Below are 144,179 nucleotides of genomic sequence, written 5' to 3'. Positions count from 1 at the left end.
CCCTGTTGAACGCCGTATTTTATCTTACTGATTTTCGACAATGCATGCTGCGTGTCAGTCGACTCAACTCCATTTGTAAGATAACTACCCCCTAAGATTAGAAAAACAGCTCTTATACCCTGTTTATCTAGTTTTTCAATGCGAACTTGGTGCGTCATGGAATCGGAGGCTTGCTTAAATTCGAAAAATATTCCGTTGTGGCAAATTCTTGCTAAAACCTTTCAAATTATTTCGTCTAATAGATAGCAAAGTCTTCTCGGTACCATATTTTCTGAAATTGGTGATTTATAATTTATTTGAGGTGAAAAAAATTGAAATTTGCTCATACATGACGCGCACTATAAATGTGCGAAAATACTGGCAACACAGAAGTTGGCCTATTTCCATTATCGGGAAATATTCCAATGCACAAATTCAAGTTGCAAATATGCGAAAATGGTAACTTTATAAGCTGTGAAAATACTTTTATTGGCCCAGCTTTCATTCCATCATGACGAGCAGCAGAAATATTCTGTAGGCTTATCATGAATAAATTTATCTCCAATTCATCTGTGGGGGCCCCAAAAAATTGCTTCCTTATGGAGATTTGTATTCTATAACTTACAGCGACTATCGGTAGCAGCAGCCGTCTCAAAAGCCCCTGACCTCAGAAAATGATCATTGAACAGATCAGCAAGCAATGTGCTAGATACGATTCGCTCTTTATTAAAAGTTGAGAAATAGTATTCGTATTCGGTCTTACTAAAATATAATTCATAGTATGTCAAACTGCTTTTCCATCATTCATAATGCTTGAAATCTTGTGTTCGTGGTGGTTTATACGTACCGGCTTCGTACAATCATCATCATCAGCCTGGTTACGCCCACTGCAGGGCAAAGGCCTCTCCCATACTTCTCCAACAACCCCGGTCATGTACTAATTGTGGCCATGCCGTCCCTGCAAACTTCTTAATCTCATCCGCCCACCTAACTTTCTGCCGCCCCCTGCTACGCTTCCCTTCTCTTGGAATCCAGTCCGTAACCCTTAATGACCCTCGGTTATCTTCCCTCCTCATTACATGTCCTGCCCATGCCCGTTTCTTTTTCTTGATTTCAACTAAGATGTCATTAACTCGCGTTTGTTCCCTCCCCCAATCTGCTCTTTTCGTATCCCTTAACGTTACACCTACCATTCTTCTTTCCATAGCTCGTTGCGTCGTCCTCAATTTGAGTAGAACCCTCTTCGTAAGCCTCCAGGTTTCTGCCCCGTAGGTGAGTACAGGTAAGACACAGCTACTATACACTTTTCTCTTGAGGGATAAAGGCAACCTGCTGTTCATGATCTGAGAATGCCTGCCAAACGCACCCCAGCCCATTCTTATCCTTCTGGTTATTTCCATCTCATGGTCCGGATCAGCCGTCAATACCTGCCCTAAGTAGATGTATTCCCTTACCACTTTCAGTGCCTCGCTACCTATTGTAAATTGCTGTTCTCTTCCGAGATGGTTAAACATTACTTTAGTTTTCTGCAGATTAATTTTTAGACCCACTCTTCTGCTTTGCCTCTCCAGGTCAGTGAGCATCCATTGCAATTGGTCTCCTGAGTTACTAAGCAAGGCAATATCATCAGCGAATCGCAAGTTACTAAGGTATTCTCCATTAACTTTTATCCCCAATTCTTCCCAATCCAGGTCTCTGAATACCTCCTATAAACAGGCTGTGAACAGCATTGGAGATATCGTATCTCCCTGCCTGACGCTTTTCTTTATTGGGATTTTGTTGCTTTCTTTATGGAGGACTATGGTATCTGTGGAGCCGCTATAGATATCTTTTAGTATTTTTACATAGGGTTCGTCTACACCCTGATTCCGCAATGCCTCCATGACTGCTGAGGTTTCGACAAAATCAAACGCTTTCTCGTAATCAATGAAAGCTATATATAAGGGCTGGTTATATTCCGCACATTTCTCTATCACCTGATTGATAGTGGGAATATGGTCTATGGTTGAGTAGCCTTTACGGAATCCTGCTTGGTCCTTTGCTTGACAGAAGTCTAAGGTGTTCCTGATTCTATTTGCGATTACCTTAGTAAATAGTTTGTAGGCAACGGACAGTAAGCTGATCAGCCTATAATTTTTCAAGTCTTTGGCATCCCCTTTTTTATGGATTAGGATTAGGTTAGCGTTCTTCCAAGATTCTGGTACGCTCGGGGTAATGCGGCATTGAGTATACAGAGTGGCTAGTTTCTCTAGAACAATCTGCCCACCATCCTTCAACAAATCTGCTGTTACCTGATGCTCCCCAGCTGCCTTCCCCCTTTGCATATCTCCCAAGGCTTCCTTTACTTCTTCCGGTGTTACCTGTGTGATTTGGAATTCCTCTAGACTATTTTCTCTTCCATTATCGTTGTGGGCACCACTTGTACTGTATAAATCTCTATAGAACTCCTCAGCCACTTGAACTATCTCACCCATATTAGTAATGATATTGCCGGCTGTGTCTCTTATCGCATACATCTGATTCTTGCCAATTCCTAGTTTCTTCTTCACTGTTTTTAGGCTTCCTCCGTTCCTGACAGCATGTTCAATTCTATCCAAATTATACTTCCTTATGTCAGCTGTCTTATGCTTGTTGAATAACTTCGAAAGTTCTGCTAGTTATTTTCTAGCTGTAGGGTTAGAGGCTTTCCTACATTGGCGTTTCTTGATCAGATATTTCGTCTCCTGCGATAGTTTACTGGTATCCTGCCTAACGAAGTTACCACCGACTTCCATTTCACACTTCTTATTGATGCCCATAAGACTGTCGTTCATTGCTTCAACACTAAGGTCCTCTTCCTGAGCTAAAGCGGAATACCTGTTCTGTAGGTTGATCTGGAATTCCTCTATTTTCTCTCTTACTGGTAACTCATTGATCGGCTTCTTATGTACCAGTTTTTTTGTTCTCTCCTCAGGCCTCGGATAATTCGAGTTCTTACCATCCTGTCGTCACTGCAGCGCACCTAGCCGAGCACGTTCACATCTTGTATGATGCCAGGGTTAGAGCAGAGTATGAAGTCTATTTCATTTCTAGTCTCGCTGTTCGGGCTCCTCCAAGTCCACTTTCATCTGTCCCGCTTGCGGAAGAAGGTATTCATTATCCGCATATTATTCTGTTCCGCAAACTCTACTAATAACTCTCCCGTGCTATTCCTAGTGCCTATGCCATATTCACCCACTGCCTTGTCTCCTGCCTGCTTCTTGCCTACCTTGGCATTGAAGTCGCCCATCAGTATGGTGTATTTTGTTTTCACTATACCCATCGCCGATTCCACGTCTTCATAGAAGCTGCGGACTTCCTGGTCATCATGTCTGGATGTAGGGGCGTAGACCTGTACAACCTTCATTTTGTACCTCTTATTGAGTTTCAGAACAAGACCTACCACCCTCTCGTTAACGCTATAGAATTCCTGTATGTTACCAGCTATATTCTTATTATTCAGGAGTCCGACTCCTAGTTCTCGCCTCTCCGTTAAGCCCCGGTAGCACAGGACGTGCCCACTTTTTTAGCACTGTATATGCTTCTTTTGGCCTCCTAACTTCACTGAGCCCTATTATATTCCATTTATTGCCCTCTAATTCCTCCAATAGCACTGCTATACATGCCTCATTAGATAACGTTCTAGCGTTAGGTAGAACTTTATATCGGATCCTACCATATTGCTGACCTGCTTAAATTGAAGCAAGTACTCAATCTGCTTTGTATTTAAGGATATGTTGACATCCTATTTCTCTCTTTCATTTTTTGTAAAAGCGAGGCATCTATCTATAGGTTTCTCGCTTTCTTGTTCCCTTTTAGCAATGCAAGTGGAAAAGCACATAAAGGGCTGTAATTTTCGCTATAAATATTCTATACGCAATTACAGGGCCAGCAATTTCCAGAATTTGGCTCCAATCAGCTGCTAAGTCTTCCAAATGCCTAATTTTTTCTGTGGTAACTTTTCGCGAATATGTTGAAGCAACTTACAGCGCTAAAACAAAATTTTCTATGCGGCCTGTTGATGGGCCGTTCAAGACGGAGCATGTTTGGCTTTTTCCCTGGACTGTTTCACTGCTACTGCTGTCGCTGTCTTGCATGTCGCGTCGGCAGGTGGTCCAGAACATTTAGAAGCGCGGCAGAGAGGAAAGGCAATGTGAGAAACTGGTTTCGCCACATTGGCTTTGAGTACTTCGTGGGTGTATCTACACGACCTTCTCGACTGCTGTAATTATCCTTGATCCCCGCAAAATAATTGCGGGTCTGCAGCGCTTGCTTTTGTACATTTTGTACGAAGGTGGATAGAAGGTTAGAAAGGAGGCAAGGAGAGGCGACAGAGATTGTATAGAGCCGATGAACTCACGATGCACTTATGCCTCGCCACCCATTGTTCGCTGCTCCCATGCATGGAGGGAGTGGGGTACGCAAAAAGGAAACGTAAGAAGGCAAATAAAAGACACCTTTAGGCACGGCAGCAGCTACACAGAAATCGTACAAATTAAAATGCAACGTACGCTGCTGTACTGTTCTACTATTCATGAAAAGTGAACTACGCAAATTGAGCAAAGGAACCACTGACGTAGGCTGTGCCCACGCAAAGCAGCACTAGAGCATGACAGCGTGTATGGCACCTAATGAAGCGGCCGCTGATGTAATCAACACTCCTGTACCCGCCGCACTAGTTCTGTGGCAATGACATTGCTCGAGGTGATGGGTTCAATCTCGACGGCAGCAGCCCCATTTGGTCGGGTGCGAAATGCAAGAACGCTGCTGCACTCATATTTTGGGTCCCAGTCAAGAATTTCAGGTAACCAAAAAAAAATGGACTCTCCCACTGGCGCGTGCCTCATAATAAGATTAAGGGCTCGGCACATAAAGCCCCATAATTTATTTAAAGTTTAAAATTTATGCCACTAAGTGGACAGAACGAGCGGTAACTAGCAACTGAGGATTATTACCGTGAGACACATAGAAGCAAAAGGTCGCATCTGCGCGCAGCATGCCTTGACATAATGAAGAACAAGATAAAACACACGTAGCAGAAAGCATCCTAGATGACAATGGAAAGTGCCAGAGGGCGAAAAAGAACTATCACTGGTTAATCCAACTGCGGGCTTTTTATCTAAGACAACCACCGAACGCTCTCACACACTTGTGTCATGCGAAGGCTGCACATGCGTGCCACTTCCATAATTCGTCGCGCAAGGCTAGAGTCTCCCCATCCTACAATGGATGGCTTAATTGAATTTGGAATAGCAACATTTGCATAGCCTGGTGTGTCCGGAGAAATTCGCGCCACTATCACCCTTCAAGCAGCGGAAATGCTGCCGCAGTCTATCATTATTACATTAGTCAGTTTCACCAAAGTAAACACTGCCGCTTCGCAGCGAAACTGGTACACTATAGTGCACGACTGGTACTCGTGCTTAGTAGTACACGCTACCTTGCGCATACCATCCGCCACGAGCCTACATAGTTGGGACAACTTGCAGGGGGCTGAGAACACTAGTGGAGTGCTCATAGGGCATGATTTGTAGGACACCTCTGCTGAAACGGGGTCGCACGGCCTGTAGAGCATTTTCACGAAACACTTCATTTGGGAAAACGGCAAACTCACCTTCCTTGTGGGAAAACAGCAGTGTAAGTTCGCTCTTGCGCAAGTCATCAGCAATGCAACTAAGAACAATCTTGCTGTGAGTATCGGGAGGAGGACACTTCATTACCACATCCACACCGTCTAAGTGGCTCTTCTTTGGGTGCCTTGTCTGCTATCCGTCACAATAGGGCGAGCATGCTGTGCTCGCTGGCTGGCGCACCCAAGCAAAATTTTCGCCCCTGTTTCAGTAAAACCTGCGCCTCTTGCGTGAGCGGAGCTCCACATAAGCGGAAAACGGGTACATTCTCAGCATTCGTTGGTCGCTATTTATTTGAAAAGCTCAGCCACTGGTGATTCCCAAGAAAAGCGACAGCATTCCCGGTCCCTAAAGTGTGGAAGTGGCGCCAATCTGCCAAGGCACACCAGGGAATGCAAAGGTTGCTATTCCAGATTCGCAAAAGCCATCATTAGAGGACGGAGAGACTCTAGACTTGAGTGAGAAATTATGAAAGTGGCACACATGCGCAGACTTGGCCTAGAACCATGTGTAAGTGAGTCTTCGCTGACGCTCCTAGAGAAAGAAAACCGCCATTTGATTAAAAATGATAGTTATTTTTTGACCTTTAGTACTTTCAATAGTCATCTAGGATTGCTTTCTGCCCCTTGTGTTTCATTGTGTTCTTCAGTATGTCAAGGCACGCTGTGTGCAGACGCGACTTTTTGCTGCTATGCGTTTCATAGCAATAAACCTGTGTTGCCAGTTACCGCTCCTCCTGTCCACTTGTTCGTCTTACATCCCGTCTGAAGTCGCGGTTCTTTTCCTCTTTAAACATGTCGGGCCAACTGCTCCAAAGGTCCTCCTCTTCAGTACATTAAGATTCGTTGTCATCGATTCTCACAGTGCGTGGAATCATATTTTTTGTTTTGATTCGTTAACACGATGTGAGCATTAGCAACGGCTGACCATGGAGCTCTGCTCCGAAGGATCGCACAATGGCAACATTTAAGCTGATCACTGCGGAGGCCATAGGCTGTATTTAGATAGGATGACGCACAGTAGGAAGTGGCGGAATACGGCTGCGCAGACCCAGCGTAAGTTGAAGACCTAAACACAGATTCAATTAGGGGTATTTACTAAAACACTATGTCGCATGTCAAAGCCACCACGCAGTGTTGCAGCCCCTTAGACCATGACCAAGGGTGTTGCAAGTCATATTGCACACGACTGCACATACTTCATATGCAGGTGGCACCGCATAGGTGTTTGCTTTTCTACAACAGCTAACAGACAGCACGACCTCAGAAAGCATTCAACGTCTGTCTACCTTGGGAATAAAGCCGTACGACCTCTGGGCTTCACTAAGGGCCCGCGTGTTCCCAGCCTCTGCAGTTCCTTAAGAGCCCGACCGTTTTCTGAAAATGTTATGGATGCGGCCCTGCTGTGGCTTTCTTAAGATACCACACAAATTTAAGCCCGACCATTTTCTGAAGATGTTAAGTATTCGGCACTCCTGTTGCTCTCTGAATGCATCATTCAAACTTAAGCCCAACTGTTTTCTGAAAATGTTCAGTATACAGCACTGCTGTTGCTTTCTGAACGTACCATTCAAATTTAAGCCCGACCATTTTCGGAAAAAGTTAAGGATACGGCACTGCTGTGGCTTCCTAAGGTACCATTCAAACTTAAGCCGACCGTTTTCTGTAAATGTTAATGATACGGCACTGTTGTAGCTTTCTTAAGGTTCCATTCAAACTTGAGCAGGCTATTTTAGCCTGTGTCTGGTGAGTGATCAATGGCGTTCACCATCTCAAAGGCGACATTTGTGAGACGCCATTGCTGGGGGCTCAGGATTAATTTTTACAGCCACTTGGTTCATTGAAACGAACGGTGCACGACCGCAGCCGCGTTGCGCACCCACAGAAGTAAGGGTGGTCGCCGTAGGCACAGTCAAGACAGAACGTGTGCAGAACAGCGACTGAGTGAACGTGGCGAGTTTAAAGGGATACTGAACAAAACTTTCACGCCGAAATTTTTCGCCGAAAAGAAAGCTCCTCTGCAGAAGATGGTTAGCACACCCTTGATATCAAGCAGCAACTAGCAGGAAGTAATGAGTTTACTGCATTTTTCGCAATATACCGCGTCCAGCAGAGCGCTATGATCTAGGGGAAGTGACGTTTCTCTGAAAATGCCTATGCCAGATACTGGCCTGCCAGCTTTTGCCCGCGTCTCTCCACCTGCAGAGACAGCGCCAGACGGCAGCGAACGACGTCTCAACTACACAGTTGGTCGCAGCTCCATGCTTGTTTTCTCACGGGCAGCTTGTGCCGAAATATTGAAAATCGGCGTTTGTGTTGTGCGCTGCTTCGTAATGTGATCAGTGAAGCACCTCGGCACAGCGCACGAGACTGTCTGTATGCTACTGTGCGCAAGTGTAAGAGAAAAGTATCGTCGGGCGAGCCAAGCCGTGTAATATGGTTCCGGCAGAGCAGAAGCTTCGAAGGCTATGGATTCGCGCTGCGCGCCCCTAGCAGCCAACATGGGTGGAAAGAAGAAAGCACGTGGACGTCGGGCGAGCTCCGGCGCCCCACCCCTGCTGCTGTCTTTGGGTTCGGTAATATAATTACTAGAGAGAAGTCTGGCACTAGTGTCTACAGGAGATGCAATGGGGTTGATTCATCCAGCAAGGAAATAACGGGAAGTACATGGATTTGCCTCAACCTCGTCCTTCTGGCTTCAAACGGCTTCGTAATTTGTAAGTTCGTCATCTTCAGCAAAGTAGCATGTAAATAATAAATAATTAAACACCATATATATTGTCCAGCGAGAGGATTCGAACACAATGCTTCTTTCACAGAAGCCCGATATCCAAACCGTTACGCCACGCACGCTTTTCGTTTCTTTATTGCCTGTTTCGTACCACTACAGCAAACAAAAACTAGCCGTTGAGAAAAGGTTAAATCGTAAGTTTTTCACACCAAGTGTAAGCCTTACTGGGAATTGGTCATCTCGGTTACCCCCCTTTCTTCGAGCCTTACTGGGAAGACTACTTCAGAATTCTTTCAGCACAATCAAAGGTTCCACCATCGACAACGGCGCCGCTACAAATTCTTGTGCTTTCTGATTTCCTACAAATCTGGACATGCATTCTCGGAAATATATTCGTGCCGACCAAGCCTCCGAATCGCAATGAAACCTCGCCATACATGAGCGCCATAGACCGTGAAGGCCAACTAGCATAGTAAGGTCAAACGGCAATCCCTCTTCGTTTTATATACGTAAATATCTAATCTAAGACCCTGTGGATCTAACGGAAAATCTTTCTTGATGGTCCTCTGAAGTACATCCCAAAAGAAGACACCCTTCCAACAATGCAGATATACATGACCTACAGTTTCTGGTTTCTTACCGATCAGGCAATGTGATCCCCAAGGTAACAAAACCCTCAAGCTTCTAAAAACCTTTCGACAGGCAATGTACCAGTGTGAAGCTTAAAAAAAGAAAGACATAGTGGCTGGTTTTACTTGCATTCTTTTCTCCACTTAAGCACTTCTTGCGATTGGCCTCCACTGAATGAGGCCTTGTACATTGTAACAGCTAGAACTACATCACATACATATTTGTACAGGTTTTACGTTCCCTGAAAAAAACTTGTATTCATTCGAAAATCTAACGACCAAGAACCGCACACATAAATTCCTTCCTTATAAATGCGAAAAACAGGACAGGACATATTTTCTGTACAAACTACATGGCCAGGTAAGGCGTTCCTTAACCTCACTTATCACACCGTGCGCAAGATAGGATCGCCTTAGTCGCGGAAAAATGGGAACCGGTTTATGGCCTGTTGTATAAAGAGTTGCGTCAACCCCTAACCTTTATGTTCAACTCGCCTGAACAATATGGTGCGACCACATCATTCCCAATTTGAAGTCCACGCAAATACTGCGAAGACTCGCTGCAGTTTCTGATTATTTATGCTTGAACAATACAATACCTGTATTACACACCAGAGTTTTGTAACCAAAAAAATAGAATGCAAACTGCAGCTTTTGCAAGCATGGACAGATGCCCACCTTACCACCTGTTCGCTTTTATCTGTTTCCCTTGTTTACTCTTGCCAATACTCTTTATTTTTGTAATATTCCAACGTCACGGCTAGGTATTTAACAGGTGTCGTCAGCCACTTAGCGTTGGTGAAAGTGACTGGGGACGAAGGCCACACTCCATGCCAGAAACCAAGGCACTTTCCCCAGTTCACCAGGCTCACAGTTACCTTAGCGAATACTTTCACTATTGCGATAGCTGCAGCTACCCTTTCTTTATCTGTACAACAAACTGAGACGTCATCCGCATACGCCAGAATTTTACCTTCCGATGCATGTAATCTGAAGCCGTGAATACTGATTTTTTCAATGATCGCTACACACATTTTCTATATATATTGCCACCTGGTGTTTTGTGCCAGCGTTGCGTGCCCAGCAAAAACGTCGATTGAAGGCGACGTAGTCAAGGATATTGGGCCAGATGGAGAACCGTCCTTCTTGTGCCTGACATTTTTGTGTCTGGCTGCCGATACTGCTGCTTACTCTTGCTTTAGCGCGTGACAAACTGGTGGAGGTGCTGGGTAATCTAATCTATGCAACAAACCTCTGCGGGCAGCAGGGGCTCCAGCCCCGTACCGGTGGTCACGCCTGTACACCGCGCCAGCAGAAGGATCCGTGGACAAGCCCCTGAGTTTAACTCCTCCCAGAGAAAATGGCAGCTCCGACCACCCCAACCGGTATGGAAGGCACAATGCCGATTCATTGTACGCTACTCAATCCACGAACGCCGAATCCCTTACACGGCGCCATACATGAGGACGTTGAAGAGTGGCTGGCGCAGTATGAACGTGTTGCCGCATTCAACAAGTGGGATGACGCAGACAGACTTGAACACGTATATTTCAGCCTTAACGATGGCGCACGTGTTTGGTATGAGAACCGCGCAGATGCCTTAACTTCATGGGCAGAATTCAAACGCCGGATTCTTGAGACGTATGCGAGCACTGATCGCCGAGAGCGAGCTGAGCGTGATCTCCAGTCCCGTATACAAATGCCGAACGAGGGTGTCGCAATGTACGTCGAGGACATGACGCGTCTCATTCGCCGAGCCGACCCCAGCATGTCGGAAGAAGGTGCGGTACCTGATGCGCGGAGTAAAAGAGCAGCTGTTAGGTGGTCTCGTGCGCAGTCCTCCCAAGACTGTGTCAGAATTTCTTTCCGAGGCCATCACCATGGAGAAGAGTCTTCGCCAGCGGATACCATCATACGAACGCCAAGTGAACACTGCCTCACCTACGGACTTCTTCGGAGCTCTCAGGGGTCACGTTGATTTCTTTCCAGTGCTCATTCGTTCCGTGATCCGCGAAGAACTCCAGAAATTGTCGGTACCTTCACAACCGACGATCAGCTCCTTGTCCAGCGTTCTCCGTGACGAAGTCCCACATGCGCTAAGAGAACCACCCTTCAACACAGAAGCTCGACCGCTAAGCAATGACAGCCCAGTTGTCATATGTCATATTCGCAAGCCTTGAGGCAACCTGCCCCACCTCCCTCCCCGCTGTGCCCGTCCAAGCTGCCTCGTATTACGTGGACCACCGACAGACCCCAAGGAAATCAGACGTGTGGCGGGAACCTGTTCGCCGTCCCCTTTGCTTTCACTGTGGAGAAGCTGGGCATGTCTACCGACAGTGCTCCTATGGAGAGCTCGGAATACGCGGATTCTCAGCGAACTCGCCGCGACCTAGGTTCGGCCAGCGTTCTCCTGAAATTGAAGAATACGTTGCCCAGCAGCACGGATCTCCATCAGCTCGACACCAGTCGCGCTCCCTTTCGCCGCGGTGGTTTTCTCCGACTCACCGTACGTATTCAAGCGTGGTGCAGGGTCAGTCGCCCAGCCCACGACGGGAAACCTAACCACAGGGACCTTTGGGAGTGAGGCCGCTAAGTCTGGACGTGCTCAAGGACCCCTACTGACGCGTACGTGGACCGACGATACATCGACGACGACAGCACCTGCTGATTATGGAAGAATTTCTTTTGACATTCCTGTACTGCTTGACGGTCCTAAATTGACTGCTTTAGTGGACACTGGAGCGGATTATTCTGTAATCAGCGAAAAACTGGCCACCCTTCTGAAGAAAGTGACCACGCCTTGGAATAAAACGTCAGTTCGCAGAAAGCAATCGCTATGTCCTGCTTATCATGGTGTTTGCGTAGCAAGAAGCCTTGTCGATCTCCACGATGGCCACTGTGAGGTTCTTGTCACCAACTTCAGCTACGAAAACCGGCACCTCTTCCCCTGTAGTGTCATCGCCTACGCCGACCAGATCGCCGATGTCAGTGAGTGTTTTGTTTCCGAGGCAATTGGCACTGCTCAAGCACCTCTATGCAACGTCGACATTAGTCAAACGCTTCCTGAAGGGAACACACAACCCCTGCGGGACCTGTTGCTTGAGTAATCCAGCCTTCATGCAGTCCGTGGTCGTCGCCAGTCATTCTTGTTAAAAAGAAAGATGGCATGCTTCGATTTTGTGTTGACTACCGGAAGCTAAACAACGTCACAAAGAAAGACGTGTACCCGTCGCCTCGTGTCGACGATTCTCTGGACATGCTGAGGCAGACGAAGTATTTCTCCTCTATCGATCTGAAAAGTTACTACTGGCAAATTGAAGTAGATGAGCGTGACCGCGAGAAAACTGCTTTCGTAAGTCCGGACGGCCTTTACGAATTTAGAATACTCTCTTTCGGCCTCTGTTCCGCTCCAGCCACAATCCAGTGAATGATGGATACCGTTCTCGCTGAGCTCAAATGGAAAAGCTGTCGCGCCTATCTCGATGATGTCGTTGTCTTTTCGGAAACTTTTAATGAGCACCTTCGACACCTTCGGAATGTACTCGAAGTCATTCGATCCGCTGACCTTACACTCAAGCCAGAGAAATGCCATTTCGGTTACGAGGAACTGAAGTTCCTAGGTCACGTCGTAAGCGCGGCAGGTGTTCGGCCCGATCCTGAGAAGGCTGCTGCCGTAGCAGCTTTTCCCGCTCCAACCGATTAGAAAAGTGTGCGACGATGTTTGGACTTGTGTGCATATTATCGGCGCTTCATTGAAAATTTTTCGAAGATTGCAGACCCGCTATTTCGCCTTACACGTGACGACACGCCATTCCCCTGGACTGATGAACAACAGACCGCCTTTGCGGAGCTACAACGTCGATTGTCTTCTCCTCCCGTGCTCGGTCATTTTGATGAGGATGCTGACCTAGAAGTACGCACTGACGCCAGCAATATCGGTCTCGGAGCTGTCCTGGTGCAACGGCAAGACGGGACTAAACGAGTTATCACCTACGCGAGCCGTACTCTGTCACGCGCAGAGTCCAATTATTCCACCACAGAGAAGGAGTGCGTCGCGGTTATTTGGGCTACCACAAAGTTTAGGCCGTATCTCTATGGGCGCCAAGTTGTGACCGACCATCACGCTTTGTGCTGGTTGACCTACCTCCGGCACCCTTCTGGACGATTGGCACGTTGGAGTCTGCGACTCCAGGAACTTAACATCACCATCGTGTACAAGTGAGGCGGGAAACATGAAGATGCTGACACGTTATCACGGGCACCGGTTGAATCTCAGAATCCTGACGAGGAAGACGATAGCGCCTTTCTGGTAGCGCTCAGCGGGCCGGATTTGCTCACTAAACAGCAATCAGACGCTGAGTTAAGACCAATCATCGATCACTTAGAAGGTGGCATGGCATCCATTCCTCGCCCACTTTCGCGACGGTTGTCGTCATTTTGCCTACGAGGGGGCATCTTATACAAAACAAACACAGGTGCAGGCGACAAACCTCATCTTCTAGTAGTACCTCAAGCCCTTCGCGACGACATCCTATTAGCCTGCCACAACGAGCCGACATCTGGTCACTTGGGCTACTCAAGGACTCTGGACAGGGTACGGCAACTTTACTACTGGCCTAGATTGAATGCTTGCGTCAAATGCTACGTCAAAGGATGCCGTGAATGCCAACGCCGCAAGTCACCACCCTTCAAGCCTGCAGGCCTTCTACAACCCATCGACCCTCCGCGTACGCCAATTGATCAAGTTGGAATAGACCTTCTTGGACCATTTCCCTCGTCTTCCTCCGGCAATAAGTGGATCGTTGTCGCAACTGACTACTTGACTCCTTGCGCTGAGACGAAGGCACCACCACGCGGGACAGCATCTGAAGTTGCCCAGTTTTTTATGCATCACATTGTGCTTCGGCATGGCGCCCCGTCATTCATCATCACTGACCGACGGATGGCATTTACGGCGAAGCTTCTGGACGACATCTTCAAGCTGCGTTGCACGAGTCATTGAAAGGCCACTGCATACCACCCTCAGACTAACGGCTTGACAGAAAGACTAAACAAAACAGTGGCAGACATGATCGCTATGTAGGTGGATGTGCAGCACAAAACGTGGGACGAAATCCTACCATACGGAACGTTTGCGTACAACACTGCCACGCAGGAAACTGCACCACTCACGCCATTCCGCCTCGTTTATGGTCGAGATGTCCAAGCTATGCTACACGCCATGATTACATATGAAGATACCGACCAGCTCGACCAGCTAGCTCCTGACGTCGAGAAGTACATTCAGCGCACCGAGGAAGCGCGTCAACTGGCCCGCGTACACATAAGACAGCAGCAGTGTACAGATGAAATAAGGTACAATTTCCACCATCGACAAGTTACCTATCAGCCTGGTGACCAAGTTTGGGTTAGGATACCCATTAGACGGCGAGGCCTCAGCGAGTAACTCCTCAGCAAGTGCTTCGGACCATACACAGTACTAACGCGTGTAAGCGACGTGAACTATGAAGTGATTCCAGACGGAGACCTGCCATCGCCCAAGCGCTGCTTACCACGCGCAGAGAGTGTACATGTCGTCCGCCTTAAGCCGTATTTTACACGGTGAAGTGTACTAGTGAAACAACCTTTTTTTTCTTTTTGCTGTCATCGCGTGTTCCTCCAAAGAACTGCGAAGCATGTTTTTTTTTTGTTCCCCGACAACAGAACACATGTTTCCGTGTGCATTTCCCTATGTGTGCTAGCGTGTCCCCCCCCCCTTTTTTTGTCTTACCTAATTTGTGTAGTTTCCATGTACGTTTTGTGTTTGAGCGACGAGTCGATGCTCCATTGGGAAGGGGAATAATGCCACCTGGTGTTTTGAGCCAGCGTTGCGTGCCCAGCAAAAACGGCGATTGAAGACGACGAAGTCGAGGATCTTGCGCCAGCTGGAGAACCGTCCTTCCTGTGTCTGATATTTTCGTGTCTGGCTGCTGATACTGCTGCTTACTCTTGCCTTAACGCGTAACAATATTGAATATAAGTGGGCTCAGGGGACAGGCCTGGCGTATAGAACGCTTTAGGCCATTGGGGGCCCCCCTGACTTGCTAACAATTAAACGGGTAGCGCCGTTCCGGTACTCCAAAGCTACGCCAAATCTGATGAGAGATCAGACATTAACGTGGTCAAGGATGGCTAGCAAAATATCGTGAAGCACACAAACGCTTCCTCAAGATCGCGCTGCAGAACTGCTACCCCTGCTATTATAATGCCAAGGCACTCCATCACGTACCGTATCTTATGTATATTTGTCACAAGTGAACGCCCCATAATGCCACATGTTGGGTGGGGACCAATCAATTGCTTATTTATATTCTGTTATCGCCTTGCTAGTACTTTCTTCAAGATTTCACAATCACAATTAGTTATTCTTTCTTGTTTATTTTCTTTTGTACTCCCGAGAATCGCATTGCGACTACGGTGGTAGCAGAGTCCTTAATAGCGTGCAAGCGCGAAATGATCAGATCATGCCATACTGATAGAAGAAGGCACCACTGTAGGTTAAATGAGCCATACGATGATCAACACCACAGCGTTTAGACCCGCAGCGTTCCCACCAAATCTACGGGGTCAGTTACCCCCTCCCCCATTTCCTCCTTCTCATTAGCTCTAGTACAACCGCTGTCCAAAGCTTTAGAAAGGCTGAAGACATCATTGGAAGCTGATAAGGTCTCCTGCTTTGTGCGAGGCTCAGAGCGGTATTGGTACGGCGGCATGACTTGCCATTCTGAATAGCTACCTGGGAGCCCCAGATTTCGGACGCCAAATGACAAGCAGACACGACCAGCGGATTATACGCGACTCGGCGACTCTCAGTAAGCACTGAAAACTTTCACTTTTTTTTTTTGACACACAAGTGTTAGGTGCTGTTGAAATTCGGAAAATTATATCGTGCACCTAGGCGCGTTCAATACCGCGTGCATGCGTTTGACTCGGGAGAGAGGAGGTTAGGACCACGGATATTTGACACTATATTGTGCAACCTATGACGGAAAGGGCGGAAAAATCAGCGGATCTCTTAAACATGCAGGGGCCTCTGGGCCGTAGTATTCGGCTACAAGGTAGCTTAGCCACCTGCAGGATTATCTCACTGAACGATGTCGAATGCTCGATTGCGGTAGTAGGAATTTGAAATCCCCCCACCCTGTTTTTTTTACGATGGTCTATCTGAATTTGACATTCTCCACTGCACTACATCTGCAGGCTTGGAGTGACGCCTTACACAGGGGAAAACGTAGCAACAGAAAGTGCACCTGGAAAAGCCCTGATGATAAAACAAGAAATGAAATTGATTTCGTACTTTTTGCCGGTCCCGGAATAGTGCAGGATGTAGAAGGGATAGGTACGGCAAAGTGTAATGATCATAGGTTAGTGAGGGCTTGGATTCACCTCAATTTGAACAGAGAAGGAATAAAATTGTCAAGAAGGAACAGGCCAACGTAGAAGCAGTAAGGATAAAACCACACAATTAAGGCTGGTACTAGCAAACAAATATGCAGCCTTAGAACAGAGAGATGATGATGATGATGATGACATAGAGGTCATGAAGGAAACCGTAACGAGGCTGGCTTCAGAGGCAGCAATTGAAGCGGGAGGAAAGACACTAAGCCGACCAGTAGGCAAGCTCTACCAAGTAACAGAGGACCTAATAAACAAAAGACAAAGAATAAAAATGTCCACCTCAAGCGATAAGATAAAATTCGCTGAACTTGTCAGAACTGATCAAGAAGGCGGAAATAAATGATATTCGAAATTATAACGTGAGAAATACTTAAGAAGCCGTTAAAAATGGACGCAGCCTGAAATTTGTGAGAAGGAAACTTGGCATAGGACGAACCAAGATGTATGCACTGAAAGATAAGCAGGGAATTATCATCCGCAATCTCGAAGGTATAAGAAAGGCAGCGGAAGAATTTGATACGGATCTATACAATACTCAGAGGACTCAAGAGTACTAGATTCGAAACAATATTGAACAGGATACAGAAACTCCTCCGATAACTAGAGATGAGGTTAGAAGAGCCTTGTCCTTGCAAGACATGAAACGGGAAAAGCGGCACGAGAAGATAGAATGATAGTCGCTTTTCTCAAAAGGGAGGAGACATAACTCTAGAAAAACTGGCGACTCCCTATACGAAGTGTCTATCGACTGCAAGGGTCCCAGAAAACTGGAAGGAAGAAAATATTATACTAATCCACCAAAATAGACACTTTAAAGAACTGTAATATAATAGGTGCATTAGCTTACTCTCACTATTCTATCAAATATTTACGAAAATAACCCCCAATAGATTATGGGCAACACTGGACCAAGGAAACAGGCTGGCTTCACGAAGGGATACTCTACAATGAATCACATCCTAGGGATTAATCAGGTTAGCGAGAAATATGCGGAGTTCAATAAGCCTCTATGTACGGCTTTTATAGATTACGAAAAAAGCATTTGATTAAGTTGAGATACCAGCAGGCAGAGGCATTGGGTAATCAAGGGGTACAGACCACTCACCTAAATACCCTGGAAAATATCTGCAGAGATTCCACAGCCACCTTAATTCTAAACAAGTAGAAAGAGGCAGGACGAAAGCGTTTCGGATCAGAGAGCAAACGGTTATAGACAATATTCTAATTTACATTGAGAAAGAAATGGTGCTGGGCAGGTCATGTAATGCGCAGATTACATAACCGTTGAACGATTAGGGTGACAGAATGGCTACCAAGAGAAAGGAAGTGCAGTAGAGGACAGCAGAAGACTAGGTGGTGCGACAAAATTAGGAAATTCGCGGGTGCCAGTTGGAATCGGTTGGCGCAGGAGAGGGGTAATTGGTGATCGCAGGGAGAGGTCTTCGTCCTGCACTGGACATAAGCTAGGCTGCTGCTGCTGCTGCCGACGATGATGATCATGATGAGTTAGTGATATAGACCTGTATGAGGAAACCAACTGTAAGTTCGCCGTCTCTTCTTTCTTTGGTAATAATACAGCACATGCTCCAAAGTAACCTAGGCAGGGCACATATGCCTGCCCCTGTTACTCGGGGCGGCATTTGCTTCACTCGAAACTGTATCTTTTCACATCTATACCTGAATCTCTTATATCTATATCAACATCTTTTATTCTATAGCTCTTTTGTACTGCCGTTTGTGATATCGGTGATTCCGAAACAGTTCTTGTGTGATCGTGCCGCTATGAAGTTCTCTATAGAAATTCTTTTTTAAATCTATCTGCATGCACAGGCATGGAATCCAACAGCCCTTCGTAGTGTCGAGCAAACGTACGTCCTATGCTGTCATTGTCTGTCATTTCCCTCTCATTATCTTCAATAAAATCTATATGGTTCCGCTGGTAGCGACTTTTCTGCAGTCCAATTGCTGCTTTTCTTGGACTTTCATCTACAGCCATCGCAACTACTATTGCTCTCACTAGCGCTCCGCGATAAGCTTATCATAAAGCCCCAGTTTCTGCTTGATGTTACACATATCTTCGGCATACACACTGGGTTTTCGAGTTCAAGCGCTGTTAGCTTTCAAGGGTCGTCTTAAGAGCTCTCTATTTCTTTTTGGCTTCAAACAATAAAATGCTGGATCTTTCTATCGCTTTAATTTTTTCTTTCTTTCCTGAGAAATTCCCACTGCTCTCCTATTTTGTCAACACTATCCTGATGAGTACTCTCAATTTCGTGCATCGATGCTCAGTTGAATGATTCACCCTTAATAGATTCGAATACAGTTTCCATTGCTCCCATGAAAAAATACTGCTTTCTTTCATTGATCCTGCTTTACTTTCTACAAGGCAGTGATCAGTAAACGAAATCGGCTAAATGCCACCACTGCGATGCTTTGCGATCGTATCTACTGGCAGGTGCAGTCGGTCCAAGCCGGCGTGACTCCTGCCCTGAATACGTGTGTACTTCACAGCTCGGCAGCCCTCCAGGTACTCTGCAATATCCTCTACCTCATACTCTGCAACTTACTTGTGACAATACTTCACTGCTTGCGTCTTTAACCATTATACGATTTTACCGATCACTTGAATGCAAAACACAAATAAAATGCCCGACCAAAACAAGCTGCTTATCAATGCACATATACTCTCTTTGGTTAGAAAAGAAATTTACGTGTTCTTGTACAATACTTGGAGCATAAACACATATACCACGGCATGTAATGTCACTATAGGTGGAATCGCAAAGCACAAATATACGAGAAAAAAATGAAGAAACATTTCTCCAGCCAGTCCTGGATTATTTTTAAGATCGAGGACGCACCCTCCGGACCTGCATAGCGTGGCGAACAACAGCGTAATACCATGAACCTCAGCAGCAGGTTCGCAGTCTCCTCCTCCCCTTCCACTTTTCAGTTATCTATAGCTCTTTGTACTACCGTTTGTGATATCGGCGATTAGAAAACTATTACCTTGTCATCGTGCAGCCGTGTCGTTCTCTCAAGAAATTTTTCTTTAAAAGTTTAAAACAGCGCTTTGTAGTGTCGAGGAAACCTCCTGCACAGCCAAGACTTCAAGATCCTCTTCTAATAATAATCGCTACAGTTCACTGTTTTTTTCTAGAAGCCAGACCTCTAGCGTTTAGAGTGGCGAGTGTAAGTTGCGTGTGAGAGGCCATCATTGATTTGTGGAGACAGTAAGCCCGGAGCATGGCACTTACCTTGCACGTCTAGCTCAATGCTAGATGCCTACGTGAACGCCCAGTGGGCAGGTCTCCCCACATTGCAAAAGCGGCTTGTCGACAACTTTTTATCCGTCGTGCCGCCAAGACTTGTGCTCAGGTTCATGGGCCTACCCGTTGCGGCCTTTGCAGGCGGTCCCTCCATGCATCGCGCACCGAACTTCCCTTCTTGGCTTGGGGTGTCTTCCAGGGAGCTTTTAACCGCCGAGCCGACGCCAGTACTCCAAGAGACACCGCTGGCCTTCAGTGACAGGTTTGTGAGCGTACCCGTTGGTGTCTTAGGTGATTCCTCCATGCTTCACACGCCCACTTTGTTCTCTTGCTTTGCAGCGTCTTCCAGGGACCTTTTGTACGCCGAGTGCTCCGAGCGACACCGCTGGCGTTCGGTGACAGGTTCGTGAGCGTACCCATTGGTGCCTTCTCAGGTGGTCCCTCCATGCTTGGCGTGCCGACCTTGCCTTGGTTTGCCGCATCTCCAGGGACCTTTCAACCGCGGAGCCGATGCCAGTACTCCAAGAGACGCCACTGGCGTTCGGTGCCAGGTTCGTGAGCGTACCCATTGGAGTCTCACGAATCGGCTACGCAGCGCCGTACCTGCATCTCCTCAAGAGGGACGTCTTACAACTTGACGTGATAATTAGGAAAGCCACGAAGCAGGCCCTGGGTATTCCCATAAATTCATCCATGGCAAAATCACTTCAAATTGTAGTCCGCAACACAGTAGCCGAGCTCATAGAAGCCCACCTATCCGATCAAAGGGTACGCCTTAGCCAGACCAAGGCGGGCCGAAGCGTCCTCCCCAACATAGGATGGCAAGAATCGCACTACACCCGCCACGGCTAATTACCTGAAAAGTTGAGTGTGAAGCTGGAATGCAAACTACTACCGCGCAACATGAACCCCACAAGGCAGGCCGGACGACGCGATGCCCGGGCAAGAGCCATCTCCAGGACCCTGGAGGAAGAGGACACAGACCTATATACAGACGCCTCTCTATTCAAAGGCTCCTCGAGAGCAACAGCCATAGTCACCGGGCTAGAAAATGTGGTCACCTGAACATCAATGTACACTCCGTCTTCGGACGAAGCAGAAGAAGCGGCGATAGCTCTCGCACTCCTGCAACCTAACGTCACCAAGATCGTCGCGGACTCACCAGATGCCTACAAAAACTGCAGATATGGCTGGGTGTCCCTTGCGGCATTAAAAATCCTCGGAAAGGCTACGCCTCCTAAACAAACAATCGAATTAGTTTGGGTCATGGCTCACTCTTCAGTTGAGGGCAACGAATATGCTACACAACAGGCCCGAGCGCCCTTTCTTCGAGCCTTACTGGGAAGACTACTTCAGAATTCTTTCAGCACAATCAAAGGTTCCACCATCGACAACGGCGCCGCTACAAATTCTTGTGCTTTCTGATTTCCTACAAATCTGGACATGCATTCTCGGAAATATATTCGTGCCGACCAAGCCTCCGAATCGCAATGAAACCTCGCCATACATGAGCGCCATAGACAGTGAAGGCCAACTAGCATAGTAAGGTCAAACGGCAATCCCTCTTCGTTTTATATACGTAAATATCTAATCTAAGACCCTGTGAATCTAACGGAAAATCTTTCTTGATGGTCCTCTGAAGTACATCCCAAAAGAAGACACCCTTCCAACAATGCAGATATACATGACCTACAGTTTCTGGTTTCTTACCGATCAGGCAATGTGATCCCCAGGGTAACAAAACCCTCAAGCTTCTAAAAACCTTTCGACAGGCATGTACCAGTGTGAAGCTTAAAAAAAGAAAGACATTGTGGCTGGTTTTACTTGCATTCTTTTCTCCACTTAAGCACTTCTTGCGATTGGCCTCCACTGAATGAGGCCTTGTACATTGTAACAGCTAGAACTACATCACGTACATATTTGTACAGGTTTTACGTTCCCTGAAAAAAACTTGTATTCATTCGAAAATCTAACGACCAAGAACCACACACAGAAATTCCTTCCTTATAAATGCGAAAAACAGGACAGGACATATTTTCTGTACAAACTACATGGCCAGGTAAGGCGTTCCTTAACCTCACTTATCACACCGTGCGCAAGATAGGATCGCCTTAGTCGCGGAAAAATGGGAACCGGTTTATGGCCTGTTGTATAAAGAGTTGCGTCAACCCCTAACCTTGATGTTCAACTCGCCTGAACAATATGGTGCGACCACATCATTCCCAATTTGAAGTCCACACAAATACTGCGAAGACTCGCTGCAGTTTCTGTTTATTTATGCTTGAACAATACAATACCAGTATTACACACCAGAGTTTTGTAACCAAAAAAATAGAATGCAAACTGCAGCTTTTGCAAGCATGGACAGATGCCCACCTTACCACCTGTTCGCTTTTATCTGTTTCCCTTGTTTACTCTTGCCAATACTCTTTATTTTTGTAATATTCCAACGTCACGGCTAGGTGTTTAACAGGTGTCGTCAGCCACTTAGCGTTGGTGAAAGTGACTGGGGACGAAGGCCACACTCCATGCCAGAAACCAAGGCACTTTCCCCAGTTCACCAGGCTCCCAGTTACCTTAGCGAATACTTTCACTATTGCGATAGCTGCAGCTAACCTTTCTTTATCTGTACAACAAACTGAGACGTCATCCGCATACGCCAGAATTTTACGTTCCGATGCATGTAATCTGAAGCCGTGAATACTGATTTTTTCAATGATCGCTACACACATTTTCTATATATATTGCCACCTGGTGTTTTGTGCCAGCGTTGCGTGCCCAGCAAAAACGTCGATTGAAGGCGACGAAGTCAAGGATATTGCGCCAGATGGAGAACCGTCCTTCTTGTGTCTGACATTTTTGTGTCTAGCTGCCGATACTGCTGCTTACTCTTGCTTTAGCGCGTGACAAACTGGTGGAGGTGCTGGGAAATCTAATCTATGCAACAAACCTCTGCGGGCAGCAGGGGTTCCAGCCCCGTACCGGTGGTCACGCCTGTACACCGCGCCAGCAGAAGGATCCGTGGACAAGCCCCTGAGTTTGAACTCCTCCCAGAGAAAATGGCAGCTCCGACCACCCCAACCGGTATGGAAGGCACAATGCCGATTCATTGTACGCTACTCAATCCACGAACGCCGAATCCCTTACACGGCGCCATACATGAGGATGTTGAAGAGTGGCTGGCGCAGTATGAACGTGTTGCCGCATTCAACAAGTGGGATGACGCAGACAGACTTGAACACGTATATTTCAGCCTTAACGATGGCGCACGTGTTTGGTATGAGAACCGCGCAGATGCCTTAACTTCATGGGCAGAATTCAAACGCCGGATTCTTGAGACGTATGCGAGCACTGATCGCCGAGAGCGAGCTGAGCGTGATCTCCAGTCCCATATACAAATGCCGAACGAGGGTGTCGCAATGTACGTCGAGGACATGACGCGTCTCATTCGCCGAGCCGACCCCAGCATGTCGGAAGAAGGTGCGGTACCTGATGCGCGGAGTAAAAGAGCAGCTGTTAGGCGGTTTCGTGCGCAGTCCTCCCAAGACTGTGTCAGAATTTCTTTCCGAGGCCATCACCATGGAGAAGAGTCTTCGCCAGCGGATACCATCATACGAACGCCAAGTGAACACTGCCTCACCTACGGACTTCTTCGGAGCTCTCGGGGGTCACGTCGATTTCTTTCCAGTGCTCATTCGTTCCGTGATCCGCGAAGAACTCCAGAAATTGTCGGTACCTTCACAACCGACGATCAGCTCCTTGTCCAGCGTTCTCCGTGACGAAGTCCCACATGCGCTAAGAGAACCACCCTTCAACACAGAAGCTCGACCGCTAAGCAATGACAGCCCAGTTGTCATATGTCATATTCGCAAGCCTTGAGGCAACCTGCCCCACCTCCCTCCCCGCTTCGCGCCGCGCGCCCCTATATGCTAGTGCCCGTCCAAGCTGCCTCGTATTACGTGGACCACCGATAGACCCCAAGGAAATCAGACGTGTGGCGGGAACCTGTTCGCCGTCCCCTTTGCTTTCACTGTGGCGAAGCTGGGCATGTCTACCGACAGTGCTCCTATGGAGAGCTCGGACTACGCGGATTCTCAGCGAACTCGCCGCGACCTAGGTTCGGCCAGCGTTCTCCTGAAATTGAAGAATACGTTGCCCAGCAGCGCGGATCTCCATCAGCTCGACACCAGTCGCGCTCCCTTTCGCCGCGGTGGTTTTCTCCGACTCGCCGTACGTATTCAAGCGTGGTGCAGGGTCAGTCGCCCAGCCCACGACGGGAAACCTAACCACAGGGACCTTTGGGGGTGAGGCCGCTAAGTCTGGACGTGCTCAAGGACCCCTACTGACGCGTACGTGGACCGACGATACATCGACGACGACAGCACCTGCTGATTATGGAAGAATTTCTTTTGACATTCCTGTACTGCTTGACGGTCCTAAATTGACTGCTTTAGTGGACACTGGAGCGGATTATTCTGTAATCAGCGACAAACTGGCCACCCTTCTGAAGAAAGTGACCACGCCTTGTTATAAAACGTCAGTTCGCAGAAAGCAATCGCTATGTCCTGCTTATCATGGTGTTTGCGTAGCAAGAAGCCTTGTCGATCTCCACGATGGCCACTGTGAGGTTCTTGTCACCAACTTCAGCTACGAAAACCGGCACCTCTTCCCCGGTACTGTCATCGCCTACGCCGACCAGATCGCCGATGTCACTGAGTGTTTTGTTTCCGAGGCAATTGGCACTGCTCAAGCACCTCTATGCAACGTCGACATTAGTCCAACGCTTCCTGTAGGGAACACACAACCCCTGCGGGACCTGTTGCTTGAGTAATCCAGCCTTCATGCAGTCCGTGGTCGTCGCCAGTCATTCTGGTTAAAAAGAAAGATGGCATGCTTCGATTTTGTGTTGACTACCGGAAGCTAAACAACGTCACAAAGAAAGACGTGTACCCGTTGCCTCGTGTCGACGATTCTCTGGACATGCTGATGCAGACGAAGTATTTCTCCTCTATCGATCTGAAAAGTTACTACTGGCAAATTGAAGTAGATGAGCGTGACCGCGAGAGAACTGCTTTCGTAAGTCCGGACGGCCTTTACGAATTTAGAATACTCTCTTTCGGCCTCTGTTCCGTTCCAGCCACAATCCAGTGAATGATGGATACCGTTCTCGCTGAGCTCAAATGGAAAAGCTGTCGCGCCTATCTCGGTGATGTCGTTGTCTTTTCGGAAACTTTTAATGAGCACCTTCGACGCCTTCGGAATGTACTCGAAGTCATTCGATCCGCTGACCTTACACTCAAGCCAGAGAAATGTCATTTCGGTTACGAGGAACTTAAGTTCCTTGGTCACGTCGTAAGCGCGGCAGGTGTTCGGCCCGATCCTGAGAAGGCTGCTGCCGTAGCAGCTTTTCCCGCTCCAACCGATTAGAAAAGTGTGCGACGATGTTTGGACTTGTGTGCATATTATCGGCGCTTCATTGAAAATTTTTCGAAGATTGCAGACCCGCTATTTCGCCTTACACGTGACGACACGCCATTCCCCTGGACTGATGAACAACAGACCGCCTTTGCGGAGCTACAACGTCGATTGTCTTCTCCTCCCGTGCTCGGTCATTTTGATGAGGATGCTGACCTAGAAGTACGCACTGACGCCAGCAATATCGTTCTCGGAGCTGTCCTGGTGCAACGGCAAGACGGGACTAAACGAGTTATCACCTACGCGAGCCGCACTCTGTCACGCGCAGAGTCCAATTATTCCACCACAGAGAAGGAGTGCGTCGCGGTTATTTGGGCTACCACAAAGTTTAGGCCGTATCTCTATGGGCGCCAAGTTGTGACCGACCATCACGCTTTGTGCTGGTTGACCTACCTCCGGCACCCTTCTGGACGATTGGCACGTTGGAGTCTGCGACTCCAGGAATTTAACATCACCATCGTGTACAAGTGAGGCGGGAAACATGAAGATGCTGACACGTTATCACGGGCACCGGTTGAATCTCAGAATCCTGACGAGGAAGACGATAGCGCCTTTCTGGGAGCGCTCAGCGGGCCGGATTTGCTCACTAAACAGCAATCAGACGCTGAGTTAAGACCAATCATCGATCACTTAGAAGGTGGCATGGCATCCATTCCTCGCCCACTTTCGCGACGGTTGTCGTCATTTCGCCTACGAGGGGGCATCTTATACAAAACAAACACAGGCGCAGGCGACAAACCTCATCTTCTAGTAGTACCTCAAGCCCTTCGCGACGACATCCTATTAGCCTGCCACAACGAGCCGACATCTGGTAACTTGGGCTACTCAAGGACTCTGGACAGGGTACGGCAACTTTACTACTGGCCTAGATTGAATGCTTGCGTCAAATGCTACGTCAAAGGATGCCGTGAATGCCAGCGCCGCAAGTCACCACTCTTCAAGACTGCAGGCCTTCTACAAGCCATCGACCCTCCGCGTACGCCAATTGATCAAGTTGGAATAGACCTTCTTGGACCATTTCCCTCGTCTTCCTCCGGCAATAAGTGGATCGTTGTCGCGACTGACTACTTGACTCCTTGCGCTGAGACGAAGGCACCACCACGAGGGACAGCATCTGAAGTTGCCCAGTTTTTTATGCATCACATTGTGCTTCGGCATGGCGCCCCGTCATTCATCATCACTGACCGACGGATGGCATTTACGGCGAAGCTTCTGGACGACATCTTCAAGCTGCGTTGCACGAGTCATTGAAAGGCCACTGCATACCACCCTCAGACTAACGGCTTGACAGAAAGACTAAACAAAACAGTGGCAGACATGATCGCTATGTAGGTGGATGTGCAGCGCAAAACGTGGGACGAAATCCTACCATACGGAACGTTTGCGTACAACACTGCCACGCAGGAAACTGCACCACTCACGCCATTCCGCCTCGTTTATGGTCGAGATGTCCAAGCTATGCTACACGCCATGATTACATATGAAGATACCGACCAGCTCGACCAGCTAGCTCCTGACGTCGAGAAGTACATTCAGCGCACCGAGGAAGCGCGTCGACTGGCCCGCGTACACATAAGACAGCAGCAGTGTACAGATGAAATAAGGTACAATTTCCACCATCGACAAGTTACCTATGAGCCTGGTGACCAAGTTTGGGTTAGGATACCCATTAGACGGCGAGGCCTCAGCGAGTAACTCCTCAGCAAGTGCTTCGGACCATACACAGTTCTAACGCGTGTAAGCGACGTGAACTATGAAGTGATTCCAGACGGAGACCTGCCATCGCCCAAGCGCTGTTTACCACGCGCAGAGAGTGTACATGTCGTCCGCCTTAAGCCGTATTTTACACGGTGAAGTGTACTAGTGAAACAACCTTTTTTTTCTTTTTGCTGTCATCGCGTGTTCCTCCAAAGAACTGCGAAGCATGTTTTTTTTTTTGTTCCCGACAACAGAACACATGTTTCCGTGTGCATTTCCCTATGTGTGCTAGCGTGTCCCCCCCCCCCCCTTTTTTTGTCTTACCTAATTTGTGTAGTTTCCATGTACGTTTTGTGTTTGAGCGACGAGTCGATGCTCCATTGGGAAGGGGGAATAATGCCACCTGGTGTTTTGAGCCAGCGTTGCGTGCCCAGCAAAAACGGCGATTGAAGACGACGAAGTCAAGGATCTTGCGCCAGCTGGAGAACCGTCCTTCCTGTGTCTGATATTTTCGTGTCTGGCTGCTGATACTGCTGCTTACTCTTGCCTTAACGCGTAACAATATTGAATATAAGTGGGCTCAGGGGACAGGCCTGGCGTATAGAACGCTTTAGGCCATTGGGGGCCCCCCTGACTTGCTAACAATTAAACGGGTAGCGCCGTTCCGGTACTCCAAAGCTACGCCATATCTGATGAGAGATCAGACATTAACGTGGTCAAGGATGGCTAGCAAAATATCGTGAAGCACACAAACGCTTCCTCAAGATCGCGCTGCAGAACTGCTACCCCTGCTATTATAATGCCAAGGCACTCCATCACGTACCGTATCTTATGTATATTTGTCACAAGTGAACGCCCCATTATGCCACATGTTGGCTGGGGACCAATCAATTGCTTATTCATATTCTGTTATCGCCTTGCTAGTACTTTCTTCAAGATTTCACAATCACAATTAGTTATTCTTTCTTGTTTATTTTCTTTTGTACTCCCGAGAATCGCATTGCGACTACGGTGGTAGCAGAGTCCTTAATAGCGTGCAAGCGCGAAATGATCAGATCATGCCATACTGATAGAAGAAGGCACCACTGTAGGTTAAATGAGCCATACAATGATCAACACCATAGCGTTTAGACCCGCAGCGTTCCCACCAAATCTACGGGGTCAGTTACACCCTCCCCCATTTCCTCCTTCTCATTAGCTCTAGTACAACCGCTGTCCAAAGCTTTAGAAAGGCTGAAGACATCATTGGAAGCTGATAAGGTCTCCTGCTTTGTGCGAGGCTCAGAGCGGTATTGATACGGCGGCATGACTTGCCATTCTGAATAGCTACCCGGGAGCCCCAGATTTCGGACGCCAAATGACAAGCAGACACGACCAGCGGATTATACGCTACTCGGCGACTCTCAGTAAGCACTGAAAACTTTCACTTTTTTTTTTACACACAAGTGTTAGGTGCTGTTGAAATTCGGAAAATTATATCGTGCACCTAGGCGCGTTCAATACCGCGTGCATGCGTTTGACTCGGGAGAGAGGAGGTTAGGACCACGGATATTTGACACTATATTGTGCAACCTATGACGCAAAGGGCGGAAAAATCAGCGGATCTCTTAAACATGCAGGGGCCTCTGGGCCGTAGTATTCGGCTACAAGGTAGCTTAGCCACCTGCAGCATTATCTCACTGAACGATGTCGAATGATCGATTGCGGTAGTAGGAATTTGAAATCTCCCCACCCTGTTTTTTTTACGATGGTCTATCTGAATTTGACATTCTCCACTGCACTACATCTGCAGGCTTGGAGTGACGCCTTACACAGGGGAAAACGTAGCAACTGAAAGTGCACCTGGAAAAGCCCTGATGATAAAACAAGAAATGAAATTGATTTCGTACTTTTTGCCGGTCCCGGAATAGTGCAGGATGTAGAAGGGATAGGTACGGCAAAGTGTAATGATCATAGGTTAGTGAGGGCTCGGATTCACCTCAATTTGAACAGAGAAGGAATAAAATTGTCAAGAAGGAACAGGCCAACGTAGAAGCAGTAAGGATAAAACCACACAATTAAGGCTGGTACTAGCAAACAAATATGCAGCCTTAGAACAGAGAGATGATGATGATGATGACATAGAGGTCATGAAGGAAACCGTAACGAGGCTGGCTTGTGAGGCAGCAATTGAAGCGGGAGGAAAGACACTAAGCCGACCAGTAGGCAAGCTCTACCAAGTAACAGAGGACCTAATAAACAAAAGACAAAGAATAAAAATGTCCACCTCAAGCGATAAGATAAAATTCGCTGAACTTGTCAGAACTGATCAAGATGGCGGAAATAAATGATATACGAAATTATAACGTGAGAAATACTCAAGAAGCCGTAAAAAATGGACGCAGCCTGAAATTTGTGAGAAGGAAACTTGGCATAGGATGAACCAAGATGTATGCACTGAAAGATAAGCAGGGTATTATCATCCGCAATCTCGAAGGTATAAGAAAGGCGGCGGAAGAATTTGATACGGATCTATACAATACTCAGAGGACTCAAGAGTACTAGATTCGAAACAATATTCAACAGGATACAGAAACTGCTCCGATAACTAGAGATGAGGTTAGAAGAGCCTTGTCCTTGCAAGACATGAAACGGGAAAAGCGGCAGGAGAAGATAGAATGATAGTCGCTTTTCTCAAAAGGGAGGAGACATAACTCTAGAAAAACTGGCGACTCCCTATACGAAGTGTCTATCGACTGCAAGGGTCCCAGAAAACTGGAAGGAAGAAAATATTATACTAATCCACCAAAATAGACACTTTAAAGAACTGTAATATAATAGGTGCATTAGCTTACTCTCACTATTCTATCAAATATTTACGAAAATAACCCCCAATAGATTATGGGCAACACTGGACCAAGGAAACAGGCTGGCTTCACGAAGGGATACTCTACAATGAATCACATCCTAGGGATTAATCAGGTTAGCGAGAAATATGCGGAGTTCAATAAGCCTCTATGTACGGCTTTCATAGATTACGAATGAAGCATTTGATTAAGTTGAGATACCAGCAGGCAGAGGCATTGGGTAATCAAGGAGTACAGACCACTGACCTAAATACCCTGGAAAATATCTGCAGAGATTCCACAGCCACCTTAATTCTAAACAAGTAGAAAGAGGCAGGACGAAAGCGTTTCGTATCAGAGAGCAAACGGTTATAGACAATATTCTAATTTACATTGAGAAAGAAATGGTGCTGGGCAGGTCATGTAATGCGCAGATTACATAACCGTTGAACGATTAGGGTGACAGAATGGCTACCAAGAGAAAGGAAGTGCAGTAGAGGACAGCAGAAGACTAGGTGGTGCGACAAAATTAGGAAATTCGCGGGTGCCAGTTGGAATCGGTTGGCGCAGGAAAGGGGTAATTGGTGATCGCAGGGAGAGGTCTTCGTCCTGCACTGGACATAAGCTAGGCTGCTGCTGCTGCTGCCGACGATGATGATCATGATGAGTTAGTGATATAGACCTGTATGAGGAAACCAACTGTAAGTTCGCCGTCTCTTCTTTCTTTGGTAATAATATAGCACATGCTCCAAAGTAACCTGGGCAGGGCACATATGCCTGCCCCGGTTACTCAGGGCGGCATATGCTTCACTCGAAACTGTATCTTTTCACATCTATAACTGAATCTCTTATATCTATATCAACATCTTTTATTCTATAGCTCTTTTGTACTGCCGTTTGTGATATCGGTGATTCCGAAACAGTTCTTGTGTGATCGTGCCGCTATGAAGTTCTCTATAGAAATTCTTTTTTAAATCTATCTGCATGCACAGGCATGGAATCCAACAGCCCTTCGTAGTGTCGAGCAAACGTACGTCCTATGCTGTCATTGTCTGTCATTTCCCTCTCGTTATCTTCAATAAAATCTATATGGTTCCGCTGGTAGCGACTTTTCTGCAGTCCAATTGCTGCTTTTCTTGGACTTTCATCTACAGCCATCGCAACTACTATTGCTCTCACTAGCGCTCCGCGATAAGCTTATCATAAAGCCCCAGTTTCTGCTTGATGTTACACATATCTTCGGCATACACACTGGGTTTTCGAGTTCAAGCGCTGTTAGCTTTCAAGAGTCGTCTTAAGAGCTCTCTATTTCTTTTTGGCTTCAAACAATAAAATGCTGGATCTTTCTATCGCTTTAATTTTTTCTTTCTTTCCTGAGAAATTCCCACTGCTCTCCTATTTTGTCAACACTATCCTGATGAGTACTCTCAATTTCGTGCATCGATGCTCAGTTGAATGATTCACCCTTAATAGATTCGAATACAGTTTCCATTGCTCCCATGAAAAAATACTGCTTTCTTTCATTGATCCTGCTTTACTTTCTACAAGGCAGTGATCAGTAAACGAAATCGGCTAAATGCCACCACTGCGATGCTTTGCGATCGTATCTACTGGCAGGTGCAGTCGGTCCAAGCCGGCGTGACTCCTGCCCTGAATACGTGTGTACTTCACAGCTCGGCAGCCCTCCAGGTACTCTGCAATATCCTCTACCTCATACTCTGCAACTTACTTGTGACAATACTTCACTGCTTGCGTCTTTAACCATTATACGATTTTACCGATCACTTGAATGCAAAACACAAATAAAATGCCCGACCAAAACAAGCTGCTTATCAATGCACATATACTCTCTTTGGTTAGAAAAGAAATTTACGTGTTCTTGTACAATACTTGGAGCATAAACACATATACCACGGCATGTAATGTCACTATAGGTGGAATCGCAAAGCACAAATATACGAGAAAAAAATGAAGAAACATTTCTCCAGCCAGTCCTGGATTATTTTTAAGATCGAGGACGCACCCTCCGGACCTGCATAGCGTGGCGAACAACAGCGTAATACCATGAACCTCAGCAGCAGGTTCGCAGTCTCCTCCTCCCCTTCCACTTTTCAGTTATCTATAGCTCTTTGTACTACCGTTTGTGATATCGGCGATTAGAAAACTATTACCTTGTCATCGGGCAGCCGTGTCGTTCTCTCAAGAAATTTTTCTTTAAAAGTTTAAAACAGCGCTTTGTAGTGTCGAGGAAACCTCCTGCACAGCCAAGACTTCAAGATCCTCTTCTAATAATAATAGCTACAGTTCACTGTTTTTTTCTAGAAGCCAGACCTCTAGCGTTTAGAGTGGCGAGTGTAAGTTGGGTGTGAGAGGCCATCATTGATTTGTGGAGACAGTAAGCCCGGAGCATGGCACTTACCTTGCACGTCTAGCTCAATGCTAGATGCCTACGTGAACGCCCAGTGGGCAGGTCTCCCCACATTGCAAAAGCGGCTTGTCGACAACTTTTTATCCGTCGTGCCGCCAAGACTTGTGCTCAGGTTCATGGGCCTACCCGTTGCGGCCTTTGCAGGCGGTCCCTCCATGCATCGCGCACCGAACTTCCCTTCTTGGCTTGGGGTGTCTTCCAGGGAGCTTTTAACCGCCGAGCCGACGCCAGTACTCCAAGAGACACCGCTGGCCTTCAGTGACAGGTTTGTGAGCGTACCCGTTGGTGTCTTAGGTGATTCCTCCATTCTTCACACGCCCACTTTGTTCTCTTGCTTTGCAGCGTCTTCCAGGGACCTTTTGTACGCCGAGTACTCCGAGCGACACCGCTGGCGTTCGGTGACAGGTTCGTGAGCGTACCCATTGGTGCCTTCTCAGGTGGTCCCTCCATGCTTGGCGTGCCGACCTTGCCTTGGTTTGCCGCGTCTTCCAGGGACCTTTCAACCGCGGAGCCGATGCCAGTACTCCAAGAGACGCCACTGGCGTTCGGTGCCAGGTTCGTGAGCGTACCCATTGGAGTCTCACGAATCGGCTACGCAGCGCCGTACCTGCATCTCCTCAAGAGGGACGTCTTACAACTTGACGTGATAATTATGAAAGCCACGAAGCAGGCCCTGGGTATTCCCATAAATTGATCCACGGCAAAATCACTTCAAATTGTAGTCCGCAACACAGTAGCCGAGCTCATAGAAGCCCACCTATCCGATCAAAGGGTACGCCTTAGCCAGACCAAGGCGGGCCGAAGCGTCCTCCGCAACATAGGATGGCAAGAATCGCACTACACCCGCCACGGCTAATTACCTGAAAAGTTGAGTGTGAAGCTGGAATGCAAATTACTACCGCGCAACATGAACCCCACAAGGCAGGCCGGACGACGCGATGCCCGGGCAAGAGCCATCTCCAGGACCCTGGAGGAAGAGGACACAGACCTATATACAGACGCCTCTCTATTCAAAGGCTCCTCGAGAGCAACAGCCATAGTCACCGGGCTAGAAAATGTGGTCACCTGAGCATCAATGTACACTCCGTCTTCGGACGAAGCAGAAGAAGCGGCGATAGCTCTCGCACTCCTGCAACCTAACGTCACCAAGATCGTCGCGGACTCACAAGATGCCTATAAAAACTGCAGATATGGCTGGGTGTCCCTTGCGGCATTAAAAATCCTCGGAAAGGCTACGCCTCCTAAACAAACAATCGAATTAGTTTGGGTCATGGCTCACTCTTCAGTTGAGGGCAACGAATATGCTACACAACAGGCCCGAGCGCTCAACTCCCGGACCACCGAGGAAGAGGTAAGGGGATGGTAACCCATCACAAATTACATAGATATAGTCAAATATTACAGGGACGGCAGGAACACATTCCCGCACCCCCACCACTCCTTGACCAGAGCCGAACAATCAATATACAGGCACATCCAGGCAGGATACATTCTCCACCCCTGCCTCCTGAACGAAATATACTCAGAAAGATACAAGAACACATGTCCTCATTGCAATGCACTAGGCACCCTTCGGCACGTCATAGGAGAGTGCAATTTTTCCATAGACCAACCCCCACCTAAACCCATAGCTAACCCCTCTGCTGTCCCCACCCTTTAAGAACGATGGGAGATCATGCCGTCCAGCCTCGTGCTGCAAGACCAGCTCCGGTGACCCACAGGGGCCAGGCGGTCCTGGAAGCATATGGAGCACGTGAAGAGGGAGCCACCTCATCAGACGCTTAACGCGTTGGATTTCATAATGGACCAGTGAAGTTGTTTCTCTCTCTCTCTCTCTTTACCCAGGCGGTTCCTCCTTGCTTTGCGCGCCGACCTTGACTTCTTGCTTGCGGCGTCTTCCAGGGATTTTTTAACGCGATAGCGTTAAGGAGCTCGTGTCGCAGAAAAGCCGGTGTCGTCGGCGTCGGCGTGGGCGGCGTTGGCCGTGAGCGATAAATCCCAGCAGGCACTTCATGAATAAAAAACAACTTGCAAGATGGGCTGGGTGGGAATCGAACCAGGGTCTCCGGAGTGTGAGACGGAGACGTTACCACTCAGCCACGAGTTCGATGCTTCAAAGCGGTACAAAAGCGCCTCTAGTGAACGCGGTGTTGCCTTAGAAACGAGCTGTTTCTAAGGCTCAGGCGTGCGTCGCTTGCTCAGGCGCACATTTCGTTGTCGTGCCGAACGCTGCGTTGCTCGACGCTCACCGCGTCCGATGCGGGGCGCGTAGTCGCTGCGCCGTAGCGCGTCTTACACCCCTTGGCGGGTCGACGGGAACGCTGTCGCGTTCCACTCTTGAAGGCGAAGCTTAACCGTCCTCCAATTTTTAACCGCCGAGCCGACGCCAGTACTCCGAAAGACGCCGCTGGCGTTCAGTGAAAGGTTCGTGAGCATACCCCTTGGTGTCTTAGGCGGCCTCTCCATGCTTCAAGCGCCGACCTTATCTTCTTGGCTTGGGGTGTCTTCCGTGTGTGTAGTGATTTTTTGAAGGAGAGGAAGAGAGAAGTGCAGTGCCGTAACTGTCTCTCAGAGGAGGACACCTCAACAGCACTGCACAGGGAAAGGGGAGTGGGGAGAAAAAGATCAGGGCGAGAAGAAAAGGAGGGCGGAAAAAAAAAGGTTGAAGAAGCAATGCGGGGCTTACAGCCGCGCCCTCAGCTGCGTGTCATAACAAAAGTCAAGTAGGGCAGGGAGCACTTTCTTGACAATGGAAGGGTGGGCTGCCGGAAAGAGAAGTGCTCCCTCCGAGTCACAGGGCAGTCCCACACGACGGTATGATGCAAAGAGCGCAGTGCGCTCAACATCGAAGGCCGGGCAGCGGAGCAGAAGGTGCTCAAGCGTCTCCTCCTCGCCGCAATCCAAGCACGCGGGGCTGCCTCCTCCGTGCAGTCTGTGCATTCTGGCGGCCGTGGTGTAGCAGCCGATGCGCAGCCGAAGGAGGAACGAGCGGTCCCAGCGGGAGAGACTCGCGCGGGGGAGGAGGCGAGGGGGCGTACCTGCAGCAACGCGTGGATCCGGGTGCTGCGCGCGGAGGATGCGCAGTATCGCCGTCTTGGCCACGTCGAAACGGGTGACAGAGCTGGCGAGGGGGAAACGAGTCGAAAGAGCTTGCTTCGCGAGGGCGTCGGCCGCTTCATTCCCAGGCAGGCCGATGTGCGCGGGGACCCACTGCAATGCCAAATCGCAGCCCTGATTTACGAGATGGCGCAGTTTTGATCCCACGCGCTGCACAAGCGGAAGACCGGCATAGTCCTTCCTCAGCATGCACAGAGCCGCACGCGAGTCCGACAGTATCGCGGTAGACGAGACACCGCACTGCTGAAGAAGTAGGTCAGCCGCGAGGTCAATCGCCGCGAGTTCGGCGACTGTCGACGAGGCAGGAAAACGAAGGCGGCACTGTCGAGACGCAGAAATGTCCGGTGCCGTGCACGCGACAGCGGCGGAACCGTCACTGGACACGGATCCGTCAGTGTACACTAGGAGTCGGTCGCGTAGATGTTCGAAGATCAATGCAGCCGTCTCCTGCTGCATGGCACACAGTGCTGCTTGTCGCTTGCTCTTGACGCCCGGGACGGTGATGTTTACGTCGAGGAGCGGGGAGGCGTGCGGCGAAGGCGGCAGGGGGAGGAGTTGAGGCAAAGAGGCGATGCGAGTGCTGAACTCGGTGGCACGCTGGCCCATGCCCGAGCCCTGGAGGTTGTGGAGGCGGCACACGAGACGCTGACCCTGTGGCGACCGTTGCAGACGCTCGATGTGGTGAAGCGCTTGTTTCCGAGCGCGAAGTGAGGGCGGCCAGCTTCCCGCTTCGGCGAGAGTTGCCCCCACTTGCGAGAAGCGGGGAAGCGCGTACATTTGGCGAACTGCGGTGCGGTGCTCGAAGTCGACGGCCTTCCAGTTGGCTGCACTGGCGTTGGTGAGTGGGAGCGCGTAGAGCGCTCGCGACGTTGCGATCGAGTTGTAAACTCGGAGCGCAAGATGCGGTGTGCAGCCGCGGCCTCGGGCGAGCAGGGAGCGTGCGGCGCCTGCGACTTTCCTGGAGTCCCTGCAGAGTTGTGTGGTGGCCGCGTTAAAGTTGAGGCGGCAGTCGATGTGGAGGCCGAGGTATCGGACTTTTCTCTGCCACGGGAGGGGGCTTCCGCGCAGCGAGAGAGTTGGCACTTCGAAGCGTGCACGGCTCGCACGGGGGTGAATTAGTAGCGCCTCGGTTTTTGACGCCGAGAGCTGAAGCCCTATACTGCCGAGATATTCGTCCACGGCGTTGATCGCCGACTGAAGTGATTGACGCACTTGGTAGCCATGGTCCGTGGGCCCGCACGCAAAAAGAGCGATGTCATCAGCGTAAATCGCCACACGGACTTCGAAGGCTGTCAGCTTCGGGATGAAATCAGGGAGCCTTGCCAGCGCCAAGTTGAAGAGGAAAGGGCTGAGGACACTGCCCTGAGGAACACCAGAGGTCACGCTACGGGGGGCGCTGAGCGCGTCACCCACGCGCACTCTGAGCGTTCGGTCGTTAAGAAAGGCCGAGACATAGTCCAGTAGGCGGCCGGTGATACGCAGCTCGCGAAGCGCTTCAATGATGGTGCCGTGCGGGAGGCCGTCGAACGCGCGTTCCACATCGAGTAGCACCAGGTATCCGGCTTCGTGGCGGCTTGCCGCGTCCTCGAGCGTAGCCACAACGTCCGCGATGGAATCAGCTGTCGAGCGCAGTCGGCGGAAGCCGCTTTGTTCAGGGGCAAAGGCGTCTAGGGCGGAGGCAATCCATTCAAGGCGGTGCAAAGCCATGGACTCCATTGTTTTGCCGGGTACCGAGGTTAGCGATACTGGGCGATAGGAGTTGATGTTCGAGGCTGGTTTGTCGCGCTTGAGAATGGGGACGACGATCGCCTCCTTCCAGTCGGCAGGAATGATGCCGCTGCGCCAGACCGAGTTGAAGACCTCGAGAAGTGACGGAAGCTGAGCTGCGTCAATGTTCCTCAGGACTTGATGAGTAACGCCGTCGGAACCTGGAGCGGAGCGACGTTTGCGTCTGTTCAAGACGATGCGCAACTCGTTGAGCGTGAACTCAGCAGAACACAGCACTTCTACATGCTCCAGAATTGCGCTCGTTGGGAAATAGCGCATAGGAGCGAGGCGTTCAACCATGTTGTGTGGCGGAAGTTCGACGGCGGCTGTGACAGGGCACACAGACGGCGGAGCGAACGTATCCGCGAAGAGTTCGGCTAATTGCTCGGCACTCAAGTCCCGGGCCACTGCGATGGAGAGTGCAGGGTGGCGGGGGATCTTGGGACTAAGTAGGGCGGCGAGAATGCGCCAGGGGCGTGCTTTGTCGCGAGTGTCCTCCAAGGAGAGGCAGAGACTCTGCCAGCTCTGGTTGCGACGCTGCCTGGCATGACGACGGCACGCGGCATCAAGGCGGTTGTAAATTGTCCAGTGCTCCACCTTGTCGCTTTTAATGGCGCGGCGTTCAGCGCGTCGGCGTGCCGCGCGTAAGTTCAGAAGTTTGATGTCGGGCGCCGGCGTTCCAGCGGGCACCGTACATGACTTGGTCGCAGCGACAACGCACCTCGAAATGTGCGTGAGGAAGTCAGTGTTCGCCGGAGGGGGCGTGGCACAGAGCGTCCTGAACAGAGACCAGTCGGTGATGCGATAGGTACAGGTCCGGTCGCGGCTCAGACCGAGCGGGTCAAGCGAGATCGGATAATGATCCGACCCCTGAGTGTCAGGGCTGCGTACCCACTCATAGTGGCACCGTTCGCTAACCAGCGATAAGTCTATCACACTCCCGCGCACCTTCCGACGCACGAAAGTGGGACTGCCGGTGTTGATAATCAGCAGACCAGAGGAGTGGATTGAGTTCAGCAGGTTCCTGCCATTAGGCTCACAGCGGCTGCTGCCCCATGCCGTGTGGTGAGAGTTAAAGTCGCCGCACACAACACAGTCACCGTTGATGCGCGCGGTAAGGCTCTCCACGAAAGACGTATCCCATCGCTGCACAGGTTGCACGTACACGCTGGCGACACAAGTGTCGGCCCCCCCAACGCGCACAGTCACAGCCACACACTCTACGGAGGTGGGAACGATGTCGGCAACATGAACGACGGCTTGGGCAAGGCGCGCACGGACGTAAACAGACGCACGGGAACGACCGGGTGGATGGAGTGGATCACAGCACTGCACGTTGGCGCAAGTCTGTAACTCGCAGGTGGTCGCACTGTGGTATCCCACGAATCCCGGAAGGTTGCACTCCCCGTCGCGCGTGTATGTCTCTTGCAACGCGAGCACGTCGTACTCGTGTAGGAGTAGGTGTTCGGATAGTTCGGCGTGTCGCCGGCGCAGCGAGCGCACGTTCCATTGCAGGATGCGCGGCCGACGTTTGGCTGGGCGACTAGCCATGGTGATTGTGTCGCTGTTGACATGCCACTGCCTGCAGACAGATGGCCCGGAGCGGATGGTCAGCTGGCAGCATGGTGCTGACTGCTTGCATGGTGAGCAGCAGATTTTCTACCAGCTGATCCATAGTAGTTTGGGCGGATGGAGCAGCAGTATCGTGCGTCTGCTGGCGTTGAGAGGCACGAGGGGCTGGTACCGGATGCCTGGGTGCAGGGCTGGGGCCCTTCAACACGCTTGCATAGGACCGCGCCGGAGATGAGGAGGGCTGGTGTGGCTGCTTTTCCTCCCGGACTGCTGCCCTGACAGCACGCCTCGACAATGCCGAGGTGGAGGAAGCCATGATGGTGGCCACCTCCCGTTCTTCCTGCCATTTGGGGCAGGCGGGAGTGTCGGCCCTATGGGGGCCTCCGCAGTTCCTGCAGCGGACTTTCTGGCAGGAGGCGCCCTCCGCGTGGCTCTTGCCGCATGAGATGCAGTCGGTCGGCCATCTGCAGGACTCCAGCACGTGCCCGAAGCGGCCACACTGCCGACATTGCACCGGACGGGGCCTGGCAGGCCTCACCCTGAACCCGAGCTTGAAAAGGCGCACGTGTTCAGGGGGGACCGGTCCCGCGAATCGGATGGTGATGGTGCTCTCCTCCCTCGTTGCCGAGAGCACGGGAACGCTCGACTCGATAGCTCCCAGCAGGTCCGTGTCCGCGGGTAACCCGACTACCCCGTGCAGGAAGCCGGTGCTCTTGCCGCGCTCGGCTGGCAGTCGGGCAGTCACTGGGATTCCGTGCAGATCAGTGACTGCCAGCAGCTGCTGCAGGCACTCCCGAGTGGTAGTATCGGCTGCCACGATGTTGCGTTTATGGTTAACGCGAACCACTGCAACACCGGGTCGCGAAGAGAGGGTTGCAGCGAGTGAGAGGCGCGGTGCTCCTCGGAAGGTTCCACCGGGCGCCGAGGGACGGAAGAGCACCGTACCGACGACCGCAGGGTCAACCGGGAGTGCAGCAGTCTCCAGGGCTCGTGCACGCCGCCGGTCCCTCTTTGACTGCACCAGCGTGAAGTCGTACGTGGTAGATTCGCGGGCGGATGGTGTTGCTCTCTCTACTGCGGTTGTAGGCGCGCTGGGCGTGACCAGAGTAGCGGGTGGGCGCCGCGAGTCGTCCGTTGCCCCGGGAGACGAACGGGAAACATGGGCAGGCTCCTTCCTCTTCTGCTTCTTCTTTTTCCCCTTTGGCTTCGGCCGCGAAGAAGGCTGGCATGGTGGGTCCTTCAGAAACCGCGCCGCGGGGTTATCAGGGCCCTGATGTGAAGAAACAGTGGGCGTTGCGTCCGTCAACTCCATCGCGTCGGCAGCGTTTTCGTTTGCAGCTGGTTCGCTAGCAGACGCTGCAGGGGACGCGCCGCCACCAGGAGCAGACGGCGCGTCGAGGATGGTGCCGGGCGCGCCCTTGCTCGGAGGGGACGCGGAGGAGGCGGCTGTAGACTCGGCGGGATGTCGAGAGGTGGCGCTCGCCCTTTTTGGAGGGCCTCCGTCTTGGGTGGCAGGCGGAGAGGAGGTGGCGGCTGTTTCGCCCGAGTGTGGGGAAATGGCGCTGCCGTGGTCCGGTTGCTGCACGTGGCAGCTGGCTGCCGTGTGCTGCTCCGGGCTGGGGGGAGAGGTCGACGGCTGCTTACGTCGCCCGGTTGGCTCCTCGTCCTCGCTCTCCGTCTCGCGGGCGCGTTTCCTGGAGCTGGACATATCCATGTCCTCGTCATCGGAAGGGGGGAGCGGGACCGAAGCATGGGGCTCCTGTACTGGGGGGCCGTCCTGGAGAGGCTTCGAAGCGGTAGTACGCAGGGGGGGATCCACAGGGAGATCGATGGTGGTGGCCCGTTGACTGAGCCACTGGCCCAGCATACGAGTGGCACGAAGTTCCAGGTCCTCCCTTGCCCGGAGTTCGTCGAGGGATGCAGGGCCGAGTGTCACCAGGCTCAAACTGGCATGGCGACGGTGGCGAACGCGTGGCGGGCGTTCACCGGGCGAAGCGAAAACCATCTTGGCCCGAGACTTCAGAACGGCACGCAGCCTAGCATATCTTCCGCGAAACGACCCTCGGGCGTTGGACGCGTCGGCTTCGGCTCACAGTGCACGTGCAACGCTTGTTGCTCGTGCGGCATCGAGCGGTGTCGGACTCCTTTCACGCGCCGTGTGCCTGCTGCACGTGCGACAGGTGCTCTCCCCGGCGGATGGCCGTGGTCTCGCGAGGCGTTAGGCGTAGCAAGGCTTGGGGTGGTCGGCGAAGAGGAAGCTCGAAATCTTGACCAAAACGCACTCACATTTAATGTAGGTGGTATCCGCTGGTTCCTTGAATCTTGCCGATTCTATCGGTGCAAAATGAAAGGGGTTGGCGGCCTTTCTTGTAGAAATGAGCGCAGGACGCAGGAGCCCATGTGAGGCACGTCAGTACTCCTTGTTTCTTAGTGGCACTCGCACCTCGGCGTTGATGTTCGTTAGGTTAAGCGAGCGAACGTCTTTCCCCTGGCACGATATGCGGGCGAGGAGCGAGGGAGGTGTCTTCCGGGGACCTTTTGCCCGCCGAACCAACGCCAGTATCCTAAGAGACACCGCTGGCGCTCGTTGATAGGTTCGTGAGCATACCCGTTGGTGTCTTCTCGGGCGGCCCCTACATGCTCCGCGCGTCCACCATGTCTTCTTAGCTTGCGGCGTCTTCTAGTGGTCCTTTAACTGCATAGCGACGCCATTGCTCCTAGAGACGTCGCTGGCGTTAGGTGACACACTGGCAGCGTCAATGTCCGCACTGGCACTACGAGGAACGCTTTTCGCGGCCTGGTAGACGTTACTGCCGACGCTCTGGCTACTTCACAACTTGTATGTTTTGCCGAATCGTCTGTTTCGTCAGCCGGTTTTGCCGTAGGGTGCGGCGGGCTGTAGACTGCTTCTCAATGGATCTTCACATGCTGCAGATGAGGTATCGCAATGTAGCCCAGTTGTGGTCACATTTCCATTACATTTCGCTGCGACCTCTGCCTCTGTCACGTCCATATTATGCACCGTTGAATCCTAACTATCAGCTGTCCCCGTTACTGCGGCGTAGGAAAGGATGCACTCAGCATCGACTTGACCAAAACGCTGGCAGTGTGAGCACCGTGCCACCTTGCGCTCGCGATATAGCATATCCCTAAGCATGGCACCGAAAGCACTGCCAATTGGCACTGCATAGGCCGAGCATGTGCAACCAGCAGGGCTAGTTCCCCGGTGACGCGGATCCGGTGTGGCAGGTCGTCAACTTTGGATCAACCTTGGGCTTCGTGAGCACATTCCGGTTTGTCCATCCTATCTCGTTCACTCCCTCCACTTACCGCCATATTCATAAATGTATCTTAATTTCAAGCTCAGGCTTGTGATGATTTAAATGACGCCTGGCATTAACGTGCGCAAAGACGCTCACTGCGTTTCCTTCGGCATGTTCATGATAGGCGCCACTTAGATCAAGTCAAACATGGGCTTCAACATAAGTTGCATTTCTGAATACGGGGGTTAGTCACCTGTCCAGACGCCACCACCGCCGTGCGCGTGTCATCGTCTGCCACTCCGTGTAGTAATCAATGAATCCGGATCCTAACCTGGTGCTCCTGCAGATCGATGACGAGATAACGTCGCCACTTGGCCTGAAAGTATTTCAGTCCAGCCAGCTGCTTCATCGCCCCGGCGTTCTTTATTGTCACGGCCCACACGTGGTTGATGTGGTAGGCGGCCATAGCCTCAGCGTCAGGGAGCGGCCATTCCTTGTTCTGAGCGTCTCGAAAATCCTCGACCCTTAAGGGGTGCACTCGAACATCTCCTTGCAAAACACTGTGTTCGAAATGGCACGTGCTAGTGGAAAATGTGGCGAAAATTTTCTAAGTCCTCGTCGACTTCAGGTACAATCCTGCTTACGCAGTGTGAGTGCGCCGCTCAAACCTCCCGTGAAGAGGCCTACATTCCGCGTCCGCTCCCCTTGGTGCCTGAATAGGAAGTGTACGCCACGGATGCATGCATCGACATGCGACACAATACGTGCTTATGTAGTCATCACGCGCAATCCATTGCTTTGAGGCGCTTAGCGCGTTTCGACTTGGCCACCTAGACAAGCTGAATTGTCGCATTGAGTAGTGATTGTACGTCTTCGCACTGTTTTCTTCACTTCGAAAAGAATAGATACATCTGTAATTAGGAGAAGAAGAAGAGGTGGCCGAAGAAGGTAGATGCACTTCACGTCGGCTCCGTCTTCGTTCAATGATTTCGCAGGGAAGTCACCGAAAATCACCGAGTTCTTGCTACCATCTCACGCAGCAAGTTACCAAGATTCTGTCGATACCAACTTCAAGGTGGGAATCACATTTTTCGAACTTCTACGCGAAATTTTCGTCTGCCACACCGGCAGCCGCGGTGGTGGCTGCCGCGAGCCTAGGCCTATAGGCGCCCCCGCAAAAAGTACACGTGGCGCGCGCCCACGCTCGCTCGCAGACGGAAGAAATGGAGGTTCTCGTGCAAGGGGTGAACATTTCCCAAGAAGAATTTGAGGCCGGCACGGGCTGGAGTACCGTCGGCTCGAAAAAGCAAGCCGTTGAGAGATCCAATACGAGCAGTTTCGGCGCCCACCTCGGCACCGGCGGAAGGAAGAAGCGCGAGCAGAAACTGAAACAGCAGTTAATCAAGGCCAGCCGCATGCCATATCTACCGAAGGGTGATTTCAAGATTATCATCCGCCCAAAGGGAGGCCTCAAGATTGGCGAATTAGGAGCGGCCCGAGTAGCTTCGTGCGTCTACCAAGCTGCTGGCATACCCGGGGAGCACAGGGAAGACGACACCGTGTGCCTCAACGTACAACAGAACATCATCGTAGTGAGTACCCCCAGTGAAGCCAACGCAGACAGATACCAAAGAGTCGAGCGCCTCGTGGTCAACGGCCAGGCCTATCAGACCAACGCATATGAATCGGCACCCGACTTAACTTCCAAAGGAGTCATCAGGGGTATACCTCTCGAAGATTCGCCCCGGGACATCACCGCCCAGGTCGTTACCCCCAAGAATCCTACGGCAATCGCTGCGAAACGACTCAGCAATACCACCACGGTTATCGTGCTGTTTTCCGGACTGAAAGTTCCCTCCTTCGTCCGCTACGGAGGCGCTCTCATCAGGTGCGCGTTGTACAGAAAACAACTTGACCTGTGCTTCCAATGCGGCAGACTGGGCCACCGCATGGACGTGTGCCCCAGTCCGCAGGACCGCATCTGTAGAGGCTGCGGTACGGCCAACCCAGGTCTCGACCACCAGTGCAACCCCCTTTGCCAACTTTGCGGGGGTGAGCACTTAACGGCCGATAAGAATTGCAAGGCTCGCTTCAAGACGCCATATATAGTCAAGAGACGACGCTGGGAAAGACAACGACAACAGGAAGAATTTCTAGCATCGGAGGCTACGAGGGAATCTGTTGGACGCCCTTCCCGAGATACCAGGCCCCGTTCACGCTCGAGGGCCCGCTCGAGAACCAGAAAGTCCAGATCACGGAGCCGCACACCCGGACCGGCCCGAACCAGATCCAGGAGCCGTACGCGTTCGCGTTCCCGCAGCAGCGGAGGCGGCCCGGCGGTAGAAGAGGCCACCAACAAGGTGAGCTGGGCAGACGCGGTCAAAGGCTCGTCGCGCCGCGGCGGAACTGAGGAGACTGCAGCTTCTAAAGAAATAGCAGAAATGAGACGGGAAAATGCGCAGTTGAGAGAATTAATCTCACACCTCACGAGAGAAATCCAGGAACTTAAGAATAGTCGAAGGGTGGACATATCTCCCCGTCTGAGTACTTGTAGTGCAGGTGCAGCTGCGGTAACTCCTAATAATAGCATGGAGGAGGACGACAACCCTCCGCCACCTAAGAGAAAGGCTCCAGCCGTTAGCAGCCAAACCGGATCACAACTGGCAGACCTAGGACAGAAATTAACAGAAATGCAAAATGTACTCAAAGAACAAGCGGAAGCCGTCGGCAACCTCACGCTGGCGGTCTCGACCATAATGTCGAGAATTGACAAATTCGAAAGCAACGTGGCCAACCTAAGTCTTAGAGTAGCCAAGCTGCAGCCAGTAACCACCGCAGGGGCCCCCATAATTGGGGTCGCATCTAATCAATTCCACGACACCCCTGTAAACAACGCAGGAGCATCTGGGGTTCTTCAGACCTCCAGCCCTCGACCAGACCAAAATAGGCAAGCACGGTAAAAGAGGCGCGCTGACGATATGGCAGTGGAATTGCAGGAGTTACGCCGCAAAAAAAGCGGTCCTGCAACAACACCTTAAAAGCAAATCGAAACCCGATGTAATAATGTTACAAGAGACACACGAATTAGCAAAACTACCCGGTTACCAAGCCATCGGTCCCCCCTCCGGGGAGAACCAAGCGGTAACTACTTTGGTCAGGAAAGGCTTAGTGGTCGTTCGTCACGACCTTAAGGTAGCGCAGATTGAACAAGTATTCGTAGAAATTATACCTAAAAGCAAGAGCCAAAGCAGCACGTTTATCCTCAATCTATACAGCAAGCCAGCGCACATACGACAGCGCTTTCTAACCCTTTTTAGGAAGGCCACTGACATCGCGGGCACCCATCCCCTACTAATAGGGGGAGATTTCAACGCCCCGCATGGTGCGTGGGGCTATGCCTATACGAGAGCCAAAGGCAAGGCTTTATGGCAGGATATACAGGAAACAGGCCTGACCCTCATCACCGACCCCAGCTCCCCCACCAGAATGGGAACAGGGCTGACAAGAGACACCACGCCCGATCTAACATTAGTGAAGAACGCAAGAGGAGCGAGTTGGAATAACACGTTCGAAGACCTTGGTAGTGACCACAGAATTCTCGAAACGAAATTATTGGAGAATATAAAAGTCGAACCCAACAAAACCTTCAAATGGACGGACTGGGACCAGTTCCGCAAGAATCGAACCGGAATGACGCACGCGCCCATCACAGACATTCAACAATGGGCCGAACAAGTGATGGCTGACGTCAATGAAGTTACAAAGACCGTGACGCCAGAACTTCCCGTCGAGAAGATCGACAGCCGCCTGGTGCACATGTGGGAGGCCAAACGATCGCTTCAAGCCAGGTGGCAGAAACAAAGACACAATAGGAAGTTGAGGAAACGCATAGCATTACTCAACAAACAAATAGAAGAACACTGCAAAACTCTTAGTAAACAACAATGGGATGAGATCTGCAATGAGATGGACGGACGGATTGGCACCGGTCACACATGGCGCCTGCTCCGACACCTGCTAGACCCGACCAAGACCAAGGCAACACATCGGGAAACCATGCGCAAGCTAGTACACACGCACACCAAGAACGAGGAAGAAATCCTTTCCGAACTCTGCGACAGATACGCCCCGCACAGCCCGACTATTCAACACGGGGAATACACGGGAAATCCCAATTTCTCTCTGGACAGAGACTTTGGCGAGGCGGAAATCCGGGCCGCTTTGCAAAAGCTCAACAGCAAGTCGGCCCCGGGACCGGACGGCGTAACTAATAAGACCCTTCGTAACTTGGACGACGAGACCATCTCCGAACTGACCAAGTACATCAACGATTGCTGGACCCGAGGATGCATCCCTGACCAGTGGAAAAGAGCAAAAATGGTGCTCATCCCCAAACCAGGGAAACCCCCAGATCTGGCCAACCTTCGACCAATATCCCTTACGTCGTGCGTCGGCAAGTTGATGGAGCACGCCTTCCTCACCCGTATCAACGCACACTTGGACGACGTGGAAGCGTATCCAGACACCATGCTCGGATTTCGAGCTCATCTCTCCACGCAGGATGCAATGTTGCAAATCAAGCACCAGATACTCGACAACAAGACAAGAGGTACCAGGGCCATTCTAGGATTAGACCTCAAGAAAGCCTTCGATAATGTAGCTCACGCAGCCATACTACGCAGCATTGCCGCACTCAATCTAGGAAACCGAGCGTACAGCTATGTGAAGGATTTCCTCACAAACAGGAAAGTCTCCTTAACGCTGGGCAAACTCGCATCCGAAGACAGGAACATAGGCAGCGTCGGCACCCCGCAAGGCTCGGTCATCTCGCCGATGCTCTTTAATCTCATTATGATCGGCCTCCCCGAGCGCCTCAACGCCATCGAGGGAGTGCATCACACAATATACGCGGACGACGTTACGATCTGGGTGTCCGAGGGAAGCGACGGAGAAATCGAACAGCGATTACAGACCGCGGTCGAGGTGGTGGAGGAGTACCTCGTCGGAACCGGTCTCGTCTGCTCGCCAGAAAAATCGGAACTCCTCCTCTACCGCCCGACGCTTAGGGGAAGACCCCCCAAGGCTTACATCCAGCATGCTGCATACGAAGAAATTTGCATACGCACCAAAGACGGACAAGAAATACCCAGGGTGAAGCAGATTAAGGTGCTCGGATTTATCATAGAATCGAACGGCAACAACGGAGAAACGGTCAGGCATTTGGAGACTAAGATCACGAACACGATGAGGCTTATCAGAAGAATCACCAACAGACATCAGGGTATGAGGGAGGCCAACGTCGTCAGACTCATACACTCCTTCATTATTAGCCACATTACCTATGTGGCCGCCTACCACAACTGGTACGCGGCCGAATATGCCAAACTGAACACCCTCATTAGAAGAGCACACAAGATGGCACTGGGCCTTCCAGACAGCACCAGCACGGAACTGCTGCTACAGCTGGGCGTCCACAACACGCTTGAAGAGTTAATTGAAGCACAACAAATCTCGCAACTCGAAAGACTAGCGAAGACACGAACGGGCAGGAGTATCCTGGACAAACTCGGGATAAGTTATCACAAGCAGCACGGCGACAAGACATCCCTTCCAAGCACGATCAGGGAAAAGCTGCAGGTGGCTAATATACCCAAGAACATGAGCCCCGAATTCAATCAGGGTCGAAGAGAGAGTAGAGCCAAGGCTTTACTCAAAGCCTTCGGTAGGGACAAGGAAGCGCTGTTCGTAGACGCGGCAGAATACGAGGATCGACGTGCTTTTGCAGTGGCCGTCCTTAATACCGAGAAACAATTGGTCAGTTGTTGTAGCATAGGTGTAAAAAACCCCGAGGTAGCGGAAGAGGTGGCGATAGCCCTAGCCATCGTTAACCCCAGTTGCAGATATGTACTCAGTGACTCGCAGACGGCGGTCAGAAACTATGCACAAGGCAGAATTTCGCCGAAGGCTGAGGCTATACTTAAAGCCAACGCGCACTATGTCACCTCCGAGGAGACGGAGGAACGACACATTATATGGTTCCCGGCTCACACGTCCCCCGACACCCCCGTACCCAACCTCAACGAGGAGGTCCACCGCGTAGCGCGAGGTCTCACGTTCCGCGCCCGCGAAGAAGGAACCTCTCTTGGGGTTGGAAATCCAACGGAGGCATGGACAGAGAGGGACAGAATGACCAGATACTGTGATATTACAAAATTTTACCAAAACTCAAGGCGGGTTTATCCGCCCCCTAACCCCAAACTCGACAGGGCCCAAGCGGTAGACTGGCGGCAGCTACAAACAAAGACCTTCCCCAACCCCGTCCATCTCAGGAGGATATATCCGGACGTCTACTCAGATGATAACTGCAAGCTATGCAGTAGGGCTCACGCAACTCTTAGACACATTCTCTGGGAATGTGACGTTATATGCGAAGAAAATGCAGTTTCCCCAGATGAAGCTGCGGCGCGATGGACGGCCGCGTTGCGCAGCTCAAACCTCGAAAATCAACTATGGGCCATCCAGCAAGCCCGTGAGGCGGCGAGGAGACAGGATCTCCGGACCTCCTCGGGGGCGGCCTAGGCCCAGGCCACGAATTTGCCGGATTGTTAATAAAGTTGTTACCACCACCATCTGTAATTAGACGACAACGAAGTCATAGAAATCGTAATAAACAAAGCGACGGGAACGTCTCAATCCCCAAGCACGAATATTAGACAAATATACCAAAGGCAGAGTTGTCTCCATTAATTCTTGTAGACAACATTATGGTTGCTGCTACGGCAGACTGGTACACATGGCGCCACGGTAGTAGGCGCGCAGACCAGCGCGTGGCAGCGCGCAGCCGCCATGTGCTCACAATCCTTTAAAAATGCAGCCGACTGTTTCGAAATTTTCGGATAATTACTGCGTAACGGAACAATCGCATCTTACGAATCGAATTTTGCTGCTTCCATCATTTTGTTTTTCATGTTTTTGTTCATTACCCCTCTAATTTCATTTATTTGCACTACAGAAGCACGAATGCATCAATGAGTCCAGTTGGAAAATTAAGAAGAGAAAAATACAGTAACTAGCCACGTAATCAGAAACGTAATTAAGCGGTTTTTCAGCCATGACACTTTGCGTACGTACAAGTTTTGATATTTTCCAAGAAAATTGGTACACTAGCGCAAGAAAACCTTCGCAATCCTTACTTGAGTTGCAGAACTAAACTCCCCTACTCTGGCTTTATGTGCTTAATGACTGCTCGAGCAGCATGGTCGGCCATGATGAAGAACTGTTATAGAACGAAAACCACGTATGGGTGCGGGTGTCACGCACTTGATAAATTACACAGAAGGCAGACGAAGCTGCCAAATAACTCTAGCGACTGAAGTGATCGCCAAGGGTCAGTGCTGAAACAGCATAAGATCGCTCATGCCAGTGTCAAGGACGGAAATGTTTTTTTTTTCTTTATATGCTGAGATTGTCGAGTTTGAGTGCAAGAGACCTGTCCAAGCTATTCTCCATCTAACAAGTTTCCAGCACTGCCGAAAGTACGAGGCGCACGCACGCGATATCTCTGAGCAGCAATATACAGTTCCGGATGCACGTATCTGATTGGTGGCGGGATTATAAAGTCTTGTTTCTGCTTGCTACGTGATGCCCTACGGAGATACTTCACCTGCCAGAACCTTTGCGAATGCGCATGGTATACAGCGTATATCAGCAGCCTATGAGCACACGACGAGGTGCGTATGAACACATCTCGCGTTTCATTCGGCCTTCACATTCGCGATGGAGCCTTGCAGTTTCCACAATGCTGCAAACAACTTGCAAAGTATTGTTCGCCGCCGCCGACAAACATTGTCCCATTCCGTCAACAAGAATACGGCTTAGACCTAGGAAAAGTTGGTGCCACTAACAATGAATGATTAATAGCTGGGCAGAAAACCCGAGCAGTTCGGCACTCTATCATAGGAAACACAAAGCAAAAGTACAATGGTGTAACGAAAAAGAAAACCAACTAAAATCATATGAAAATGGAATAAATGGTACTCGGTGTTTCCATCAGAATTCAAGAGAGAAACAAAGTAAGTATCAAATTACCTCGACATCCCTTTTGTGTCAAAGAGGAAGTAGTGTATGGCAGGGCGAACACAGTTGATATTCAACTGAAACCGTAAGTCGAGGTCTCGAAAGAAAGGATAATTGCTGAGATGAGGGTGAGAGATGGCTGCAATGAAAAGCACAGATATCTGCCAGCCATTGTAATGTCACGTACAGGATGTTCATCTGCACGGAGGAGGGACTGGGAGATTGAAAGGCCTTAGGAGATTTCTACAGAGTGAGGTAGAAAGGGCAAAAGAAATGAAATATGGGCCAAATAGGTGGGGGTGTGCTAGTTCCAGGTACGACGATGTGAAAATCAACTTCGGTCATTCCAATGGGGGGGGGGGAGTACATAACGCACTTCGTGGAGCTTGTCAATCAAGCCACCGACCGTGACATAGGGAAGGAAGTTTAAAGCTGTGCGCTGCTTCAAAAAAGCGTGCCACTTAGAGTGCTTTTTCGAGTTTCCTGTGCTTTAGCGTAAGCGATACGCGCTTTTGGCATGAATGCCCAACGAGCTTACCTTCAGGCTCCATAGGTACCCGCCTAAAATGAGCATTCCGTCTCGGATGGACGTCCAGCCTCCAGTCCAGTTCAGTTAAAGAAACGCTATTAAAGAAACGCCACTCACACTGATGGCTCGGCCACTGGTCGGGTAGTGCTTTCGCTGCTGGTCGTCGTGTGGACCGGTCCACCCCGGCCGCGTTCGCGGCTAAGTACTTGCGCGAGGTAGGATGATTATGATGGCGATCGCGATTGTCCCTGAACTTGGCACGTACCCACCACTTTCATGAATGAACCAAGAATCAGAGTTGGGAACGCGCAGGTAGGTGCAAAAGGAAAACTAAAAGGCAGGGAAAACAGGCAGATCCAACGCAAGCAGCAGTAACAAGGGCAACAAAGATGCGTCAAGTGGCTATAGGGGGTGCATGTGATAACATTTTTAGATTGACATGATAGTTGTCCAGTTGGTAATGTTGATCGGCGTGTGGCAACAAACTGCCGTGAGGCGGCTCCTTGCCCGCTTGGCAATTTATATACTTTGCCGCATACACACAGCGACTGATTTGCCAAGAACAGCCAAAGAAAAGACAAAATCAGATAAAATAAAATCCAATGAAATGTCAAAGTTGAAGAATAGATACAGAAAATGAATCCTGCAGGATTACTCGAAAATGAATGAAATAAAACTAGGAATTGCGTGAACAGTTTTACAGAGAGGATAAGGATAACAGACTGATTTAGCAGAAGATTTATTATGCGCTTAGCCCGTACCGGCGTATCCTAAATATTTACACACAGCCGCTTAGCTTAACGCTATCGAGAGCACTAAAGCGCGTGCGCGTTAGGCTCATGGCGGCAGCGCAACGTAAAACGCTGCATACGTTTCTTTGGTTTCTTTATCGTTTTACAGCAAAGCTGAGAGAACGTCACTGGCTATTCTGGCAGACACGCTTGTTAGATAAAAGAAATCAACGCCTGCTATGCATCCACCATTGCGCGGGAAATGTGTGCGGAGGGGACCGTAAGCAACTCTTTGCTAAAGCTGTATAATGCCGACTTATTGCTCCGAACTTTTTGTGTTGCCAGTGAAATTCCATATGGCGAGGCAAACACGCCTCTAGCTGGGACCCAGGGTCGAGTCCTGTATTGAGAGGACAATTTTACTTTAATTGTACCACCCGTTTCTTGGTCAATACCTCGAGGTGGTAGGTGACATAGGAAGAAAATCATCATCATTATAATCATTTATTGGGAAAGAGAATGGTATCATGCGAGTTGAAGAAACAGAGCCTTAGGATGCATATTTTCTTTGTACTGAAATTCCACAGTACAGAAAGAAATGGTCGTTTCTCTCCATTTTAGTACGCAACTGACAAAAAGGCGACTGCGTCAGGCCCGTTTTCTTCAAAGGAATACTGACTGCAGAATACGGCCTCGCAATATTGTAAAGGCAACTTCATGTTGACTCGGCAGCACACCATTTGAGATCGCAAGGGAATCGCAGACGCTGGAATTCAGAATTCAATTGTAGTGTTTTTATTTTCATATACGCTTGATTAAGGTACACTCTTGTGCATCACGATGCAGGTACAAACTACGTCACCAGGCAAAGCCAAAACTATGGAACGATCCAGGGAAGCTTTGGCAAGCGAGTCGGTCATTTCATTGCGTTGTAATCCTCCTGGACCCGGTACACAAATTAAATAGCCCACCTGCAAATAAGGAGTAATTAAAAATAAAATCTGCACGATATATTCAGTAAATGGTAATGTTCAGTAAATCTCGCAGTGTCTTCTCCAAGATGGATCGAAATAAGCACAGGGATAGTGAGCGTCATGGAATGGCAGACGTCGACAATGTTGATGGCAACCTACGCAGAGCTACAACGATGACCAATAATTCTGTACAAGGCTACGTATATCTATAGGGATGTTCTCAAAAAAGAAACTGCGCGGCGCGTATTCGGGAAAATTGAACCTCAAGAAAATACATTCGATTCACCAAGAAAGTCCTATTTCAATCGTATCTGAATACGCGCAGACAATGTGAAAGAAATGGGTACAGTGAGTATGTGTATACGGTGAGCATGTGTACAGTGAGCAATGTGTACGCGCTACTTCCTGAAACATCTAATTTGGCACCAAATTAACAATTCTCCTGGTATTTCACAACTCTTTTTTTTAATATAGTAAGGGGATTAACCTTGCACCCAGTAAAGAGAATCGAACCAGAAACTAATATCACTGGAGCATACATTTCGCAGCTCTGTTGCTAACTTTGCGAAACACAGTTACAGCACACAGTGCTTTCATGGGTACATGTTCGAGGTTAGAGTGCCGATTGAGCTTTTTCATTATAGATCGCTCCCAAAATATTTTAGAGATTGCTTGTAAATTACGTTTGTAGGATGTTTGCGGGAAATGGGAATAATATCATGCAATTTAAAGGAAAGTAGGTCAGATTTATTAACTAAAGAGATATCAAGTCCATCTAGCGATGACTCAAGTGAACAGTGTAGAATTTCATATAGGGAATACATATCGGTCAGGAACGGAAAGAATCCAATGTAATCTGCGTAGAGATAAACGTGAGCCCATGTATGTACCAGCACAAAGGTCATGAAAACATTGATTACAACATGGGACATAACTTTTGCTCCTCCTCCTGCAGCCCGCTTATATTTGGACGTTCTAATGCCGTTTTGACAGCCGTAAACATACCTTGCTTTCATAAATTCCCCAAACAAATGCGTTATGTGTCCCGTGAACCCGTAACGTTGTATTGCGTCTAGCAGGATAGTGTACTCAACACTGTCATATGCATTCGCATTGTGTCCAAACACAATACTTGGGGGCTTGGGGCCTACTGCCGCCTTTGTCGAGCACATTCAATACGGCTCGCTATGTCGGCGTGAGCACACCAAATCGAACACCCAGGACTAAACAAACCTATGTGCCTTGGCTGAGACCACCTTTTACGTGATTAGTATTTTACGTGGTTGTGTTACTTGCTAAACCCACCAGGCTTCCCCCTACACGCCTGTTTTGCCGGCTTGCAACATGAACCGCAACGACGTGACTTGCGTCGGGAAGACACAACTGTTGTGGTCACGCCTGACTTATTTGAACGCTGCATACGTGCCGAACTGTTAACGCTGCCAGGTCGTACGGCTTTCTGAGAATTAGCACGTTAGAGGGTATGGACCATGCAAGAGGAATACTGCCGCGTTGGCTGCTGACGAAAATAGGGCAGGCCACAAATAAAGAATGCCTTCTTGCCCTGTAAACTGCAGTTGGAAATCTACAGCTCACGTCAGCCAATCAGTAACGAGAGTAACTTTGTCAATATTCAGTGTTATACAAGTCGGCGAGTAGTCGAAAAACTGCTTCAGCACGCTCGACGAGCTCGTGTTCATTAACGTTAATCTTCTCGGCACGGCGCGCATATTTTACGATTGGCTAAGTAACAGGTGAATGGAAGATTGGTGAACGAAAAGTAGGGAAAAGAAAAACAACGTCCACAACAGGGGGTCAGAAAATTTGGTTATTGGAATTCATCGTGTCTTCTTTTTTCTTCTTTTTCTTTTTTAACCTTGGGAGGATATTAGACAGTGTTGCGACTTGGGCTCCGACGACGTGGGATCCTCTTTCCTCGTTGACGGGTAAGTGAACGTGAAGCTGGGTCCTATATGCAGGACGTTTGACAAACACGTGCATATTTAATGCAAGGAACTACAGAAATGTTGAAGAAGTGGTAGTCACCGATCGTCCCGCCACCAGTTGTTCTTTTTATGCCTTGCAGCACCATTTTTCAGTCACTTACCCTAATCCGGTGTCAGGAGACCGATGACATCAGGTCCCACCAATCGGGAGGTAGGTTGCCCTTTTCTTGAAAGCGGAACTTGATCGGAAACGCACGCACGTAATGGGCACACACAGAAGGAAAGGAGGGGAACATACGCTGACTCCGATCGTATTCTGACAGGTGACGGCTGGTCATGGCACGGAGCGCGTCTCCAGCTTGGGAATGCCTCATTATGCGGCTGATAGGTCACGGGCGTTTCATTGCACTGACCGCGTCTCCAGCTGGGACGCGGCAATTTGTGCAGCTGACAGGCGACAGCCGTATCATGGGTAATTGCTCAAACCTCTGGTCATAAAGCATCACCGTCGAGAAACATTTTGACGAGGCCGTCAGCCCGTTCCCCATAATCGTGTGAGTCGTGGCCGAGAGGTGTGGCGGCCTGATCGGCCGATCACAACAGCAGTAAAACATCAAGAGCTTGGTCGCGCAACCCACCGGGTCGTTCCCAAGGGGGCGCTCATTAGCTCCATCCATCCATCCATCAATCCATCCATTCATCCATATATTCATCCATCCATCCATTCATCAATCCATAGATCCATCCATCCATCCATCCATCCATCCATCCATCCATCCATCCATCCATCCATCCATCCATCCATCCATCCATCCACCCATCCATCCCTCCCTCCATCCATCCATCCATCCATCCATCCATCCATCCATCCATCCATCCATCCATCCATCCATCCATCCACTTATCCATCCATTCATCCATCCACCCGGCTTCTCCGCTTGGCGAACGCGCGATGGTGGATCTCGATGTCTTACTTACAGAATGGACCGATAGATGGCACGATCTGTTCTGTCCCCTCAGGTGCAGATCGTGGTGTGCAGGGTGCCGGAAGTGCCTGTACGTGACAGTCTCGTACAAACAGCCGTAGTGGCGGCTAATGACGGGATATGGAAAATGAGCCGAGAGAAACGCTTCGAAGTTGTCGAAGTAAACAGGGAAGTGAGAGGGTGTGGTGGTTTTAAGCGAGACGAGATCCACTTCAATTACAGGCTTGCACGAGAAGTGGGCTGGCGATTTGCTGGCCGTGCTGTTGCTTCTTTAGCGGGACCACGGGCGCTCAGGAGGCCGGAGTAGGCAGTAGTGAGGATAGCGTCGCCGTCAATAACAGAAAAAGCAAAACAAGAAAGAGAGCTCGCCATAGAATAGGCTACATCAACATGCCGGGCGGCAGAAGAAAAGAAAAGTGCGCAGAGATTGATGAGCACCGAAATAGAGAACAAATAGGGGTGTATGTGGTTACAGAAACGCACCTTAGAGACTCGGAAGAGCCGCCAGTGATTAAGAAATATGTTTGGGAAGTGTGCAACAGAGCACACTTCCCTGCTAAGTCCGAAAGAAAGGGGGGAGATTCGGAATGCTCATCCATCAGGGAGCCAAATGGAAAAGAGTAAAGTCAAAATGCCAAGAGCATTTTTGGTTATCAGGTACAACGAGTGGGAAAAAAACTAGGCTGCGCGTTATGAATTTGTGGACCGGAAATAATTGGACATAGAAGAATAAAGAGTTAGTGGAATGCATAAGTACTGATTTTAAGGGTTTCGGGAATGATGCTGAAATTATCCTGGTAGGTGACTTGAATGCCCACATAAAAGATTTAGATGGCTATATCGACAACAACGGGAAGTCAATGCCAGGCCTTTGTGAGCAACATACCCTCGTTATCATGACTACAGGGCCGAAGGGTGAAGGGCAGATCACGTGGGAAACCGGCAATCAACCATTGATTACTGTCTGATGAAAGAAGGAATTCATGAAAAGTTGACAGAAACGGTCATTGATGAGGAAGGGTATAGCAGCATAGGGAGTGACCATAAACGCATCATCTTGAAATTGGGTGATGTATTTGGGAAATAGAGCAAGGAGGGCAAAATGGACAGGCCGAATTTGAACGCTGAACAAATAGCAAATATAACAACGAGAGTCGAGGAATAATTTGGCAAAGGGCCAAGTAAAGAGAGGGAATATAGTGAGCTTCTAAGTGTAATAACGACAGAAATACGGAAAGTGAAACAACTTGTTCTTTGGAAAAGAAAAAAATGAAACCGAAATTCTGGTGGAACAGAGAGATACGAGAATTAATCGCCGAATGACAGAAAGCACCCCAAGAGCACAGGCAAGCAAAGAAGGCGCAGTTGCTGCAGCGTTAATAGCCAGTAAACGGCAAATACACAGGGAAAAGAAGTCTATGGTTCAAATACTGATGCAAGCAATGATAAAAGGCGAAAGTCAAGGTTGGTTGTAAAAATACGTGAGAAAAAGAAGGCTGCATCTAGAATACTTTGTAACCACATAAAATTATTAGGCAGGAAGTCAACAACAACACAACAACATATCCTAAACGAAGATGGAAGCAAACTGGAATGGTGGTGGCATTAAATTACATCCGGAAAATAACAGCCGAAACTTTCTAAGTCCATCACAAGGTTGTATTTGCAGGAAAAAAGAGAATGAAAGAGAACCAGGTGAAAATGGTCTGGTGTTGACTATTTTCAACTGGAAGAAAGTTGAAGAGAAAATTCTTAAGTGCAGAGCCTCAGGGCTAGACGAGGTTCCCGTTAGGCTGCTTAATGAAGTAGGGCTGAAAAGTAATTAGGCTCTGGTGAAAACATTGGAAAAACATTAAAAGATAGACGAATACCAGATAGTTGGAGACAAAGTAGAATTAACTTCACTTATAAAGGTAAGGGGGACAAAGATAGAATTCACTCGTATAGACCATTCACCATTACATCGATAATATACAGTCAAGAAATGCAGGCAGTGAAATTAAAGCAGCAAGCGTGGGCAGAGAATAATGGCATTTCGGGAGAACTTCAGAATGGCTTCAGAATTGGAAGGCATTGGGATAACAACTGCTTTTTCCCTACTCAGTGTATTGAAATATCAAAAATAGAAAGCAGACCGTTATATGTTGACTTTTTAGACAATACAGGAGCCTATGAAAACGTAGACCGCAAAATTTTGTGGAATATTCCAGAAGGGGAAGGCTTAGTTGACGATTTTCTACAGGTATTGAGAGGGATTTACCTAGAAAATACCGTTTGCGTTCAATGGGAAGGGATGAGGAGCGAGGATAAAGTTTATACTGACAAGGGACTGAGGCAGGCGTGCCCTTTTTGCCCATCGCTGTTTATAATGTACACGGTGAGGATGGATAGTGCGCTAGAACGAGGCAATAGCGGGTTTAATCTCTCATGCAAACAGCCGGGTACAGTAACTGAGCAGCAACTTCCAGATTTATTTTATGCGGATTGCATCATCATCATCATCATCATCATCATCATCATCATCATCATCAGCAGCAGCAGCAGCAGCAGCAGCAGCAGCAGCAGCAGCAGCCTGGTTACGCCCACTGCAGGGCAAAGGCCTCTCCCATACTTCTCCAACTACCCCGGTCTTGTACTAATTGTGGCCATGCCGTCCCTGCAAACTTCTCAATCTCATCCGCCCACCTAACTTTCTGCCGCCCCCTGCTACGCTTCCCTTCCCTTGGAATCCAGTCCGTAACCCTTAATGACCATCGTTTATCTTCCCTCCTCATTACATGTCCTGCCCATGCCCATTTCTTTTTCTTGATGTCAACTAAGATGTCATTAACTCGCGTTTGTTCCCTCGTCCAATCTGCTCTTTTCTTAACCCTTAACGTTACACCTATCATTCTTCTTTCCATAGCTCGTTGCGTCGTCCTCAATTTGAGTAGAACCCTTTTCGTAAGCCTCCACGTTTCTGCCCCGTAGGTGAGTACTGGTAAGACACAGCTATTATACACTTTTCTCTTGAGGGATAATGGCAACCTGCTGTTCATGATCTGAGAATGCCTTCCAAACGCACCCCAGCCCATTCTTATCGTTCTGATTATTTCCGTCTCATGATCCGGATCCGCCGTCACTACCTGCCCTAAGTAGATGTATCCCCTTACCGCTTCCAGTGCCTCGCTACCTACTGTAAATTCCTGCTCTCTTCCGAGACTGTTAAACATTACTTCAGTTTTCTGCAGATTAATTTTTAGACCCACTCTTCTGCTTTGCCTCTGCAGGTCAGTGAGCATGCATTGCAATTGGTCTCCTAAGTGACTAAGCAAGGCAATATCATCAGCGAATCGCAAGTTACTGAGGTATTCTCCATTAACATTTATCCCCGATTCTTCCCAATCCAGGCCTCTGAATACCTCCTGCAAACAGGCTGTGAATAGCATTGGAGAGATCGTATCTCCCTGCCTGACGCCTTTCTTTATTGGGATTTTGTTGCTTTCTTTATGGAGGACTACGGTCGCTATGGAGCCGCTATAGATATCTTTCAGTATTTTTACATACGGCTCGTCTACACCCTGATTCCGCAATGCCTCCATGACTGCTGAGGTTTCGACAGAATCAAACGCTTTCTTGTAATCAATGAAAGCTATATATAAGGGTTGGTTATATTCCGCACATTTCTCTAAGGTTGAGTAGCCTTTACGGAATCCTGCCTGGTCCTTTGCTTGACAGAAGTCTAAGGTATTGCATTGTATTGCTAGCTAATAAGGAGGATAATTTGCCACGTCTGGCTAATATCTGCGGACAGGAAGGCAAGAATTTAGGTTTGAAAATCAGGCGTTATGTTATTCAATGGCTCTGCCAATACAGGGCCAGTAAATACCTTGGCTAAAAGAATATAAATACCTTGGTATATGGGATCAACGAGGGCGACACATACACGGAAACACAGGAAAAAACAATAAGAGTAAAAGGGAAGAGAAACGCAGCCATAATCAAGCACAGAACCCTATGGGGATACAATATATACGAGGTGCTCCGGGGTATGTGGAAACCTGCAAAGGTTCCAGTACTTAGTTTTGCAAATGTGATTGTTTGCTTTAAATCTTGGGTACACGCAGGACTCTATTGGAATTAAAGGTCAGTGGGTTGCCTCGCATTGGGTGCTCACGGATAGACTACAAATGAAGTAGTGCAGGGTAAAAAGGGGACTAGTTTTGAAGTGAGGGAAGCTCACAGTAAAATAGTTTATGAAGAAGACTGAGCAATATGGAACAAAGTAAATGGGCTGGTATAGTGTTCAGGTATATGTACAGGAAAAGCATTGATTAGCAGTGGGGGAAAAGAATTAGGAAGCTTACCAGCAAGCATGCGGCCTGTTGGGTGGGCAACACAGCAAGAAAGAACGTCAAGTGGAAAGTCAGCGCGGCTGAAATAATCTCATGTGTGGCGGCAATGATGATAAACCACTCATGAGAAACTATTTAAGAGGGGAAAACGAAATTATTAAAGAACCAATTTATGATAACCAAGGGAAGCTTATTACTTTTCGAAGCGAGATCAGGATGCCTTAGAACACGTACCTATATACGAAGGAAGAAGCATGTGCCTGCTGCGCTAAAGCTGGGGAAAAGATGGAGTATGTTTTATTAGAATGTGAAGACATCTGCCCAATGGTCAATTTAGGTACCACTGGCCTGCTTGAATCCCTTGGGTTCAGCGAGAGCAGGGGAAAAGGAAATATGTCCTCAATAAGGAGTAGTAAGAAGCGATTGGAGGATTGGTGGAAGAAAACTAGGGAAACGACAAAAAAAGAGGAGACGCACAAAGGTAAAATTCGATTTAGGGGTTCAGAAAACTTTGGTTGGGGGGTTCATAGTGTTGCGTTTGTTTTTTCTTTTTTTTAACCTTGGTGGGACATTAGGAAGTATAATATCAAGAGGTTTGTGGGGCAACCCACCGCCCGGTTCCAAAGGGAATGGTCGTAACATGCATCCATCCATCAAGCAAAGAACGCGAAAAAATCAAGCAGTCTGGGCGACAATTTGGCACTGGCCCATTTCGAATGGGATGCCAGTAAATTCAGTGTGTCATCATCATCATTAGAAGCAGGATAATCTATTTTCTATGTGCTAAATAGGAAATTGGGGTACTCGTCATTTAAGTGGGCCGATCCCGCTGATTGTGCAGCACATATCTCTGTTTCCTTAGCCGAATGCCGCCAACGTAGCACTCAATTTATGTACCACAGAGCTGCATGGGGTATGTGCCACTGCGTGTGGGCTACTGTAGTCACAGGTTATGTACCGATATATCTCAGTTAACTTTCAAAGTCATCTTTCCATTATGAGGAAGCTTTATCTCGGTCGCAACTCCGACGCGGCCTATTAAAATATATGTACAAGGCAAATACTTTTTTCTGAGATAACCCCTGTACTGATTTTGATGAAATTTGTTGCATTTAAAAGAAAAAGTTAAATTTTAGTGACTGTTGGAAGCGAAATTTCGATTTCTAGTTAGAAAAATTTCCAAAAATTTTGAAGCTTAAAAAATAAAACACGAAGTTTAAAAATTCATAGCTCTGCATCAAGAGCAGATATCGTCGTTGTGCGAACAGCCTCCATTAGATAATTGAAAGAGCCCAAATTCTGTATGTCATTTTACATCTTACGTGAATTTTTTACGTTGTTTACAAGTGTTCTCTAAAAGCTGCGTTGCCATGTCATAATTTTTTTGAGATTGAAGTGTAACATATCAATTTGGTCCGCTTTGGATGTAGTTTAACAAGTTTTTCACAGAATTGTACTATAAGCTTTCCTTGATGAGTTACAGAGTTGTAAACTTGATAGCTTCGTTTTGTGAAAATAATAGATTTTCACCAATATCAATAAAAAATTCACAATCTAAATTAAGAAAACGAAAGAAACAGTCACTATAATTTAGGTTTTTTTCTTTAAAACGCAAGAGGCTGCACATTTTAAATGCAAATTCTCCTTTTACGTGTATTTAGATAGGAGCAACCGAGTGAAAGCTTCCTCTTAAGTACATTGTCTCATATATATATATAAACACTATAACCAAGAATAAATAGCGTATGGTTCACATTTCGTAGACGACAAAGACAATTGACTCTGCCAGTTTATTTTACGGCGAAGTTGTTAGCTTCATGGTTGCCGAGATTTTTAGTGTATGCCTGCACGACCTTTGCTCACACGACAAAGTGGACATATTCAGGAGACATTGCAAAGAAACGGGCAGCGCAGGATGTCTTCTTTTCTCCAAAAAGCATCACAGGATGTCTTCAGATGCCATCGCGTGATGTCACGTTTGGTGTACTGACGTCCTCAGAATACCTCAACAGACGATATCGTCACGAGACGATGCCGTTATCACGCAACAAAACATTTTACGTGATGATTTCACAACGCGACCTTTGGTGCGATCACGTCATCACGACACATTTGACGTGCTTAGCTAAGCACGTTAATAGGAAGGTTTAGCTAAGGGGCTCCAATTTGAATGCATGGGAAAGGAGAAATCGTTTTTCTCGGCAAGCGCTACACCAAATTTCATTTTATTTGCTGCACTTAAATGAAAAATATGACGTCAAAGATTAAGTATTTGGGTGATATCGTAACGAACCGATGCCGTTATCACGAAACCTGACGCTTAACGTGATGTCATCGCGCGATATTTGAGATGATGCCATCGTCACGTTTCGTCAGCATGTCAAACAAGCGTGTCAGATTGGTTTAGTTACCATTGCATGGGAACACTGGATTTTTCGTGTCATGGGACATACATTGATTTGCCGTTCATAAAGAATATTTCCTTCAGCAATTGTAGTCACGGATTTCCACAGGATCACTGGAGATCTGCTTTCATAGGGACAGGAGGCGAGTCATTTTTTTTCATCAATACATCGTCAGGATGCAATCGGTGGCTCTGGTGGTCGAATCCGCAACCTTGTACTCTGCACAAGAACGTTGGCGTGAATGAGCCCCCACGACCACTAACAGAAGCATATAGCTGCCCTGAAGGAATTCGTTTTGAATTTTTTTTATACCAACGTCCTCTGTTCCTGTCCTCATTTTGAGCTCTCAATAGAGTTAGGTGGTCCGTCCCTTAGAAAATCCGGTGTCGCAGTGTTCTGATTCGACTATGAGCAAACGTTTTGGCGTATGTATACGTATGTGTACAAGAAAGAGCAGCATATCAGTTCTCCTCGTCTCCGCCTTCAAGGCAGCACAAGATTGAGGTACCACATGTCTCGTCACATTTCCGGAGAAGCGACCAGTTTAAACCAACATCTTTCTACTTCTCCTCTTTACCGTGGTCGGAGTAGGTTGAGACACCCTATAGCTTGCAAGCTTCACGGCCGACTGTGTATGTGATATTTTGGGACTACGCGGACAGAAGCGTTTGGAAATCATTCTACTTCGTGCAACCCATCGCGATCACCTAAAGGCATCTATGAATAATCAATCAAGGAAAGTTTTATTCATGTGAGATTTACGAAATGGGCTGTAGAAATTTCCTAATCATGCAGCAGAGGCATGCCAGCTAAGATGCATGCGCCCCATTTGTGGTTAAAGCAAGCGCATGATGCACCTTATTGATGTAATTATTATTGATCCTTGCCTTAGAAACATCGGTGTCGCTGTGTTATAATTCGCCCGTGAGCAATCGCTTTCGCGTATGTATACGTATGTGTACAAGAAAGAGCAGCATATCAGTTCTCCTCGTCTCCGCCTTCAAGGCAGCACAAGATTGAGGTACCACATGTCTCGTCACATTTCCGGAGAAGCGACCAGTTTAAACCAACATCTTTCTACTTCTCCTCTTTACCGTGGTCGGAGTAGGTTGAGACACCCTATAGCTTGCAAGCTTCACGGCCGACTGTGTATGTGATATTTTGGGACTACGCGGACAGAAGCGTTTGGAAATCATTCTACTTCGTGCAACCCATCGCGATCACCTAAAGGCATCTATGAATAATCAATCAAGGAAAGTTTTATTCATGTGAGATTTACGAAATGGGCTGTAGAAATTTCCTAATCATGCAGCAGAGGCATGCCAGCTAAGATGCATGCGCCCCATTTGTGGTTAAAGCAAGCGCATGATGCACCTTATTGATGTAATTATTATTGATCCTTGCCTTAGAAACATCGGTGTCGCTGTGTTATAATTCGCCCGTGAGCAATCGCTTTCGCGTATGTATACGTATGTGTATAAGAAAGGGCAGCATATCAGTTCTCCTCATCAACGCCTTCAAGGCAGCACAAGATTGAGGTACCACATGTCTCGTCGCATTTCCGGAGAAGCGACCAGTTTAAACCAACATCTTTCTACTTCTCCTCTTTACCGTGGTCGGAGTAGGTTGAGACACCCTATAGCTTGCAAGCTTCACGGCCGACTGTGTATGTGAGATTTTGGGACTACGCGGACAGAAGCGTTTGGAAATCATTCTACTTCGTGCAACCCATCGCGATCACCTAAAGGCATCTATGAATAATCAATCAAGGAAAGTTTTATTCATGTGAGATTTACGAAATGGGCTGTAGAAATTTCCTAATCATGCAGCAGAGGCATGCCAGCTAAGATGCATGCGCCCCATTTGTGGTTAAAGCAAGCGCATGATGCACCTTATTGATGTAATTATTATTGATCCTTGCCTTAGAAACATCGGTGTCGCTGTGTTATAATTCGCCCGTGAGCAATCGCTTTCGCGTATGTATACGTATGTGTACAAGAAAGAGCAGCATATCAGTTCTCCTCGTCTCCGCCTTCAAGGCAGCACAAGATTGAGGTACCACATGTCTCGTCACATTTCCGGAGAAGCGACCAGTTTAAACCAACATCTTTCTACTTCTCCTCTTTACCGTGGTCGGAGTAGGTTGAGACACCCTATAGCTTGCAAGCTTCACGGCCGACTGTGTATGTGAGATTTTGGGACTACGCGGACAGAAGCGTTTGGAAATCATTCTACTTCGTGCAACCCATCGCGATCACCTAAAGGCATCTATGAATAATCAATCAAGGAAAGTTTTATTCATGTGAGATTTACGAAATGGGCTGTAGAAATTTCCTAATCATGCAGCAGAGGCATGCCAGCTAAGATGCATGCGCCCCATTTGTGGTTAAAGCAAGCGCATGATGCACCTTATTGATGTAATTATTATTGATCCTTGCCTTAGAAACATCGGTGTCGCTGTGTTATAATTCGCCCGTGAGCAATCGCTTTCGCGTATGTATACGTATGTGTATAAGAAAGGGCAGCATATCAGTTCTCCTCATCAACGCCTTCAAGGCAGCACAAGATTGAGGTACCACATGTCTCGTCGCATTTCCGGCGAAGCGACCAGTTTAAATTATTATCTTTCCACTCCTTGTTTTTACCGTGGTCGGAGGAGGCTGAGACGCCCTATAGCTTGCCAGCTTCACGGCCGACTGTGTGAGCGAAATTTGGGGAGTACGAGGACAGAACCATTTTGAAATTTTTACACATTGTTTAACCCATCGCGATCACCTAAAGTCATCTATGATTGATGAATCGAGGAAGTTTGTATTAATGTAAGATTAAAGAAATGGGCAGCAGAAACTTCGTAATCACGCAGCAGAGGCATGCCAGCTGAGATGCATGCATTCCCTTTGTGGTTAAAGCAAGCGCATGATGCACCTTATATGTTATATGTTATTTTTAAATATGATTAGCGGTTGGTGCCCCTTGCCTTAGAAAGTTTGGTGTCGCTGTGTTCTAATTCGTTAGTGAGCAAAACCTTTCGCGTATATATATATATACGTATGTGTACAAGAAAGAGCAGCATATCAATTCTCCTTGGCTCCACTTTCAATGCAGCACAAGATTTAGGTACCACATGTCTCGTCACATTTCCGGCGAAGCGACCCATTTAAACCGTTATCTTTCCGCTTCTCGTTTTTACCGTGGTTGGAGGACGCTGAGACGCGATAGAGCTTGCCAGCTTCACAGCCGACTGCGTAAGTAAGATTTTGGGACTACGAGGACGGAACCATTTAGAAATCTTATTACAGTGTGTAACCGATCGCGATAACGTAAAGTCATCTATGAATGATCAAATAAGGAGGTTTTTACACATGTATGGTTTACGAAATGGGCACATTAAATATCTGAAACAAAAATGTCTAAAAACAATGAACTTAATGAAACTTCTGTCTCAGACTGTGGGGTAGTGACAGAAAGTGTGTAATGAATCTCTACAAGAGCCTAATTTGGTCACGAATTGACTATGCTGCGGAAGTGTATAACTCTGCCGCCCCGAGCGCGCTAAGGATGCTGTATCCTGTCCACCATCTAGGCATCCGCTTAGCAACTGGCGCTTTCAGAACAAGCCTGATTGAAAGCTTATATGCCGAATCGAATGAGTGGCCGCTCCACTTGCAGAGATCATACATCAGCTTTACATATTTCATTAAAGTGCACTCTAATCCTGAACATCCATGTTTCAATACGGTTACTGATATGACGTGTGCTGCACTTTTCCGCAACCGTTCGTCTATATAAGACAGCCTTTCTCGCTGGATGTGAAGGAGCTTAGCGATGAAATGCATGTCCCACTCCTGGAGCATCACCTAATGCGCACAACCAAGCTATTACCTCCTTGGGACTGGCAGGTCACAGAATGTGACGTATCCTTTCTAAAAGTTTCAAAGCATGCTCCAGAGGTCGAAATTCGTATGCATTTCCTTGAACTTCAGTACAAGCACTCATGCACAGAGTTCTACACAGACGCTTCCAAGTCACATGTCGATGTATCCTATGCAGCCGTCGGTCCATCTTTTTCGGAATCGGATGTGCTACATCCGGAAACAAGTATCTTCACGGCAGAGGCCTACGCTTTATGGTCGGCTGTAAAGCATATAAAAAAATCAAAACTCCAAAACGCCGTTATATATACAGACTTCCTAAGTGTCGTGAAGCCCTAATGTTACCCTACAAAGATAAAAATCCTGTACTTACGGAGGTCTATTCCGACTTGTGCAAAGCTTATCTTTCTAACCAGCATATCATCATGTGCTGGGTACCTGGCCACAGGGGAATCGAAGGTAACGTTCTGGCAGACCAGATGGCTACGTCAATTGCACCCCCTGCCGTTAATAATACTACTTTGGTGCCACTCACAGATCTTACATACCTGTTATCTTACATATCTCTTACATGCCTCTCACAGATCTCACAAACCTTACATACGAAAAAAACTGCGAAACCACTGGCAACGCATGTGGGACGCAGAAGTACATAATAAACTGCACGTTATAAAGTCACAGTTAGGTTTTTGGCCCTCTCCAACAAGATCTTGGCAAACAGATGTCCTATTCTGACCCCGCAGAATAGGACACACACTTGGCACCCATAATTATCTGCTTACTGGAAGTGAACCTCCAACCTGTGGTAGATGCGGTGAGATGCTTAGCGTCCTTCACGTGCTCCTGGAGTGTGGGGATGCCGAAACGGAGAGAGAGAAACATTTTCCGCTTGCTTACCATTATTACATCCCTCAACACCCGGCTATGTTTCTTGGTAAGGAACCCCTTTTTGACACCAAGGCAATCCTCAACTTCTTAAATGATGTCATACTACATGTTATATGGCCATTAAATTCGTAGAGCATCCTCGCTCCAGAGGATGCCGCTGCGATTGCATAGCACATGCCCCAGGCCGTTGTTTTTCAAGGGCTCTAAGGAGGCAGTAGTGCTCTAGCATATCTTATAAACTGATATATTTTTACACATCATATCATTCTATTTAAATGCATCTCAATGTTCATAGTACACGTCATAAGTCATCGCCATAATCTTATTACACAGATTTTACGCACTTTAGCGCGACCATTTTTAATGCCCCTCTACAGCCACGTCACACCAACTTCATCGAACTCATTATTACACTGCGAAGTCATTACCACGTACATGGCGCTTAAAGAAGGGAATTGCGCTAAGAAAGACACGGACGAGTAAGGACATGGACGGGCGCAATTCCCTTCTTTAAGTATGTACGACCGACTCGCCCAACAACGTGCTCTCCTTAATTACATGGCGCTCCTTGGCCATACTTGGCCCTTGCGCCATAAAACATCATATAGTCATTCTGATAGCGGTTATTTATTTATTTTATTTGTTTGTACATATTGCAGCCCCACAGGAGGGCTATTGCACGAGTGGGTAAAAACACTAGTGAACAAAAAGCAGAGTCAACTCAACAATGACTCTTACAACATCGTTACAATCATATACAAATCTTACAAATCGTTTTCATCGATTCTTAAAAAGCAACGACACTGCGATGTGCACACATAAAGTATAAACATAAAGTACAAACCAATAGTTAAGTCAGCATTTCCGAAATATAGTTCAAGACATGATCAGGTTCAGATGAGCACGAAATTTCGTATGGTACTGGTGGTTTGAGTCGTCTTTCTCGTAGGACCGGGATTTAATTCTACATCACCGCTAAGGAAAAGCCGATTTGACCAAAACAGTGCACGCATAAAACAAGACCAAAAGCTCCGTGAGAAGAAGAGCAGCTGCAAATAACGATCATCTGTCCTCAAACAATGGGCGTGTTTGAAGTAACGTACCGGCACTAAAAACAAGACGAGAATAAGCATCCTGTAGGTGCTGCTCCGGTCTTGCCCGGTGACGAGTGATGCCGGGTCTAGGAATTTTAAGCGCTGTGTGGATGACGTTATTGACAAAAAGCATGCTCCTATAGGGCCATCCGATGACGTCACATATAAATTTAAGCCATATGGCGCAACGATAGGACTACTATCGCACTTGCCAAAGCTGTCACACGGGTTGGTGAAAGGGCAGTTCGGACGCGAACTATCACACGCGGGCACAGGCTGTAACTTCAAATGCAGCGCATGGTCAACGGACGCATCCATTTGGAAGCACCTCGAGGAAAAGTCAGCGCTGAAGATTTCAGGTGAACAGCAAAGAAACTGCACGAAAAACAAGACGCGATTAAGCATCCTGTCGGTGCTGCTGCGGTCTTACCCACTCTGAATATGCTTATGGCACGTTGAAGATGAAGAACGCCAAATGTGGGGTTGCTTTTGCTTTCAAGATGATAGCTGCAGGCTTGTTAAGAAAATGTGTGACCGCGTTGAATCTCTTGCTCTGCTATAACATGTCAGGGCCATGAGCGAGGCAGTGCGGCAAAATGTACTTTTTGCTTCCCTACAGAACCTTCCGATTAAAGAAAAAATTGTTTGCTGATATATTTATGTGCTTCCAGTTACATTCCATTTACCTGGAGCCGCTTTTTATCTGAGTGTTGCCCAACAAAATTCAGAAATAAGCTTTGTTTATTTATTTAAGGGCATATATCAATTTATCATTTGTACAGATTTTTAAAATAACAAAAGCCAAGGGAATATTTCGACGCCTTCTGCGTCACTGAACGAATCATGCACTTTTGCAATATGATTCGATTGAATATGAAATATTTTGATAGCGAAGCGGCTAACTGGAGTATTGAAGCGCTCAAGAACGTTATATTCCAGTTTACAGTTTTCTAGAAAGACGGTATTACTTACGACGTCTATATGTTAGCAAATGTGAAGGATATTAAGGGCCTTATGCGGGGAATATTTGAAGTGCGTTTCTGAATTACTGTTGAAACAAACATTTCTAAGCCCTCGTTGACGGTCCGTTTGGAAGCGTTTCATCAAATGCTTTAAAGGTTCATCCGATTCCTTGGGAAGACAACAAATGACACAGGTTTCACATGTTGAGCATTGGAGAGCATTTTTGGGTGACGTGAACCTAAAGTGTCAAATGCGCAGATCAATTAGGTGCTTTGAATATAACTGCCAATGCTCGCATTCTAGCAATTTTTTTTTAATTTATACGAGAAACGTAGTTGCGTTCTTCCTGTTTCCTCCTAAAAACATACAAAATATGCTTCTTATATTTCATTCAATGAGGAAGATCTTGAGTCATTAGTGATAAGTTCTAGCCTGTGTAGCTTAATAACGGACTTTGTAGGCGGAATGAAGCCTTCCAGAGTTTGATGCAGTCATTAGGAGCAACGATTCCAGAAGCCCCAAAGGAAATGCACAAGTAACCTGCTTTGCACAAGGTGAACATAAGGCAACTATAACGTCTATTTTGTGGCGAACCTTTCACGCACATGATTGAAATACAAGTGTTGCAAATAATTACAGAATCCCTATTTCTTCGCTATTTTCAAGCCTCATCGAGAATTCGTACTTAGTACCTCCGGTGTCCTCGGGGAACTTTGAACTAAGCAACGCAGTTTTCTTCATTCCAAATAAATAAGAAATATGGGGCCCGGTATATTAATTTGTAGGTAATGTTCAAAGCTTTTAGGCTAATGGCGGGCTCTGGAACGAATTGCGCATGGAAATTTTCTGGGGCATCATATTTTCGTTTTATGAGTGGAGCAAAATTTTCCCCGCTGTCTTGGCACAGCCGCAAAAGCCAGGAAAATCAAATTTAAGAAATGTGCAGGGAACGCAATAGAAAACGTGTTTTAAAATAAATCCTTCTGGAATAGAAACAGGTGCTGGAAAAAAATATTTAAGTGCGTGAAAGTTTTCTTTTGTCATTTTACGGTATGTTTCTCTGTGTCAAGAATGAACCCTGTGTTATAGAAAATTGATATTGTGCCTGAGTAGGGGGAATGTCTTGGGTTATTTTATGGTGAAATTAGAAGTGCTCCATTAAGTTAGGCATGCCCAGAGAAATACGCATTCATGTGATCCTAGCGGCATACGAATAGGTGGCGTAAAATTTTCCATGAAGTTCTAGTAGAACTACAATGGCAACCAACATGAAACTTAGAAAAGCAGGGCTGACTAGTATGGCGCATCTTTGTGCCACGTTATATATGTAGCAGTCAAGTACCGCTTCTGCAAACCTTTTCTTCAGCAAGTGTTCCAAAGCGTCACGCTGTCGTTATTAGGTACCTTTGCCCATGTAACGAGATTCTTTTTTCACATTGTGACACAAAATTCTAAAGTTTCCGCCTTAATTGTCAGCGCTGAAAACTATTACTGAAATGACATTCCCTTATGAAAATGACTGTTTAAATGTTTTTGGCATATTGTTGATGAATTGTTGACTCAATAGCCTTTCAACAATACCCCAAATATTGAAACCGCAGAGCAATAATTCAACAGTAAAGTTGTTGCGTAGTTAACAACAAAAAATGTCGTTGATAAAATTCTGTTGATATATTGTTGATTGGTATTGAGTATTATTATTGAGCCATTGTTGAGCAGGTTCCAACAATAAACTGGTTGACTGAATGCTGTTAACTTATTGTTGAATAATAACCGTCTCGAGCAATATTGAGTTTCGAAGTATATGTTAAAGACACACGCAAGTATGTATGTGTGCGTCTTTTGCACGTACATGCTGCTTTACTGATCACTTAATCATCATTGCATATATACAGCGTGTTGCTTTTCGTTACTTGAACCAAGACGTGTCTACCGAGTGGGCAGGGATACAGTGACCCCAGGCCACCATGTAGATACGCCTATAGTTCAAATTACGTGACTTGGCCCCACTTCAGAGAGTGGGGGAGGGGATGTGCCCCATTCACGTTACTGGTTGGCGCCCCGGCCTGGTCCATCTACCGAGTGGGCAAGGGGACAGTGATCCCTGCCCACCCAGTAGATACGTCTCTGGTTTACCTTACGTGAAACGCCCTACACACACACACACACACACACACACACGCACACACACACACATATATATATATATATATATATATATATATATATATATATATATATATATATATATATATATATATATATATATATATATATATATATATATATTGACACGTGTACTTATACTTATCGGGCGACCACGTTTCGCCGCCTAACAAATCTTATCGCACAGCGCGGGACGCGCTTGCATGTATGCGAAGTTTCTGGAAAGTTATCGATGCTTCTATCCGCAGTCTGTTGTCGCCGAACCTTGTGTTATTTGATTTATTCGCCTGACGCGAATGGTGTAGAACTTTGTGGAAGGCACGCGGGTCCTAACGATTAGTCTGGAACATTCGACGATTCTGTATAAAAGCGGACGCGCTTGACCCGCTGATCAGATTTTCGACGATCGCCGACCGTGTTCGCCGCTATCGTTGTGCTATAAGTGTAGCATGTTTTGTCGGCACAGGTTCGCCCAATGAAAGTTAGTTTTGTATTTCACCGTATTGCTCCTTTCTTCACGGTCACTACCACGTGACATCTGGTGGAGGTGCTTGTGCGTTCATGTACCGAACACCCCCGCAAAGCCGCGATCCAAGCCCGAAGCCCGAGGACAAAACCGACATCGCCCAAGACCAGCGTGCTAGCCGCAGACTGCAAGGACTGCCCCCAGAGCACGGACTTTTACCTGAGACGACAAAGAAGATCGTGGTCATGACAAGCCCAATGGCTGTACCAGCGTCCCCCGTTATCCTACAACAACCTCGGGACCCACCAACCTTCCATGGAGCAGCGACTGAAGACCCGGAATCATGGCTGGAGACCTACGAACGAATCGCGACATTTAACAACTGGGACTCCGACGACAAGCTGCGGCATGTCTATTTCGCCGTAGAAGACGCCGCGAGAACGTGGTTTGAGAACAGGGAGTCGACCTTGACAACGTGGGACCTGTTCCGTAGCGGCTTCCTGCGCACCTTTACAAGCGTCGTGCCCAAGGAAAGGGCCGAAGCTATGTTCGACGCCCGAGTGCAGCTACCAAACGAGAATGTTGCCATCTTTACGGAAGAAATGAGCCGTTTGTTCCGCCACGCCGACCCGGATATGGCCGAGGAGAAGAAAGTCCGCCTAGTGATGCGTGGTGTACAGGAGGAACTTTTCGCCGGAATGGTACAAAGCCCACCGAAGACCGTCGACGAGTTTCTTCGTGAGGCCACCAGCATCGAGAAGACACTCGAGATGCGAAACCGGCAATTCGACCGCCGCACCAAGTCTACAAACTATGCCGGAGTTCAATCACTGGCCTCCGACGACCTGCGCGAGGCTATCAGGGCAGTCGTACGAGAGGAGCTTCAGAAGATCTTCCCGTCGTCGCAGCCTCAAGTGGCCTCGATCGCTGACATCGTCAAAGATGAGGTTCAGCGGTCGCTTGGAGTTCCGGAGGTGCAACCTCAATTACCGCAACCTCAGCCAGAAGCGATGACCTACGCCGCCGTCGCACGCCGTCACGGTCCTCCTCCACGACCGCGCCAGGGCCCTGTAACGCTGCAGTTCCGTCGACCACCGCCGCCAGCACGCCCACCTGTCGCCCAGCGCAGCTACCCGAGGAAGACAGACGTTTGACGCGCTCCTGACCACCGCCCGCTCTGCTACCACTGCGGAGAAGCGGGTCACGTCTACCGACGATGACCATACCGCGACATGGGACTCAGACGGTTCGCCGTCAACGCGCCGCGTCCACAGCTTGGGGAGCGCCCACGCGACATCGCCGATTACCTAGCCGCCACTCAGTGGAACTCCCGACGACCATCCCGTTCGCCGTCACCAGGCCGCTACCTGTCGCCGCAGCGCCGACCACACACCGACCCAGCCGGGGGCCGCTCTGCGAGCCCATATCCGGAAAACTAAAAGCAGCAACCGATGTAGGTGCGGTTGCTGTTCGTCGAACTTACGAAGATCCTCCGCCGCCGCCGAAGATGCCGAAGAGACCATCTCGACGACATAATAACGACACGCCGCCGTCCCGACGAAATCCGGAAGCCCAGACTACACCGACGAAAGACGACTATACGACGCGACGTTCCAACTTCAGTTCAACATGACGCAGCCGTGATTCGACGCCAAGACCTAACTGCAACGCCAGACAAAGAACCACCGACCTTGACGTGCTTCTCGACGGCCACGCAGTTACCGCCTTAGTGGACATAGGGGCTGATTACTCCGTAATGAGTGGACACATCGCCGCACAGTTGAAGAAAGTTAAGACCGCATGGGAAGGCCCTCAAATTCGGACCGTGGAGGACACCTCATCACGCCTACATGAATGTGCACGGCAAGAATAACCATTCATGACCGGACTTACCCTGCCACCTTCGTTATCCTCCAACAGTGTTCACGAGACGTCATTCTCGGTATGGACTTTCTGAACCAACACGGCGCAATCATCGACCTGAAGTCGAAGTCAATAACGCTGTCGGAAGATAAAGCGATACCGCCGGAGAGCCCTCGCAGTCACCACGCCTTGAGTGTGCTCGAAGATCAAGTGAGCATCCCGCCTCGCTCCAGCATTGTTATTTCGGTCGGCACCGAAACACCCGCTGACGTAGAAGGCGTCATCGAAGGCGACCGACGTCTACTCCTAGACCGTCAAATTTGCGTCGCAAGAGGGATCGCTCGACTACAAGGAGGGAAAACTGAAGTATTGTTGACAAACTTCAGCAAGGAGTTCAAGCACATCAAGAAGGGCCCGACGATCGCATACATCGAGGAAATTCTGGAAAACAGCAATGCGTTTGTCCTCTCGGATTCTGCCGCATCTACCCCGACGACCGTAGTTTCCGAGCCAGACTTCGACATAAATCCAAGTCTCCCCACGATTAAGCAACAACAGCTCAGAAGTCTACTTCGACGATACAAACAGTGCTTTTCAACGTCATCACGGATTCGACAAACCCCAGTCGCAAAGCATCGCATAATAACCGAAGAGTGCACTAGACCTCTCCGCCAGAGCCCATACCGAGTTTCGACGCGAGAACGTGAAGCTATAAGAGAACAAGTCGACGAAATGCTGCGCGACGACATCATCCAGCCGTCGAAAAGCCCGTGGGCATGCCCAATTGTCCTGGTAAAGAAAAAGGACGGAACCCTACGTTTCTGCGTCGATTATCGTCGACTGAACAAGATCACGAAGAAGGACGTATACCCCCTCCCCCTATAGACGAGGCATTGGATCGGCTCTGCAACGCTAAATACTTCTCGTCAATGGACCTCAAGTCTGGCTATCGGCAAATAGAAGTCGACGAAAGAGATCGCGAAAAGACCACCTTCATGCCCCCAGACGGCCTCTACGAGTTCAAGGTTAATCCATTCGGATTGTGCTCGGTGCCTGCAACGTTCCAGCGCGTGATGGACACAGTTTTAGCAGGATTGTAGTGGCAGACCTGTCTCGTTTACTTGGACACGTCGTCGTCTTCGCCGGAAACTTCGACGATCACCTGAGGCGGCTTGCGACAGTACTAGAGGCCAGCAAGTCATCAGGGCTCACTATGAAGCCGGAAAAGTGCCGCTTCGCTTACGACGAGCTTCTGTTCCTAGGGCACGTAATCAGCAAATCTAGTGTCCGCCCAGACCCGCAAAAGACAGCTGCCATCGCACAGTTCCCGCAACCCATCAACCAGAAGGCAGTGCGTAGATTCCTTGGCATGTGTGCCTACTACAGGCGCTTTCTCAAGGACTTTTCACGCATCGCCGAGTCGTTGCGCGTCTAAATGTGATGTTGAGTTCAAGTGGGAAACGCCGCAGGCCGACGCACTTGAAGAACTCAAACGACGCATGCAGTCGCCGCCGGTACTTGTGCACTTCGACGAGTACGCCGATACAGAAATTCATACTGATCTATATGGCAGGCCATTCAAAGTCGTCAGCGACCATCACGCGTTGTGTTGGCTAGCGAATATAAAGGATCCCTCAGGACGACTAGCGTGGTAGAGCCTCAGACTACAAGAATACGACATCACTGTAACATACAAGTCCGGACGAAAACACTCCGATGCCGATTGCCTATCACGCGCCCCCATTGACCCGCCGCCGCAGGATGACGAGAATGACGACGCATTCCTTGCAATGATAAGCGCGGGAGACTTCGCTGAACAGCAACGGGCAGCCCCGGAGCCAGAAGGCCTCGTCGAATATTTCGAAGGGCACACCGACGTTGTCCCCAGGGCATTTAAGCGCGGGTTATCTTCCTTCACGCTTCAAAACAATCTACTCGTGAAGAAGAACTTCTCACCAGTCCGCGCCAACTACCTTCTTGTTGTCCCGTCAGGACTTCGTCCAGAAGTATTGCACGCCCTACATGACGATCCGACCGCTGGACACCTCGGATTTTCCCGGACACTATCGAGGATACAAGAAAAGTATTATTGGCCGCACCAGACCGCCGACGTCGCCCGTTATGTCAGAGCATGTCGAGATTGTCAGCGACGCAAGACACCGCCGACAAGGCCAGCCGGATTACTACAGCCAATCGAGCCTCCTTGCCGCCCATTCCAGCAGATAGGGATGGACTTGCTGGGACCCTTTCCGACGTCAGCAACAGGAAATAAATGGATCGTCGTGGCGACGGACTACCTCACCCGCTTCGCTGAAACCAAAGCACTGCCGAAAGGTAGCGCAGCCGAAGTGGCGAAATTCTTTGTCGAAAACATCCTGCTGCGACATGGCGCCCCAGAAGTCCTCATCACCGACAGAGGAACGGCCTTTACAGCGGAGCTCACCCAAGCCATCCTGAAACACAGTCACACAAGGCACAGGAGGACAACGGCCTACCATCCACAGACGAATGGTCTTACGGAGCGGCTGAATAAGACCCTCGCCGACATGCTAGCGATGTACGTCGACGTAGAACACAATACCTGGGATGTCGTCCTTCCGTACGTAACATTCGCCTACAACACGGCGGTGCAAGAAACAACACAGATCACGCCGTTCAATTTGGTTTACGGCAGGAACCCGACGACGACGCTCGACGCCATGCTACCGCACGTCACTGACGAGGAGAATCTTGACGTCGCCACCTATCTCCAGCGTGCCGAAGAAGCCCGACAGCTCGCCCGCCTACGTATCAAGAACCAGCAGAGGACCGACACTACAACCTGCGACGACGCTTCGTCGAGTACCAGCCCGGCAACCGTGTTTGGGTATGGACCCCGATACGCCGACGAGGACTCAGTGAGAAGCTACTGCGACGCTATTTCGGACCCTACAAAGTCATCCGACGTATTGGCGCACTGGACTATGAGGTCGTGCCAGACGGCATTTCGCTGTCACAGCGGCGCCGCTCACGACCTGAAATTGTCCACGTTGTGCGACTGAAGCCGTACCACCAGTGTTGACTAACTTTGGGACTTCGCGTAACTGACCTCTGGACTTTGTTTCTTTTCGTTGTTTTGTTACTTATGTTTAATAAGTGTCCTTTTGTGTTTTGCTCTCTTATATTTGTAGCATCGGGACGATGCTTTTTTTAGAGGGGGGTATTGACACGTGTACTTATACTTATCGGGCGACCACGTTTCGCCGCCTAACAAATCTTATCGCACAGCGCGGGACGCGCTTGCATGTATGCGAAGTTTCTGGAAAGTTATCGATGCTTCTATCCGCAGTCTGTTGTCGCCGAACCTTGTGTTATCTGATTTATTCGCCTGACGCGAATGGTGTAGAACTTTGTGGAAGGCACGCGGGTCCTAACGATTAGTCTGGAACATTCGACGATTCTGTATAAAAGCGGACGCGCTTGACCCGCTGATCAGATTTTCGACGATCGCCGACCGTGTTGGCCGCTATCGTTGTGCTATAAGTGTAGCATGTTTTGTGGGCACAGGTTCGCCCAATGAAAGTTAGTTTTGTATTTCACCGTATTGCTCCTTTCTTCACGGTCACTACCACGTGACAATATATATGCCTTCATGATTGGGGCATCTATAGCTGCCGCAAGGTAATATTTGAAAAGTTGATGCACTGCTGGAAAAATTCACTATCATTCACACCCGTTTTCTTTGCCGGGTGTCCCAGCTAACGACAGCCAGAGTTTCAAAATATGGCAATGCAATGAGGCTGGACAGAAGGATAGATAGAAAGACAGAAACTGTTTACTCGGACGTGTTGCCAACTGCTCCGCAACTTTCAAATTGGAATTGCTTTCCTAACTTCCTTGCTTCAGAAGCTGGTTGGTTATCCTCGACTAATTAGCTAATTAAGCAAAATACAAAAATAGCGCAACACGCTACATACAAAAGTGAGTAACATGCATTTAGTCGCGTCGTCATAGAGTGCATAGAGATTACACTCGGCCTAAAGTTTGCAGAAACACCCTGCATATATATATATTTATATATATATATATATATATATATACTGTTTGAGATTACGACAAACGTCGCTATAAGCAGTGACAAACAACCGATGATTGGACGCATCCTGCATTTCCATCGGCGTCCATTATATGGGGCCAGTGCCCTGGCTGTATCTTAGGAAACAGCGTTGCATGCCTCCATGTTAAATATGGTCAAGGTGGCGGAGAAAGGTAACAAATTTCACATCTGGGGTTTTACGTGCCAAAACCACACTTTGATTACGAGCCACACTGTAGTAAGAAACTCCATATTTATTTTGACCAGCTGGGGTCCTTTAACCTGCACCGAATGCACTTAATGAGAGGTACAAATTGAAGGTAGTACAGGTCTAAGCCCTTATATCCAGTCATGATGACCAGTAAGTCGAAAGCTTTTATGAAGACGTGGAATCGGCGATGGGTACAGACAAAGCAAAATACACTATTCTGATGGGCGACTTCAATGCCAAGGTAAGCAAGAAGCAGGCTGGAGATAAATCAGTGGGGGAATATCCCTATTGCAAAACCCAGTCCCACTGGGACCCAGTGCGCCGGATTATGGGCCCAGTGCAGCGCGCTGGATGCTGGGGCGCTGGGAATGCGCAGCGTGCTGGGAGGCACTGGCTACTCGCGCGAAAAACAGCTCTAGCGCGTTAAATATGCGGTGCCTGGACGCCGTATATATTTTTTTGAATACAGAAAGCTACAAGGAGCGTTTTAGTGCAATGAAAAAAAGAAAAAAAAAGCAAAAATGAAACTGTACGACCAGGATTCGACCGTCCAACCTATAGATCCCAAGCCTGACACCCTGCCGCTACGCCACGCCAGCAGACTTTTTTTTTCCTTTATTGCCGGTCATTGGCCCGGATAAAAATACACATTCAGAAATAATCAAAAGGCACACTCACAATATGTTAAAAACGACTGCAGAGCTTGTGCGGCTGCGCTTGTGCTAAAATTTCCTCATCGCCAATAATAATTCCACACGTGGCAACCACTCTGGGATGCACTACAGCAACTTTTGTTCCTCTACAAGGTTCCGTATGCTTTCTTTGAAATACTGGCGAGCCGCTCTTGCATCGAGATCAGCGTGCCTTACCGCCATTCTACATTTCCAAATGCTCTGCAGGGCCATAAGCATGATCACATCGAATGTGGTACCATCATCACTTTCTATTGGCAAGTAGCGAATCCCATACGCATCTAGGGGGAAATCTTTTTTGATTGTGCGCTGGAGCACATCCCAGAGGGAAACGGCATCCCAACAATGCAGAAAAACATGTTCAATTGTCTCCTCCTGCCTGCAAATTGTACAAGGAGTGCCCCAAGGAACAAAGAAACCTCTTTCAGCCAGCCACGGTTTGACAGTCAGCGTTCCGAATGCAATTTAAAAAAGAACGTCTTAGCGCCTGACGGTACTAGCATCGCCTTAACGCGCTTCAGAACATTGTGCCTATGGCTAGCTCTGTAGAGAGACCGATATAAAGGCACGGGAAGAACAACATCACACAGGTCCCTGTGCAGTTTTTTCCAGTTGACGTCACTCAAATATTGAGGTGAAAAACGCGCTGACAAAAACCTGCATTAAACCACAACTTCACGTAGAATTTCATAAACACCCACTGGCAAACCAACTTCGCCTGGGCAAACACTTGCCCGAAATGGTTGTCTCAGCGGGACACGCCAGCAGACGAAAACACGAGGATAATTTACCATGTCAAAGCCGAGAAGCAGTTTGTTGCGCAAAGCTACGTCTTGTACAGGCATGGTTGATGCTCTATCGCCCAGCAACTAAAACTCACGCCTGTACCAGAAAGAAAAAGTTGCTGTCCGTATTCAGCAGTATGCTTGGAAGTGCCACAACATCGATTTTCACTTGCGATTGCTATATTAACTTCGAAAAAGGTCCTAAATGAACCGCCGACCCGGGACGGTGTATGGGCTGTTACTGCGGATTTCGATAGCCGTTTCTTGTTCTTCACGCAAAGGATATGCAACGTTTCCTTAGTTCAGTGATGCCTTTCAGTCAGCACACCTGTCTAGTCATATATCTTCGTCAGAGAAGCGCAGGCTAGTGCTGGGAGCCTTCGGCGATAGCGCATATACCTGTGTTTATGACGCGTCACATCAGTGGTCATCGCTTCTTGTGCTGGCACTGTACACATGAAAAAAATTTTTATTTTAGAACACTGATGCGAAAGCCTAAATATAGAGTGATTTATCCTTGTTATATTTCTTGATACCTGAGCCTAGACACGCCGATAGCGTGAGGACAGACTCGGCTGATACGCTAGGTCTAAGCTTCGGTGGGGACCGATCTCGGCGCGGGTAGCTGGCGAAAGCTAAGATGTGCGTATTTTAGCCTCAAAACTTTTTTCAGTACAATAGGGAAAGTGGAAGTGCACGAATAACTTCAGCTTTGTTATCGGTGCGATAATATCATTCAGCGATAAGCTTCGAACTCGGGGTCCGTCGCGCGTCTGAACGACTTCTGCATTTCATGTCCACTCCACAACACTGCGACAACGGCGACAATTCCCAGTCGTACGTTACGTGCGAACTACTTAAAAACGCGGCGTCCACTGCGTTTACGTGGTTTCGTCCAAGAATTTACCTATCCGCCCAGTCGAAAGGGAAAACAAAATAACGAAAGTGATTTTCAGTTTCGAATGTGCATGAATAAACATGGGCAGCTCACGCACCTATATTCCAAGCTTGGACACGAAATAGGGCTTTATAACCCCAAGATATAGGGTTATTTAGGACAAGAGACTAGTATCAAGCGATAAGATTGTATAAATTAAGTATTTACTATTCAGCAGCGCTCGTCCATGCGTACTGGAACCAGCGCGGCACAAACACAACCAGTGCAGTTTCCAGTGTGAGTCAGCGAACTGCAGCGAGAACCAGCGCCTGTACAGCACAAACCACTGCGCCCCAGCGGCATGGCAGTGGAACCACCGTCTCTTCCACTGGGACCCAGCTCTTATCCAGCGTTCTCACTGGTGTCCCAGTGAGTCCCAGCGAGTGCCAGCGTACCCAGTGCGACCCAGTGCCAAAAAGCGCGCTGGTTTCACATTGGAAGACGCTGGGAGACGCTAGTTTTTGCAATAGGGATGGCATAGGCTATAGGAACAGCAGGGGAAGGTTATTAGTAGAATTTGCAGAACAGAATAATATGCGGATAATGAATACCTTCTTCCACAAACGGGTTAGCCTAAAGTGGACGTGGAGGAGACCAAATGGCGAGACTAGAAATGAAATAGACTTCATACTCTAAGCTAACCCTGGCATCATAAAAGATGTGGACGTGCTCGGCAAGGTGCGCTGCGGTGACCATACTATGGTAAGAAGTCGAATTAGCCTAGTCTTGAGGAGGGAACGGAAAAAACTGGTACATAAGAAGCCGATAAATGAGTTAGCGGTAAAAGGGAAAATAGAGAAATTCCAGATCAAGTTACAGAACAGGTATTCGGCTTTAACTCAGGAAGAGGAACTTAGTGTTGAAGCAATGAACGACAATGTTATGGGCGTCAATGAGAAGTGTGCAATAGAAGTCAGTGGTAACTCTTAGACAGGATAGCAGTGTGTTATCGCAGGAGACGAAAGATCTGATGAAGAAACGCCAATGTATGAAAGCCTCTAAGCCTACAGCTAAAATAAAACTCGCAAAACCTTCGAAGTTAATCAACAAGCGTAAGACAGCTGACATAAGGAACTATAATGTGGATAGAATGGAACATGCTCTCTGGAACGGAGGAAGCCTAAAAGCAGTGAAGAAACTAGGAATAGGCAAGAATCAGATCTATGCGTTAAGAGACAAAGCCGGTAATATCGTTGCTAATATGGATGAGATAGTTCAAGTGGATGAAGAGTTCTACAGAGATTTATGCAGTACCAGTAGCAGCCACGACGCTAATGTGAGAGAGAATAGTCTAGAGGAATTTTCGAAATCCCACAGGTAACACCGCAAGAACTAAAGAACGCCTTGGGAGCTATGCAAAGGGGGAAGGCAGCTACGGAGGATCAGGTAACAGCAGATTTGTTGAAAGATGGGGAGAACATTGTTCTAGAAAGACTGGCCACCCTGCATACGCAAGAACACTAACATTATCCTAATCCCTAAGAAAGGCGACGCCAAAGACTTGAAAAATTGTAGACCGATCAGCTTACTGTCCGTTGCCTACAAAGTATTTACTAAGGTAATCACAAGTAGAATCAGGAAAACCTTAGACTTCTGTCAACCAAAGGACCAGGCAGGATTCCGTAAAGGCTACTCAACAATAGACCATGTTCACACTATCAATCAGGTGATAAAGAAATGTGCGGAATATAACCAACCCTTATATACAGCTTTCATTGATTACGAAAAAGCGTTTGATTCAGTCGAAACCTAAGCAGTCATGGATACATTACGGAATCAGGGTGTAGATAAGCCATATGTAAAAATACTGAAAGATATCTATAGTGGCTCCACAGCCAACGTAATCCTCCATAAAGACAGCAACAAAATCCAAATAAAGAAAGGCGTCATACAAGAAGGTACGATCTCTCCAATGCTTATCACAGCGTGTTTACAGGAGGTATTCAGAGACCTGGAGTGGGAAGAATTGGGGATAGAAGTTGATAGAGAATACCTTGGCAACTTGCGATTCGCTGATGATATTGCCTTGCTTATTAACTCAGGCGACCAATTGCAATGCATGCTCACTGACCTGGAGAGGAAAAGCAGAACGGTGGGTCTAAGAAGTAACCTGCAGAAAACAAAAGTAATGTTTAACAGTCTCGGAGAACAGCAGATTACGATAGGTAGCGAAGCACTGGAAGTGGTAAGGGAATACATCTACTTAGGGCAGGTAGTGACCGTGGATCCGGATCATGAGACTGAAATAACCAGAAGAATAAGGATGGGCTGCGGTGCGCTTGGCAGGAATTCTCAAATTATGAACAGCAGGTTGCCACTATCCCTCTGGAGAGAAGTGTATAAAAGCTGTGTCTTACCAGTACTCACATTTGGGGGAGAAACCTGGAGGCTTAGGAAAAGGGTTCTGCTTAAATTGAGGACGACGCAACGAGCTATGGAAAGAAGAATGATAGGTGTAACGTTAAGGGATAAGAAAAGAGCAGTTTGGGTTAGAGAACAAACGCGGGTTACTGACATATCCTTACCATTATCCCTCAAGAGAAAAGTGTATAATAGCTGTGTCTTACCAGTACGCATGTACGGGGAAGAAACCGGGAGGCTTACGAAAAGGATTCTACTTAAGTTGAGGACGACGCAACGAGATATGGAAAGAAGAATGATGGGTGTAACGCTAAGAGGTTAGAAAAGAGCAGATTAGGTGTGGGAACAAACGCGAGTGAATGACGTCTTAGTTAATTCAAGAAAAAGAATTGGGCATGGGCAGGACATTAAATGAAGAGGGAAGATTACCGATGGTCATTAAGGGTTACGGACTGGATTCGAAGGGAAGGGAAGCGTAGCAGGGGGCGGCAGAAGGTTAGGTGGGCGGATGACATTAAGAAGTTTGCACGGACTACATGGCCACAATTAGTACATGACTGGGGCAGTTGGAGAAGTATGGGAGAGATCTTTGCCCTGCAGTGGGCGTAACCACGCTGATGATGAATTCGTCCAATAGCACTGCTAGACTGGCCTCACTAGATAACGTTCTAGCGTTAAATGTTGTTAGGTTCAGATTCCAATGGCGGCCTGTCCGGATCCGGGGATTCTTAGCACCCTATGCTGCGTCACAGGTCTGACTGCCGCCGTGGTCAGTTGCTTCGCAGCTGCTGGGGACTGAGGGCCGGTGTTTGGTTGTTGTAATCACATAGAGGTTGTGGCAAAGTACAGCACCAGGGTGGCCGATCCTGCTCAGGTGTGGGAGTGCGTTACCGGTTCTGGTCACGGGGATCCGCCCGCACTCCAGGCCTGGTTATGCAATTTTTTCAACACGTGGATTTTTATGCGAAGCATATTACTAGAGCTCAACCCAGCTCCTCAGGCGCGGCGGTGTCGCATTCAATACGACGTGACACCGTGACGTCACGACAGAGGAGAAACGGGGCTCCAACTCGCGCCGTCGCTCGCGGCGTCGCCTTCAAGGCTGACCAAGTGACACCGTGACGTCACGACAGAGGAGAAACGGGGCTCCAACTCGCGCCGTCGCTTGCGGCGTCGCGGCGGTATATGAGCAGCTGCGCTTGCCTCTGCTAGACACTCACGAGGTGAGATGCCTCCTGGAGACAGAGCTGCTCGTTGGAATGAGAAGCGGAGGTTGCGGCGTGCTACAGAGACTGTTTCTAGGTGGCTTTGCTACGGCGCAGCGACTACGCGCCCCGCATCGGACGCGGTGAGCGTCGAGCAACGCAGCGTTCGGCGCGACAACGAAATGTGCGCCAAAGCAAGCGCCGCACGCCTGAGCCGACGCCGACGACACCGGTTTTTCCGCGACACGAGCTCCTTAACGCTGTCGCGTTAAAATAAAAGCTAGTATGCCTCGCATCCTGGGCTTAACCTTAGCTAAGCCACAGCCAGTTTTTTTCTTAATCCGGTGGAAAATTGCGCGGCACCGGGATTCGAACCACGGTCCTCATGCATGCGAGGCAGATGTTCTACCTCTACGCCACCACTGCACCTACGTAGGTTTACTGCCTTTAATTCGGCCACAGAGACCACAATGTATGGTCAAGAAGACACTAATTGTTATCGTAGCATACGCAAGAAAATGAAAAAATAACAGGGGCCCGGAAACATTCAAGCGCACATATTATCGCAAGAAGATGGAACCGCAGACAGCCTGTATAAGGACTTCAAACCCTATCATGAGAAGCCGAAAAACAAGGACACCGAAGAAAACATAGCTGAAATTACTTGTACGTAGTCTCTGAATTAGAGAAATCGTAAATAATTGGCAACGAAAGAGGATGAAAAAACAACTTGCCGAAGGTGGGCAACGATGCACAGCCAGGTACAGCCACGCGATTACCACGTGCTCGGTGCGACCACCGCGCATGCTTTGGTGATACTGTCTCCCAGCTGAGAATCGATTTTGCAAGTTTGCAGGTGAACGACCTCGTACATGCTTAGTAACTCAGGGGACCAATTGCAATGCATGCTCATGACCTGGAGAGGCAAAGCAGAAGAGTGGGTCTAAAAATTAATCTGCAGAAAACTAAAGTAATGTTTAACAGTCTCGTAAGAGAACAGCAATTTACAATAGGTAACGAGGCACTGGAAGTGGTAAGGGAATACATCTACTTAGGGCAGGCAATGACGGCGGATCCGGATCATGAGACGGAATTAATCAGAAGAATAAGAATGGGCTGGGGTGCGTTTGGCAGGCCTTCTCAGATCATGAACAGCAGGTTGCCATTATCCCTCAAGAGAAAACTCTATAATAGCTGTGTCTTACCAGTACTCACCTACGGGGCAGAAACGTGGAGGCTTACGTAAAGGGTTCTACTGATATTGAGGACGACGCAACGAGCTATGGAAAGAAGAATGATAGGTGTAACGTTAAGGGATAAGAAAAGAGCAGATTGGGTGAGGCAACAAACGCGAGTTAATGAAATCTTAGTTGAAATCAAGAAAAATAAATGGGCATGGGCAGGACATGTAATGAGGAGGGAAGATAGCCGATGGTCATTAATGGTTACGGACTGGATTCCAAGGGAAGGGAAGCGTAGCAGGGAGCGGCAGAAAGTTAGGTGGGCGGATGAGATTAAGAAGTTTGCAGGGACGGCATGGCCACAATTAGTACATGACCGGGGTTGTTGGAGAAATATGGGAGAGGCCTTTGCCCTGCAGTGGGCGTAATCAGGCTGATGATAATGATGATGATGATGATGACCTCGTACAATTTCTTTTCGCTCCAATAGCTACGCTGTGCTGGAGCTCTAGCGAACCAAAACATTTTCTGACGATGAATAAATAAAAAAATTTGCTGGATTGAAAGACCCTGTTACTATGTTTGCTAAGTGCAGCGATTGCTCGCTGTTCGTGTTACATGCTACGGAAACTATGGAAAAGCTGACCTATAGCTTGAAGATAACAGCAGGTAATAATACAATACGATGCCATTCTTTCTATCACTACTAATGACAACGTATCTAAAACCGGAATAAAAACACTTTGGAGTGCCTGCAAACCGTAAATAATAGTAAATATGTAGAAGTACCTCGAGCGCGTAGTGTACCAATGCATCGCTGTATAGCTCAATGAGAACACTTTGTTCGAAACATGCAGGTTCCGTGTCACTATGAATGAATTTAGGCAGAACGGACTTTTGCGTAAAGGCTGTTCCTTGCGCGGTTATTCAGTTGTCAGCATCAATTAAAGACGTGCAAAAGTCATCATGTATTGTTTTCGTGGTATGCTACGTTAACAATTAGTGTGTCTTCTTGGCTATACTGTCACGTGGTGGTGACGTTGAATAACACAGTCGCAATACTGTGAACAAGAAAACTAAATTTTATTGGGCGAACCTGTGCCCACAAAACAGGCTACACTTATAGCGCAACGATAGCGGCGAACACGCTCGGCGATCGTCGAAAATCTGATCAGCGGGACAAGCGCGTCGGCTTTTATAGAGCAGTCGTCGAATGTTCCAGACTAATCGTTCGGACCCGCGTGCCTTCCACAAAGTTCTACACCATTCGCGTTACGCGATGAAATCAGATAACGCAAGGTTCGGCGACAACAGACAGCCGGGTAGAAGCATTGATAACTTTCCAGAAACATCGGATACATTCAGGCGCGTCCCTCACTGAGCGATTACAGTTGTTAAGTGGCGAAACGTGGTCGCCCGATAAAGATAAGTACACGTGTCAATACCCCCCTCTTAAAAACATCGACCCGATGCTACATACAAGCGAAATAAAAACACCCGTGGCAAAGAAAACAGCAACAAAAAATAAGGAATTTCGTCAGCGTCCGAAAAAGGGTTTAAGGCGCACCACGTGGACCACTTCAGATCGTGCGCGGCGCCGCTGTGAATGCGAAATGCCGTCTGGCACGACCTCATAGTCCAGAGCGCCAATACGTCGCATGACCTTCTATGGTCCGAAATAGCGTCGGAGTAGTTTCTCACTGAGTCCTCGTCGGCGTATCGGTGTCCAAACCCAAACACGGTCGCCGGGCTGGTACTCAACAAAGCGTCGTCGGAGGTTGTAGTGTCGGCTGTAGGTCCTCTGTTGGTTCTTGATCCGTAGGCGGGCGAGCTGTCGGGCTTCTTCGGCGCGCTGGAGACAGCTAGCGACGTCAACATTCTCTTCAGTGACGTGGTGCAGCATGGCGTCGAGCGTCGTCGTCGGGTTCCTGCCGTAAACCAGCTTAAATGACGTTATCTGTGTTGTTTTTTGCACCGCCGTGTTGTATGCAAAGGTCACGTACGGCAGGACCGCGTCCCACGTCTTGTGCTCGTCGTCGACGTACATTGCTAGCATGTCGGCGAGGGTCTTGTTCAGGCGCTCCGTGAGACCATTCGTCTGCCGGTGGTAGGCAGTTGTCCTCCTGTGGCTTGTCTGGCTGTATTGCAGAATGGCTTGGGTGAGCTCTGCTGTAAAAGCCGTTCCTCTGTCGGTGATGAGGACTTCTGGAGCACCATGTCGCAACAGCATGTTCTCGACGAAAAATTTAGCCACTTCGGCTGCGCTGCCTTTCGGTAGAGCTTTAGTTTCAGCGAAGCGGGTGAGACAGTCCGTCGCCACGATGATCCACTTATTCCTGGATGTTGACATCGGAAACGGCCCCAACAAATCCATCCCAATCTGCTGGAATGGTCGACGAGGAGGTTCGATCGGCTGTAGTAATCCTGCTGGCCTTGTCGGTGGTGTCTTGCGTCGTTGACAGTCTCTGCATGTCTTGACGTAACGGGCGACGTCGGCGGTCAGACGCGGCCAGTAATACTTTTCCTGTATCCTCGACAGCGTCCGGGAGAATCCGAGGTGCCCAGCGGTTGGATCGTCGTGTAGGGCGTGCAGTATTTCTGGACGGAGCGCTGACGGCACCACAAGAAGGTAGCTGGCGAGAACTGGTGAGAAGTTCTTCACGAGCAGGTTGTTTCGTAGCGTGAACGAAGACAACACGCGCTTAAATGCCCTAGGGACAACATCGGTGTTCCCTTTCAAATACTCGACGAGGCCTTTTAGCTCCGGGTCTGCTCGTTGCTGTTTAGTGAAGTCTTCCGCGCTTATTATCCCAAGGAAGGCGTCGTCGTCCACGTCGTCTTGCGGCGGGGGATCGATTGGGGCGCGTGATAAGCAGTCGGCGTCGGAGTGTTTTCTTCCGGACTTGTATATTACCGTTACGTCATATTCTTGTAGTCTGAGGCTCCACCGCGCCAGCCGTCCTGAAGGGTCCTTTAAGTTAGCTAGCCAACACAACGCGTGGTGGTCGCTGACGACTTTGAATGGCCTGCCATAGAGGTAAGGGCGGAATTTAGCTGTAGCCCAAATGATGGCGAGGCATTCCTTTTCAGTCGTGGAATAATTGCTTTCCGCTTTTGACAGTGACCGGCTAGCATACGATATCACCCGTTCAAGTCCTTCTTTCCTCTGGACTAGGACGGCACCGAGGCCTAGGCTACTGGCGTCAGTGTGGATTTCAGTATCGGCGTCCTCGTCGAAGTGTGCAAGTACCGGCGGCGACTGCATGCGTTGTTTGAGTTCTTGAAATGCGTCGGCCTGCGGCGTTTCCCATTTGAACTCGACATCATATTTCGTTAGATGTGTTAGCGGCTCCGCGATGCGCGAAAAGTCCTTGACAAAGCGCCTATAGTAGGCACACATGCCAAGGAATCTGCGCACTGCCTTCTTGTCGATTGACTGCGGGAACTTTGCGATGGCAGCTGTCTTCTGCGGGTCGGGGCGTACTCCAGATTTGCTGATGACATGGCCTAGGAATAGAAGGTCATCGTAAGGGAAGCGGCACTTTTCTGGCTTCAGGGTGAGCCTTGCTGACTTGATGGCCCCTAATACTGTCGCAAGCCGCTTAAGGTGATCGTCGAAATTTCCGGCGAAGACGACGACGTCATCCAAGTAAACAAGACAGGTCTGCCACTTCAATCCTGCTAAAACCGTGTCCATCACGCGCTGGAACGTTGCAGGCGCCGAGCACAGTCCAAATGGCATAACCTTGAATTCATAGAGGCCGTCTGGCGTGATGAAGGCGGTCTTTTCGCGATCCCTTTCGTCGACTTCAATTTGCCAGTAGCCAGACTTGAGGTCCATCGATGAGAAGTATTTAGCATTGCAGAGCCGATCTAATGCGTCGTCTATCCGTGGGAGGGGTTATACGTCTTTCTTCGTGATTTTGTTCAGTCGACGATAATCGACGCAGAAACGTAGGGTTCGGTCCTTTTTCTTCACTAAAACAACTGGAGACGCCCACGGGCTTTTCGACGGCTGGATGATGTCGTCGCGCAGCATTTCGTCGACTTGTTGTCTTATAGCTTCGCGTTCTCGCGTCGAAATTCGGTAAGGGCTCTGGCGTAGTGGTCGAGCGCTCTCTTCGGTGATTATGCGATGCTTTGCGACTGGTGTTTGTCGAATCCTTGATGACGTCGAAAAGCAGTCTTTGTATCGTCGAAGCAGACTTCTGAGCTGTTGCTGCTTAATCACGGGGAGACTTGGATTTATGTTGAAGTCTGGCTCGGGAACTACGGTCGTCGGGGTAGATGCAACAGAATCCGAGAGGACAAAGGCATCACTGGTTTCCTGTATTTCCTCGATGAATGCGATCGTCGTGCCCTTGTTGATGTGCTTGAACTCCTGGCTGAAGTTTGTCAGCAACACTCTCGTGTTTCCTCCGTGCAGTCGAGCGAGCCCTCTTGCGACGCAAATTTCACGGTCGAGTAGTAGACGTTGGTCGCCTTCGATGACGCCTCATACGTCAGCGGGTGTTTCGGTGCCGACCGAAATAACGATGCTGGAGCGAGGCGGGATGCTCACTTCATCTTCGAGCACACTCAAGGCGTGGTGACTACAAGGGCTCTCCGATGGTATCGCTTGATCTTCCTACAGCGTTATTGACTGCGACTTCAGGTCGATGATTGCGCCGTGTTGGTTCAGGAAGTCCATGCCGAGAATGACGTCTCGTGAACACTGTTGGAGGATAACGAAGGTGGCAGGGTAAGTCCGGTCATGAATGGTTATTCTTGCCGTGCAGATTCCAGTCGGCGTAATGAGGTGCCCTCCAGCGGTACGAATTTGGGGGCCCTCCCATGCAGTCTTAACCTTCTTCAACTGGGCGGCGATGTGTCCACTCATTACGGAGTAATCAGCCCCTGTGTCGACTAAGGCAGTGACTGCGTGGCCGTCGAGAAGCACGTCAAGGTCGGTGGTTCTTTGTCTGGCGTTGCAGTTAGGTCGTGGCGTCGGATCACGGCTGCGTCGTGTTGAACTGCAGCTGGAACGTCCCTTCGTCAAGTCGTCTTTCGTCGGTGTAGTCTAGGCTTCCTGACTCCGTCGGGACGGCGGCGTGCTCGGTGGTCCGGGACTACATTGGTGTTCTGTTTGCGGTCTGGGCTGGGATCACGGTTTGTCGGGGCGTCCTGTACATGGACGAAAAGCACCTCCACCAGATATCACGTGGTGGTGACGTTGAATAACACAGTAGCAATACTGTGAACAAGAAAACTAACTTTTATTGGGCGAACCTGTGCCCACAAAACAGGCTACACTTATAGCGCAACGATAGCGCCGAACACGCTCGGCGATCATCGAAAATCTGATCAGCGGGTCAAGCGCGTCGGCTTTTATAGAGCAGTCGTCGAATGTTCCAGACTAATCGTTCGGACCCGCGTGCCTTCCACAAAGTTCTACACCATTCGCGTTACGCGATGAAATCAGATAACGCAAGGTTCGGCGACAACAGACAGCCAGGTAGAAGCATCGATAACTTTCCAGAAACATCGGATACATTCAGGCGCGTCCCTCGCTGTGCGATTACAGTTGTTAAGCGGCGAAACGTGGTCGCCCGTTAAAGATAAGTACACGTGTCAATACTGTTGTGGTCTCTTTGGCCGAATTAAAGGTAGTAAATCTACGCGATTAAATTTGAGCGAGACACTCACGGGCCTTGCTTGCAGGGCACTGGAATTGTATAATTTACCTCTTGCGGGAATAACGAGCGATAACATGAAATTGAGTCAAAATTTCGGACGATCTGATTGTGATGTCATACATGGCATGTCTTCATTTTCTGCCAATTTAGTTTTCACGGGATCAACAAAATGTATCATCAACAAAATGCTTCGTTTAGCTCGTCAAGTTCCCGGTCCAAATGTCCTATAAACATTGAAAATACCGAAAAGAGTAGGCTTCTGGAAAAAACAATTTGGTTAACTCGGCTAGTGTATACATTTGAAAATGTATAAAAAAGCAGCGGAACGCATGACGAACCAGATGAAGCGGACAACGCGATATGCTGGACCCGTCATCTTCACTTGGGGAAAGCGAGCAAGCGCGATTGGTACTAGAACCTTATCACAGAAAGGAAAAAAGCAGATGACTGTGTCAGTGACACATCCTTTTTCTCTTCATGTTGCGGAGTGCCAATTTTAAGCTCACATATCTGTTAGCTGCCTGGCGTAGGTGGTGTGTTCATTCTGATTACATCTGCGCATGTGTGGCCATGGTGTATATATGTGCATTGTGGCGGGAGAATAAAAGTAATTGTTAGTAGCACTTCTGTGTGTTTCCCTCACATTTTGTGGTCGTCCTGGTTTGCGCTATTCTTTACAAGATAATAGGGTACTTCAGGCCCGTAAATTGGTGCCGCACTGTGTCCAGCAGTGTCCAAAGAAAGTGTATAGTTAACACGATACTCATTGTGGTGGCTTATTGGCTTTGGCATTGTGCTGCTAAGCATGTGGTTGATAGTTAGATTCCTGTCCATGGCAGCTTCATTTTGAAGGGGGTGAAATGCAAGCACACTCATGTATTTAGATTTAGGTGGACATTAAAGAGCTCATGTGGTGAAATAATTCCAGATTCTCCCACTACGGCATCTATCATAGCTGCGGTGTTGCTTTGAGATGTTGAAACCCATGAATAACCGCATTAAATGAAGGTCATGTTGAATTCGTCAACATGACCTTAGAAGCTATATGCTTGCATCAGGGGTTGCGGAATGCAGTGGCCTGCCAACTCGGGTCAGGAGTACCTATTTAATGATTAACACATTTTCCTGTCAGTAAATGGCTCACAAGGGGCTCAAGGTTTAGACACTGTGAATAAATGTGTACACGTGATGATCATGTCTAGAATATAGTGCATAGGCATGTGCCTAAAACAGGTAATAATTCAAGCAAAAAATTTTTCCCTACACCCAGTTAGCATACAGCACACCTCTTGCTTACAGTGGGTTTGTCCGCAGTGCACTAGTTGGCAGAACGCCACTGGTTTCTGTGAAATGCACCCGAGCAAATTTGGCAATATTCTATACAGAAGAAAGGGAAGAAAAAGGAGGTGGAGCTTGTAACATTAACATATCATGGGATCTTGGCTCCATTATGGGACAAGGCAGGAGAAGAGCTTTGTGAATGCTGTTCAAGGCAATGAGAAAATCTGCTCTCGAGTGGGTTACTTGTTCAAAGTCCAAAAGAAGTTAATCAGCCATGTCAATGCAAGTTGATGCATCGATATGTTTACTGTGTAATGTATGAAAGTAATATACAAAGACTTGTCGGTGTGTAATCATTTGCAGAATTTAGCGACAAGCTATCTGCTGTCAGTGGGTCAAAAGATTTGCAGCCTTTGAGTAAGCTTATACTTCATGGACAGGGCCAGTGTTTTCTTGTTTGCCATCCTCGTGTGTGACTATTGTCCAGTCTTAATTATTATTTAAAGTAAAAAAAAATGTCCTCCACCCTACAGCAGCACGCAGCTACAAAGTTTCTTCGGAGCTTCATGCTACTGTTGGGTGTATGACCTTTTCTTTTCACTTTCATAAAGCTTCCTCTAGTGCGTAAATTTCTGCAGAACTGATTTGAAATAACATTGCTTGTGCATTATCATTAAGATGCAGCACTGCTGCTATGTTCTTTGACAGCCCCAAATTGTTCTTGCCAGACCAGCCTGGTAAGATTTCTCTGACGCCATTGCTTAGTTCTCAGGAACAATTTGTGAGACACTTCCTCTTACTAACCAATATTTTATGTGTGCACTCGCTCATACTTATCGAGTCACTTTCTCCGATACTCACCTACATGCCTGTAGCACTTTTCAAAGCACTGGCTCACACATTTATAATGTTCACACCCATCTGTGTTGAAAACTTTCATATAAGGACAGTCTTATCCAGATGTGCCTTGGCTATTTCCAAGCCAACCTTTTCTTTCAGGAAATAATCACTATTCTCCATTTATATGGCTAATGTTTGTGGGTGGCTTTCGTTATTGCAATATCAGCAGTTCATTTGATTTTTTCTGTTGTCTGTCAGGGTTTCTAAGTTGCAGATAAAACACAGGGAAGGCGGGAGATGGAAATGCAAGACGATGAGCAAAACGAGAAGAAGGTGAATGTAGGAGTAAACGTTTCAACAAGTGAACTTGTCTTCTTCAAGGCGAAGTATGCTTTCCTCGCCACAGTATATATAGATAGGGTTTTTCAAAAGAGGAGAGGGTGAAAGGCAGGTGGTTGCGGCAGCAAGTGAAGGTGTGTGAACGTGTCGAATTGAGAATAAAGGAGTGCTGTGCACAAGGCCAGTGACGCGGCCGAATGTGAAGCACGTGTCCACACCCGCGTGTTAGTCGGAGTGTCAACGGTGTCTGACACTCCAGCTGGAAAAATAGGAAGGGAAAAACGAAGAAAAAGTAAAAAATCTAGGAAACAAAACTACGTGTTGTTGTCTATAGCTCGAAATTCAGCATAGCGAATATATTCTAAAGCTCCCTTTGAAACCTTTATGCATGTTGGTTGCAATGAATTGAACCTATGGATAATGTATGTTTCTCTCAGTTTTCTTTCTCGTTCACAACGAAAATCTGTCCCCAAGATGAAGAGTTTAGGTTCATCAAAGTTATGACCTGGTTGGTTAAAATGCTCGGCGACGGCCTTGGGAAGTTCTTTAGCTGTGTCCACGCGATGTCCATTTAATCTGACGTTCATTGACTGTCCTGTTTCACCGATATATTGTTGCTTACAGAAGGAACATTCAAGCATATAAATACCATCCGCACTTGTACAAGTGAAACTAGATTTCACTTCGTGTGTATAACTGCTTGCGGTGCTTTTAATTTTAATGTCACTTTGAAGGTGCCTACAGGTTTAGCACCTGCGGCGACAACATGCTTTTATTACGGGGGAATGCTGCTGGCTGAATTTTGCGTGCACTAACATGTCTTTAATGTTCCTGTGGCGGCGATAGGTAACCCTAGGTACATCCGGTAACGCTTTCCTCAGACGCTCGTTACTTGATAATATAGGGTGGTATTTTTGTAGGATGTTGTTTATGTTTGGGATCGCATTAGAATATTTTGTTATTAGGCTGGCGGTCTGTCAGATTCTGGTGTGCCTTTCTTCTTCGCCAATTGCGACTGTCTCTCCAATTTCGACGCGGCATCATAAGTTCCATCGAGAGCAACTTGGGGATCGTTACTTTCCCTAAATTTATCCAAAAATGCCTCCAATGAGTCCAAAGCAAAACATATACAGCATGTAGAAAACTGCACAAAGGATTGCTTCGGGATAAAACAGAACTGTACACTTTCAATGCATTTCTTACTTTGAAAGGAATCGTTGTCAGGCTTTCTAATTTTGTCAAAGTTGCATTCATTTCTTTTAAAATTTCTGCCAGTGTAGCTACTTTGATTTGCAATGTGTACTAGGTAACATGTACTTTACTTTTGTCTATGTCCAATTATTATCCCTGCTAAATGCTTGTCATTGTAGGAGAACCCTGGACCTCACAGGAGCTAGAGGACTTTCTCAGGAGCGAACTGCCATAGGACCTCCTGACTGGGATCGACAGTGAGAAAGATGACGGAAAGATAATTTCATTATGCCTTGCGGTCTGCTTTTTTCCGTCATGACAAGACAAGTTGTGGTGCATGACAACCTGAATTTGTGTGCTAGGCCATGCAGCCTGGTATTTAGAGGTACGATTACCTTTTGAAAGCGTTGCATTGCAGTCATCTCTTGTGTCTGCTCACTTGACAAAAGAACAGCTCTGCTGATTGCATAATTTTTGTATTAGCAGCCTCTAAGAACCACCTAAGCAGGTGGCGCATGCACCAGGGGGTTGACGGCTATGAAACAAGTCCTTACACAGGTCCTTCAACATAATATACCCTATCACGGGCACTGCCTAATCTCATGGGTTGGGCGGGACAAGTGGTAATGGCGACATTTTCAGTTTTAGTATAAAAACATATTGTCACGTGGTCGTGACGTCAAAGAACACAGTAGCAATACTGTGAACGACAAAACAAACTTTTATTGGGCGAACCTGTGCCCCCAAAACAGGCTACACTTATAGCACAACGATAGCGGCGAACACGCTCGGCGATCGTCGAAAAATATCATCAGCGGGTCAAGCGCGTCGGCTTTTATAGATCAGCCGTCCAATGTTCCAGATTAACCGATGGGACCCCCATGTCTTCCACAAAGTTCTACACTACTCGCGTCGCGCATACATGCAATCAGATTACACAAGTTGCGGTAAAAGACAGTGGACGGAACCATCGATAACATTCCAGAAACTTCTTTTACATGCAGGCGCGTCCTGCGCTGCACGATAACATTTGTTAGGTGGCCAAACGTGCTCGCCCGATAATGATAAGTACACGTGTCATTACCCCCCTCTTAAAAAGCATCGTCCCGATGCTGCAAATAAACGAAAGTAATAAATAAGCACTCGTAGCAAAGAAAACAACAAAATAAGGGAAGTTCGTTAGCGTCCGTAAAACGGTTTAAGACGCACCACGTGGACTACTTCAGGTCGTGCGCGCCGCCGCTGTGAATGCGAAGTGCCGTCTGGCACGACCTCATAGTCCAGTGCGCCAATACGTCGGATGACCTTGTAGGGTCCGAAATCGCGTCGCAGTGGTTTCTCACTCAATCCTCGTCGGCGTATTGGGGTCCATACCCAAACACGGTCGCCGGGCTGGTACTCGACGAAGCGTCGTCGGAGGTTGTAGTGTCGGCTGTCGGTACGCTGCTGGTTTTTGATCCGTAGGCGGGCGAGTTGTTGGGCTTCTTCGGCGCGCTGGAGATAGGTAGCGACGTCAAGATTCTCTTCGTCAGTGGCGTGCGGCAACATGGCGTCGAGCATCGTCGTCGGGTTCCTGCCGTAAACCAACTTGAACGGCGTGATCTGTGTTGTTTCTTGCACCGCCGTGTTGTAAGCGAATGTTACGTACAGCAGGACGGCATCCCACGTCTTGTGTTCGACGTCGACGTACATCGCTAGCATGTCGGCGAGGGTCTTATTCAGCCGCTCCGTAAGACCATTCGTCTGCGGGTGGTAGGCCGTTGTCCTCCTGTGCCTTGTCTGACTGCAGTTCAGAATGGCTTGAGTGAGCTCCGCTGTAAAGGCCGTTCCACTGTCGGTGATGAGGACTTCTGGAGCACCATGTCGCAACAGGATGTTCTCGACGAAAAATTTAGCCACTTCGGCTGCGCTGCCTTTCGGTAGAGCTTTAGTTTCAGCGAAGCGGGTGAGATAGTCCGTCGCCACAACAATCCACTTATTTCCGCAAGCTGATGTCGGAAACGGTCCCAACAAGTCCATCCCGATCTGCTGAAAAGGTCGGTAAGGAGGCTGGATCGGCTGTAGTAATCCCGCTGGTCTTGTCGGTGGTGTCTTGCGTCGCTGACAGTCGCGGCATGTCTTGACGTAACGGGCGACATCGGCGGTTAGGCGCGGCCAGGAATACCTTTCTTGTATCCTCGATAGCGTCCGGGAGAAACCGAGGTGCCCAGTGGTCGGATCGTCATGTAGAGCGTGCAGTACTTCTGGACGTAGCGCCGACGGAACAACAAGAAGGTAGTTGGCGCGGACTGGTGAGAAGTTCTTCTTCACGAGTAGGTTGTTTTGAAGCGTGAACGAAGATAATCCACGCTTAGATACCCTTGGGACAACGTCGGTGTGCCCTTCCAAATACTCAATTACGGCTTTTAGCTCCGAGTCTCCTCGTTGCTGTTCGGCGAAGTCTTCCGCGCTTATTATTCCAAGGAAGGCGTCGTCATCCTCGTCATCTTGCGGCGGCGGGTCAATGGCGGCGCTGGATAGGCAATCGGCATCTGAGTGTTTTCGTCCGGACTTGTAGGTTACAGTGATGTCGTATTCTTGTAGCCTGAGGCTCCACCGTGCCAGCCGTCCTCAAGGGTCTTTTAGGTTAGCTAGCCAACACAACGCGTGATGATCGCTGACCACCTTGAATGGCCTGCCATATAAGTAAGGGCGAAATTTCGCTGTGGCCGAAACGATGGCGAGGCATTCCTTTTCGGTTGTAGAATAATTGCCTTCTGCTTTTGACAATGATTGGCTAGCGTAAGCTATCACGTGTTCATGTCCATCTTTTCTCTGGACTAGGACGGCACCGAGGCCTAGGCTACTGGCGTCAGTGTGTATTTCGATATCGGCGTGCTCGTCGAAGTGCGCAAGTACGGGCGGCGACTGCATGCGTCGTTTGAGTTCTTGAAATGCGTCGGCCTGTGGCGTTTCCCACTTGAACTCGACGACACAATTAGTTAGCTGTGTCAGCGGCTCAGCGATTTGTGAAAAGTCCTTGACAAATCGCCTGTAGTAGGCACACATGCCAAGAAATCTACGCACTGCCTTCTTGTCGGTGGGCTGCGGGAACTTTGCGATGGCAGCTGTTTTCTGCGGGTCGGGGCGTACTCCGGATTTGCTGATGACGTGGCCTAGGAATAGAAGCTCATCGTAAGGGAAGCGGCACTTTTCTGGCTTCAGAGTAAGCCCTGATGACTTGATGGCCTCTAGTACTGTGGCAAGCCACCTAAAATGATCGTCAAAACTTTCCGCGAATACAACGACGTCATCCAAGTAAACGAGACAGGTCTGCCACTTCAATCCTGCTAAAACCATGTCCATCACGCGCTGGAACGTTGCAGGCGCCGAGCACAGTCCAAATGGCATAACCTGGAACTCGTAGAGGCCGTCTGGGGTGATGAAGGCGGTCTTTTCACGATCTCTTTCGTCGACTTCTATTTGCCAATAGCCAGACTTGAGGTCCATCGAGGAGAAGAATTTAGCGTTGCAGAGCCGATTCAATGCGTCGTCTATCCGTGGGAGAGGGTATACGTCCTTCTTCGTGATCTTGTTCAGACGACGATAATCGACGCAGAAACGAAGGGTTCCGTCCTTTTTCTTCACCAGCGCAACAGGAGATGCCCACGGGCTTTTCAACGGCTGGATGATGTCGTCGCGCAGCATTCCGTCGACTTGTTCTCTTATAGCTTCATGTTCTCGCGGCGAAACTCGGTAAGGGCTCTGGCAAAGTATTCGAGCGTACTCCTCGGTGATTATGCGATGCTTGGCGACTGGTGTTTGTCGAATCCTCGATGACGTCGAAAAGCAGCCTTTGTATCGCCGGAGCAGAATTCTGAGCTGCTGTTGCTTAATCACGGGGAGACTTGGATTAATGTCGTAGTCTGGTTCGGCAACCATGATCGTAGGGGTAGATGCGGCGGAATCCGAGAGGACAAACGCATTGCTGTTTTCCAGAATTTCCTCGATGTATGCGATCGTCGTGCCCTTGTTGATGTGCTTGAACTCCTGGCTGAAGTTTGTCAGCAACACTTTCGTGTTTCCTCCGTGCAGTCGAGCGATCCCTCTTGCGACGCAAATTTCACGGTCTAGCAGTAGACGTTGGTCGCCTTCGATGACACCTTCTACGTCAGCGGGTGTTTCGGTGCCGACCGAAATAACAATGCTGGAGCGAGGCGGGATGCTCACTTGATCTTCGAGCACACTCAAGGCGTGGTGACTACGAGGGTTCTCCGACGGTATCACATGGTCTTCCGACAGAGTTATTGACTTCGACTTCAGGTCGATGACTGCGCCGTGTTGGTTGAGGAAGTCCATGCCGAGAATGACGTCTCGTGAACACTGTTGGAGGATAACAAAGGTGACAGGGTAAGTCCGGTCGTGAATGGTAATTCTTGCCGTGCACATTCCAGTCGGCGTTATGAGGTGTCCTCCGGCGGTACGAATTTGAGGGCCTTCCCACGTAGTCTTAACTTTCTTCAACTGGGCGGCGATGTGTCCACTCATGACGGAGTAATCAGCCCCTGTGTCGACTAAGGCGGTGACTGCGTGGCCGTCGAGAAGCACGTCGAGGTCGGTGGCTCTTTGTCTTGCATTACAGTTCGGTCTTGGCGTCGGATCACGACTGCGTCGCGTTGACCTGTGGCTGGTATGTGTCGTCGTCAGGTCGTCTTTCGTCGTCGCATTCTTTCCTTCCAGACTTCGTCGGGACGGCGGCGTGTCGTTATGTCGTCGATGTAGTTTCTTCGGCGTCTTCGTCGGCGGCCGAGGATCTTCGACAGTTCGACGGACAGCAACCGCACCTCCATCGGTTGCTGCTTTTAGTTTTCCGGATATGGGCTCGCTGACCGTCCCCGAGCTGGGCCAGTGTATGGTCGGCGCTGTGGCGACAGGTAGCGGCCTCGTGATGGTGAACGCGACGGTCGTCGAGAGCTCCACTGAGTAGCCGCGAGGTAGTCAGCGATATCGCGAGGGCGTTCGCCTTGCTACGGGCGCGGAGCGTTGACGGCGAAACCTCGCAGTCCCATTTCCCGGTATGGACATCGTCGGTAGACGTGACCCGCTTCCCCGCAGTGGTAGCAGAGCGGGCGGTGGTCAGTAGCGCGCCAAACGTCGGTCTTCCTCGGGTAGCTCCGCTGGGCGACGGGTGGGCGCGCTGTCGGCGGCGGCGGCGGTGGTCGACGGAATTGCGGCGTTACAGGGCCCTGGCGCGGTCGCGGAGGAGGGCCTTGACGGCGTACGACGGCGGCGTAGGTCATCCCTTCAGGTTGGGGTTGCGGTAATTGAGGTTGCACCTCTGGAACTCCAAGCGACCGCTGAACCTCATCTTTGACGATGTCAGCGATCGAGGCCACTTGAGGCTGCGACGATGGGAAGATCTTCTGAAGCTCCTCTCGTACGACTGCCCTGATAGCCTCGCGCAGGTCTTCGGAGGCCAGTGATTGAACTCCGGCATAGTTTGTAGCGTTGGTGCGGCGGTCGAATTGCCGGTTTCGCATCTCGAGTGTCTTCTCGATGCCAGTGGCCTCGCGAAGGAACTCGTCGACAGGCTTCGGTGGGTTTCGTACCATACCGGCGAAAAGTTCCTCCTTTACACCACGCATTAGTAGCCGGACTTTCTTTTCCTCCGACATTTCCGGGTCGGCGTGGCGGAATAGGCGGCTCATTTCTTCTGTAAAAATCGCGGTGGTCTCGTTAGGCAGCTGCACTCGGGTTTCTAGTAGTGCTTGGGCCCGTTCTCGGCGTACGACGCTTGTGAATGTGTGCAGGAAGCCGCTTCGGAAAAGGTCCCAGGTCGTTAATGTGGCTTCTCTGTTCTCAAATCATGTTTATTTTTTCCAAAGAACTTTGGAAGGAGGCCCGAACAAAAAGTGGAAGCTAGTCCACTTGACGGGGGTTCGGGCCCCCTTTTACAAGGCACAGCGAAGGTGACAAGTCGACAGATAAACAATAGAATCAAGTATACATAACAACATAATAACTAGTTTACAATAGCACAGGCGTACAAATGAGAAGAAAACAATCTTATCAACATATAAGTGAATTTTACATTTTGTTATAAAGTTGTTACTCGACATGTACAAAAAAGTTGCGGAGCCTTGTTCTATTACTATTTTTTATCATTAATGTCTGTTTGTGTCGATAATTTATTAGCATAGGAAGAGAACAGCGAAGCATTTGCTCCCCATAGGATGTTCTCGAAAATGGTATTTGCCAGGGTTCCGTGCTACGAGTGTCATGTATCGGCGTTCGAATTGTCAGGTCTGCAAGGGAAGCTAATAAATTTCCAGGATTGTTGATGCTTTGTTTATATCTTATCGCCAGATGATACGAGTAAAGATTGTGAGTAGAAACTAAATTAAAACGATGAAAAAGTGGTTTAGTATGAGCGTGGTAATCGGCATTGGCTATATGTCGAAGAGCTTTCTTTTGGAGTACGAATATGCGATTTAAGTTCGTTGTTGTGGTTTTCCCCCAGACAAGGATACAGTAATTAAGATGAGAAAGGAACAGAGCATTGTAAATTTTTAGTTTAACCTCTTGTGGTAAAAAGAATCGAAACTTTGCTAAAATACCAACAGACTTTGCAATACGGGTAATAACATGATTGATGTGAAGATCCCAGGACATGTTTTTATGAAAATGGACACCAAGTGCCTTAACAGAGTCGACAACTTCTACAATGTCATTACCGAGGAGAATATTACCTTCTAGCACAGCACGTGATTGCTTGGTTGAAAACAGGATTGCCTTTGTTTTATTAACGTTTATCTCCAATGAATTTAGCTTGCTCCAGGAGTTCAATTTGTCAAGGCAATCGTTTATATCGAGGTGAAGTGTCGTAGTGTTAGAGTTTCGGAACAGTAGTGTCGTGTCATCCGCATAAATAACAAATGTCGGTTTCGCGCTTATCTTAATTATGTCGTTAATGTAAAAGTTAAATATAAGGGGACCAAGGATGCTCCCTTGGGGAACACCAGCATTCACATTTTTAAATGAGGAAAGAGAATCACCTATCACTACGGCTTGCTTACAAAATTTTAGGTAAGAGGTTAGAAGTCGTAGGGGTGTGCCTCGTATACCATACAGCTCGAGTTTTTTTAGCAATGTTATGTGGTTCAGGCGATCGAAGGCCTTTGAAAAATCTATATATATACCAGCTATAAATTCCTTCTCTTCAAAAGCTTTTAAAATTATTTCCTTTTGGTTTTATAAAGCGAGTTCTGCTGATCTGCCCTTACGAAAGCCACGTCCACGTCCACGTCCTGGCACCGTCTTCCAATGCGAAGAAGACATGTCGCAGTTTGTCGTCGCTGTTCCAGCTGTTGAGTGCAGCGACCCTCTCGTACGTCTCGAGCCAGGTTTCCGGGTCCTCGAATGTTGAACCGCGGAACGCGGGGGGCTCCCTGGGCTGCTGCAGCACGACGGGGGATGCTGGGGCTGCCATTGGGGTGGACTTGGTGGCAATCTTCCTGCTCGTCTCAGGTAGAAGTCCGTGCTCTGGGGGCAGTCCTTGCAGTCGGCGGCTAGCACGCTGGTCTTGGGCGACGTTGGTTTTGTCCTCGGGCTTTGGGCTTGGATCGCGGTTTTGCGGGGGCGTTCGGTACATGAACGCACAAGCACCTCCACCAGGTGTCACGTGGTCGTGACGTCAAAGAACACAGTAGCAATACTGTGAACGACAAAACAAACATTTATTGGGCGAACCTGTGCCCACAAAACAGGCTACACTTATAGCACAACGATAGCGGCGAACACGCTCGGCGATCGTCGAAAAATCTCATCAGCGGGTGAAGCGCGTCGGCTTTTATAGATCAGCCGTCGAATGTTCCAGATTAACCGATGGGACCCACGTGTCTTCCACAAAGTTCTACACTATTCGCGTCGCGCATACATGCAATCTGATTACACAAGTTACGGTGAAAGACAGTGGACGGAACCATCGATAACATTCCAGAAACTTCTTTTACATGCAGGCGCGTCCTGCGCTGCACGATAACATTTGTTAGGCGCCCAAACGTGGTCGCCCGATAAAGATAAGTACACGTGTTAATATGGTTGATTCCTCTTTCGCAGTAGTTTGTAGAACACGAAAGTCAAGTGTGTCTTCACAGAAGCTCTTCTATGTTTGCCTTGTGGACTCATGGTCCACGGTAGCGAAAGGCACACGATTTGCAGGTTGCCGACCATGTTGTAGGCGTGCTTGGCAAGGGCATACTATAGGTGTTCGGAGTCTTACTGCCAAGTCGCTTTGGCGAAAGTGTGAGCAGTCTGGCGCGACTCTGTAGTGTCTTGGGCAGCCAGTTGCAATGTACTCAGCTTCAGGAATGGAAGTGGCAGGGTTCGCAGCTTGCGCCGCAAGCGCGTGAAAGGGTTCTATTTCATGCTGGCGTGTCTCCAGCCGGACTAAAGCGAGATTCACCTGTCAACGTCATTGCCTTTCTGAACTATTTAGTGCAGCAGTTTTGCTAGTTGGTGACATCATGAGAGAAGCAGTAGGCGGTGTGTAAGCACTGATGACGCATGTTGAAGCTGCACTCCATAGGCGACGAGGTCTCACGCGCTAATCGGACGGGAAGGACAAACCATGTGCGGAAGCTGCGTGGTTACCTCAGTCGAAAGCTTACACTGCCTACATCAGGCTACACGGTGTTGAAGCCTCCGCTGCAGTGAGATAAACTGAAGCGCTCACTTTCAGTGCTCGCTAGTATCATGGTGCATTACTTTGCTTCACGTCTCTTACATGGAGGAGCCACCCCTGTCATCACAGAGCACATTTGACGTGTTCACGCCGACGTCACATCAGTTACACAAAGTTGATGGTGTACGCCGGCATAAAACACTTTCTTTTCTAAAACATTTTCCACACATTGTTTATATTTCGTGTCAGATTAGCCTATGATGTCTCGCCACCTACGGAGTGTAGGTTTAACATACATCAGCAGTGCTTACATGCTGCCTGCCGCTTCGCTTGTGATGGCACCAACTTAGAAAACTGTGGCGTTAAGTTGCGCAAAATAGGCAACAATGTCCATGGGCGAATTTCGCTTTGGTCGGGCGAGAGACAAGCCAGTGTGAAGCAGAATGCCTTTGTACGTTTGCGGTGCATGCTACCAACTGTGCCACTCGCATTCCTGAAGCTGAGCACATCACAAGTGGCTGCCTAAGACGCTGCGAAGCCAGACCAAAATGCTTATACCTTCGCTGAAGCAACTCGGCAGCAGGACGCCAATTGCCAACAGGAAGCAGCCGAGCGCGAGTTCACGAAGCGATTTATTAAAAACACGTTCGGTTTCCCTTGCACAGCTTTCGAACGACTGTGGTTAATGGTGGATGTGGACAGTGCTCCAGCGCGTGCAATGCAGTGTCTTTAGGGGATATTTCCCGGTCACAAGTCGTTCAACTACATTCGCTTGTGGCAATTGTCGAAGATCCCTGTGCAGTGGTAAGGTGCCATTGATGACTGCTTGAATCTTAATTCTTCATGTACAATAAACATGAAACCGTTTCAGTTAGGACATGTTTCACTTTAGTGTTTCATTGATTCCTATGAAAGAGCGATCAACCATATTTTTGCTAGCTTTTGTTTCCACTTGTATTTCGAATGCCAAATTTTGCCTGGGTATGCAGCTTTAAGCTAGGCTTTCTGCACAGTCGACATTTTTTTTTTACTTTGCCTTAGTCATGGAGAGAATTTTGTATAACAATTCATTGTTTGTGTTATTCCGCGCTGGGCTCTCATTTAAGAAATTCGGAAGGGTGAATTGCTAGAACTGTTAGATGTAATGTCCACCAACAGAGGCATATGCAGCTCCTGCTGTTTTAGGATATTCTAGACGGTGTTTATTGTGCGTGTTGAAATATAATGCCTAATGCAATTCTTTATATTCCAGATCTATGCTGCAACTGATGGCTCGAAAATTAGGCTGCAGCATCTTGTTTCGGGCCTCAGTGGATTCCCTTTTTGCTACATGTGAACCACTGTCTATTAGAGGCCAATTCAACTGAGGCGTCGCAACGTGACGGGAACGCTGTCAAGGGTCCCGGCAAAGGGGCGGATGAAGCCGAGGCCCGCTTTAACCCTCGAGAAGTTCGCCCCTCTAGAAGGTTTGCAATGTAGCGCGTTTAGATCTTATACTGTGACATGCAGTAAAATCCTTCAATTCACTGAAATATTGTTTCGACTTGGGTGGCTGACCAGTGCACAGTTCACTTATTCAGGTTTTTGAACCTTGCATTGTTCATAAATCTAATTATCTGTTTCTCTTACAAGCTTGAGTGCACTTTATTTTATTTATTTATTTAAAATGCTTTCAACGCCCGAAGGCATTACAGAATCCTGTGGGCGAACACAACACAAAAATTGAGCAAGATACAAAAGCATCTTCAACATGGCGTTTCATGAATGGTGGTTTTATAGGTGTCAGTATCCAGGGTGGCTAAAACGGTGGTGGGAAGATGGTTCCAATCTTCGCTTGTGCTAGAGATGAATGCATTACTACAAAGTTTAGTACGTGAAGACGGCACACCAACTTTGAAACTGTGGTCAGAGCGACATGATATGTATGACGGTTGGGTAATAAGCTATTCTTTAAACAAAGGGTTGTGGTGGTAGATTTTATCAACGCGAAAGCATCTACGAAGGAAAGAATGTTCAAGCAACTTAAGTGTTTTCATTGAGGTAATGCTGGCATATTGGGTGTAGTTTGATAAGATAAAACGCGCTGCACAATTTTGGATGGCTTCTATGCTGTTTATGAGTGTAATATTAGCCGGGTCCCAAATGGCGCATGCGTATTCTATATTGGAGCGAACTAATGTTTTGTAGAGAGTTAGTTTCAGTGATGATGGTGCAGATGAAAAGTTTCAGCGCAAATAGCCCAAAATGCGATTGGCATTGCTACATATGTCGACATGCATGGGCCAGGAAAGGTTGCTGGTGATGTTTAGACCGAGGTATTTGTACGATGAGACAACTGAGAGAGGGCTATTGAGGAAATATGTATGCAGATTAGTAGTATTAGTACGCTATGATATGCACATGCTTTTACATTTGCTTACACTTGGCCGCCATTGGAATCTGAACCTGGCAACGTTTAACGCTAGAACTTTATCTAGTGAGACGAGTCTAGCAGTGCTATTGGAGGAGTTAGAGGGCAGTAAATGGGATATAATAGGGATCAGCGAAGTTAGGAGGAGAAAATAAGCATATACAGTGCTAAAAAGCAGACACATCCTCTGCTACCAGGGCTTAGTGGAGAGACGAGAACTAGGAGTCGGATTCCTGATTAATAAGGATATAGCTAGTAACATACAGGAATTCTATAGCATTAACGAGAGGGTGGCAGGTTTTGTAGTGAAACTTAATAATAGGTACAAATTGAAGGTCGTACAGGTCTACGCCCCTACATCCAGTCATGATGACCAGGAAGTCGAAAGCTTCTATGATGACGTGAATTTGGCAGTGAATAAAGTCAAAACAAAATACACTATACTGATGGGCGAATTCAATGCCAGGGTAGGCAAGAAGCAGGCTAGAAACAAGACAGTCGGGAAATACGGCATAGGCTCCAGGAATAGCAGGGGAGAGTTATTAGTAGAGTTTGCAGAACAGAATAATATGCGCATAATGAATACCTTCTTCCACAAACGGGTTAGCCGAAAGTGGACAACGAGGAGCCCGAATGGCGAGGCTAGAAATGAAATAGACTTTATACTCTGCGCTAACCCTAGCTTCATACAATATGTGTGCGTGCTCGGCAAAGTGAGCTGCAATGACCATAGGATGGTAAGAACTCGAATTACCCTACACTTGAGGAGGGAACAGAAGAAACTGGTACATAAGAAGCCGATCAATGAGTTAGCGGTAAGAGGGAAAATAGAGGAATCACGGATCAAGCTACAGAACTGGTATGCGGCTTTAACTCAGGAAGAGGATCTTAGTGTTGAAGCAATGAACGACAATCTTACGGGCATCATTAAGGAGTGCGCAATAGAAGTCGGTGGTAACTCCGTCAGACAGGATACCAGTAAACTATCGCAGGAGACGAAACATCTGATCAAGAAACGCCAATGTATGAAAGCCCTCTAACCCTACAGCTAAAATAGAACTGGCAAAACTTTCCAAGTTAATCAAGAAGCGTAAGACAGCTGACATAAGGCAGTATAATATGGATAGAATTGAACAGGCTCTCGGGAATGGAGGAAGCCTAAAAGCAGTGAAGAAACTAGGAATGGGCGAGAATCAGATGTATGCGTTAAGAGACAAAGCCGTCAATATCATCACTAATTTGGATCAGATAGTTCAAGTGGCTGAGTAGTTCTATAGAGATTTATACAATACCAGTGGCACCCACAACGACAATGGAAGATAGAATAGTCTAGAAGAATTTGAAATCCCACAAGTAATGCCGGAAGAAGTAAAGAAACCCTTGGAAGCTGTGCAAAAGGGGAAGGCAGCTGGGGAGGATCAGGTAACAGCAGATTTGTTGAAGGATGGTGGGCAGCTTGTTCTAGAAAAACTGGCCACCCTGTATACGCAATGCCTCATGACCTGGAGTGTATCGTAACCTTGGAAGAACGCTAACATAATACTAATCCATAAGAAAGGGGTCGCCAAAGACTAGAAAAATTATAGACCGATCAGCTTACTGTCCGTAGCCTACACAGTATTTACTAAGGTAATCCCACATAGAATCAGGAACACCTTAGACTTTTGTCAACCAAAGGACCAGGCAGAATTCCGTAAAGGCTACTCAACAATAGACCGTATTCACACTATCAATCAGGTGATAGAGAAATGTGCGGTATATAACCAACCCTTATATATAGCTTTCACTGATTACGAGAAAGCGCTTGATTCTGTCGAAACCTCAGCAATCATGGAGGCATTACGGAATCAGGTATAGACGAGCCGCATGTAAAAAAACTGAAAAATATCTATAGTGGCTGCGCAGCCACCGTAGTCCTACATAAAGAAAGCAACATAATCCCAATAAAGAAAGGCGTCAGGCAGGGAGATACGATCTCTTCAATGCTATTCACAGCGTGTTTACAGGAGGTATTCAGAGACCTGGATCGGCAAGAATTGGGGATAAGAGGTAATGGAGAATATTTTAGTAACTTGCGATTCACTGATGATATTGTCTTGCTTAGTAACTCAGGGGACCTGCAATGCATGCTCACTGAGCTGGAGAGGCAAAGCAGAAGAGTGGGTCTAAAAATTAATCTGCAGAAAAAAGTAATGTTTAACGGTCTCGGAAGAGAACAGCAGTTTTCTATAAGTAGCGAGGCACTGGAAGTGGTAAGGTAATACATCTACTTAGGGCAGGTAGTGACCGCGGATCCGGATCATGATACGGAAATAATCAAAAGAATAAGAATGGGCTGGGGCGCGTTTGGCAGGCATTCTAAGATCACGAACAGCAGGTTGCCATTATCCCTCAAGAGAAAAGTGTATAATAGCTGTGTCTTACCAGTATACTCACCAACGGGGAAGAAACCTGGAGGCTTACGAAAAGGGTTCTGCTTAAACTGAGGACGACGCAACGAGCTGTGGAAAGAAGAATGATAGGTGTAACGTTATGGGACAAGAAAACAGCAGATTGGGTGAGGGAACAAACGCGGGTAAATGACATCCTATTTGAAATCAAGAAAAAGAAATGGGCATGGGCCGGACATGTAATGAGGAGGAAAGATAACGGATGGTAGTAAGGGTTACGGACTGGATTCCAAGGGAAGGGAAGCGCAGCAGGGGGCGACAGAAAGTTAGGTGGGTGGATGACATTAAGAAGTTTGCAGGAACAACATGGCCACAATTAGTACATGACCGGGGTAGTTGGAGAGGTGTGGGAAAGGCCTTTGCCCTGCAGTGGGCGTAACCAGGCTGACGATGATACTTGTGCCACTCTAGCACGCTTTCCTTGCGGCCATGCACTTGGGGTTCATCACGTCAGTTTACAAGACTGATTTGGCTCTCATAAGCAAATTGGACACAGAATGTTCATTTTTCTACATGCACCCGAAATTCTCTCGGCTCACTTGTCTGATAACATAACACTTTTGGTTTTTTTTTAAATCTTAGTAAAGCGTTTCAGTAAAATTCAGTCATAAAAAATTTATAGTTTGCATTCAACATACCACCACTACATGTTGAATGCAGTACTAATTGCAAGAGCCAGCTTAGGAACTGACAACCTGACAATAAACCCTTGTATGCTACCTCACAGCACCAAGAGACTGCCAAAGTATAGGCCTTTGTTATGTAATCTGTGAGAAGAACAGGGGGTTTGCAGGTGCTTTAGTTTCTGTTTTTTGCAAGGTACAGTATCATAGGTGTAGGATTCAAGGTGACTCAGCAGTGCATTTTACGTGCTATTGCAAAAAAAAGTGAGCTACCAGGTTAAGTTGGCACACAACTTGTAATGATCAGAAGCAGAACATCGTTTCCCATTTTTATTCATACAAGCTGACACTTCTTACCAAGGAGCAGCAGCAACCTCTTTACAAAAAGAGATTACAAGACGTTTGGCATTCCCTTGGCTATTTTTGTGGCAGAATGGTAGTTTAACATATAACAGTACAACATTCAAATGATATCATTTGTGCACTCACGATGGTAATCTTTCATAGTTCATGACCGGGCAGTCACGACAGAGAATCGAGAGAATGCTCGACGATGCACGACCACATGGCCACCACTGAGAGGTGAGTGAACAATGTTCTGAATAAACCTTTTGTCACAGGGTTATTTCACAACAAACTGCAACAAAATTTTGCTACCATGTAAACAAATGTAGTTTGCAACAGTGTAGGTATAAATCAAATATGTCCATGAAATTAGGTTTTCAAACAGCAGATGCATAAAAAATTCTTTACCTTGTCAAAGTTCGAGTGCCGCAATTACTGCTTGCATGAAAAACACAGATCCCGGACCACGGAGGATAAGTTTCTGGGTCTCCACACACGACAGCAGGACCCAAGTCCATGCGTGGTTCTTAGATCTGTGTCACATATGCTTACTACTAAGTTCCTGCGTAATATGTTGTGGTGCTATTCAGAGGCTACTCAAATACAAATATGTGCACGGAGCGCAGCCCTTCGCCTGCCGTTTTGTAGAAACTTGGACGAAAACATAATATAGGTAACAATGCCTTGAAGGTGGCACCTATCTTTGGAATTGGCTATATATCTGTGAGCAGATATTTTGTTTAGTAACATCAAAAAATGCTACTGCCATCAGTCTTAAGGATATCTATCTTGGAGACAGAAAAAAACAACATGATTACTAATCTACATATAATGGTGCCACCTGCTGGCTAAAAACTAGGCCAAAAGGGTGTTCTTGAAATATACAACAATGTATCCTACGAAACGTTTAGCTTTGCCCATAAGGACCACAATAAATGGCCCATTTTGCTCTGTTCGTAATGCCAGAACTGTTCGCCATAGCCAAGGCATCTTAGTCTCATATGAAGGAGCATCTTTGCAGCCAAAAATGAACCCTAATGCTGCTTCAAAAGAAAGCTAGCATGTTTTGTAGCGTGAAATGTACATTTGTGCACACTTCGCTGTGTTTTTGGTTTTTTCTCTAATTTTGGGAGTGGCACAGTCCCCTTACTACTCATTCTATTCACTCGGTTGTATTTTGCCCGTTTCAGTCACTCAGCGAGTCAGAAAGTGCATGCTAACAAAATACAGTGCCTCAGCACAATGCAACGTTAAAAATCTTGTAGAAATCAACTAAAAGGCACATTTGCAAAATTGTGCTATACAAGTTTATACCTTTACCTAAAATTGATACAGACATTAAAAATTGACGTAGGACCTATTGAACATGCAGGAATATTCCTACCTAACCTTGGGTCTGTCTGTTAAAGCCGCATTTTTTCCCCATCACATCCCAAATTTGCACTTTGTGTAGATTAGTTTAGAAAAAAATATATAATTGCACATTTGTAATCAGCACACACGATTAAATACTTCCTACAAGTTTATTCGTCTAACAGAAAAAAAAATGGGATGGTGAGTACCTACGTCCCCCTTAACCCCTAATGCCGTGACAAATTTCAAGAAATATTTGTAGAAGCATGTAATATTTTAAGGACCTGCATATATTGTGCTCTTTCTGAAAGTTCTGCTAAATTTTTTATTAGCCTTTTTGCCTAAATTGCAATAGTTCACAAGTTAACTCAGCATCAGCTTCAGAATATGCTCCGTGTGGTGGTAAGTCATCTCGTCACTGGCAAGTAAGGGGTTAAAGAATAACATGCCGCTACATTTTCGCACTAACACTGCCCGTTCAATACAAATATACAGCATGTCAGGTGTACCAGAATGATGTTCAGGAATAGCAAAATCTGCATGGGTGTAGCGACAGAGGGGTGGGGCATTGTCACATGGCTTGGAGCTTTTGCTCTTCATATCAAGCCTTAAGAGCATGCCCTGTGTTCAGTTCATTTGACATACAGGGGAGAGGATGCGAGAACAATGCCTACCTGCCATAGACTACTTGAACTGCCATTGAATTGGACTATTCCATATGATTGTATAGCGGAGACAGATATCCCAGAAATGCTCCTGTTTGTACCAGAGCATGCTTCTTGTCTGGCAACCTAGCCCAAGAGCACCCGCAGGGTCAGTTTGTGGAGCGGTTCCTGGCCTTATTGCCACAGCAGAAACAAGAGACCAGAGATGTTCTAGAAATGCAATTTGTTTACCCACAGGCTTTTGAAATTCCTTTATTTGTGCCAAGTGAATTCGCCCTAAAATGTGGTTTTGTCAAGAGTAACTATCCTGGAGGAATCTCGTCTCGCAAAAGAACATGACCTGTAACCACGAGCACATGCGGACTCTGTGTGTCAGTCATATAACTGACTGGCCAATGTTTTGCAATGTTCCATGTTCGTGATTTTTCCCCCCATCACAGCAGTCGTACAGTGTAATAATTAGCAAGAATCAATGGTACTGACTCATATTTTTAGAGCCATAGCCACACGAACTTCATTGCCAGCTAAGTGAAACTTGCAGGAGGTGCTTCTGCCTGACTGCGAGCTTCCATATCTTTTTGGCGCAAAGCCAAGATTGAGTACTGTCTTGCCACTTTGCAGCCAAATATAGCATTTTCATTCAAAATACAAATGGTCGCCGGACATGCCTGGCCGAACTTATCTTACCTTGCCCAGCATACATATTGAATCGTTAGTACAGTGTAATCTTTAAGTAATGCACTGCCATTGTAACTAACAATTGGCACTATTTTTTCCCTCAAGAGCTGCCAGTAATGGAAAATCAGCTGGACCCAACCAGCCAGAGCACAAGATCCCCCTCCTATTTGGATCGTGTCCGTAGGGACTACCCACCTCCACAATACAACAGACGGACCCCAATAAGAGGTAAGACCAAACATGTTACCATGACACAGTAGCTTGTGTTATTAAACGCCTTGGGAAGCAAGTCATGAGAGTCAGAGGCGCTTCTTATGCCACAAGGAAGAAACGGTGGCATAAATGGCACACGAACATATGTTCTAATGTAAAGAGAACAAACTGCAACTAGCATACACCACTGACACATACAAGGATTCATGCAAAGTTTTTTTTTGGAAGGAGTTTGTTACTCGCGCTCAGTGTGCTTACTCAGCTGGCATGGCTGCCTCACACCAGGCACTGCTAAGGAATGGACAAGGGAATCTCACAGATTTAAGTGTCCGATGACAGTCGGGACAATTGCACTGAAACCCAGTCATGGGTTGGCACTTGACCATGCCTTTCCCAAATTCATTGACGCCTTATATAGCCAACATGCCTTCCCTTCTGCACTTGTCTTTGTCTCCCTCAGGTGATATCTACCTCTCTTTATCACACCTCAGCTGGTGTTACAATCATTGCGCACTGACATTAACTTAGCAGCCAGGACTACATGTGCCAACAAATGTGGGAAGCATCAGTTCCTAAGCTGAATATTTCATATTCCCAAAGATGGACATGTTTGTTTGACAGCTGTTACATAAATCTGAATGTTTGAGAGCTTAACTATAATATCCAGTTCATTCTTATTAGACGGTGTACGGTCAAAGCGCATGGACGGCTCGGTTATGTGACCTTGACGCGGTATTTTAACGTGACCATGGTAAAGCCGATAGATAAATTTCAATCTGGACACCACCCTATGATGACCGCGTTTTTTTTTTCATCTTTGCCCTAGATCGTGAAGGAGATGGGCTCGAGAAGCACGAATAGGTGGAATAGATAAACATCAGGCTAATTTCTGTACCCTTTCTAATTTTGTAATTAAATATTGTTGATAAGGGCTCCAGATTTGGTCCGCATATTATAATTTTGTCCTGATGAGAGCTTTGTTTGCTGTTAACTTTACAGCGGGTGACGCATGAGGTAGCTTCCATTTGAAAAATACTAGTTTTTTCACTGCGTTACTACAATGATTATCTGTATGGGGTACCCAACTTAAGTTACTTATGAGTGTAAGACCCAAATAATTCACTTGCAGAGTTTTTTTAACATAAGCATATGTAATGGTGTAAGCTCGTTCTAAAAGCTTTTTTTTTGTTACTAAATTTTATGCTCGCCGTTTTCGTAGTATTGAGCTTCAAGCCCCATTTGTCACACAATATGTTCTGATTGTATGCAATGCACTATTAAGTCAGACTTGGACAGTGTTGATTTATGCTGGTATAAGCAACACAATCGTCCGTAAGAAGTCAGATCTTTACAGCTCGTTGGACTCAAATATATATCATTTGTATAAAACAAAAACAACAGTGGACCGAGCACCGACCCTTGTGGTACTCCTGAGTGTACATCTGGTGTACCAGAGATGCAGTCATTAAGAGGAAGCTTTAGCTCGGATGCTCTTATCTAAATACATATAAAAGGAGAATTCGTTTTTCTCGGCAACCACTGCACCAAATTTGACGAGGTTGTTTGCATTTAAAAGGAAACCTTAAAATCTAGGGACTGCTGGTCTCGAATTCTTTATTTAGGTCATTAATTTTTCATTAAGAATCGGCGAAAATCAAAAATTTTCAGAAAATGAAACTATCAAGTTTACAACTTTAACTTGGCAATAAAAAACGATATCACAATTCCGTGAATTGTATCTAACAGTACATCTTAAGCGGACAAAATTGATATATGTCGCACAGGAATCTAAAAAAAATTAGTAATATTAGAATACAGCTTTTGCAGAACCTTTGTACACGAAGTAACAAATTCATGTAGGATAAAAAATGACATGCTATTTGCCCGCTTTGAATACTCTAATGGGTGCCGTTTACAGAACCGCGACATGTGTCCTTGATGCATAGGTATTAATCTGTAAATTTCGTGTATCTATTATTTTCAAACGCGAATTTTTGAAAATCTTTCACAAAATTCAGGCCCTAAATGGAAATTCCACTTTCAGCAGGCACTAGAATTTAACTTTATCTCTCAAATGCAGCAAATTTCATTAAAATCGGTCCGGAGGTTATCACAGAAAAACGTTTTTGCGTTTTACATGCATTTGAATAAGCCACGTCGTAGTTGGGCCCGAGCTAAAGCTTCCTCTTAACAGCCACGTATTGCTTCCATGAAGCTAAGTGGCATGTTATCCAGCGAACAATGTTGTGTTCAATACCAATAGCATACAGTTTAGTTACTACGTCATCATGCGGAACAACATCAAGCGCTTTAGAAAAGTCTAAAGACTGCGTCAATTTGACTCGTCATATTTAGTGAATTTACGAAATCGTTGGTTATTTCGACTAGCTGAGTTGTAGTGGACAGACCACACCTGAAGCCATGTTGATTGTTAGGAAACAGTTGGTTATTTTCTAGATGTATCATAATCGCCTTAAATATAATATGTTCATACAGCTTACAAATTGTGGATGTTAGGGAAACTGGTCTGTAGTTGTTTAATTCTAATGGAGATCCAGACTTGTCATTTGAGAATATCCTCGTGTGCGCCAATCGTCGGGTATCACAAGATTCTAACGATGTTGTACATATTTTATACGAATACTCTGTCACCCAGGTCGCATATTGTTAAGAAAACATTTGATATTTGATATGCCCCATGAAGTGAAAAATCCGGCATCCGTCCAGCGTTAACATCCGATCGTACGAAAACCCACGTGAATAGGTGATGGCAACCCGTTTCAATGTCAAATAAAGCCGGCAGGCCCACACCTAAACAATTGACTTTGCCCAATTTGAAAATTGAGTTGACCCGCGTTTAAAACAGACCTGGGCCACTCCTAAAATTGACTTGGCTCACCCCCCAAATTTGGGTGACCCACCCCACGAATTGACTTTCCCCAATTCGAAAAAAATTTATTTGACCCACGTTCAAAGCCGACCTTGCCCACTCAAAATTTACTTGGCCCACCCATAAAATTTGGTGGCCCACCCCTAAAATTTACGCTGCTCAATTCGAAAATCGAGTTGACCCACGTTAAAAACCGAACTGGCCGACCCTCTAAAGTTACTTTGTCCAATTCGAGCTCATGACAAAGGGATCCCGTCATGTGACAGTCACGTCACCAAGTAAGGACCATAAGTTGCAAGGTCACATGACCAAGTGAAGACATCATATGACAATGACACGTAACCTGGATGTCGAAATAGTACGGACGTCAATATAGTTGACACGCCCAGACACGCCATACCCAAACACGCCACTGCCTCCACAAACAACGCAAGAAATATCGCGCGGAAGTGCCATGATGCTTTCGCAATCAATGCACGTAAGGATATTTAGGTGCGTCTAACTTTATCTAGAGTGCTTCCACTAGTTCATCGCAGAGTCTTTTTCGAAAATATTGGCCAGCATGACCTATCATAAATTTACCGCAATCACGCCAGAGTCATTGGGCGATTAATACCACAGTAACGCTTCAAATGGCTGGAACAACAAGCGCGCACACTGATTCTTCCGCAGCGCCCGGCAGCCGCTGGCAGAAAAAGCGTACCGTGCGCAGCGCGCGCAAAGGAGGGTGTCGCTACTTTCCAGAATAGAGGTGCTTAGTCACGGGGAGGCCAATCAGAGCGCACACGGTGGCGCGTGCTCGAGCGTATGACTCGACGACCGGAGGGAGAAGCACGGTTGGTGCGGGAAAGTAGTTGGCGGCGTTTCCGGAGATAGAGCACGACAAGTGACCGTCACCATGATTGAGGTGGGAGATGAGACGCAGGATGGCACATCGATCTCGACAACGACAAGTAAAACGCTCCTCTCTCCTGACTTCAAGATATCGCGCACATAATCTGCTATGAACGTCCTGTACTAACCATCAAAAGTTCTCCTATAAGCGCTGTGTAGCAACCTGAAAAAGCCATTGTTACGAATACAAAAAAAAATCTATAGCATATCACCTAGAAGTCGCCGCACACCATCAATTTGTGCCACTTTTCAGGAGCTCTAGGGGCTAGGCTACCGTTTAGCCGTTTAGTAATGTACGTAACAGTTTAGTACTAGGTACCAGGTTACTTGAACTGAAAGCAAGCGTCACCTCTCATGATTAATCACGATAAAGTATCCAGCTGTTCGTCTAACCATGCCCCCCCCCCCCCCCACACACATACACAACTCAACTGCAAAGAGTTCATAGCTATCGCCTTGATGGGATGATTAAGGCGATCAGCCCAAGACAATTATGTCCAAGTCATCCACGTGCTTACTGGTCCTTGGCGTTAGAAAAAATTAGTCTACTCAGGATCCTTATAAGATAACAAAACGATTACATATTTGTCCAACATGTTGATCTGCTCTACTAGGCGGCACTATGAAGTAAACGGGCCGTTCCACCGCAAAATGTCCTGTTCAATCCACATTTCGCATTATTTCTAACAAAACGAGCTGGCAGGTTCTAACCCAAACGTAATGTCTGAAAAGAGGAGAAACTCAGTGTGTTTGGATGTAATAATAATAATAATATTTGGGGTTTTACGTGCCAAAACCACTTTCTGATTATGAGGCACGCCGTAGTGGAGGACTCCGGAAATTTTGACCACCTGGGGTTCTTTAACGTGCACCTAAATCTAAGCACACGGGTGTTTTCGCATTTCGCCCCCATCGAAATGCGGCCGCCGTGGCCGGGATTCGATCCCGCGACCTCGTGCTCAGCAGCCCAACACCATAGCCACTGAGCAACCACGGCGGGTCGTTGTTTGGATGTACCTGGCGAGCCTCGACTTGATGACGCAGATAGTCGGGCTTCCAGCCGAGGATAGATATGAAGGCCTCAATGACCACCATAGCCTCGTGCTTGTTTGGGCTCCATGTAGCCACCCATTGGTGCTGGAAAAGGCGGCCCTTCCACGACTCGCCCATGTTCTTCTCGAACTCGGTGCCGTTGACCAAGCTGCTCGCCTTGTGGACCTTGTTGAAGTGACCCGAGTCGGCACCATTCTCAGCTATGTCCTGGATGTGGCAGTGCACCGAGTGCTCGAATCGACCCGTAGACTTCGACTCCAGAGTGCGGCTCAATATATCCTCTGGTACGTCCCATGAGGGTGCCTTGCCGTCTGCGTGGTACCATACGAACACCAGGCCGAGGAGTTCCTTAGACATCCAGACATTCACCTTGGCGAAAGAAGGGGCTGCAGGAAGGAACGAGATCATTCATTGCGGCTTAAAATGCTCATCGCGGCTCATCGCTAGGATGCTCATCGGCTTAAAATGCTCATCGTTAGGAGGCGCATTGCAATGAGAACTGTGTGAATGAATGCTTTACAGAGTGGAGATAATAGATAGTCTTGCCGGTAGAAACACATATGACACAGTACTGTGTTGTATTGACGCTAAATTCGAACGATTTAATGCGCTCGCTGCTGAGAACAATAACCAGTGGCTCCGTCCATCTTGCTGGGAGATATTTAGTGCACGCAGGACTTTGGTAGTTTGCGAACTGGCCGAATGAACCCTTCAACCAATGTTGTGTGAAATCATCAGCTCTTAAAGTTTACCACGCCCACTCACCTTTGGCGAAGTACGGCACGTGGGTGCAAGATCCGCTTTTACAATCAAACTTCCATCCGTGGAAAGGACACTCGATGATGTCTCCCGCCACACGGCCCATCATTCCCAGGTGGGCGCCCAAATGTGGGCAGTATGCGTCGAATACGCGCGCCGTTCCGTCCTCACATCGGACTGCGACGAATTCCTGACCTGCGGAAAATCCACATTGCGTGCGTAAATATTAATGCAAACTATCGGTTCATTTCGTTCACTTTTGTTGTTATTTATCCTTGTTTGTCCAGAGTACGCTGTAGCATGTTCACTGTGATCACGTGAACTGGCTGTAGTTATAAAGAATTTCTCGTTCTGACGTGATAGTTGGGCGGAAACCCACAGCGTGGAGATAAGTAATTAAGGGAAAATGAGACATACAGCCAGTCGTAGCAATTGCTACAAAGAAAACACATATGGGTTCCTCGAAACAAAAACCTCGCAGTTGAAGAAAATTCGTCCTGGTCTGGGACTCGAACCCAGGACCACCGCCTTTCCGGCGCAGCCGTTCTACCATTGAGCTAACCAGGAGGCTAGCAGATGGCAGAGCGAAGTCGAATTTGTCAACTCGAAGCAAAGGCAAGAGTTTGACATAATAGTTGTGCACTTCATCCAATAGTTCATCCAATTGCAGCGATTGGTTGGATGTCTCACTTTCCCATAATTTCTCGTTCTGCATAAAATTAGTTGGAAGTTGGCGCCCGTCATAGCGTTGTCGGTGAAGGCACGAAACGGTTGTCGCAGAATAATTTGTTCGTGCCTTCAAGAAGTGGTACTGCAGTTCCTATGCGATCCACCGATGTAAATCGAACGGCGATAGCTTCCACGCGCCAGCAATGCATGCACTGGACTAGTGGGAATGTCGCCCTGGGATATTTATGTCGTGCGTAGTTCTCTTTTCCTCCATATCTACAGGACGACTACGATATGCACCTCTTATGTACCCATGTAGCGCATGGCTGCATTTAATTACCTTTCTCACTGCTTGCGCTGACCGCGTAGGGGCGTCAAAGGCTTTCATTTGTTGCAGTGAGATAACGAAAGCATATTTCCTTCCCCTAAAGCTTCTTAGCAGCTCTCTTGTGAGCCGTGGAGGTAAATCATACAATGTGTACGTTGTGAGCGAGCTGGTAAACGAACCCACTCTACTGTTGCTGTCGCTTTTACGGTAACTTTCAAAATTAAACATATGCGAGTATGAATCGGCTCACCAAACTTCCTATACAGGTCCGTTACTTTTGTTCATAGATCATGGGCGTATAGGTTTACAATGGTGATCTACATTTTAAAACAGCTACAATGCAGATGGCACAAATACTGTCTGCTTCAATTGTTGCATGTGCTCTATTTGAGCTCATCGACGTTATATTTTGCGCGTTCTGCCGGCGCAAAAGCAGCGCACTACGGTATTATCACTCCTGGCTCGTCGCGTTTTCGCTAGCGTGAGTACCGAAAGAATGCATATGTTGTTGCGGGGTAACAAAACCGTCACAAACTTGTCCCACTGAGATTCAGTGCACGCCAAACTTACTTTCTCACCACGACCGAGCTGCTTTTCTTTAACTGCGTCACAACGTCAGGAGCGGCGAGCGTACTTCAATAGTGTCCCAAAACGTAACTAGCAAAATTAATTACGATAATGTTCGGGGTCAGAGAAAGCGCCACGAACTTGTCCCAGCAATATTCAGTACATGCGAAACGAACTGCGCTACACGCCCGAACTGCTTTTCGCTAACTGCGTCACAAGTCTCGGTTGCCTGCCGTAAAACCCTAAATAGCTTGAAATGCGTAGCAGATCGTCAAACAATATTTCTTACCTTTCCTAGTCCAATAGTGCAGTGGCGGGATGTCGAAGTGCACAAAAAGCGCAAGAATACAACGGGAGCCCAACAAGCAAGCCACGTCCAAAAGAAACTGGTCGCCCAACAGGCGAACTTCACATGCGCAGCCGGCCTGGCTCGCTAAGGTGGCGTGTCTGGCGCATGACGCATGCATATGGCGCAAATGTTTAGCGTGTTTGGCGTGCCGCTAGCTTGTTGCTAGGTGACGCAACAAAAATAAGCCTCAAATTATAAGTTAATTTTTACTCAAAACTTTTTAATTTTTAGCGGAAAAGAATTTAAAAAAAATAAAACGTCTAAATTCATTTTTTTTTCGGTGCTCGCGTCAGCTAACGGATGGGATCAACACTAGACGTGACGTGTTTGCTGTTGCCAGTTTTTGTCGAGTGTCCCCTCTTGTTCAATCGCAGCTATTCCAAAAAGCAAGAAAAAAAAAGCACGAGACATCTTGCACCTACAAAGACGCGGCGATATTTTCATGCTGTCACGTGACTGCCGCAGCGGCTCGCCGCCAGTTGGTGTGGCTGCTCTGCCGCAGCTGCGTTTGAACGCCGGCGCCGCGCCGCGCTCGTTTTACTGCTATTGTGCATGGGGGCTTTCTGCGGCGACGATCGCTCCGAGATAGCGCCGGAGTAGCGCGTGTCGTCTGTTCACCAATGATGTCATCGATAAGGCATGCGGCGAGCGCGTCAAAACAAAGCGCTGCATGAACGGAAGTCTGTCTGCGGCGGCTGCAGAAGCAGGAACGGCACTGCACCGGGACTATGCGAGGCTCGCCGTAAAAAGCGCTGCGGCCGAACCCGGACCAGCGTCGGGACCTTCCTATGGAAAGCCGCAGCTGTGCATTCTGAATCGCGGCCACGCGTCCACCGCGCGCTGCCTCTCGGGTTCTCCCGATTAGTGACGCATGCAGTCGCACCACTCTTAGCTCGTTTGCAACGTGCCGCATGATGAGATTGTCCGCGCCAACCAATATATCGCTAAACCAAACACATATACAGCTGCGTTCAAATTTCGCATTAGGAAGTATCGCAATCATCGGTAAATTTTTTTCACCCCCAAAGGTCATCCTAATCATAGAGTTTCACACAATTACTAAAGGAAACTGCGGCGCTGGTGTCTACGGGAGCTGCAAGCAGGATAGTTCAGCCAGCATGCGAATTATGTGTAGTATATGGATTTGCCTAAACTTGGTCCTTCTGGCTTTAACGGCTTCGTGTCTCTGCAAAGTGGTCATTTTAAAGAAAGTACTGCGTTATAAATAATGAAGTACACATTATTAAAGTTGTCAGACAGCAGAATTTGAACACAGGGCATCTAGCATAGAAGTCCGATATTGAAATAAGTATGCCACGAATGCATGCACAAGCGGAACCGCTGCAGCTGCGATTATGCTTGCAGAGACTTATCACCTTTTGTATTGAAAAAGTATATTTTTTTTTAGTTTCGTTCACTTTAGGCCCACAAAAACAGCAATAAACGAAGCCACAAGAACTTCTAAACCTAAACACGAAGATCAGACAAATTCATGTATTACTCATCATTCCCATGGTGGTCAAACGATCACAGCGCCATAAATCCCTCCAGTAATTGTAGGAAACTCTATGGTCCTAATGGAGCGCACTAAATATACCTTTCAGTATGTTCGAACTATAACTACAGTACAGTTGCACTTGATCACAGAGTATACCGCAGCCTGCGCGTCCCCGATCTGCGAGGGCGCTTTTAACTTACCTAAGATACAGGCCTCAGGGAGATACTGTAATTATGCATGTTCTTTGATGTGTATGAGTTATGCGTGTGTCGCATGACCTGTGTGTATAATTTTGTTTACCACTGAAATAACCTGGACTAGCATGCTGGGCGTGCTAGCAATCAAACCTCTTCACTTTTCATGAAAGAGCTGGAAACGTAACGGGCAACGTCCGTGATCAGGCGCGGCCGGTAATACCTTTCCTGTATCCTCGATAGCGTCCGGGAGAATCCAAGGTGCCCAGCGGTCGGATCGTCATGCAGGGCGTGCAGTACTTCTGGACGCAGCGCTGACTGAACGAGGAGGTAGTCGGCGCGGACTGGTGAGAAGTTCTTCTTTACTAGTATGTTGTTTTGAAGTGAGAACGAAGCTAATCCTCACTTAAATGCCCTAGGGACAACGTCGGTGTGCCCTTCCAAATACTCGACGAGGCCTTATAGCTCCGGGTCTGCTCGTTGCAGTTCAGAGAAGTCTTCCGTGCGTATTATTCCAAAGAACCCTTTGTCTTCATCGTCCTTTAGCAGCGGCGGGTCAAGGGGCGCTTGACAGGCAATCGGCATCGGACCGTTTTCGTCCGGACGTGTAGGTTACAGTGATGTCGTATTCTTGTAGTCTGAGGCTCCACCGCGCCAGTTGTCCTGAAGGAGCCTTTAAATTCGCTAGCCAACACAACGCGTGATGGTCGCTGATGACTTTGAATGGCCTGGCATATACGTAAGGGCGAAATTTCGTTGTAGCCCAAACGATGGCGAGACATTCCTTTCCAGTCGTAGAATAATTGCCTTCCGCTTTTGACAGCGACCAGCTAGCGTAAGCGATCACCTGGGCGAACCTGTGCCCACAAAAACAGGCTACACTTAAAGAACGGCGACAGCGGCGAACACAGTCGGAGATCGTCAAAATCTGAACAGCCGGTCAAGCGCGTCGGCTTTCATACATCAGTCATCGAACGTTCCAGAGTAATCGCTGGGACCTGCGTGTGTTCCACAAAGTTTTACATTAATAGCGTCGCGCATACACGCAATCAGATTACGCAAGGTTCAGTCACAGACAGGGGATGGAACCATTGATAATATTCCAGAAACTTTCCATACATGCAGGCGCGTCCCGCGCTGTGCGATAACATTTGCTTGGCGGTGATACGTGGTCGCCCGCTAAAGACAAACACGTACACGTGTCAATATATATATATATATATATATATATATATATATATATATATATATATATATATATATATATATATATATATATTCCCACGTGTACTTGTTTGTCTTTCAGTGCAGAACGCACCTGCATGAATATCGGAACTTCTTCGAACGGTATCGATGGTTCTATCCGTTGTCACCGAGCCTTCTGTGATCTGATTGTATGCGCTGCGCGAATTGTATAGTAATAGGCGCGGTGCCAGCGATAATTCTGGAATCTTAGATGGCTCATGTAGAAAAGCCGACGCACGTTTAATTTGAGCGCGTACGTGTACTGGGATGGCACATAAGATACTCGTGAAATATAAGCATACGTGTTGATGTGACTTTATATATATATATATATATATAAATATATATATATATATATATATATATATATATATATATATATATATATATATATATGTATATATATATATATATATATATAATCATCTACAGCCTGGTTACGCCCACTGCAGGGCAAAGGCATCTCCGATACTTCTTCAACTACCCCGGTCACGTAATAATTGTGGCCATGTTGTCCCTGCAAACTTCTTAATCTCATCCGCCAACCTATGTTTCTGCCGCCCCCTGTTACGCTTCCCTTCCCTTGAAATCCAGCCCGTAACCCTTAATGACCATCGTTTATCTTCCCTCTTCATTACATGTCCTGCCCATGCCCAATTCTTTTTCTTGATTTAACTAAGACGTCATTAACTCGCGTTTGTTCCCACACCTAATTTGTTCTTTTCTAACCTCTTAGCGTTACACCCATCATTCTTCTTTCCACATCTCGTTCGTCGCCCTCAACTTAAGTAGAATCCTTTCCGTAAGCCTCCCGGTTTCTGCCCCGTACGTACGTACTGGTAAGACACAGCTATTATACACTTTTCTCTTGAGGGATAATGGCAACCTGCTGTTCACGATCTGAGAATGCCTGCCAAACGCACCCCAGCCCATTCTTATTCTTCTGATTATTTCAATCTCATGATCCGGATCCGCAGTCACTACCTGCCCTAAGTAGACGTATTCCCTTACCACTTCCAGTGCCTTGCTACCTATCGCAAAACGCTGTTCTCTTCCAAGACTGTTAAACATTACTTTAGTTTACTGCAGATAAATTTTTAGACCCACCCTTCTGCTTTGCCTCTCCAGGTCAACGAGCATGCATTGCAATTGGTCCCCTGAGTTACTAAGCAAGGCAATATCATCAGCGAATCGCAAGTTACTAAGGTATTCTCCATTAACTCTTATCCTCAATTCTTCCCAATCTAGGTCTCTGAATATCTCCTATAAACACGCTGTGAATAGCATTGGAGAGATCTTATCTCCCTGCCTGACGCCTTTCTTTACTGGGATTTTGTTGCTTTCTTTATGGAGGACTACGGTAGCTGTGGAGCCGCTATTGGTATTTTTCAGTATTTTTTCATACGGCTCGTCTACACCCTGATTCCGCAATGCCTCCATGACTGCTGAGGTTTCGACTGAATCAAACGCTTTCTTGTAATCAATGAAAGCTATATATAAAGGTTGGTTATATTCCGCACATTTTTCTATCACCTGATTGATAGTGTGAATCTGGTCTATTGTTGAGTAGCCTTTACGGAATCCTGCCTGCTCCTTTGGTCGACGGAAGTCTAAGGTGTTCCTGATTCTATTTGCAATTACCTTAGTAAATACTTTGTAGGCACCGGACCGTAAGCTGATCGGTCTATAATTTTTCAAGTCTTTGGCGTCCCCTTTCTTATGTATTGGGATTATGTTAGTGTTTTTCCAAGATTCCGGTACGCTCGAAGTCATGAGGCATTGCGTATACAGGGTGGCCAGTTTCTCTAGAACAATCTGCCCGCCATTCTTTAACAAATCTGCTGTTACCTGATCCTCCCCAGCTGCCTTCCCCCTTTGCTTGTCTCCCAAGGCTTTCTTTACGTCTTCCGGCGTTACCTGTGAGATATCGAATTCCTCTAGACTATTCTCTCTTCCATTATCTTCGTGTGTGCCAATGGTACTGTATAAATCTGTATAGAATTCCTCAGCCACTTGGACTATCTCATCCATATTAGTAATGATATTGCCGGCCTTGTCTCTTAACGCATACGTCTGATTCTTGCCAATTCCTAGTTTCTTCTTCACTGCTTTTAGGCTTCCTCCGTTCCTGAGAGCCTGTTCAATTCTATCCACATTATACTTCCTTATGTCAGCTGTCTTATGCTTGTTGATTACCTTGGAAAGTTCTGCCTGTTCTATTCTAGCTGTAGGGTTAGATGTTTCATACATTGGCGTTTCTTGATCAGATCTTTCGTCTCCTGCTACAGCTTACTGGTATCCTGTCTAGCGGAGTTACCACCGACTTCTATTGCACACTCCTTAATGATACCCATAACATTGTCGTTCACTGTTTCAACACTCAAGTCCACTTCCCGAGTTAAAGCCGAATAACTGTTCCGTAGCTTGATCCGGAATTCCTCTATTTTGCCTCTTACCGCTAACTCATTGATCGGCTTCTTATGTACAAATTTCCTCCGTTCCCTTCTCAGGTATAGGCTAATTCGAGTTCTTACCATCCTATGGTCACTGCAGCGCGCCTTGCCGAGCACGTCCACATCTTGTATGATGCCAGGGTTAGCGTAGAGTATAAGGTCTATTTCATTTCTAGTCTCGCCATTCGGGCTCCTCCATGTCCACTTTCGGCTATCCCGCTTCCAGAAGACGGTATTCATTATCCGCATATTATTCTTTTCCGCAAACTACTAACAACTCTCCCCTGCTATTCCTAGTGCCTATGCCATATTTCCCCACTGCCTTGTCTCCAGCCCGCTTCTTGTCTACCTTGGCATTGAAGTCGCCCATAAGTATAGTGTATTTTGTTTTGACTTTACCCATCGCCGATTCCACGTCTTCATAGAAGCTTTAGACTTCCTGGTCATGATGACTGGATGTAGGAGCGTAGACCTGTAGAACCTTCAATTTTTACCTCTTATTAAGTTTCACAACAAGACCTGCCACCCTCTCGTTAATGCTATAGAGTTCCTGTATGTTACCACCATATCCGCATTAATCAGGAATCCGACTCCTAGTTCTCGTCTCTCCGCTAAGCCCCGGTAGCACAGGACGTGCTCGCTTTTTAGCACTGTATATTCTTCTTTTGGCCACCTCACTTCACTGAGCCCTATTATATCGTATTTACTGCCCTCTAGTTCCTCCGATAGCACATCTAGATTTATATATATATATATATATATATATATATATATATATTGTAGTAGTGTGCAAACGCAGTCGGGACAACTGAAAGTTTTAATCAATGTGCGACAATGCGATAGGAGAGTGCTAAGCGACGTAATGAGTTTATGGAATTTCTCGCACATGTGTAGATGGAATACCTTGATCTTGAATATCTTGAGCTTTAGGCACTTCGAGTCAGTCAGAAATTGTAGGATAAGGGAAACTTACCTAAGGCGCTGACTGATTTGATTTTTCCTACAACAAGTTCCGTCGACTCAAGCACTGGAATCCAACCATTTGGAAAAACTGGCGGAAGAGCCCCAGACAGCAGCCTCCGTGATTTTGGTTTATGTGGCTGAAAAAAGTATTACATATGTTTTATTGATTCCGTGCATAATAAACAAGTCATTGTTACACTCATTATGCTGCTGACAAAGTGTCCTTTAGGTGATTATTCTGCGATGTTTTGCTGAAGTTGAAGGTTTGTCTGCTTTCAAGGTCACAATGCAACGAGCCTATTCATACGTCAACACTTGTTTCTGTCATCTTTGCTGTCCATTCTTTTTTCTAAATACGTAGGATTACGGCCGGCATCAGCGACTATCTGAGGTATGTGTTCTTGCACATTTCGTGGACCTAACAAATTTAATAAAACAGATTTGTCGTCTTTCTCACCTTTTTTGTGAGGCTACTCTTGGACATCATGATTTTCCAAAGGATAGCGCCGGCTGCTACGGCAACAACAAGCCCCAGACGTTGATCGTAGACCGTGCATTGTATGCTAATCTCTGGCATGTGAAGGTGAAGTTCCGTTCTTTCACCGCTGACCGTTGCGTTCCTGAAAATTACGCATAAATTGCAATAAACCCATCAAAATAGCAGCAGCCTCAAAATCTTCTAGTTCGTACATTCCTACGAACTGCAGCGAATCTTTGCTTTGGCGCCAACATCAGAAGAAATAGCACTCACCGTAGTACGTACTGAAAGACGCTTGCTCGTTCGGTTACGATAATATCAGCGTGCTACCTATCAAAGCAGATATCTGTTATATCTCCGGTACCACCAACTTATATTTCTGACAGAATGCTGGTGACGGTCACGTTCCCTGACCGAATGAAAGTTGCCTGAGGAAATCGTATTTAAAGGCGGTAGTAAAAATGCCCTCAATAATTGTCGACCAATATCGGTATTGCCGCTTTAAAAAAAATCGCAGAACGTGTTATTTACACACGATTGTATCAATTCATAAAAGTTAAATATATTATCTCTGAACACCAGTTTGGCCTTTAGTCTGAAAAATCGGTGGAACCTGCACTACTGCAGATAAAAGAAAACGTATTTAGTAACTTTGAACAGCGACTTTTTACAGTGGGAATTTTTCTTGATTTCCGAAAAGCCGATGACTCGATCAAACACCAAATCTTGTTTCAAAAGTTAACGACATATGCTATCTGTGTGTTGGCGCTTGCACTAATAGAGAACTACCTTGAAGGTAGAATGCAATGCGCACAGCTTCACGAATTTCAGTCAGGTTTGGGCAATATAAACTTTGGGGTCCGACAGGGATCAATTCTGGGTCCTTTGCTTTTTTTTTATACATTAATAATATCACTAATATTCCTTTAACTCCTGCCATTGCCATGTGCGTCATGTACTTTTCTGGTGAGATCTTAACACATTAGAGCAGATGCTAACACCTGGCTTAATGTAAATGAGATTAACTTAAATGTACACGAAACACAGCACATAATATTTCGTCCGAAAAATACTTCGCTCTTTCATGACACAAAATAGAGCATCAACAATTCTGTAATACCACCCGTAGACTCTTGTCGATTTCTGGGAGTCCTTTCTAGGTTTGACCTCAGTCGGTCTGAACTTAATATATTGGTGCTAAGTTATCTAGATCTTTTGGTATGTTATTCAGTCAAATAATTTTTTGCCGTTACGTGTTAGGAAACCACTATATCTTTCATTTATCCACTCTCACGTAACATGTCATCACCTACTCTAGGGAACGTGCAGCATTATAGATTCTTACAGTCTTTCTTCTCCAAACAAAGAAGCTTAAATTGGTTGCTTCTCATCCGTCCTCATCGACAAATTCATTGTACGAAACCCTAAACATATTACCATCTTCACAGTTGTATAAGTTTCGCTTAGCCACAATGACTTTTCCGTGAAGTTAAACACAATTATGCCGCCTTTTCAAATAAATATTTAAACAGAGATGTGGTATACAACCTACACACTATTTCACTAACGGGGTCAAGACCAAGTACTAACTGTAGCGTAATGCATACCCACCCTTAATCAAACTCGCAAATGAAAACGCATCTATGCCTTTTTTTTTTTAAAGCAACTTCTCCTGCCTCGCTTTAACCTACAATAGCTTTTCCATGACGTCTCATACAATGCTGAGAAATACCTCGGTGATTCATACTGAATGGCTAATTTGACGTATTACTCCTCTGTGGAATGCTTGTCCAATTATTGATACATGCACTGTTAGAGATTGTATAATCTTTTTCACTAACAATCGTGTTCCAGTGTTTTTATGTTCATTCTTGTTTGCATACCTGCGTAATGAGTACTGTAATTATTATTGTATCCATCATGTTTGTAATGATTTTGTTCCAGCTGTCAGACACGTAAGTCCGAGGTGAAGGCCTTGTCAGGAGACATAGGAGTCTTCTTTTACCTTACCTCGTGGCCATATTTCACATTGTCCGTTAATGTCTGAAATCAATTGAAAACTGAAAAGACAAATCGCAAGTATTTCGTTTCCACGGACGCCTCATTACATCGAATAGCATGAAAATGCATTATTAGCGCTATAATTATATTTGAATGCTGATTGCTGTGCTATCGTTTGTTAACGAAGATTTCCCTCAAGTCTAACTATTTTGAGGCAGTTTTTCGTGTGCGCATCATAGCCACGCACGCTTATATCGCCTTCCGTTTCTCTACCACGGGTGCGCTTTAAAACCACGGCGCTGCAATTTTGCTTTCCTTTCCTTGATTCTTAGAGACAAAGCAACAACGCGCGCATGCGATCCCATAGATGAGATGAATACATATATACATAGAAAATTATCAGTCATAGCTCTCGTAGTATAGCCCTCTGGGCCGTTTCCTTACTTTTTTTTTGTTCTTTCGAAAGTAGTCCTATCAGGGTTATTATAATTACACGAAGGTATTTCGCCCTCGTCAGCAGCAGTACTTGAGACAGCTATTCTGGCGGCTAGCTCCCCACGCTATGCGTGCCGCCCTCGCACCTTTTTAAGCTTTTCCTAGACGCTAGAGCTTAGTATTGTGCCCTCGCAACCTTGAGCGATCGGAAAGCGCGTTTCCCCCTCTGGGCCGGTGGAGAGGGGAGGCTTCGTTCCGGCCGCGAAGTTTCCCCACATCTCAGAAAGATGCCTTGTGGGGGTCCCGTGCTGACGATGCCTTCTCGGTGAGCGCATATTTCCCCCCCTCATCTCCCCCCCCCTTTTTTCCTTTCAGTTTCTTTCCACGTAAGTATGAGGCTCAGAGCAGGAGCTATGGTGCTTGAATGTAACCTGGGGCCTGACGAATCAACCGACTGAGCTATCTTTCCGGGCAACATCCAAGGGTCATGAGTTCAAATCACCTGTCATGTTCCTTCTTTTTTCCCCTTTTTTCTATTTTTTTTTCTTCTTTTTTTAATGTCTTTTCCTTTATTTTATGACTGTACGGGAACCCTCTTAATATATATATATATATATATATATATTATATATATATACGTATATATATATATATATATATATATATATACGTATATGTTTATGTATATGTCTCTACCACGGGTGCGTTTTAAAACCACGGCGCTGCAATTTTGCTTTCCTTTCCTTGATTCTTAGAGACGAAGCAAAAACGGGCGCATGCGATCCCATAGATGAGATGAATACATATATACATAGGAATACGCGTTAGGATATATATTTATATATATTATATATTATAATATATTATATATATTATATATATATATAATATATATATAATGAATACATATATAATGAATGCATATATAATGAATATATATATATATATATATATATATATATATATATATATATATATATATATATCCTCAATTAGGTATGACGACACATGTGCAAGTCATAAATACCAGGTTCTCTAGTCGAGTGCCATCCGTAGGGTATAACCGATCTCAGATTGGTCAACCTTGACTCATCAAATAGGGCACCACTGTAGGTTAAATGAGGCGTACAACTCCTGCGGGACCCGCCGTGGTTGCTCAGTGGCTATGGTGTTAGACTGCTGAGCACGAGGGCGCGGGCTCGGATCCCGGCCACGGCGGCCGCATTTCGATGGGGGCGAAAAGTGAAAACACCCGTGTACTTAGAATTAGGTGCACGTTAAAGAACCCCAGGTGGTCGAAATTTCCGGAGTCCCCCACTACGGCGTGCCGTATAATCAGAAAGTGGTTTTGTCACGTAAAACCCCATAACTTAATTTTTTAATTTACCTACTGCGGGGACGGTAGAGTATCTGTCTCCCGTGCAAGACGACCATGGTTCAAATCCCGGTGCCGCGCTATTCTCCACCGGAAAATACAAAAAAAAAACGTGTGTTGAGAAAATCGCACAAACAGGCCTGGAGTGCGGCCTGATCCCGGCGACCACAACCGGTAACGCACTCTCCAACCAGAGCAGGATTGGCCACCCTGGTGCAGTACTTGGCCACAACCTCCCATATGAATACAACAATCAAACCCCGGCCCTCAGTCCCCAGCAGCCGCGAAGCAACTGACCACGGCGGCGGTCAGATCTGTGACGCTGCAGAGGGTGCTAAGCATACCTGGCTCCGGACAGGCCGCCATTGGAATCTGAACCTGGCAACGTTTAACGTTAGAACGTTATCTAGTGAGGGGATTCTAGCAGTGTTATTGGAGGAATTAGAGGGTAGTAAATGGGATATAATAGGGCTCAGTGAGGTTAGGAGGACAGAAGAAGCATATACAGTGCTAAAAAGCGGGCACATGCTGTGCTACCGGGGCTTAGCTGAGAGACGAGAACTAGGAGTCGGATTCCTGATTAATAAGGAAATAGCTGGTAACATACAGGAATTCTATAGCATTAACGAGAGGGTAGCAGGTCTTGTTGTGAAACGTAATAAGAGGTACTAATTGAAGGTGGTACAAGTCTATGCCCCTACAAGCAGTCATGATGACCAGGAAGTCGAAAGCTTTTATGAAGACGTGGAATTGGCGATGGGTAAAGTCAAAACAAAATACACTATACTGATGGGCGACTTCAATGCCAGGGTAGGCAAGAAGCAGGCTGGAGACAAGTCAGTGGGCGAATATGGTATAGGCTCTAGGAATAGCAGAGGAAAGTTATTAGTAGAGTTTGCAGAACAGAATAATATGCGGATAATGAATACCTTTTCCGCAAGCGGGTTAGTCGAAAGTGGACGTGGAGGAGCCCGAATGGTGAGACTAGAAATGAAATCGACTTCATACTCTGCGCGAACCCTGGCATCATACAAGATGTAGACGTGCTCGGCAAGGTACGCTGCAGTGACCATAGGATGGTAAGAACTCGAATTAGCCTAGACTTGAGGAGGCAACGGAAGAAACTGGTACACAAGAAGCCAATCAATGAGTTAGCGGTAAGAGGAAAACTAGAGGAATTCCGCATCAAGCTACAGAACAGGTATTCGGCTTTAACTCAGGAAGAGGACCTTAGTGTTGAAGCAATGAACGACAATCTCATGGGCATCATTAAGGGGTGCGCAATAGAAGTCGGTGGTAAAGCCGTTAGACAGGAAACCAGTAAGCTATCGCAGGAGACAAAAGATCTGATCAAGAAACGTCAATGTATGGAAGCCTCTAAGCCTACAGGTAGAATAGAACTGGCAGAACTTTCAAAGTCAAGCTGTGGAATGCTGTGGAATATGGCTGAACGTCTTCGTTTCAGACTGACCAGGTTCCACGGGCTACGTAAAAGGATTCGCAGTATTCCTAAATGTAGACAGGAACGATCTGCGTCGATTTTTCTGGCAGAGAAAGCATCCTGGCGCCTTCACTCGACGCACTTGTCTATAGTCGTACGCTGTCGCACTTTGTCTATAGGCAATACTTCCTTTTTTTTTTCTAGCCAAATGCCACTCGCGAAAAAACGCTAGCGGTAGTCAAGTGATCCTTCTTGAGTACAATACAAGTTTTTTTGAAAGGCTGGCCACGTGGTCGCCATCTCGAGTTTCACCGTTATCAAATCCTTTCATGCGAAAAAGAGACAAAGATAAAGCAAGTAACGGATTTGATGCGCACCGTAGATGTCGGCCCTGCCAATAGCTTCACACGCTACTTCATAAATTAAGGAGATGACAAATTCTTGCGCATAGAACATCTTGCCAACCTACCCTAAAAAGGCAAGCGATTGCGCACCAGCACTTTCCCACGACGACGAGTTCCTCTCCATGGCCACCGCTGCAGGTTCACTGCGAAGCACCCGGACTTTAGTGAGTGAACTGGCCACGCTCGCCAGCGCCTGTCCTGTTTATATCTAAAGTTTCCGCCACAAATCGTCACTGAAACGTGGGCACCCCCTCCCTCTCTTCTTCGGCTGTTCTTTGCCCTTCCGCGCCGCGAAAACGAAAACAGCGCTAGTATTTCAAACGGTGGTCGACACAGCGGTGCCCTCGAGTAAAATGGAAGGAAGAGTGGCTTCCCCCTCCTCACCAGCATTTAGTCTTTCCGCAGTGATAAGAGGGTACCAAATACAGATGTCCGCGGTCGGTTCTCCAGTGGCGAGCAATCGAAGAAAGTCATCGTGTCAGCCACATAAAGAAACGGATAAGCGAAAAGCACATATGTTTTTATACGTTTCAGAGAAAAACAGCGCCCGAAATATCCGGCCCGATTTTGTGACAGCCGTATTTGATCAGGGACCATTTGGCCGACTTTTCCACTAACCACTATAGACAAGACAACGATTTCCCCACTGTCTTGTACACGCACTTTAAAAGAGGGAGGTGGAAAGAAAAAAATTGGAGGCTTACCAAGGTTAAGCCCAGTGGATGCGAAACATCCACTGGGCTTAACCTTAGCGTATCCTTAGCGTTTGGAGGCATCTTGACCGCATACACGCCCGGAGCAAAGACGCTGGCGCGGTTGCGGGCACAGAGACTGACGCGATGGCGGGCACGCGCCGTTTCATCCCTGGCGTGACGTCACATGTCACGTGATGCAGTAATGGTGGCGCCACCGCCACGTCGCGCGCGACGGCGCGAACCGCAGCATAGAGGCCTCCGCCGGGCGACGTCCGGCGGCGCGATATGAGGCCCCATCTGCAGCCGGTGTGACGTCATCACGTGACGTCACATCATGTGATCTCACTTCAGGGTCAATGGTGGCCACCGCCGGGAGGCGACCGACGGCGCGATATGAGGCCCCATCTGCAGCCGGTGTGACGTCATCAGGTGACCTACTTGAAGGTCACTTGAAGGTCAATGGTGGCCACCGCCGGGAGGCGGCCGACGGCGCGATATGAGGCCCCATCTGCAGCCTGTGTGACGTCATCACGTGACGTCATGTCACGTGACCCCACTTCAGGGTCAATGGTGGCCACCGCCGGGCGTCGCGCGAAGGCCCGAAACCTACGTTAATATGCTTCGCATAAAAATACGGCTGTTGGATCCGCTGCACTCAGCTAATTTCTCAGAGCAGGATGAAGCACCACTAAAAGCAGCCTCTTCTCTTAAAGACATGAAGGCAGGTTCGTGGAGTTTTGAAAGCGCTTTCTCGCACCATGAGCGTATCTGTTTTCCTGTGTCGGTGGCATCTTTCCCAGAAGCGGCTCACGTCCACGCTATGAGGCAGAGCTGGGCGCCGCATTCGTTACAGGAAACATACCCCCGCCTTCCTCCCCCACCCCTTTATTTTCGTTCTCCTGCACGACCGTCCACATTCAGTGGAATAAGGAGGAGGAAACGAAGAGGGTGCAGGACCGCTATAAAAATGTACACGGTCCGGAAATTTTTAAGTAAAAATATCAAAATTTTCTCACAAAAACTTTGGAAACATTGAGAATAACACTTGACGAAGTGATGGTAACAATGAACAAAGCATTTGAAGCCATAATTTTTTTGTGAAACACCTTCAGCGGGGGCACTGATGATCATAACATTCCGCGAAACGAGATAATTAGGATATTTTCGTTATGTTTATAACATCGTTTTCAGCGCTTTCCGCACCATTATGTGTTCTCATCTCTCCAAGATGACCACAGGTATGAGCGCTGAAGGGTAATTACTAAGATAACTTGGTTTTTAAGCATCAAATGCTTTTTGCTCCCGTTGTCGGCGACCTTCAAAAGACCTTGAGCCAAAAGCCGGAGCCGTTATCAAGGCACTCAAACGAGAACATCCGGGCAAGTTGCGAGAAGAAAACTAGATCATCGGGCCAACCAGTCAACACAGCATCACAGGCGCTAGAGACTTCCCAAACAAGTTACAAAAAACATATTGCCTTCGAGTTCTTCCAAAGGTTTGTTCACAATGACAATAAAGCTGTAACTTCTAGTACGCTGAACTTTTATTTGTCATTTACGATAGCGACGTTAAAAAGGCTATACACTCCATCGTCACCTTTTGGCGCTGAGACAGTTGCCTGTGTTCTTTTCAACGCCAGCAGTCCGTGACGTACGCGGCGTGTCCGGCGCGCCGGCATCGCCGGTAGCCTCCGGCGCACCGCGGATGGCTGCTTGACCGAGACGACACTTGCAATGAGGTTGTATCTGTGACCGAAAAGTATCGCGTCCATATGGGCCAGTGCACAGTGTGGTGCTGCGGGGCGAGGTGGGGTGTGCCGTTGCGAACATGCACTACGCCCCTTTAGAGACTGCGGCTACTGTCACCTCCAATCTGCTTTGGCGGTAGCCATTTCCTGCTTACATCTGTTCTGGATTACGGGAGGACCAGTACATTTAGCTTTAGAATAAATGCTGTAGTATATCCTTTGTGATTCTCGTCATAAAAGAGTACAACGCCAAAGCATATATGCCAAGGTATGCGTTTCTAAACGAGGAGTCTCAAAATCTATGCATTATTTAATTTGAAACTGTTTTGTGGCCAGCGTACGTGGTTAAGCGCTGTAATTAGTGCGTGCTTGAGTGATCCTTCGCCGGCTATAGTTTGAGAGAGAATATGGAATAAGCCATGGCTGTTGGTTGCGGTATAGATGCACGTGTCTGGAATCTCGTCACTTCGCGTTGCAAAAAAAAAAAAAAAATTGAATGGTCTAACTCTCATTTTGCTTGTATGTTTCGTTTTCTCGGACCGATAACTTCGAGTTGTGTCGGTCAATTTTCATAATTCATTTTGTTCTGTGCTCTATGACTTGGCGAGAGTAAAGCTACAGCAAACGGCGTTGCAGGGCCACTTTAATAGACTAAAGCAAATAAAAACTGCGGTGTGGGCGAGCAGGGCTCGGCCTTGGCGATCTAGGTAGTACTATTACGCTAAACATTGTTAGAATACGGTCATTCCACGCCAAATCAACCAACGTGTTTTTTTTTTTCGGCAAAGCTGTTTATGCGGACCCTGTGCCGTCATTGTCGAAGTTCGCTGAAACTATCGTCCCACACAATACAATGACAAATGCCCCTGATGCCCCGAAGCACCCACGCTGTAACACGTAACGTGGGCATGCCAGAAGATAGACGTGGTACCCGTTATACCAAACACGAGTGCGGAGCAATGGGAGGGAGTGCTCTCCAGCGATCGCCGGGCCGGCCAAGAAGGTCTGATTCGGCGAGCACAACTGGTAGCAGCATCCAGCGGAGCCCTGGACTAAGGGCAACCGACCGTTGTGCAAGAAGATGGACGAAGCCATCTGAAGACCACAGAAGACCAGCGAATCCGGAGCTCAACAAAGTTTTTCACTCACTCACTCACACTTATAAGCAATGGCTCGAGCGTCGTCGTCTTCTTCCACAGCTACCTGCGTTACCGCTCGTCATTCAAGCGTAGGATTTCACTTCTACCTTCGATGAACTCGCGGAAGCGCAGTTCAATGCACAGATCGCGTGGCTCTAGCAGACTGCCACCGGCCCCAAGCTCCTAAAAAGAATAGGGGATAACACAGACGGAATAGAGGATCGGGTAGCTAGCGTCCCAGACAGCGTTCGCCAGACACTGCAGATTAGCCCCCTACCGAGAAACATGGACCCGTATCTCTACGACGCCAGAAGGCAGGCACGAGCAGATTACGTGGAACGAAACCTAGCCACACTAGAAAACACAGTAAACACAGACGCGGCCGTATACCCTCGGGACGGCAACATTAGAATGTTCAGAGTCGCGGCAGTAGTGGTAGACCACACGGAGAACCAATTTGTTGCGCGACCCTGAGAAACTGCACGGTAACGGAGGGGGAAGGAGTCGCCGTAGCTATAGCGGCGGCTGAAGGTTACCGCAGGAACAAATCTCTGATAATTCTAAGAGACACCATAGTAACATGCAGGAACTACACACAAGGCAGAGTTAGTAAGTAAGCACTGAAAATCCTCCTCGAAAGAGAGCCTCCTAACAAAAACATAAAACATAGGATCTTCTGGATACCGGCACACACCGGGATAGAGGGCAACTCAAGGGTGGACCACCTAGTTTGCGAACTCACGTACCGAGCGGGGCAGTCGGAAACCCTAGAGGCCCCCTTAACGGTGGAGCCGACGTATGCAGAAATACTTAACCACTACAGAGGAAGGAGACTTAAATAACCCCCACCCCACACATCGCTCACACAACACGAGGCAGTCAGCTGGCGAAGACTGCAAGCAGGTACGTTCTTCAACCTGCACACACTACACAAAATGTTCCCTACCCAGTACAGGGATACATGTCCGTGGTGCGGAACAACCCCCAAGTTATACCACATCACGTGGGAATGCAAGCGTAATTCCGCATTCCATAAAGTAAATAACCCAAGTGCGGAACAATGGGAGGGTCTGCTCACCAGCAGCGAGCTCGCAGCCCGACGGGCAATTGTGCAGCACGCCTGCGAGGCAGCAAGACTCAGCGGTGCCCTGGAATAGGGGCGCCGACCTTGTGAAGCGGCCAGGACTCAAAACATGAAGACACCGGCACACCGCCAATCTCTCTGAGAGATAGAGAAATAAAGTTTTTCCATTCCATTCAATTCAATGCGTCATTTCAAGTGGAGCACATGAGCTTCAATGTTTTAGTTTTAAGAATGCCGCACAAATGGAGGTAATAAACTAGTGGAATGCAACCATTTAACTGGAAAAGCCGCCAAGCTTCTCGGAAGAACCAGCAAAGCTGAGTCAGCTCATGCAGATTGGAAAAGTAATGCGATCAGGGCTCTCTTTATTGCAATTATTTTACTGTTTCTGAGCCGCTTTTCTCAGTTGCACACTATAGGAGTTCCATACAAAAAAGTATTTTTTCTTGTTTACATCGGGAATTGGACTGAAGTAATAATGGATCACACACTTGACAAATACAGAAACTACCAGCAGTGGCGTTGTAACGGCGGCGGGAGCCGGGGGTTTCGGTTGCCAGGTGCCAGTTGGGGGGGAGGGGTCATATGTCTGAAGGCCCCCCTCTTTCCGCCGGCTTGACTGGGCGTAAATGGTAAAGAATGCGCCGGTAACCAGCAGCCCGAGCTCATGCATCCGATGTGTGGTGCCGCAGAATTGTCGGCTGCAGCCTTATCAGTATCATACGTAGTAACTACACGAACGTGCGGGCTAAATAATTTTAATTCGCCAAGTGGTCGCTAAACCACTCGCCTTTTAGCGGAACGTTTCTTGTGCGGTGCTCTCGTGCGGCGCGCTCGTGCTCGGAGCGGGCGTCGCTAAACATATAGTCCGGCGATGGGGCCCTTGGGTCCCTCTTCAGTTCAGTCCGCGCTATATGAAAATAGGATATCTTAAATAACTGGTTAAATAGCAGTCATAGAGAAAACATTAAAATTCGGGAATTGCGGACCCAAGTCCCTTTATTAGCTCAACAATTTTTTTTCCTCTAGACAAAATCGTTTTGTGTGCTAGAGCCTGCAGTACTTCAGCACTGCGGGCGGCCCAGTATGGGAGTACCGAATGAAATATGTAGTAGTGCACCAGTGACGTCAATATCTCTATCCTCTACATTCGCTCTTAAAAAGTTTACACCTTTTGTGACTTATCTTGTAGTACCTCAACAATAATCGCCGTCTGTCTTACCCGCATTTCCTTTCTTTAACGCTGTGAGCCCGGTGCTTCCACGTCACGAACGGCTTGCGCGTTATCAGCGTGACACTGCGTTCTCGACAGGAAAGTAACGAGTGCCAAGTTTTCAAGAAAGGAAACGCTAGCAAGCTAGATGCCGATTGTTATTTTGGGGCAAATATAGACCCCAAAGGGTGCAGCAGTTTTAAGAATGTCACGAGTGCAGACCAACAGTAGCGCAAGCATGCATGAGGAAGGAAAAACTGTTTTCTTCCTCCATGAGCCCAAGCTTTCGCTGGCACGGGCTTCATCGCGGCCTTCAGTTTCTTTGCATGGTGACGCCAGAAATCGACGCGAAGCGTGCTCTATTGCGCTCCCAATCTTGTGGCGGTACCGCAGCTCGGATAATAACGTTTGTCAATAGAAACAAATAAAGAAAGGCTTTATGAATCAGAATGAAGAGAACTCGTAATGTCATAGCTTTACCGCCTGCGCCGCAGAGAAGCATGTGGCGTTTTCTAATCGGATGGGGAGATCACCGTCACTGACACGCTGTTTAATCTTCATTTGGGTACCCCGGCGGGTACAGCCGGTCATCTGCCTTCTTCTATGATGATAGCGTGCTGTTGGTTTCGATTTCAGTTTTTCTCGCTTCGAAGCATGGACGGAAGAAGGGCTTCGCTCTTCCGCACGCTTTGGCGCAGGCTCGGCGCAATTTTCGGATAAAATGCCGCTTCGGCGCAGGCTGGCGCAAGGACACCGCTCTCAACGCAGTTTGGCGCAAATGGCGCAGCTGTTCCACCACTGTGCGTAACCATTTCTATGCTTACCCAGCGAGAAAATCGTCCGTCCATCATCCGCCCGTCCCTCCCGTAAGACGACCGCTTTCAAAATAGCGCCCGCAGCAGCGAGCGAATTCACCTTCGTGAATTCGCTCGCTGCTCGCTGCTCGCCTCTCGTTTCAACGCCAACAAGGCGGCGAGAACACAGCGCTCACGGAGCTCTCAGCACACGCCTCACTCTGCCACTTTCACGGACCACTTTCAAGATAAAGGCCCCAGCGTCTCAGTTCAACGCTTAGCAAGCGGCGAGAACACGGCGCGCGAAGCTATCAGCAGTCGGTACTCTTCGTCGGCATCGCAGATCGCTTTCAAAGCACGGTCCGCGCGGTGGTGCCACCGGCTGAGTACATTTGGTCACGCTTCATAACGGTTTCACACGGATGGATAAAGCGCTAAAGAGCGATAACGATTATAATGATCTGAACGTCAGCAGCGCCCCTGGCGCCGCCCCCTGCAGTACTTTGCTTGCGTCATCAATGCTCCTTGATCGCGGCACCGTCCGCACCTGTTTGTGCCGCCGCAGCGCTCTCGTTTGTACACGCCGAATCAAGTTTCGTAACATTGATAACGACACCGGGCTGTGTGGAGATGAGCAATTAAGTGGCACAATGCTTACGCATACTTGGACAACTCCCACAGGAGTTTCTAAATGATCTTTTACTGTGCTGTCTTAACCGGGCTACCATTCTATACAGGGTGTCCCAACTATCATGCACGAAGATATGAAAAATGTAAAGCCAGTTCCACGCACTGAAAGCTGCCAAAACAGTAAAGCTGGTGGCCGTTTCCCACAAGTTCCAACTCGTGTTTAGCGCGACTTTCATGAAAGGTTTTTTGTTGCATTATCGTCGTTTTGCTAGATTATAGCTTCGGTTCTGGATTGCGCATTCTCTTCAGTTGCGTGAGGTTGGGATCAAACCACAGTCTATCACACAGTTTGCAGCTGCGGGCACGCTCACGGTCGAGGAGTTCTTTCTTGAACCGTGCATCGGCACCCTCCGTGGGATAGATAGATAGAACAACTTTATTGAAGAATAAAACGCTCAATGGTAGGAGCCCCTAGACAAGGGCCCCACTGGCTTCCGCACGCCGTCTTGCTTGTCGGATGATGGCCCTTTGGACCTCTTCCTGTGAGCTGGACAGCGCCGCCTCCCATTGTGTATGATCCGTAATTTCTGTGTTTGTCTTTTGTGTATATGCCGTGCATGCCCATGAGATGTGGTCTAAGGTTGGCGTGGCTTCGCACCATGGGCATGTGTCCGCATATATTTCAGGGTGAACTTTATGGAGAATGTGCAGGTTGTTATGTGTATACGTTTGCAGCTTTCTCCATGTAACCTGTTCTTCCTTACTGTGGTTCTTATCTGGGGGTGGTAGTTTCATTCTATTTCCTCTGTGGTAGTTTGAAATTGCAGAGTAGTTCTGGTCAATCGGGATCAGGTCTTCAGAGGCGTCCTGTGAGCACCCGTGGTGTGTAGCATGCGCACGAGCTACTCTGTCAGCCTCTTCGTTTCCCTTGATTCCCTCATGACCGGGTACCCATCTAAGGTGAAATCTGGCTCGGGGTTTTATATCTCGTATAATCTTATAGGCTGCGGTACATACTCGTCCCCTGAGGTAGCTTCTGCATGCCGCTTGAGAGTCTGATAGGATGGTTATTTGTTGTTGGTTTGGTTCCGTCGCTTTGATAGCAAGGGCTATTGCGATTTCTTCTGCTTCCACGAGGAATCTCTCTGCGTCGACGTCTCTGTTCGGCCTCCTATTCTCGAAGTTGGGCTTAGCTCGCCCCTGCTGGCGCTCGGTTAGGGTTGCCTTCTCTTGAAAATGGGGGTTGGCTTGCCTCCACCGGCGCTTGGCTTGCGCTTCCCGTGCTCGATCCTCGGCGGTGGCGGCTTCCCTCCGCTGGCGCTTGCTTGCGCTTCTCGCTCTCGAAGCTCGGTATTTGTGCGACGTCGGCGCTGCCGCTCGCGCAGAGCGGAATCCATGGGGCGAAAGGGCGCGCGCAGGCGGAACACCTGCTCCTATACCCCTATTCTCCCACCCTACCCCGGCGCGCGCTCAGTGACACCGGACGGCGAAGGCTCGACTGTTAAAATATGCAAATGCCACGTAACTGCACAGAACCAATATTGTTGGCCCTCGCTCGGTGACACTCAGACTATTAATTGCATGCCGCCTATTGACATATTTAGCCTTAATTAATCAACCTATGAAATGTTATATTTACATAAAAAGCGTCAACAAGAAAAAATTGTAGAGCAACATGAAAAACTCCCGATACAGCTATCTGTTGCTCAGTACCTGCTACATAAAAAAAAAGTTCGGCAGGTGTTACTACGATGTCTACCAAGTTGACATTTCCAAATTCCCAGAGTTTTACAGGTTTTCCCTGAGCGCCTGCGGAAAATTTTTTGAATGAGACAGAACTTTGTTATATGTCAAGACGGGCTGACGCCATGTTGCCCGATGCTGCACTCTCTAGTAAGCATGTTAAAAAACATAAAAATACACTTAATCCAGTTTGAATAGTAAGGTGCAATGTTTATTTTATTCAAATAGAAAACAGAAGCAAAATATTAGTAAAATGCACAACGAATAAAATGTATTTGAAAAAAAAAGGCAAATTCCATTCCAAATCGTGTCGGACATTTGCAAATACCAATAAAAAAGTAGATGCACACAGAAGCAGCTATTTTCGAATACGAGCTATTTCTGTAAACTAACAGGAAGATCATTAGTATGTGGCCTGAACTTTGTCACAACGAAGATTCTCTCTGAGCAGGTGGAAAGTCAACCCAAACTGTCCTGACATACTCCCAGCACGCATACAACACTTCAGTGTTGGGTTGCACTGCTTTAAAGTTTATTTTGGTTAAGATGACGGACACCCGCATCTTGGCATCAGCCAACAGTTTGCTTTTTTTTAGTTCAAACTTCTCCAATGAGGCACCCGCCGTGGTTGCTCAGTGGCTATGGTGTTGGGCTGCTGAGCTCGAGGTCGCGTGATCGAATCCCGCTCAGGGCAGCCGCATTTCGACGGGGGCGAAATGCGAAAACACCCGTGTGCTTAGATTTAAGTGCACGTTAAAGAAACCCAGGTGGCTGAAATTTCTGGAGTCGTCCACTACGGCGTGCCTCATAATCAGAAAGTGGTTTCGGCACGTAAAACCCCATATTTTTTTTTCAATGAGGCGGCGGCACGCTTCTTTTCCCGTTTATTCGTCAATGCATGGATCCTTTCTGTTCTTGTCCTCCTTCCACCATGCGTTCGCCCCACGAACCATTCGAAGCATCCTCTTGGTCATTTGTACTGTGAACGTCCGATTTTTCGGACTCCCTAAGGGCCGCGAAAACGTCCAAAAAATCGGGCAGTCCGAAAAAATGAATGCATGTCAACTGCCCTTAAGGGCTCAAATGGCCACAGGCACGTCCGAAAAAGCTCTGGAGGCCTGCCAGTAAACTTATTAGCATATTGGGGCTCATAGTGCGACAGGACACGAGGATGCACGCATGTATAATTAAGGAATACATACTGTGTCCCGTGATAATTGCCGCTGCCCACGCTTGTCAAACTTCACCGCAATATTTTGCGTATGCTTCGCGGTTTAACATTTCTGTACTGTGGCAAAGCTGACTTTCGAGAGCCGGCATTATGCAACGCATTGTTTTTCAAGATTCGAAGCCAAGATGGAGGATTACAACAGCGGAGTCGTTGCCATTGCTCAGAGCGGCGATTTCTCTCAACGAAAAACGTGGCGCCGCACGGCAAGAAGCTTAATAGCGAACGTAGAAGCAAGTAGGCCTGGCGTTGCCACGGTGGTGGCTACGGCTGCCAGCGGATCTGCGAACTGGAGCGCCGGTTCGAGGCGGCGAGATAATCAAAATGGCGGCGGTTGTGGCTTTGAATAATTAATGCCGTTTCGGACGTGCAGTCATGGCAAAAGTCCGAAATATCGGCCGGCGAAGTGTTTTTGCATTCCAAATTTCAGACGTTCTTATACATTGAATTTTCGGGCATGTCGGAAAATTCGGGCGTACTCTGCAAAATCCTGTATGGGAACTGCTCGAGCCGACTACACGGCGTCAAATACGATTTGTTGCGATTCCTCTGTTACTGGAGCCTGCATATTAGCGCGAATTTCGTTCACTTTCAATAACATTGCAGCTAATTTTCCCTGATAGAAGCACAAATTTTATGCGAAGCATACTAGCCGCACAATCACGCTCTTCCTTGCTGCCCCGCGCGCGGCCGCATAGCTACCATATGACGTCATAACAGCTGCAAAAGCGGAGGCTCAACTCGTGCGCTCGCTCGCGGCCGCGTAGCTACATAGCCGGGTCTCAGCTCGTGCGCTCGCCTGCATGAGTTGTTTCTTCGTCTAGCCGAACCAAATGTAGCCAAGCAACAGCAGTTTACCAGGTTAAACAGTGGTTCAACAACTAAAATAAAGGCTAGTATGCTTCGCATCCTGGGCTTAACCTTAGCTAAGCCACAGCCATTTTTTCCCTGATCTTTTCCTGAGTATTTCCAGACTCTTCAAATTCCCTGAGAATTCCCGGTTCACCCGGTTGACAGACACAAGAAGGCGAAAGCCTGCTCCACGTATGGCACTACATGAAGTTATAAAAACGGGCGTCATCGCTCGGCTTCTTCCGCTCGTCGTATTCGTCGTTCTTCCACTTCTCGCTTCCGCAGTTCAGGGTCCCCCTGTCAGCAGCATTGTGCTCGTGCAGAGGCACGCGCTTCTTCCGCAGTCGCGTACTTGCGCGGCCATCCTCGCGAGCCGCAAGAGCGTGCGCGCTCCTCCATGGGCCGCTCGCCGCCGACAACTGCCGCTACGACTGTGACGTCCAAGCGTAGAGAAAGAGCGCGACAAGCATTACTAAACTTCAAATTCGGCAGACACTTAGGACTGCTTACGTGTGGCAATGCGAAACCATTATACCGTTTGTAGACCTAGGAACGTCATCAATGAGCTCATTTTGTACACTTTTGACGTGACGCCACCTCCTCCGCACGATCACGTGCCTCGCTCAATGACGCACCCACTAGGCCAAACCTTTAGTAAGCCAGAATCGTGAGGCAGCCGTGGCTTCATGGAAGCGTGCTCGTCTTGTATCCAGAAGGCCCGGGTTCGATGTCCACCCAGATTGAAATATACAAAGTTTTCAAAACCACTGATTTACTTTGTTTCCAGGAACTTCCCTAAGAAATGTGACGTCAATGCGGGTATTTTATAGCGAAGCTGTATACCCCTCCCGTGCAAGGAAATTTTCGTGTCCTTGCAAGCAAAAAAACTCGGCATGTGAGCCGATCTCGGAGATAGTACAATTCCGGGCCGACCCGCCGCGATGTTGAAGCAAGCGTTAAGCACTCCCCATACGTGGGCCAATCCCTAAGATTATAGTGCAATACTGGCCCAACCCGCGGTGGTGGTGAAGCAGGCGTTAAGCAATCCACATGTATACGTAGCCCAATCCCGAAGATAGTGCAATGCCAGGCCGACCCGCGGAGGAGGTGCAATACGCCATATCCCCCTACACAGCTTCGCTGGTCATTAATCTTCTTCACTGAGTGAGAGGGCACAGAGTTTTTATGCGTTGCATATTGCAATCACTCAGTTCAGCACTTGGGCGCGCCCGGCAGCCACCAACCACGTGACGTGACGTCACGACAGCCGGAGGAAAAGCTGGGCCCCAACTCGCACCGTCGCGCGCGGCCGCAGCCTCCACCTGACTCCCGATCCTCCCGCTAGGGGCGCTGCGCCGGCGCATGACGTCACGGAGGAAAAGCTGGGCCCCAACTCGCGCGGTCGCGCGCGGCCGCAGCCACCACCTGACTCCCGCTCCTCCCGCTAGGGCCGCGGCGCCGGCGCGTGACGCGAAAATCGAGTGCCGCCAAGCAATACCTCGCCCTGACAAAAAGAAAAGACCGCGCAATATGCAACGCATTCTTGGCTTAACCAAGCTGAGCATAGCCATTTTTTTTTCGACGTGCTTTCATTACTTTTTGGAGAGTCGGCCATTTTTATTCACGGCGCAGTTTCGCCAAATTCACAGCCAACAGACACCTAAGGCTTTCGTCCTTTTGTCTTGAAAGTGTTTTTTCGCGCGTGAAAGCAGCCCGCGAATACACACAAATTGCCGCGCGACTGGCCGGCCACTCA

At 47.8% G+C, this 144,179-nt stretch overlaps 1 protein-coding gene across 1 annotated transcript; it reads right to left on the bottom strand.

Moving 5' to 3' along the window:
• Positions 1 to 51,971: 51,971 nt before the first annotated feature.
• On the bottom strand, positions 51,972 to 131,441 carry LOC126519857 (cholesterol 7-desaturase nvd-like). The gene is made up of 6 exons (XM_072285719.1): positions 131,364 to 131,441; positions 125,622 to 125,784; positions 125,175 to 125,301; positions 116,905 to 117,093; positions 116,104 to 116,525; positions 51,972 to 52,144 (listed from the first exon to the last, which is right to left on the bottom strand). The coding sequence occupies exons 1-6, from the start codon at positions 131,420 to 131,422 to the stop codon at positions 51,989 to 51,991; spliced, it is 1,116 nt and encodes a 371-aa protein (XP_072141820.1). The 5' UTR covers positions 131,423 to 131,441; the 3' UTR covers positions 51,972 to 51,988.
• Positions 131,442 to 144,179: the final 12,738 nt, after the last annotated feature.

Source organism: Dermacentor andersoni, unplaced genomic scaffold (assembly GCF_023375885.2).
Source record: "Dermacentor andersoni unplaced genomic scaffold, qqDerAnde1_hic_scaffold ctg00000039.1, whole genome shotgun sequence".
NCBI lineage: Eukaryota > Metazoa > Arthropoda > Arachnida > Ixodida > Ixodidae > Dermacentor > Dermacentor andersoni.
Note: the sequence above shows the minus strand (reverse complement) of the source record. Positions and strands in the feature narration are given on the sequence as shown.

Coding starts and splice junctions, on each gene's coding strand:
- LOC126519857 (XM_072285719.1), bottom strand. CDS start 131,422: ATGGAGAGGAACTCGTCGTCGTGGGAAAGTGCTGGTGCGCAATCGCTT. Junction 117,094..125,174: donor CAAATCAGTCAGCGCCTTAG/GTAAGTTTCCCT, acceptor GATTTTCCGCAG/GTCAGGAATTCGTCGCAGTC. Junction 116,526..116,904: donor CGTGCCGTACTTCGCCAAAG/GTGAGTGGGCGT, acceptor TCCTTCCTGCAG/CCCCTTCTTTCGCCAAGGTG.